At 50.1% G+C, this 142,182-nt stretch overlaps 5 protein-coding genes, 1 long non-coding RNA gene and 1 other non-coding gene across 13 annotated transcripts; 2 read left to right on the forward strand and 5 right to left on the reverse strand.

Annotated features, from left to right (window-relative positions):
• Positions 1–13,555: 13,555 nt before the first annotated feature.
• LOC144718690 (protein lin-7 homolog C-like) lies at positions 13,556–23,426 on the reverse strand. Of its 3 annotated transcripts, XM_078594145.1 has the most exons (6): positions 23,318–23,426; positions 22,074–22,192; positions 21,501–21,572; positions 20,286–20,495; positions 19,779–19,868; positions 13,556–15,787 (listed from the first exon to the last, which is right to left on the reverse strand). In XM_078594145.1, the coding sequence occupies exons 1-6, from the start codon at positions 23,358–23,360 to the stop codon at positions 15,731–15,733; spliced, it is 591 nt and encodes a 196-aa protein (XP_078450271.1). In that variant the 5' UTR covers positions 23,361–23,426; the 3' UTR covers positions 13,556–15,730. The 3 variants fall into 3 exon arrangements, with proteins under 3 accessions (XP_078450271.1, XP_078450272.1, XP_078450270.1); XM_078594146.1 differs by lacking the exon at positions 19,779–19,868; XM_078594144.1 differs by lacking the exon at positions 13,556–15,787 and having other exon boundaries at positions 19,222–19,868.
• A 438-nt stretch (positions 23,427–23,864) lies between these two features.
• TMEM183A (transmembrane protein 183A) lies at positions 23,865–33,820 on the forward strand. Of its 3 annotated transcripts, none has more exons than XM_078594143.1 (8): positions 23,865–23,887; positions 26,844–26,933; positions 28,190–28,372; positions 28,685–28,850; positions 29,977–30,160; positions 31,054–31,143; positions 32,102–32,266; positions 32,717–33,820. In XM_078594143.1, the coding sequence occupies exons 2-8, from the start codon at positions 26,909–26,911 to the stop codon at positions 32,891–32,893; spliced, it is 990 nt and encodes a 329-aa protein (XP_078450269.1). In that variant the 5' UTR covers positions 23,865–23,887; positions 26,844–26,908; the 3' UTR covers positions 32,894–33,820. The 3 variants fall into 3 exon arrangements, with proteins under 3 accessions (XP_078450269.1, XP_078450267.1, XP_078450268.1); XM_078594141.1 differs by lacking the exon at positions 23,865–23,887 and adding an exon at positions 24,654–24,865; XM_078594142.1 differs by lacking the exon at positions 23,865–23,887 and adding an exon at positions 24,977–25,141.
• Positions 33,821–36,061: 2,241 nt separating this feature from the next.
• On the reverse strand, positions 36,062–39,900 carry LOC144718691 (uncharacterized). Of its 2 annotated transcripts, none has more exons than XR_013585470.1 (3): positions 39,845–39,900; positions 38,636–38,762; positions 36,062–36,889 (listed from the first exon to the last, which is right to left on the reverse strand). It is a non-coding gene; the product is annotated as an uncharacterized LOC144718691 (long non-coding RNA). The 2 variants fall into 2 exon arrangements; XR_013585471.1 differs by lacking the exon at positions 39,845–39,900 and adding an exon at positions 39,609–39,645.
• On the reverse strand, positions 39,084–39,238 carry LOC144719228 (small Cajal body-specific RNA 14). Its single transcript, XR_013585577.1, has one exon.
• Positions 39,901–41,667: 1,767 nt separating the features above from the next.
• Positions 41,668–53,675, reverse strand: CSRP2 (cysteine and glycine rich protein 2). 2 transcript variants are annotated; one of them, XM_078594148.1, is made up of 6 exons: positions 53,461–53,675; positions 48,302–48,430; positions 47,452–47,620; positions 46,828–46,966; positions 45,221–45,314; positions 41,668–44,488 (listed from the first exon to the last, which is right to left on the reverse strand). In XM_078594148.1, exons 2-6 carry the CDS (start codon positions 48,411–48,413, stop codon positions 44,412–44,414), a joined length of 591 nt encoding a protein of 196 aa, XP_078450274.1. In that variant the 5' UTR covers positions 48,414–48,430; positions 53,461–53,675; the 3' UTR covers positions 41,668–44,411. The 2 variants fall into 2 exon arrangements, with proteins under 2 accessions (XP_078450274.1, XP_078450273.1); XM_078594147.1 differs by having other exon boundaries at positions 53,487–53,673.
• Positions 53,676–64,444: 10,769 nt separating this feature from the next.
• PYROXD1 (pyridine nucleotide-disulphide oxidoreductase domain 1) lies at positions 64,445–75,036 on the forward strand. Its single transcript, XM_078594149.1, has 12 exons — positions 64,445–64,670; positions 65,919–65,999; positions 66,356–66,475; positions 67,273–67,401; positions 67,811–67,884; positions 68,991–69,178; positions 69,626–69,714; positions 70,268–70,394; positions 71,227–71,339; positions 71,862–71,984; positions 73,124–73,261; positions 73,483–75,036. Exons 1-12 carry the CDS (start codon positions 64,593–64,595, stop codon positions 73,903–73,905), a joined length of 1,683 nt encoding a protein of 560 aa, XP_078450275.1. The 5' UTR covers positions 64,445–64,592; the 3' UTR covers positions 73,906–75,036.
• A 46,449-nt stretch (positions 75,037–121,485) lies between these two features.
• On the reverse strand, positions 121,486–126,515 carry LOC144718695 (uncharacterized). The gene is made up of 2 exons (XM_078594150.1): positions 125,608–126,515; positions 121,486–121,606 (listed from the first exon to the last, which is right to left on the reverse strand). The coding sequence occupies exons 1-2, from the start codon at positions 126,496–126,498 to the stop codon at positions 121,592–121,594; spliced, it is 906 nt and encodes a 301-aa protein (XP_078450276.1). The 5' UTR covers positions 126,499–126,515; the 3' UTR covers positions 121,486–121,591.
• Positions 126,516–142,182: the final 15,667 nt, after the last annotated feature.

Below are 142,182 nucleotides of genomic sequence, written 5' to 3' on the forward strand. Positions count from 1 at the left end.
GAGTGACGGGATAATGTGGTACAGCAGCACGCGGAGCTGAGTGGACTTGCCAATGATTGGTAACCAGCGGTGTCGGATTATCCCAGTAGCAAAAGTAGCATCTATTACGGCCCCGCACTCTCAAGGGCCCCGCGCGAATTGCTTTCAAGCTATCAATTCCGGTTCAGTGATTCTGCACTTGCTCTATTACTGTAGTACTATACTTTTACGAACGACTGGGTGTTTAAGGTTAGCGATTTGTCGTATAATCTGGCTGTATAGCAAATGAAAAAGTACAATAACTTTACTATGCAAGTTAAAAATGTGTGTTTCGCCGGTAATTACAACTAGCTTCATCAGGCCACAGCCAGATTTTTGGAGAACTAGCGCCACGTGGTGCAAAAGTGCAGATGGCTGGTCACCACATCTACGCCTCTATATAAGGAACGAAACAGTTAGACTTATCCACAAATCTGGCTGTCGCCTGATGAAGCAGGTTGAAATTACTGGCGAAACGTCGTACTCAGATTGTTAATGTTGTGGTTTGGCTCTCCAACACACCGGTGTGCTGTACTAGTGACGAATTGGCCACGTTCTGTTTACGTGACAACCCTTACTAGTTGGTTGTGTCGAGTGGTGGCGGGTTTTAACTACGCATTTATATATTTACGTGATTTAACCCAAAAAAACCTCTGTTATGGATTTTTTTATTTTACCAGGTAAGGCCCACTGAGCTACATAGCTCTTTTTCAGAAGCGACCTGGCCACAAATGATAGCTCAACGAAGTGGCTTATCACGTGAACATTTAAAGCAGCCGAATACTCTAAACACGTGCTGATTTGAAATGTGGAGGGGAAAATCGGAGGACCCGGTGAAAAATCCACGCGGCCACGGGAAGAGAGACACGCAAACTCCAAATATACAGCAGCAGGCATCAGGGTCGGGATCGAAGCCAGGCGAGGTAGTTAACATCTCTCCACCGTGTGAGTCTGCGGCAAGCACAAGTGTAGTCCACACACCCTTTGGGAGAGGAAAGCTTATTGACTCTCAAGATTCAGAGACATGACGGCGAGTGGCTGGAGAAGAAGTCAGATCTCGCGTGAGTGACACGTCAACCCGCCTATAGGACGGGCGGCCCTCAAGTGTGAAACTTATTTGATGAAGACGCTGCTGCTGCTACTTCTTCTTTGGCCAGTGGTGCACACGCGCATGCCCATATAGTCCAATATACGAGTGGAACATATGTAGGTATGTGTGTGTGTTTGTATGTATGTACGCATGAGGTGTGTCACTGAGCGTTCGAACATTCCACGTGGCTACTCGCAGTGTTTTTTTTTTGCAGTTTCTGAAAGAACCGCGAGTGTGTGGGTCCAGTCTCCTGGCTCCGCCAAATGGGATTTGGCCACGAAACGTCACAAATACCTGTGCCCCCCGGGCCCTCGGGTACGAGCTTAGTTTAGTGGTAATTAAAATGAACTTCACGGGTAGAAGGTTGCAAGTTTTAAATCCCTGCCGTGGTTTGGGATCAACCCGTCATCGTCATCATCATCATCCCTCGGTGGTTGATCAACATAATTCGCTACCATTGTGTGTGATTCAAAAAAGGAAATCCACAGTTGTATCCCAATTGTGCTGTCGACTTCACCGCCGTGAAACGAAGAGAATCCGTTAGGAAATTTGACGGAGCGGTGCTACTCTCGGTTACAAAAATTTGGCCAAATTTGAAAACGACCAGCAAACTCCTCGTTGTGGGATGTTAACACAGCTGGCGGACGAATGCCTCCAGGTTATTCTTGCAAATGAGACTCATCCTGCTGTCTTGAGTTTTCACCCTGGTTAAACGGAATAAACTACTGTGCATATATTCAACTCATAAATTCAAACATGAGGCTAAATAGGGGATCTGTCTTTGTGCGTGCGTGCGTGTGTGTGGGAAGCAGTGGCATAGTGGCTAGCCAACACCAGTGACGATTATCTGAACCGGTCCTGGGCCTCCCCTAGGTCGACTCAACCTCAAATGAGTTACCTGGTGCGGTGTGTAAACATCGCCACTGGAGAGACAAAGGCGGCCGGGCGTGGTGCTGGCCACAAACCCCCTCGTTGTGTGCCGTTCTGACCGTCGTAGGTTCTCGCTACCAGCACTTGCCCCAACAGTCTGTTATAGGCTATACGGGAGGTCTTTGTCTTGTGTGTGTGTGTGTGTTTGCAGGTGGGAATGCAAACTGAAGGTGAACACTGGGGAAGCAATTAGGATTAAAATCCAAACAGTTAATTAGCATGAGAGCTACGAGTCTTTCTCTCTCTCTCTGTTGTGAAGAGAGAGGCGGGTGGAGAGAGCGAGAGAGAGAGAGAGCCGAGTGGCGATGGGAGACGATGGTGATGGGATTATAGGAACAGAATGGGAAGATGGGATAAGTGAGGGGGGTGTGTGGACTGGCGATGGGGTGATGGCGCGAGAGGTCGGGGTCGTGATGGCAGTAGAGGGAGCGTGTCGAGTATTGTCGCAATGATGGGTGAGGATGGTGATGGTGTTAGAGAGTCTAATTGGGTAGAGTGGTAGCGTGGTGATGGGATCACTACGGAGTGGTGGTGATGGGGTAATGGGGTAATGGGGTGATGTGATGATTAGTCAGAGTGGCTATGGGATCAGCAAGAGAGAGAGAGAGCATGTGTGCATGTTGTGTAATGTTACGTGGGGATTGGATAGTGTGCATCAGGTATGGATGGTGACATGATCAAAGAGACAGAGTGGTGATATGGTGATGGGTCATAATAACCATACTTCACCACGCTGGTCAATACGGGTTGTTGATTGGGCGCGGGGTAGGAGTGACGAGCTGTCTGGGACTGGTTCGTTTGTCACTTGTTACTGACGTTAGCCGTGACGGGGAATTGAAGCGCCATCACTCCACCCCATGTTTACAAACCCATGTTTGCCCATACAGTATCTTATTTTGAAACTTTTATTTTTATTTAAATCCAGACACCCACACTGGAGCTTTAGCCTCACACAGATTAAAATTATACGAGCACCAGCCACCAGCAAAATCTTGACTTAAAACTTTCGTGACTGCAGTAATTCACATTCTTTGGGTCTTTCGGTGAAGTCACGTAGATAGGTTCAAAGAAAATAACTGATCACGACCGCTTATGGTTGCGATCGAAACGTAGTAGTTTTTTGCTATTTTCTTTGAACTTATCAACGTTACTTTACCGAAAGACCCAAAGAATATCCCAGCCACCAGCTTCGTCCCAACTGGCATCTGACAACCCACGTGGAACAGAGGCGTAGCTAGGGGGGGGGGCAGGGGGGTACATATGTCCCCGGGCGCCAAGGTAAAGGGGCGCCAAAATGAGGCTTACAACGTTACATTATAACTTATTGCGGCGGGCGCGGCAGCCTGAAACTACTGCACAAATCTACACCTCAACCTAAAAGTTTATATATCCCGCCACACACAGCCTACATGTCATGTAATTACATTTTCTCAGGTCATAAGATTTGTGGATGTGGATTTTCAAACTAAAAAAGTAACTATCAAATAATTTTTTTTAGGATATATCGAGATACATGCAAAAGATGCAGCAAGCCTAGAAAGAGTCATCGTCGAGAGACTGAAATCTGACAACATACCTCTAGCCGACTGTCGGGCACAATGTTATGACAATGCTGCTGTGATGACTGGGCATATATCCGGCCTTCAACAACGAATATGTGACAAAAATCACAGAGCATTGTTTGTCAACTGTGACAACCACAGCTTAAACTTAGCAGGAGTACACTCAGCTAAAGGGATCCACTTGTCGTCACATTTTTTTGAACAGTTGAAAGTATATATTTGTTTTTCTCTCCTTCAACAATTCGTTGGGAAGAGTTAAAAAAAAGCTGTAACCATCACAGTAAAGCGGGAGTCTGAAACACGCTGGAGTGCACGATCAGAAGCTGTTAAAGCTATCTATGAAGGACTGGATGAACTAGTAGGGCTGCTAGACAAATTATCGTAGGACGTAACTATGACGCCTGAAACCAGAAGTGATGCAGAACAGTTACAGGCATGCATATTAAATTTCTGGAATGTCATTCTTGGAAAAATTGATCGTGTTCAGAAGCGCTTACAGGATCCTACTATGAATTTCAAGGAAGCAGCAACTGATCTTGAATATTTGGAGCATGAATTTGTCAAGCTTCGTGATGATTTGAGCCAAGTTGCTGTAGAAAACGCCAAAACAAGATGCACAGCCTGGGGGATCGATGTGGATAGAAGAATTAGGCGACGTTGGAAGATGCCAGGAGAACTGGCAAGAGATGCAGGACTTTCAGCAGAAGAAGAAATTGTGCGCGTTATGAAGAGCGTATTTTATCGACTTCAACAGGAGATGTCAACACGGTTTTAACGACTAAAAGACCTGAACACAAAATTTGGATTTCTGTTGGACGTCAAAACTCTTTTATCCGACACAGATGTCGATGCAATTCGTCGAAATTGCACAGATTTTGGAAATTTCTATGACACCGACATCAATGGCCACGAACTTTTCACAGAAATTGGAGATTGCAAAATGCTGCTCAGTAACCGGAATGAAGTTCTACCAGAAACTCCTTTGGATCGTATTGGTTTTATTGTGTTTTATGGAGACGACATATTTCCGAATTTGCGAATTTAACGGCAAATTGTATTAACAATAGCAGTTTCAATTGCAAGCTGTGAGCGGTCGTTCAGCAAATTGAAACTTATTTTGTCGTATTTGCGTGCTTCAATGGGACAAGATCGTCTCAGCGATCTTGCTCTTCTTAGCGTTGAAAGAGAAATATTGGAAAAAAACTGATTTTGATTACGTGATTGACCAGTTTGCGACAGTGAAATGAAGAAAAATTAATCTTTTGTAGACTATGTCAACCAGTCTACGACAGTGACTGAGTGAGCCATGTAATATGATTTATATAAATTTGCTTCTTTAAATACAATGTTTCATTAAAATTTAAATTGTTATTCCTTATTCGATGTAATAGGAAAATGTGATTAAACGAGGGGGGGGGGGGCATATTTATAGTTCGTCCCCGGGCGCAAAATATCCTAGCTACGCCTCTGACGTGGAAGCAACCTCGGCAGTCGCGTAGCTATCGAGTGTGCAGGCGGTGCAACTGCGTTGAGGCCCCAAAAGTTGAAGCTGGAGGGGCCCAAGGAGTGGGGCCACGAGGAGGAGGGAGGGAGGGCGGGTGAGGGAGGAATTCTGAATCAGAATGTTTATTTATACTGGTAGGAATCCGATTAGCTATAAAGCTCTTTTTCACACATGTCCAATAGGGGCGGGTCAGAACGTTAGAACAGGAAACAATAAAAAAAAACCACGATAGGAGTGCAAAGTATAAGGAAAGGTAAACAAATCTATTTAAAAAAAAACAAATAAAACTAAACTTTTTAAAAAATCTTACCAGATAAAGCCCATTTAGGTCACAGCCCCACCCATCGTGTCCCTTACACCGGGGCACGCAACGGCACCAAACAACGGCGACATCTGAAAGCGACTTCACGCGATTGTCCCGTTCCATTATAATACTTGTACTTGTTTAGCAAAAAAACTAAAAATAACACATCGACAAACCCACACCCACCGCCCACGCATCAAAGGACCCTGGCTCACTTCACGCTCTTCCCTGTACTCTGAACCCCTTCACGAAGAGGGGAGCGCTGCGTCACGCTCGGAGCAACCGATTCGCAAAATCGGTCAGATGTCGACAGCGTGGACCGTCAATTATCATCATCGTCGTCGTTGTCGTTGTCGTAATCTTCATCTGACCGTGGATTTGTGGAATCTCGCACCACTGCGTCAAGTGAGCAGCGGTATTTCGACGGGGACACGGCGGCCGAGGCCATGGGAATGTGGAATGTCCGCTGCCAACTCGGAAAACGACTGCCACGCGAACCAGCGCTCATTTGGGCAGGGATGGCCACATCGTGTCTCGACGTAACCAGTCATGCACATCCCCTGGGACAGACACAGTTGCTTTCCCTTCCCGTGCAATTGACTGTTTGGACAAAATTGAGGCTGCACACCCACCCTGGCGTAACACAGCCACCACCACCACCACCACGAGCAGCAGCAGCAGCAGCATCACCCAGTCGCTCGTTAGCTGTGAGCGTGACTGGGTGAGTGAGTGAGTAGCTGAGTCACTGCGCGAATGAGTGAATGAGACGGAGATGAGAGCTGGTCACGTGTAATGAGACAGCTGACGTTGGCGTTGACGGGGGCTGTGGTTGACTGAGAGTATGGGGCTTGTGGAGATGTTGAGGGCCTTGTGTGACATGGATCTGGAGTGTTACCCATTGCTGAGCTTCGCGATTTGCTGAGCCGCCTCCTCCTCGTCTTCCGCGCCCTCCCCCCACATCCACTCGCCACTCATCCGTCTTCAGCTGGATGAGACAGGCAATGCGAGCAGTTGGAGGTGGATGCGCATGCCCAATAACAAGCGGGACCCCTCATTCTCGGGACGAGCGGCCTGGGTGGTGCCACGCGGCGTCCACAATTAGCGTCTTGGGCATGGCAGTCAGTTGGCGCGCAAAGCGATTTAGTTTTATTTATTTCGGAGGAGGTGATGGTGGCGGAAACGTATACTCCTGCTCAGAGTAACGCGCCGCTAAATGAGTGAGTTCATCAATTATGTATGAAATATTCTGCAAATATCTCTTCCCCTGCTTGCACTCCGCGCTTGCTTAATGCCACTGTTAGTCAGGTCAAGTTGATTTTGTTTAAGCAGGTAAAAACTACGGAATCTCATTTGCAAGAGGAGTGACATCGGTTTGCAAGAGTGACACTCTTTCGATTTAAAGCTTTTGTGACTGCAGGGATTCATCTTCTTGGTCATTCAGACGCTGTCTTTCCGACAGACCTGTTCTTCACCTGAGGACGGCTGCTTGCGTTGTGGCCGAAACGTCATTATTTCCCTTCTACGTGACTTTACCGAAAGAACCAAGAAGAAGAGTGACACTGTTGGTGGAAGCAAACTTATAAACTCAACTTTTCATTCTACCAGGCAAGGCCCACTAAGCTATACAGAAGCGACCTGGCCACAAATGATATCTCCACAAAGTACGACATCACGTGGAAATGTATAGCAGCCAAATACTCCAACCTTCATCAACTTCGCTCAGAGGCAGCTCTATAGACCCGCCCCTGGAGGATACTTGGCCTACTCTTCCACGCTGGCCTGCTCTCGTCCAGGGGCGGAGCACCTTTCTCTTACTGAGGCTCGAACAGGTGGTTACAAATGTGTTTGGCAGGACCACGCGTTTGCCCACGCATCAGCGTTATCCAATAATAACACGGACATCACGCGCGCGCCGGTACCGACTGTAAAGAGGCCCTCGCAGTGAAAGAAGCGATTAGCGGCGCTAATATTAGACGCGCAGATGCCGCCAGGTCGAATCGCCCACAGCCCTCTAGTACCCAATTAGTGCGGCCCAATGAGTCCACGTGGCGGGCAATTTGATCGTTTTTTGCGCGGGCCGTTTCGGAACTCGGCTGGGGGGGGGGGGCAAGGGGGGGGGGCGAGGGGGGGCGAGGGGGGGGGGGCTTGCGGTTGGGTGGCGCGGGGGGGGGAGGGGCGTCTGGCCCCGCGGGCCGTATGGTCCCCTACACCCCCCCCAACCCTCGGCGTAGCGAGACAAATTGCGCAGCTCTCTCTCCCTCGCCCGCTCCCAAACCCTCCCAATTACACGGGCCTCGCCAAATGTCAACACGGCCTGACAAGGGCCACGAGCCGACAATTAGCTCCGTCCCCAGCACCCCCAGCCCCGCGCGCCTCGCGTGACGAGCCCCGTGACTTCTCCCGATGTGACGGTCACACATCAGTCTCGCTAGCCCCACCACCACCACCACCACCCCCCAATCTCACCCCACCCCGAGTTTAAATTAGGCCGGGTTGGGAGGTAGGGTGACGAGGCAGTGGGAGGGTATGGAGGGGAGGGGGGGTAAGGAGGTAAAGGTACAGCCCTGCAATTGCTCGCTCACCCTACTGCTGTCGAAAAAAGCCTCTCCGAGTGGGAGCTCTAAGGAGCACCCCCCCCCCTCTCTCTAGGGTATTTGGTCTACTCTTCCAAGCTGACCAGATCGACTTGGAAGAGGTGGGAATACTCACGCTTTAGCTCACTGCACAGGCGAGCGGAGCAACAATGCTCACAACACTGAGCAGAGCGCAGGGGGCGGATAAAACAGCACGGTGGCACACACACACACACACAGATCCCTTCCTCGGATCTGCCAGTGGCGGCACCGTGCGGAGAGCAGCGATCGGCGCTCTTGATCTGTGTTCCGATTTGTGCCGAGCGACTTGTTCCGCTCGGGCTAAAGATTTCCGACGTTTCGGTACCGAATTGCAACACGTCAGCCAGAGAGAGAGAGACAGAGAGACAGAGAGCGATAACAGAACAGTCACTGCGGCCGTGTCTCGGACTCTCAGCTGTCAATTCCTTTTCAGTGCCCTACCTTATTACAGAGCAATTCAAAACCTAATTGGTCACCCCGTGCCCCTTATACATCGCAACGTTCATCCTGCAAAGTCCCATCATCACAAGGGAGAGAAACACAAACAAATAGACAATCACCACTACGACACTCACCACTAGTACACTCACCACTAGTACACTCACCACTACATACCTGTCAACCCCTTATCAATGCCCCACTGTATTAAAGGCCAATTCAGACCGTATTGGTAACCCCGTGCCCCTTAAACATCTCAACGTTCATCCTGCAAAGTCCCATCATCACAAGGGAGAGAAACACAAACAAATAGCCAAAAAAAACCCACAATGTTTTACTCAATTCCCCTGTACAAGAATCTGGCTAACCTGTATGGGTTGATGGGTATGGCCTCTTAACCCACGACCCTCCGAGGTTGATGGCGACCTCCCCCACCCCCGTTACCGGCGAGTCTTCGCTGCTTCTCGGCACGACGCAAGCGCGCGTGCACCTAGCCTGGCACGGGCGTTGCTGCGGCTGGCTGGCGTGACCGCCACTTGAGTCGTTTACGATCAGCGGCTGCTGTGTGTGGCGTGCTAATGATGACGGGTGGGTGGGGGGGGGTTGGCGATTCGGTCCCCGTTGTGCAATCGCTTCGCCTTGTTGCAGGCGGCATTGCCGTGTCGATATTTATTGTAATTGCAATGGGGGGGGGGGGGGTTGGTGGTGGTGGGGGGGGGCATTGCCCGTGTCCACAAATTACGGCAGTGGTCCCTGTGCTCGGCTGCTCGAGAGATCCCAAAACATTGACACCACTGCCACGTGCACGCACGACGACACCGACTCCCCCCGTGGAGGCTGTAGCGGGGGGGGGGGGGGGCTGCTGGGGCAAGTGCCGTTCGTATGCAGCACCGATGAGGGCAGCCGTGTACGTTGAACTTCTTTCGCACCGTACGTAGTCAGCCGTGCTAATCGGAGGTGCAGTGTTGAGTCTATGGGCAGTGGTGAGTCTATGGGCAGTGTTGAGTATATGGGCAGTCTTGAGTCTATGGTGCAGTGTTGAGTCTATGGGGCAGTGTTGAGTCTATGGGCAGTGTTGAGTCTATGGGCAGTGTTGAGTCTATGGTGCAGTGGTGAGTCTATGGGGCAGTGTTGAGTCTATGGTGCAATGTTGAGTCTATGGGCAGTGTTGAATCTATGGTGCAGTGTTGAGTCTATGGGCAGTGTTAGTCTATGGGTAGTGTTAGTCTATGGGTAGTTGTTAGTCTATGGGCAGTGTTAGTCTATGGGCAGTGTTAGTCTATGGGCAGTGCTAGTCTATGGGCAATATGTATGTGTATATGTTGAATTTCTTTCCCACCGTACGTAGTCAACCGTGCTAATCGGGGGTGCGTCACGGCACACGAGGAGACGGGTGGCCCGCACCACGCCCGGCCGTCTTTGTCTCCCCAGTGCTGATGTTTACACAAAGCGCAACGGGTTCTCATTTAAGGCTGGGTCGACCTAGGGGAAGCCCATTTATCTGGTTCAGGTCGTGAGCTGGAATCGATCTCTGTTCGCCGGGTTCAAAGCGCAGTGCGCTAACCGTTGCGCCACCGCTCCCCAAAATGTAACGCGTGCACTTACGCACGCATACGCAGAGGAATACACGGACCCACATCCCCCAATCACTCAACCCACACCTCAACACTCAACCCACACCCCACGACTTACTCACCCCTCTCTCCCACCCACACCTCTCTCACCCGCTTGCTATGCTCACCCTCACCCGCATTGCTTCCACAAGCGTTCTTCGCTCGTTTTCAGACGTGGGGGGGGGGGGGGGTCCACTTTCGCCGATACGACTTCAGAGTGAGGGCCGCCACGCATTTGAAACCATTGGGGGTTTGACAGCAGCGCGATGGGGACCGCGCTAAAGGCCACGAGGGGCCGCCAGTGGCCCGCGGGCCTTGCAGTGAAGCAGTGAAGGACACGGGCACCACGCTTCCTCCACCACGTGGTCACACCCCTCATCTGTCAACCACGAAACCTCTATCACTCACACAGCCCGTTCTCTCACCCACACCACCCCCATCACTCCACCCACACCACCCCCATCACTCCACCCACACCACCCCAATCACTCCAACCACACCACTACCATCACTCCACCCCCATCACTCCACCCACACCACCCCCATCACGCCACCCACACCACCCCCATCACTCCACCCACACCACCCCCATCACTCCACCTACACCACCCCCATCACTCCACCCACACCACCCCCATCACTCCACCCACACCACCTCCATCACTCCACCCACACCACCCCCATCACTCACACAGCCCGTTCTGTCACCCACACCACCCCTATCACTCCACCCACACCACCCCCATCACTCCACCCACACCACCTCCATCACTCCACCCACACCACCCCCATCACTCACACAGCCCGTTCTGTCACCCACACCACCCCTATCACTCCACCCACACCACCCCCATCACTCCACCCACACCACCCCATCACTCCACCCACACCTCCCCCATCACTCCACCCACACCACCCCATCACTCCACCTACACCACCCCCATCACTCCACCCACACCACCCCCATCACTCCACCCACACCACCCCCATCACTCCACCCACAGCACCCCCATCACTCTACCCACACCACCCCCATCACTCCACCCACACCACCCCCATCACTCTCACCCTCTGTATGTCACCCCACAGCTCCATCATTCAACCCTTCCCTGACGCTCCCCTACCCCCGTGTCGCTCCTCGCCCCCCCCCCCACTCGCGGACCCCGAGCCCCCCCCTCTGCCCCCCTCTCCACGCACGGGGCTCGTAACGAGGCGCCGCCTTCGGGGACGCAATTACCGCCGTGCCGTCCACAATCGATATCGACAGTGCGGGCGGTGGTGACCTTTCTGCTTCCTCGTGTCCCGCCACCTCGCCCGTGTGTGTCTGTGTGCGCCCGTGTCTGTGTGTGTCTGTGTGCGCCCGTGTCTGTGTGTAACCGTGTCTGTGTTTGTCTGTGTGCGCCCGTATCTGTGTGTGTGTCTGTGTGTCTGTGTGCGCCCGTGTGTGTCTGTGTGTCTGTGTGCGCCCGTGTGTGTCTGTGTGTGCCCGTGTGTGTCTGTGGGTACCCGTGGGTGCCCGTGTGTGTCCGTGTGTGCGCCCGTGTCTGTGTGCTCTCGTGTGTCTGCGTGTGTCTTTGTGTAATCCGGCGACCCGGGTTCGATTCCGGCTCATGGCAAACGTCAGTGGCAAACATTCATCGGTCCCTGGGGCTCCCCTAGGTCGTCCCAGCCCTACACGAGTACCTGGCGTGGCGTATAAAACGTCACCGCTGGGGAGACAAAGGCGGCCGTGGGCGGCATCAGTCACAGTATGTACCACGTGTGCCATGTTTGCCTTAATAGGTACTCGGTAACATCACTTGCCCTCATAGTCTATTAAGGCTATACGGGGGATATTAGTCTTTTGTTTTGCTAGGCGTGTGTGCATGCATGAGGACGGAAGGGGGGCAGCTTGCTGATCTTGCTCGGGATGCGGAACCTCAAAGGGTTGGAAGGAGTCGCCAGCCGCCCCCTGGGAGTAGTAGCTGACTAATGTGCCTTACTGCCTAGGAGGTGTGAATGGTATTCAGAGGGGGGTGGGGGGGGCTGTGAGACCAGGTAACGAGTCAGGGAAGAATGACCTCCTCCCCCCCCTCTCCCTTCCACCAGGTGAACTGCTGAACGAGGGTGGCGATTGCGTCCGCACAGCCTTGCGTGTGACATCGTCATCATTGCCTGGACCCAGGAGCGTAGCGAGCGTGGGGGGGGGGGGGGGCAGGACCAGTGCCGGATGAAGATCGTGCGGGGCCTGCAACATATGATGTTACAAAGGGGCCCTAAATAAAACAAATGTTGCTTGCGTTGTAGCCGAAACGTCGTGAGAATTATTTTATTATGTTTTATTTTTATTATTTTATTATTTCCCTTCTACGTGACTTTACCGAAATAACCAAGAAGATGAATCCCTGCAGTCACGAAAGCTTTAAATCGAAAAACAAATGTTATTTGCATAGTAAAGTAATTGCATTTTTTCATTTGCTATACAGCCAGATAATACGACAAATCGCTAACCTTAAAAACCCAGTAGTTCATAAAAGTTGAAGCCATGAAATTACATATGTAGTAGCTACATGTGGCGCCTCCTCTTGCCTTCATCACATCGTCGATACGCTCACGGTCTCGAACATTTAACGCTGTGGTGGGCGCTCCTTCGCAAAATGCAAGCCACTACAGCTCCGTAGTCGTACCTCTGCAATATTACTGCTCTGATTAAATGGCAATAAAACATGGAACGTAAATCGAAGCGTAAATTTAAACCCCCGTTTTAAATGTTTTTGTTCTTTTGCACTGTTGTTGAAAACACATCTCTCATGGTGGTTGCCAAGGTGGCACCAACTCGTAGCTTTGGCCACCAGGGGGTGGGGGGTGTGGTGGGGGGGGGTACGGCTGAATCCTGGATTGCAACCAATGTTTCAGTGGTGTTGGCTTCGGGTAGGGGTCTTCATTGCCACTGGTGGCCCCTGACCACACACAACTTATGAAAACACCCCCCCCCCCCCCCATCGTGCAGTCAAACCCTAATGGCTCCAAATGTGTGGCGGCCCTCACACTGACAATGTCTTATCGGCGAAAGTGGGCCCCCCTCTGAAAGTTAGTGAAGAACACTGGCTTCGGGTCTTGGGACAGGCCATTATGAACCTCTTAAGAGACGCACGCTGTTTCACAGTGGTGCTGTTTCACAGTGGTGCTGGCTCGGCGCTACCATTGTCCTTCATAATCGCCCCGTGTGCTGAGAGATGGGCACCCAGCCTAAGGTCCTGAAGCTCAGACCTTGGCATTTCTGGCTAACGTGTCTTTGGAATGGCCATTATGAGCCTGGAATGCCGCCGTTGCCTCGTGCTACTGAACATCAGTCCAGTTGCGTTGGGGCTGGAGGGGGTTGATCACCCCCAGCCACTGTTGAAAACCCAGCACGAATGTTAAATTCTAATAGTCAAGGAGGCTGTGTAACATTGTTGCTACTGGGTTGCAGCACATGCAATGAAAGGTGAAGCAGTGGCGATTAAAGGGTGAACACGAACTAACATTTATTACTGAAAACATCCAAGTCTCTAACGCCTCTTAAATATGGTCAGAAAGACATAAATTATGCATCTGCAACACGCCAATGAGGTATTAAAAAAAAGAGTATGTAACATCGTACAGCCGAAACTGCAGCACCTCACCAAATCACATCACATCTTCAAGCAAGGCAGTATTACCCCGACACAGTAAACACAAAGGTAAAACTTAAAATTAACAACAAAAATAGAACCTGCTAAGTGGTAAACTACGGAACACTGTTAACGCTTCAAAGCCGGGCTACATGTTGAGGCGACTGGGGTCAGAACGTCGTGTGGGTGGACTTCAAAATTGCTCGATTTCTCCGTCGGCTTGTGACATGCTCTGGTGGAAATGTATCTCGAGCCACGCGAAGACGTTTCACGACCTCACCGATTGCTGAATTAACACCTTCGTATGTACCTCTATATTGTTTAAAACTAAAAAAAAGTATTTCTTGCCAAGCTGCATTTTGGGTAGAGAAATGGCCAAATATCCCAATGCAGGGCAAATGGAAGGATTATCGTTCAAAAAAACCAAACAAAGGGTCTTGAGAACAAGTGAGGGTTTCCTGGTGTAACAATACGCACCAGCACGTGAACATTGACTCGCACAGCACTGTAGTATATAATTAACTCTACGCTGGCTGTATGTTAAACTTCCTCCGCACCGTACGTAGCCATCCGTGCTCATCGGAGGTGCGCGGGAAGGATAACAAACAACACAAACAGAAAAAGCACTTCTCGTTTGCTGTACGGGCAAAGTAAAAAAAAACAACGACCCAGGGCCAGATTCAAATGTTGACAGCGAACACGCCGCTTCAGGGAGTCTCCGTTCTGGTGGTAACGGGGACAATGGGATGGTTTTGTCAACAGCTGGATGAGCGTGAATACTCGTTACCAGTACGTGGACGGGGCCCAACGTGTCTTCCTGCTCGAAGCACTCCCATTGGCTGTCCCGAGCGAGTGGTGGAAATTTCACATTGCCGTTCGGGGCCAGTCTCTTTGAGAAGACGACCGCTGCTGTTGACGTTACACAAAGCGGTTCGCTCATTGTATCGACTTCAAAAGGATGACAGGCAGGGCTGACCCATAAAGGAGCTTTGAACTCACAACCTTATGATTGAAAAATCAGGCTGGCAGATCAGGACCAGTTGGGACACGTATGTTCGGGTAATAATATGCCGTAAAAATGTGGAATTTGCGCCACTGATGCAGGGTCGTCAATGGGGTAAGAACAATGCCTAAAGATAATTTGACTAGGGAGACACTTTGTTAAAACACGCAGCGATCTTCCTCCGATTGCTCAACTTCGGTCACGTGACCCACGAGTGTTCGATCAGCCCTCGTATTCACATTGGGATCATTTGTTAAGCGGCAGGTAGTTGCGCATAATTACTCTTGACCAACACGAGGTGACGCATTCATTAATCTTGCCCCGATACCCAGAGGCCGCGGTTTGAGTGTGTGCCACGGCAGAAAGTGAACATGGCATGAACCAAGCACGAGTTTCTCCCTTTGTACTCTTCGCTTTGTAAAACACAATATCGCGTGGTGGTGGTGGTGTGCACTTTGACCCAGCGACACGGGAGGTTGGGTTGGTGGATCGCATATGGATGGGCATCTTGAATCGCATGCTCCAGCAACAAGGACCATGGGAACCAAGCGGTGACCGACGTGGTGGAGTAGGAGAGAAAGTAGGTTGCGGAACAGCAGATTGAGACACATCTTTTCAAAGTGTTAACCACTCGTATGCATTGGTTTAATTCTGGTCAAGAATTGGCCAAACATCCCAAGCAGGACCCTCTTGAAAATGAGTGTGAAGACTTTGAGGCGTGTGTGCAATCGTTATTTGGGATTCTGTTTGGAGAGAAATGTGGGCCCACTGTTTAGTTAATCGTTGCCCATCTACGGTAAGCAGGGGCTTTTGGGATGACGGCCAGCGGAGTGGTCAATTCGTTTAGAAGCCGAGACACCGATTGCTTTCGTACGGCGAGAGCAAGGGGCCATCACGCCCCAAATGCTGAAGATGCTACCACACCTCGCCGTTGCCGCCCGCAGCTCTTAACGCAGTCAATGCCCGACCTCCTAGGTCTGCTCTCAGTCTCCCACCATCTGCCTCCAGGTCTTGCGCTTGGTCACCGAACTCTGCGCGCCACTCCAATGCCTGTCGCGTTAACATGCCCTCTTCCTTCCTGCACACGTGTCCCACCCATCACAAGCTCATTTACACAACATTCTCTACACCGCATTTCCAGGTTACTTCCTCTATCCTCCCACGATATTTCTCCAATGTGCCGCGTTCACTTATAGCGAAATACTGTCAGTTCAAACGTCTTATATCCATTGAAATCTCACTGAGCCTGAAGGCTCCAATACAAGTAACCTGCTTGGGCTGCACGGCCAGTTCCTCGTTGAGAATCATTTTGTTTCATGTGTGAGGACACCAGAGTGCCTCTAAAGGAACACAGAGACCTATGAGAGGAAGAGACTCAACAATAATCTCCTGTGAAGATAGATTCCACAACCTATTTTCTATACTGCCTCCGACATTTTACAGGCACCATCAATCAGGTAGTCCTGCAGGTTGAGAGTCTCGCCTAGAAGATGATCTGTGCACGATCCACCAACCTTACATTAAAAGTAAAGAGATTGCTGGCGTCTGCCACCGCCGTGTATTTAACCGAGATGCATTCCGGGTAATCGCGGTTACAAAGGGACAGCTATTACCACGTCAATCGATTATGCAAGATAGTAATTAAAGACATTCTAGAACTCTCCTGTTGAAGAGTATTCAGACTCAGTGAGGATTTTCTGGATAGATAAATGATATTCATGTACAGTATTGGTGGTTTCCCTATTTTATAGAATGGCCCCCACCAAGGGAATGTGGAAATTCCACGGCTAGATTGGGCCTGCCAAGTGAGACGAGAACAGAAGGTTGCTAGTTTGAGTAGGGAGGTCTTGGTTGTTCCAGGATTATACCACCTTCAAGTCGAATACATTTCATTAGCCAATAGAGCATTGGAACAGTGCCTCGATCTGTTGGCAAACCTGAGCCAGCAGGAATTCCACATGTGATAGAACGGGAGCCAGTATCTCCTAGTAGCCTGGTGAGCAACTACTTACAAAAGTGGTACACACCTATTTGGTAAAGTCACGTAGAAGGGAAATAATAAAAATAAAACATTAAAATTCTCACGACGTTTCGATTGCAACGCATTTTTTACTTTTTTATTATTTCCCTTCTACGTGACTTTACCGAAAGAACCAAGAAGATGAATCCCTGCAGTCACGAAAGCTTCAAATCGAAAATTAGAACTCACCTGTCTCGGCCTGGGAAAGTTTGCGATGGGTCAAGTTGACCCCTCCCCAGGTGGAATTTGAATCTGCAACCTTCTCATTGTGCGGTTAATTAATGCTCTAACCACTGTGCCATGTGGTCAGATGATTTCACAATAATAATAATACTCTAATACAGAACACTGATGTCGTGCACTTTTCGTAGTCACCGAGGACTATCCCCCTTCCATATTTGCCCGAGCACCCTCCCCAGAAAACCCCAAACACTTTCCTATTAGTGTCCGATTAACCACAGATATTGCTTATTTGGTAGCGGGGTTATCCTTCCAGCCCCACCAAATTTGTGCAGTTAATCGATAATTCTACTTCATGTGAAATTGCTTGTTAAACACGGCATTAGTCATATTTCCGTCTTTCCACAAAATCCTTTTATTTGCGTGGGGCCACGGGATGTACGTTTTCTTGCTAAGCCTGTGGATATAAACTACACCATTTTTTTTTATTTTACCAGGTAAGGCCCACTGAGCTATATAGCTCTTATTCAGAAGTGGCCTGGTCACAAATGATAGCTGAACAAAGTGTCGAATCGTGTGGACATTCATAGCAGCCAAATACTTTGAACGCATGTTGATTCTAAATGTGGGGGTAAGAAACTGGAGAAAATCCCACGCAAACCACAGGGAGAGAGACATGCAAACTCCAAATATACAGCAGGCATCAAGGATCGGGATCGAACCCACGACCTCAGGCGAGGTAATTAACATATCGCCACCGTGGATCTCCCAAAGGTTCAAACTTTTCTCACCCCATAACTTTTAGGGACCGAGGCAAAGTCAACATCAACTGTGCTCCCTAAAAACTTCCAGAATCATTTCGACGCAACTGAACAAGGCCCAGCGATTCTCTAGTCCTCGTGACCGCTGCCCCACGGTACTGATTTCCATGACTGCCAACCATCATGTGGATGCAGTGGTGTTCATTTGCATATGCGTAGAAAGATTTGTAATTACAAAAAGATAGATTGTAGTGGTAGCGGGGTGGGGGTCATAAGGGCTCGAGAGTTGAGAGTGCTGCTTTAGACCATCCCCAGTCTTATCTGCGAGTTTTCTCTCCCTTGACCCCGTGCACCCACATCATCGTGATAGTAACAACGATGACCCCAATCCAACCCCAATCGGATCGGGGTTCAGATTCAGGAGTATTTGAAAAGCTAAGCTCACACTTGATGGCATTGGATTCTCACCGACTGCAGGTCGGTCACGCGCGCATATTTGCGCGCACGTACACATTCATACAAGTGCACATGGGCGCACAAAAGTATGTGTGTACTCATGCGCGCGCCCGTGCTCATGCATGACCAGGTACATGCATGCATGTGTGTACATATGCGCACGTGTACATGTGACTGAATGTGTGCATAAGTGCAAGCACATGTGCATGCACGCGTGTGCACATGTGCAAGTGTTCATGCACGTGCATCAACACACGCACATAAATACGCACACGTGTACGCATGCACAGTCACGCAATTATACCACGTGTACACACACACACGTACATTCACACACGTATTTATGAGCACCAACTCATTCAAGGACACAAACTCAGACACACCTACACACATACATGTGCACTTATACATGTGCCCACGCGCTCACTCCTGGATACGCACGTACATGGACACACACACACACACGAGAGCACTCGCACTCACTTGTGTGCAGACAAACAAGCTTACATATACGTACTTATACAAGCACGCACATTCATATATACACTCATACCCACCCACGTGCACACACATACGTTCATGTAAATTACAGTAAACATTTTCGGATGACATAAATTTTGTGGCAGAAACAAAAGATACTATCTGCAAGAAATAACAGACAAGGTGAAGAGTGAAGAGAGATCGCTTGGACTGAGAATCAATGCCGACAAAGCAAAGGTGATGGTGATGGGAAAGAAGACCATTTGAGAAGCATCGATTGGGGGCAGGGAATTAGAACAGGACATGAATTTGTATACTTCGGAGGCCTAATATCGCGGGATGAAAGATGTGATAACGATATAAAGAGGAGGATCGGTCTGACAGCCACGACCTTTGGAGGACTGAACAACATCTGGAGAGATGAAAACATCAGGGCCAAGGTGAAGACATACGAGTGGATGGTGGTTGCAGTACTGCTACTGTACGTTGCAGAATGTTGGACGATGAGTAAGCTGAAGATCGTAGTAGCCGAGATGAACCGGATGGGAAGGATCCGAGGAGTTTCTAGACTGCAAAGACTGAAGCGTGAAGAAATAAGAAAACGGCTGAAAATTATTTTACACTCTACGAAGTGAAAGAGAGAAGACCACAGCGGTTCGGGTTTGTTGCAAAGCATGAGCTGGGATAGGATTCCGTACTTAGCGATTCCGCACACACAAGTGGAAGGAAACGGGAGCAGAGGAGAGATGGTGAAGCAAGAGACCTAGAAGAGAAAAGAGTGGGATTGGTTCAGGATTGTTTAGGGAAAGAGATATTCATGCAGCCCCATCGTCGCCAATCAGCTGACGGAAAGGACATATGATGATGCAGACATACGAATGCACTCACACCCACTCGCGGTGCACAAACACAGAGAGCCCCATAAAGCCTTAACAGACTGTAGGAGCATGGTGCACACACACGCGCACGCATATACACACACACACACGTGCGCGCGCAAACTTTCACGCAATTACACACGCAAGCACTCACTCACTCGGACCCACTTATGCACATGCGCGCGTGGTATGCTCGCCCGCGGGCTGGGCAGTGCCCGGCTAGGAGCTCGTGCTCTGTTGGCGCCGCTTGGCCGTGCGCATTTTCTCGAAGCGAGCCTCCATCTCCTCGAGCACCTTGGGCGTGTAGCGCACGACCAGCTTCACCGAGCCCTGCGCCTGCTTCAGCAGCTCCACGGCACGCTCGTGGTGCTCGCCCTCCACACTCTGCGGCGCCGTGACAGATGCCGGGAGAGACGCGCGCGAGGCGCCGTTACGGACGTCGGAAGAGACACTTGCCCCAACAGTCTGCTCAGGTTATCCGGGGTATCATTGCCTTAGCGGGTGAGGGATGCGGGTGAGGGATGCGGGTGGCTGGGCGAGACGGTGTGGCAGCACTTGCCCCGACAGTCTGCTAACGCTATCCGGGGTATCTTTGCCTTAGCGGGTGAGGGATGCTGGTGAGGGATGCCGGTGAGGGATGAGGGTGAGGGATGCGGGTGGCTGGGCGAGACGGCGTTGCAGCACTTGCCCCGACAGTCTGACAACACTATCCGGGGTATCTTTGCCTTAGCGGGCGAGGGACGTGAGTGAAAGATGCGAGTGAGGTGTGTGGGTTGGCCGGGGGGAGACAACGTTACTCACCACGCCGTTGACGGACAGCAGCTGGTCGCCGCGCTTGAGCCCGCCCTGCCGGTCGGCCACGCCACCGGGGATGATGCGGGAGATGTAGATGGGCGAGTTCTGCTCCTTGCCGCCCATCACGTTGAAGCCCAGGCCCTCGTCGGTCTTGGGCAGCTCGACCACGCGGGGATGCGCGTGGCCGTCGCTCGCAGCAAACGCCGCCACCGTCGCCTGTGCAGAGCGGATGCAGCGACAGGCAGGGCGCGGAGACATGGGAACGAATGAAAAGTACGCAGGGGCTTTGGGGAACGGTGGACAGATGGAAGTCAAGATGGAAGGATAAATGGTGAAATGGCAAGATGGTATGTGAACAAATTGATTGATGGGCACTTATGGAATGATGGAGAGATGTAGAAACATATGGGCAATGTACACGTCGATGAACAGCGATTTGGATGGGTGGGAAATGAATGGACAAATAGAAGGGAATATGGATGGTCAGACAGATGGAATGGGAAAAATTTATGAATGGGTTGATACGTTGGACATTTGGATTGATGGACTAAATTACACGAAGTTAGGCTAAACGATAACATAACTTAAGTATTTAAAACACTTCAACAAAATGTAAATATGCAACAACAACAAAGTAGTTGTAAAAAATAAACGTGAAAAGAATAACTGGTAAGATCGCCTCTGAAATCAATGTTTTAACATTTAAAACTACATTTACAAAGGCCAATCTGTATTCTTCAATTCACAACACAGAAGTGTCTGTTAATGCTGATGATATTGGTGGTCGGTAGAAATAAAAAACATATTTTATCCAATCTTAATATAGCCTTAAGACTCCATTCAGGAAGGGTCCTGAATTTGAGTGCTTGGCCAATTTAATCTGAATTCGTGTTTTTTTCACACGTGAGGAAACACACATACTGGGGGATAACACTCAAATATCCACACAGGGGCATTACAATCACAATTGCTGTACTTCCATCTCCTGGAATTCTCGCCGCCCAGCGTGTTGGAAGTGTCACCACACGGTACGATCTTTTCGTGAACCACTAATCCCGTCCCCCAAGTTCTGAATATTACGGACAGGCTGCCACGCACGGTGCTCGTAGATGGCTGGAGAGGACGAGGCAGAACCCTGCATCGGCTGGGCACATCCCTCCATCATTCCATAACCAATGAAGAAGACACTCGGACAGATTAAGGTGGAGAGGGTGGATGTACCTTGGCGGTAGCGAGAGCCCTCATCTCCTGGTTGCCCGTGATGTCCAGGGTCTCATAAATGTACTCATAAACCTGCGGCAGATCAACATGGAGGAGGAATATGATTATCGCACAACACCGCACCGAAGGGTGTACAACCATAAACCAAACATGGTGTTAGCCCGAGTCTAACCTTCGGACAACCATAACCTTAATTCTAAGGTTATAACTCTTAAATGTAGCCCTGAATGTTGCCCTCGCCTCACCCTAACCCTGACTTTGCATTACCATGGCACAATCCTAGGTCTTACCTAACCCTATCTTAGCTCTGTTATTGCTTAACTCTTACCAACTTGCCAAACGTATCCCTGTCCTTGCATATTGCCTATTCCTAACCGAGATCCATAAATGCTGAACCCTAAACATGAACAAAACCCAGTGCCCAAATCTTATCCCTTGCCCAATCCTTTTCGTTTCCTTTTCTAAACCTTAACACCTCGCCACCGTGGCGCACCACGGGTTCTGCACGATGGTGGATGACCACGGGGAATCTCCACCGTGGAGGGTGGCCACGAGGAGTTTTTAGAAACCCACCTCTCGCACGGCCGTGCAGAAGTCGCTCTGCAGCACCTTCTGCAGCGCCAGGATCTTGTGCGCGGGCACCTCCCCGCTGCGCTGGAGTCGCTCCAGGAGCTCAATGGCACGGGCTACGTCTGTGTCGACAGCGCGCGAGGCATGGGGGTGTGGGAGGTTAATGGGAAGAGACAGTGACAATGACAACAGCCGTAGCAGCGGCAACAACAAGACAGCAGCAATTTGATTATCCACGTCACCGTCACCACCAAACCGGGCTATGCTGGTGTCAGAGCCAGCAGCGGGCTTGCTGAGGTTTCCTGGTTGAGCGAGCCCTGGTGCCGCGTGTACGTCTCGCCCCACGGGTGTTGCTGAGGATGCTGGCTGGCAATGTTTGGGCTGCGACAGCGAGGATGGTGCACACAGCAGGGGGACCCGCGTGAGACCCTTGGCTCCCACGAGTGACTGTGAGCCAGGTTCATGAGTGCACGGAGTTTGATTTGGGTTGCGGGGGGGGGTAGAGTGAAAGGAAGTGGGGGATGAGGATTGAACGAAGGAGGATGAGAAGGGTGATGAGTTTCTAAGGGAAGCCTGATGAGTGGGGAGTGAGGGCAGGGTAAGGGGGGGGGGGAGTGGGGGATGAGGTGAGTAGGGTAGGCTGAGGGACGGGGTTAAAGTGAAGGATAAGGGGGTGAGTCGGGTAGTGGGGGGGGGGGGCTTCATGGCAGTGAGAGTTGAGGGATGATGAGCAGGGTAAAGTAGGAAATAAGATGGACGAGGATGAGGTGGGGTGAGTCGTGGATGAAGGTGGGGAGAGTGGGAGATGAGGGGTGGGGAGAGTGGAGGATGAGGGGTGGGGAGAGTGGGAAATGAGGGGTGGGGAGAGTGGGAAATGAGGGGTGGGGAGAGTGGGGGATGAGGGGTGGGGAGAGTGGGGGATGAGGGGTGGGGAGAGTGGGGGATGAGGGGTGGGGAGAGTGGGGGATGAGGGGTGGGGAGAGTGGGGGATGAGGGGTGGGGAAAGTGGGGGATGAGGGGTGGGAGAGTGGGGGATGAGGGGCGGGGGGAGTGGGGGATGAGGGGTGGGGGGGGGAGAGTGGGATATAAGACCCGTCATGGTGGTGAGCGTGCCTGGTAACGGGACCGTATCCCCCGCTCTCGTGCCCCTAGCCCCGGCTCTACCCCTCTGCCGCGCCCGCGCTCGCCCCGTCGCCGTGCCCGCGGCCGCCGTCGCCGCCGCCGCCGCAGAATCTGAGGCTCCGTACCGCGATCCAGCCGCAGCGGCTCTACCGCTAAGGTCGCCATCATCTTGCCAGCCTCCTCGTGACGTCCACCACCGCGCGATGACGTCACCGGCGTTGTAGTCACACTGGATTCGCGGTGACGCAATTTCTTAGATGTTACGTCGTGGGCGGGCCGGTTTGGCGGGTTTTTTTGACGTCATGTCAACGTGGAAAGAAACCAACGATGCGATGACGTCACCATTTGACGGTGACGCTCAATGTCGCTTTAAACTATTGTCATTGTAGTGCGTATTTAATGTGGCGCTGCACTCTGATGTTGTAGGAGAAAACATTAAAAAGTATATTTAATTAAGTAGAACGTGTTGTCTATATTTATTTAAAGTTGCGCATTTTGATGTGACGTCACATTTCTCAAACCCCCCCCCCCTCGTCACACATCGTCACAAATGTCTGACCCCCCCCCCCCTAGGTGCGTGACGTCATTTATGGACGGCCCCTTAAAGCAAGCGCGAGTCTGCCGAATTCGGGTCTCTTAGAGTTGCGCTTGTACCGAAGCAATGCTGCTGAAATGATGCAGTCACAGAAGGTCCGGTGGGTAATGTAAAGAACAAGTTTGTTGTTCACGTGGCGGGAAAGAAATTGAAAAGGAGGCGAAATGTCTCCCAGCGCCGTTCTGTTTATTTTGTCACCAAACGTGACGCGCTCACAACGTTTATTCACGTCACCCGCTCGGTGGCACGACGTCACTCTTCATTGGTGACGTCACTCTTCACTGGTGACGTCACTCTTTAATGGTGACGTGAAGTCCCCATTGGGTGGTCCTCCCCATGAGCTCGAGTCGCGTGGCAGCGCAGGGGGTGGGGGGGGTGAGGTGGGGGGGTGTGAGAGAGTAAGTGAGGGTGGGAGGGAGGGGGGTTGGGGGAGTGAGGGAGGGGGGTGGGGGGAGTGAGGGAGGGGGGTGGGGGGAGTGAGGGAGGGGGGTGGGGGGAGTGAGGGAGGGGGTGGGGGGAGTGAGGGAGGGGGTGGGGGGGGGTGAGGTGGGGGGGGTGTGAGAGAGTAAGTGAGGGTGGGAGGGAGGGGGGTTGGGGGAGTGAGGGAGGGGGGTGGGGGGAGTGAGGGAGGTGGGGGGAGTGAGGGAGGGGGGTGGGGGGAGTGAGGGAGGGGGTGGGGAGGTGAGGGAGGGGGATGGGGGGAGTGAGGGAGGGAGGGGGTGGGGGGGAGTGAGGGAGGGGGAGTGAGGGAGGGGGGTGCGGGGAGTGACGGAGGTGAGGGTGGGGAAGTGAGGGAAGGGGGAAGGTGCGAGGGGGCAGGGCAGGGGATCCGGTGGGAGGGAGGGGGAGTGGAGGCAGGCGGGGGGGGGGCTTAGTCTGTCATGGCCGCCGACCCGGGAGGAGGGCCGCTGCCGCTCAGCCGGCTCCAATGTTTAATTTCCTCCGCGTCGCGCTGCTCGCCGTCATGGCAGTGAGCGCGACGCGAGTCGCGGCGAGTCGCGCAAGATGCCCAGGAAGGGGAATCAGAGACAACGGCTGAAGTCGCGCGGCGGTGGCGGCGACTCGTGCGGGGACGCCGGTAACGTTGAGGAGAGAGGCGCGCGAGGGGCGGGGTTAGGGGGGGGGGAGGGGCACCGGGGAGGGGGTCACGTGTCAACGCGGCCATCTTGGTAAAGGAGGTTTTTTTTTTAAACTTAATATTTGTACTGGAGGAATCCGATGAGCTATTAAGCTCTTCTCCCCCCACCTCACACAGATGAAGAGATATTGTTTGTGTTCTGCTCAAATGTTCCGTTGAGGCGGTGCTCGTGCCCTGTCCAACAGCCATCGGCCAGTGGTGGAAAGTCCGCATATGGTAAGGGCGGGTACAGTACAGTACATTTCGTAAAAAAAGGAAAATATATAATGGGCGACGTTTCGGCCGATGTCCCTTCATAGCACATTGGTAAGATAATTATATCCGAAAGGCTACCAATGTTTGACTGCCTCACCAAGTGGATACTTTATTTCTATTATTTATGTTTACCTACGTGACTTTACCGAAAAAAACTGAGTGAATCCTTGCAGTCACGAAAGCTTCAAATGTAGAATATTCTTGGTTCTTTTGGTAAAGTCACGTAGAAGGGAAATAATAAAAATAAAACAATAAAATTATCACGACGTTTTGATTGCAACACAAGCAATCATCAGGTGTTGAAACCCACAGCAAGAAAATGTTTTTGCTGTGGTTTTGTGAAAAAAAATTATTTCTGTGGTTTTCACACCTGATGATGATTTGCTTGTGTTGTAATCGAAACGTGATAATTTTATTGTTTTATTATTTCCCTTCCACGTGACTTTACCGAAAGAACCAAGAATATGAATCCCTGCAGTCACGAAAGCTTTAAACCACTTAGAACATTTACAATTCAGAGTGTACGGCGCCGTTGGCATCCAGACGATGGTCACGAGGATGCCTTACACAGAACAATATTAGCTGGCTTCATCTCCGCAATTGGCTAACAGCAGTTGTTTGACCGGTTTATGGTGGTGAAAATGTTATTTTAATAAAATAACCATTTTCTTTGGGTCTTTTTGGTAAAGTCACGTAGATAGGTTCAAAGAAAATAACAAAAAAACTACGACGTTTCGATCGCAACACAAGCGTTCGTCATCAGGAAGAAAAAAGAGGGGGAAAGCTGCTGATGCAGTCCGTTTTAAAGGTTTCAAATGTGTGTAGCTCAAGGGTCATAAACGCAATCACCATCAAGATCGTTGTGGTTAATGATTATGCAGTTTTGCCGTGGCGTGTTATCTACGGTCCGTGCAAATAATATGACAAACACCCATTGCATCAAGTATAACGTGTTGCCGATCCAGAACAGTAACTTTATCTGTGTAACTCACCATGCGAATGAAGGAAAATCAAACAGAAACAATTCCATTTAATTCAATAACTTGAATGTGAGAGCAAATCTACAACATCTCCACAACATTGTGGAATTTGCTCTCCAACACACCGGTGTGCTGCACTAGTTACGAATCGGCATGTTCCGTTCACGCGACAAACCTTACTAATTAGCTGTGTCGGGTGGTGGCGGGTTTAACGACACACATTTACGCGATCTAACCAACAAAAAAACCTACATGGAATGCAGTTTTTGTGTACTAAACTTGACTGCCAAAGGGACACTGGCGGTTGGAATCTGTAGGCCATGAGACTGATTTTAAATGCCCCTCTACAGCACTTAGTAATAATATCTTACTGTGGGATAGCTCTGTATTGGAATGTAATTTCGTAAATGTCAGCACCGCCCTAAGAAGGCCACATTCATGTGCGATGCCTCTACTTAAATTCGACGATGTTACCCATCATAATTTAAGACCCCACCCCCCTCCCTTAGCAAACATCCTACTATAGGAAAGCTCCAATTAGATGTGGTGTCATTAATCAACTCCCATAACTTAAGCAGGCAATCTCACTGTGGGACACCTGTGCGTTTGAACTTTACAATCCGTCCAACGTGTGTTTGACGCGACATGGGTTGACGTGTCTGTGTGTGTGTGTGTGCGTGCAGTGACCGTCGCGGACTTCGCCAACACAGACCCTGCGGTGGTAAAGTCCGGGCGGGTGAAGAAGGCCATGGTGAACGCCATACACAAAGAAGGTGAGAACACCGTGGTTGAGGTGTGGTCTCTTCAGAACTGTGGACTTGGGCAGTCGTCTGTAGCTGTGTGTGGCTGGCTCTCTGTCGCCTGGGACTCTCCGTTACCCCAGACATTCGAGTTGTCACTCTCTTACCCCTCTTCAATTCCAAGCTCAAGACCTTCCTCTGCTCTATTTTATGACCGAGTCTCTCTCTTGCCATGAAGTAAATGGTCTGCCTCCTTTCCCCAGAATACAAATGACCCGATACAAATGCCTTGTTGTAATATTACGCTACCATGCTGCGGAATGACTTTTGGAAAGTCCATTCAGCCAAATAACTATGCAGAATTTATCAACGATTAAAGTCTGCGTGAATATTTTGAAACATGTCTCTAACGGTCAGACATTAAGAATGAACCCTGAGAATCTTCAAAATGTCTGGAAAGTTATCGTACATTTTCTAGGAACCCTGTGTCTACACGGCGTGAGCTTGTGCTCGTAATAGACTTGGCACGTTCGTTACGTCTGCATTGCTGAGCAAAGGGAAGCTATTGCATCATTCGGTGTGTGTTTTTTATAGGGAGCAGTGGTTTTATAGGGAGCAGTGGAGGAGCGTAGCTGCAATGATGATTTGCATGCACTGCTATGAATGTAGCGACTTGAATTTGATTCCTGGCCACTGCTATCTTTAGTGACGGGTGGTATCGGAACCACTTTCTAGGCCTCTCCCACATCAAATCGTATTAGCGATCTATGTGTCAATCGACACTCTGGATGCCCTTCGTAAGGAAATGTTCCATCTCAAGTGATATTAAAGGTGAAATATGGAAATATGTGTCGGCCATAAATGAGCACCTGGTGTGGTGTATGCCCCTTTCTTTAGAACTGCTTTTTGTGTTGAGTTTGTTGTCCTTTCCCCGGATCCTCCGATTGGCACAGTTGGCTATGTATGGTGCGAAATAAGTTTGACATACATACACATACGTATAAATATCAGCACTGGAGAGATGAAGGCGGCCATGTTTGGTACCAAACCACCGCCCCTTGTGCTGTTCTGGTCTTCATAGGTTCTTGCTATAACCATGGGTGGAAAAAACCCGATAGAACCAATTAAACCGGATTTCTCCCAATCTCAGATGATCGGGTTTAATATAAAAGACAAACCCGATTGTAAAAAACCCGACTGTGCCACCCTTGGCTATAACAGCCCTTGTCCCAATAGGCTGTGTAGGTTATACAGGAGATGTTTGTCTTTGTGCGTGGTTTGTGTCCCAGCAAAGCTGCTGTGTGGCTTGGAGGCGTCGATGGTGCCTGTGACGGGGGTTGGCGCGCAGCTGGGCGATGCCGGCCTCTGTGACTCGGACGACACGGACTGTGCCGACTTCGGAGAGGAGTTGTCGCAGTCCCAGCATCACGCCAACGCCAAGAGCCGCAAGAAGAGAAGCAAGCCGGCCAGCAGTGAGCCCCTTCAGTTTCTTCCTGCGCGATGGCTCACGAGCCGTTTACATTAAGGGCTGCTGTGATACGACGATGTTGCAATATATCGTGCGATGTAAGGTCTACGGCGATAATCGTATTGTCTGCTTTGCAAAACATCTTCATATCATTGCTCCATTAGATGCATTTTATTTTCTGGCAAAATATTTTTGCGAAATGACAAACGCAATAATTCAAGATGTAAACAGACGGCTATACTACCAATTAAACATGCTTCTGTTAGTGCGTCGCAACTAAACAACGCTTTCTTTTTACAATGTTCCCGCTGTGTAGAGGCAGAGGACCATGGTGACGAGGGAGGGCAGGAGTTCCCCATGGATCTCTGGCTGCTGCTGGCCGCGTACATCCGGCCCGAAGACGTGGGCCGCTTCGCACTCATCTCCAAGCGCGCGTGGTTCGTCACGTGCACCACGGTCTTCTGGGCTCGCCTCTACCGCAGGTGGGGCCTGGCTGGAGGGCTTCGCGTGTGATGTCAAGAGGGTGTCACAGTGGCGAGATGTTGAACTACCTCGCCTCGTGTGCAGGAGCTCGTGGGTTCGATCCCCAACCTTTTGACGCCTGTTGTATATTTGGAGTTTGCGTGTTTTCTCTCCCCGTGGTCACGTGTATTTTTCTCCGGGTCCTCTGGTTTTTTTCTTTCACATTCAGAAACTTGAGTTTATATTATTCGCTTGCTATGAATTTCAAATTTTTACACTCATGTGGGTAAAATGCAATATTAAATATTGTACGTGTTAATGCTAACTTATGGAGCATGCATTAACTATATAATATTTTAACTGCAGTGTGAATATGAACTACGGTACAAAAACGTGCTGCTACTGTACACAAACTTGTTCTTACACAACCAACAACGTTTCTAATTGGGAGTTGTTTATACATTGAATAATTTTTATTCCAAAACAAACGAGAACTTAAAACCGTAGTTTAGTGGGACACATTACCGAATGCCCCCTCACTGGTTCCACTCCTTGACTGCACATAGGTCAAGTTTCTTTTTGTCATGCGAACTCAAGCTGTGCAGCAAAACTGCTTTGCCTATGTTCAATATTTTCATGCATAAGTCTTGTATATGTGTGAAACGCTTATTGTGCACTTCATCGTGAATGCTGGTAGTCATCCACGTGAAATTGGCTTTATAGTGAAGGATGTAATCTTCGATTTAAAACTTTCGTGACTGCAGGGATTCATCTTCTTGGTTCTTTCGGTAAAGTCACGTAGAAGGGAAATAATAAAATAAAAAAAATAAAACATTCAATGCAATTTGTATTATGTTTTATTTTTATTATTTTATTATGTTTTATTTTTATTATTTTATTATTTCCCTTCTACGTGACTTTACCGAAAGAACCAAGAAGATGGATGTAATCTTGTTCACCCCCTGCATAAAGAACTGGGGTTGGTTGCAGAGTTGCCCATCAATCTCTAGGGTTTTTCTAATGTCAATTTCTGACAAAGGGGCAATTTGTGCACTGCACCGGCCCTCTTGGGTGCATGCTAACAGCGCCCACCCCGGCAGCCTGTGCAGGTTTCACGCGGGACGTTTGCGTTCTGTGCGCGCGCAGATACTATCACCGCGGTGCGGAGTTGCCCGCACGCCTGCAGCTCGAGGAGGTGGCACGGTGCCAGCGCGGCCTCAAGGCCAACGTGGTGCGCTCGCTGTGCCACCTCTACGAGCCCTTCCGCAGCCGCGTGCAGGACCTGCCCCCACTGCCCGACAGCACGCCCGACACCCTGCAGCAAGCCACAGTACGATAGTGCACAAGCATGCCCCGACACCCTGCAGCAAGCCACAGTACGATAGTGCACAAGCATGCCCCGACACCCTGCAGCAAGCCACAGTACGATAGTGCACAAGCATGCCCCGACACCCTGCAGCAAGCCACAGTACGATAGTGCACAAGCATGCCCCGACACCCTGCAGCAAGCCACAGTACGATAGTACACAAGCATGCCCCGACACCCTGCAGCAAGCCACAGTACGATAGTGCACAAGCATGCCCTGACACCCTGCAGCAAGCCACAGTACGATAGTGCACAAGCATGCCCCGACACCCTGCAGCAAGCCACAGTACGATAGTGCACAAGCATGCCCTGACACCCTGCAGAAAGCCACAGTGCGATAGAATATAAAATCTAAAGTGCATGTTGTTTGGATGTCCACTGGGTCAGTAATTTGCCCTTTCAGTCCCCATAATCTGTATGAAAGTCATCGTTTTCTTACTGGTAGGAACCTCCTGGTTACACCAGCCCACAGGGGATTACTGTGTCCGTCCGTCGTGCAGGGAGGGGCTGGGTGGGGAGGGATGGGAGGGTGGGGAGGGGCTGGATGGGGAGGGTGGGGGGTGGGGCTCGGTGGGGACGGGCTGGTCACCCCGTGGTGCCCTTATAAAACTCAACATTTAACCTACTCACGCCGGCTTGTGCCCGCCCTCACAGTCGGGCATATTTGCGGAATACACCACGCCGCCGTTGACCCTGGCCATTGACCGAGCAACCCAACGTTCCTACCAGCTCCCTCCGCAGGAATGTGTTCATAACTTGGCTGTCGAATGGACACAACTCAAATGAAATTCGTTGCTTCGTCTGGGAGTGACATTGCACGTTGGTTTTCTGTGCTCTTGTTCTGCTGTCTGCCCAAGTGCCTCATGTCATGGCACAAAAGGGTGAACTGCAGCACACACAGCCAGGAGCAGCACAAGTGGGAGTTCAACTTCAAATTTAGAAAACAGGTGAGATCCAGAACTCTGCAGCACTGGCTTCCAAGAGGCTGAATTTTCACCAACTCGCTCACGAGTGACATTCCTGAGGTGTGAGTGATGTACAGTGTTGATTCTTGTGTAGTTATTGCAGATTTATAAATCAAAATGACTCAACCATTTGATTGCCGCGTCGTTGACATTGAAATGTACATGTAGCTTGTGAGTCAAGTCCTAGATATGGGCTGACTGCTTGTTCATCCCTTTGGGAAATGAACAATGATCATCCAATGGGGAGATAAAGCCCTCACCACCAAGGGAATGGGGAATTTCCCCCCAATGGATCTGAGCTGCCAAAGCACCACCACCTTTTTCAACTATGCAGTGCGGATTGCAACTAGAAACATTACCCTCAGTAATTTGATAGTAGTGATGGTTAAGAGGTTTGTACACTGTACTGAACTCTGACCTGAGTTTTATTACTGTCCATGGCTAAAATCAGTGGCGAGTGGTATTTGAACTGGTCCTGTCACCCCCCCCAGCCCCCTCATCAACCCACATTGCCAAGTGTGGTGAAGTCAAACGACCCCCACCCATGTTTCAAGACAGTGAGCGGATGCCATCATCAAGCAGTGGATTAACAAATGGCATTTAAATTGCTATTCTTTGGGTCAAAGAAAATAACAAAAAACTACAACGTTTCGATCGCAACGCCAGCGGTCGTCATCAGCCTGATGCGATCGAAACGTCGTAGGTTTTTGTTTTTTTCTTTGAACCTACCTACGTGATTTTACCGAAAGACCCACACAATATGAATTCCTGCAGTCACGCAAGCTTTAAGTCACGGCATTTAAATGACATTGCTAAATATAACATCTACATCCAAGCAAAATGTGTCGTGCGTGCGTATGCAATCGTGACGATTCATCGAATCGCAGAGGCGGCGGTGGAATGACGCATGCGTGCGGTGGTCGGTGTTGTGCTGACGCAGGCGGGGACGGGGCCGACGCCCAGGGGGGTGGCACGGCCAGCCCTGGCAGTGCCGCGCGAGTACCAGGGGGTGAGCGAGAACGCTGACGGCGACTGCTGCCTGCTGCAGGTGACGGTGCTCAACTTCATCCTCGTGCCCGTCGTCATGGGCATGACGCTCTCGCAGGTAAGGGAGTGGCGGGGGGGGAGCACCCTTATTTTATTGTCTGTATTTGCGTTGCGCACTACAATTGTAGTAAGCATTGGGCTTGCATTGTTTATTGTGCTTAAATTGTGCATGTGTATTGGATTTACATTGTACGTGTATTGTATATGCACTCTACATGTGCTTGGATTGTTTGTGCGTTGTGTTGCTATTGTGCGTGTTGACTTGAAAGCTTTCGTGACTGCAGGAATTCATACTCTTTGGGTCTTTCAGTAAAGTCATGTAGATAGAAAAAAAATTATATCTGCGTGAGTTTACCGAAAGACCCAGAGTATTGTGCATGTACTTGTTGTTTGCGTTGTGCCGCGTATCGTATTCCGCACATGTTGACAATGCGCACGTTCAGCTCGTGCCACGTATCGTGCTTGCGTCATGTGGTGCGCTCGTGCCGTTTGCCCGTTGCGTGCGCAGCTGATGATCTCCGTGAGCACCGACATGCGGCACCACCGCGTCAAGCTGGCGTTTGTCGACTCGCCAGCTCCGCGCGGGCGGACGCGCCGGCGTATGGACGCCGGTCCCCTCGTCGTGCTCGACCCCGTGTGCAGCGTGCGCATCCTGCCCTGGTGGCACCCACTCTACCCCTACTGACAGGGTCGCGCGCGGGAGGGAGGGAAGGGATGGCAGGGGGAGAGGCAAGGAAGGCGACGAAGGATAAAGGCGAGGCAGAGTAGAACGGGCACCACCAGGACAGCGTGCGCATCCTGTCCTGGTGGCATCCGCTCTACCCCTACTGACAGGGTTGCACGGGGAAGGAACGGGATGACGTGGTGGGGGCAGGGGGGTACCTATAGAGGAGGAAGGATAGACAGGCAAGGAAGGATCGAGTCCAGAAAGGCCAGAGGGGGTATAAGAGGACTGAGATAGGGAGATTGAAGACATAATTGGGGAGAAACCTAGAATTAGGGGATGATACTGTGGGAGAGGAAGGAATGGCATTTTGGAAGCCCTATATGCCATCCACATGTTTTGTTTTATTTTCATCGCATGGTTTGCACTCATGAATAGTGAGTGTGCCCTTTTTTTTCCCCCCAAGTGTGAAACGGTACCTCTACTTTTCCTTGAGGCCCCACCATTAACTACAACACACACGGCTGTAATATCTCATTGCCTCTGCATTCGCCCAACCTGACTGGGTAAAGGTGTGTACACGTGTAGATTTTTGTTTGCAAAACAGTTATTGTTAGTTTTAACTAGAACACAGGAATGAAGATGTCCCAAACGATCTTTGATGAGGTTGATTGTGCGGTATAGGTTGGCCCAAGCCAGGATGTGAAAGCTGCCTTAATATCATTATGGATTGAACAATTTAATCGGATGGGTCAACTGTGTTACTCAGAATGTCACAACACACAAAGGTCATGCGCTGTTCAAGTCTTGTTGATTCTTGTCTTGGTCTCGGAAAAATCATAACTTTGTTCAACACTCTTGGTGATATTAAGTTGTAAAAATAATTCTACATGTGTACATACCCCAAGACTGATTTGCATTGACTTTTATATAAAAATATATATCGTGGACAGCTTCCTCCATTTTTGAAGAGGTGATTCAGGAGCGATGCAAATCACAAAGCAGTATTAGTTCACACGTAGGATCTCGATAATTGTTTTTTTACCCTTCTATCTGGCAACAAAACTGACACCTTTTTTACACAGAATCATGTTTGCATAGACCACAATACCTGCAGCCATAATGCAAACAAAAAACAGGTATTGTGGTCTATGCAAACATGATTCCTTGTAAAAAAAGGTGTCAGTTTTGTTGCCAGATAGAAGGGTAAAAAAACAATTATATTTTTTTACTGGCAAATGAGGTTCCAATGACGTAGGATCTCGCGACCAATATTATTCATGAGGTTTTTTGTGTTAGATTGCGTACATATGAATGTCGTTAAACCCGTCACAATCTGGCTGTCGTCTGATGATGCCGGTTGTAATTACTGGGGAAAGGTTGTACTCGAATTGTACATTTTGTGGATTTACTCTCCAACACACCGGTGTGCTATACTAGTAACGAATTGGCACGTTTTGTTAACGTGAACAAACCTTACCGATTGGCCATGTGGAGTGTTGGTGGGTTTAACGACATTTTTTTTCATGCGATCTCACCCAAAAAAACCTATGGACAGTATCAATTGCCTGTTGCAAATCCCTACATCACTTTTCTTTGCAGAATATCATGGCTTGCTGGGTCCACACAATGACCGGAGCAAGAGACTTTTTATTGATTCTGCCACTTGCCACACGGAGTTGGAAGTGAATTGTATAGTGGGAGGCTCCACTGCTAATTAAATTGGGGAAGCATTGTTTACCACTTTGAATTCACTTTGTAATGTAAATTGTAAGGAGTACAAGGTTGAATGTGGTCCGGAAAATCCAGTTATTGTTAATATGGGAAAATTGTTACTGGAAAGTGCATTGATCAAAGCGTTGTTCGTATTGCAAACACTTAGAATTATTTGACCAAACTCATTTTACGCCTTCTCGTGCACATCATTTGGATGAGATTTAAGGCCTTCGCCTAAAGTGAAGCACTTACAATGTGGATGAAACGAAGCCACCGAGACACTTTTACAGTTGGAGCTGGGGGCTTAAGGCATTAACGCTGCTGCTTGAGACAAAGTGTCCCCTTGCTGATACATTAAGAGTACTATTAAACGACTTCGGGAATCCCCCGTCAGTAGAAATTCCACATTCCTAGTGGGGCCAAGTTTCAATGCAAATCGTGGTACCCGATTTCTCAAACCAGCCCTTAACAATGCACTTATTGTATAATATGTACATAAAGGATGGTATTAAGAGAATACATCAAACATTGATAATTGATTTGACACATGTTCCCAAGCCTCTATAACCACTTGTATATATTACATTATGGCTGCAGTGGGCTGTGGTAAATCATTGGGCTTAGAATTGTTTTATGTCAAATTCAATTACATTTGACTTGGCCTGTTGACGTGCAGTCTGATTTTATAGGATGTTGATCATGTCTCATCACAGAAGTTATACCCATCTTAATTTAGGAGCTTTCGTGACTGCAGGAATTATTCTTTGGTTCTTTTCGGTTAAGTCACGTCTAAAAATAAAATAATAAATTAAAATAACATATTACGACGTTTCGATTGCAACACAAGCAATCATCATCAGGTATAAAAGAAATAGCAACAAAAAATCTAACTAGAAAACTATAGACAGACATACAAGCAGACAGACATCACAACGGCAGAGAGAGGACACACTCTTTGTGCCGATGTGTGTCCTCTCTCGTGTGCCGTTGTGATGTCTGTCTGCTTGTATGTCTGTCTATAGTTTTCTAGTTAGATTTTTTGTTGCTATTTCTTTTATACCTGATGATTGCTTGTGTTGCAATCGAAACGTCGTAATGTTATTTTAATTTATTATTTTATTTTTAGACGTGACTTAACCGAAAAGAACCAAAGAAGTTATACCCATATTCATGCATTACTCACATGAGTGTTGGATAGTGGTAATTTCCCATTTCTTATGGCCGGGATTTGTGTAAACCCACTTTTCAAAGTGGCATTCATATCCACCTCGGAGGGGTAATGTTTACCCCAACCGGGATTTGAACTCATCTTCTGAATAGTTGGCTATGTATGGTATGAACATTTTTCAACATACGCGCCACCCAGCTGATAACCAGGACATTATCACAAAGGAGCCTCAAGTGAAAATTAACTTCGACACCGGAGGAAGCTTTGCAGATCCACTTCTAATTCATCCACGCAAAGCAGCACAGTTAAGTGCATATGAAATGTTTATTACTAAAGAGTTAATCTGGTTTGCGTTTGTAGATAATTGAATGAGTAATCGACTACAACGTTTACACAAGCACCGACAATGTTGCAAGTTTCAGGTTATACAGGGTGACCCAAAAAAAACAGGCCCCAACTCTAATTAGGCCCCGTTTCTTAGTGTTTTGTCCGAATGAAATGAAACTTTGGTCATAACTAGTTTATTATATTCAAAACATCAAATCAAAACACTAGGGTCTTTGGCCTTTTTCTCTCTGTTCTACAGCATGTGTTCTAGATGGCCTCCATTTAGCTCCATGCATTTCTTGAGGCGCAGCACGAAGTTGTCCATGACGTTCTTACAGACTGAATTGGTAATGGCTCTCATCTCCTCCCTGATGGTTTCCTGGAGTTCCGTGATGTATTTTGTATGGGCAAGCCCTGATATCATTCACCAGCACTCTCCTGCAAGTCTCACGGGACATACCGAGGGACTGACTTCGCTTACGCACAGAGCGTTTTGGACTCTGCTGGAGAGACTCTCTCACTCTTTCGACCAGCTCGGCTGTTCGCTTCTTGGGACGTCCCGAGTGGCTTGGACGGTTCTCACTGGCAGCGTTAAGGTTCTCGACGGTCCCATACTTCTCGAAGTGGGCCACCCAGTTCTGAATTCTGCTTTTGGATGGAGCCTTTTCACATTCGAACTGACGCATGAAACTGTCCTGGGTTTTCTTGAACGAGCCTGTCTTGTAGTAAAATTTAACACAGTGTATTCTTTGTCCCAGCTCCCACTGGGGTCTTGGTGTACTCACTGTCGTTGATTCTGCCATGTCCTGTAAAATAAGGGCAATCGGTGAATAAATAAAGGAGATATCACAAAGTGTACACGGGGCCCGTTTTTTTTGGGTCACCCTGTACTACACTTGTGTAAGTCTGGAGATTCGGGCTATGCATTGCAAGGGTACTTACTTACCTTAGGATGAGTTGCATTCTCCTGGCACTTTCATAATTAGGCATGCAATGATTAAGATGTTTTACAATGCATTAAAGTGTACATTCATCGATTACTATGGATCAATCATTTACATGAATGGTATTGAAGCAGAGGTGAGAAAATGGAAACAAATATTTTAACCAAATTGTGACATTGGCAGTCAGTCCTGAGCTATATTCAGACCTTTTTAGGGCAGGTACTGGGAAAGTTTAGCAAACTCCCATTTTTCACAAGCACATTGGAGCAGAGTCTGGTTTTCTGGGCACCAGATTGACCCATTTGTTTAGTGGAAAACAGGTATTTGCAGCACATGAAGTGATGTCAAAAGTGCTAAAAAAAAATCCACAAGTTTGAGGTGAGAATTCCAAAATCTGTATCGGTTGGCAGCCTAAACGTTGTAGCACTTAATGAGATTATTAAAGGAGTTGTAACTGGTAAATATTTTCACTGCAGAGATTTTTGGGTTAGATCGCATAAATACACAGCCAACTGGTAAGGGTTGTCACGTAAACAGAACGTGGCCAATTCGTCACTAGTACAGCACTAGTGTGTTGGAGAGCCAAGCCACAACATTTACTAACAGAGTACGACGTTGGTTTTAATGACATATTTGTATGCCATCTAACCCAAAAATCTCTGGTAATCTGTAATACAAGACATAGCTTTTTATTTTTTAAATAAAACCCATGGAACACTGCCTTTTGAACTTTTAATAATGATCAAGTGAACATTGTCCATGAAAACAAAACATTTAAATGGGAAAGTGGGGTACAAAATACAATCTACATTACATTCAGTGCAGAAAACCTTTACAAAGTAAAATAACCCCAACAATTAATACATCCAGTGTAAAACAATTTTGCTCTTTGTAGCAGCAGCCTGCAAATGTTGCAAATACATTTCCATGGTTCAGAATAAAGATAATCTAAACTTGGTGCCTAATGTAGCAGTTCTGTACATCTCAACACTAAGAGCTCTTTTTGCTCGGTCAATCTTTTACAGTAAATCAAATTAAGATGTTCCTCCTACATTCCTGCATCAGTCGTTCTTGACATCCATTTTCTCCACGACAAATGTAACGTTAAACTACATCCGTAAGGTAAAGTTGCATCCCGACAATTGCTCGCTCAAGACATTTCTGGCAAAAGGACCTCCACGAAATGGAGATATTGGGTATGTTGGCCTAATCTTTCAGGATTAGAATTTCACCTTTTAACTCGGTATGAGTTTTTCTTGCTCCGTTACTTTAGTATTTTTCACTACATTTTCAACGTTTACATTTTCCTCCCTTTCAGCATTTTTACTCCGGAATTTCTATTCCTTGGCAACTGCATTAAATACTACACTATACATTAGATGATTAGAGTAAACAGTACAGTAGTTCAAACTTGATTTGAAGCTTTCGTGACTGCCGGAATGACTCTTTGGTTCTTTTGGTAAAGTCACGTAGAAAGAAAATAAATTAAATAGAATACGACGTTTCGATTGCAACACAAGCAATCATCAGGTAGAACTAAATTTGAGAGACAAGCAGAGAGACACAACATAGACAGAGTGGTCTCCGTGCATCTCTGTAGCTATTTACCGAGTTAAAAAATGGCCCGTTTAATTCTTCATCGATATCTTCCACGACACAACAAATACGAAGCTTGTGAGAATCTCCGGATATATTGAGCTGGAATGGCCCTCCAGTCAACAGAGCCACCAACAGCCTGAAATGATACACAGTACAAACGAGTTTAGAACCTCGACAATTAAGCTATTTAGACTGGTCTTTGGCAAATCATACAGTATCCATAGTTTCAACTCAGCCCTTGGTAGATACACACAGCCCAGTCTCAGGTACAATAGTCCATTAGATCACACGGCACCGAAGCTCGTCAGATTTGCGCAGTGTTTGTCATCACGGACTGGGCTGGGCTCTCACCTCGAGCTCAATTTTAGTTCCATTCACGAACCGCGTGTATGGGTTGTTGTTGTTGTTGTGTGTGAACTGTATGTTGTGGGTAATTGCGTTTGTGTGTGTGCGCGCGCATGTGAGGAGCCATCGCACAGGGTACCCCACGTCTCCACGGGTCCTGTCGGCAGATTCCTCTCCCCTTTCACGGGTGTTTCTCTCCGTGGCCACACGCATGCCAGACCCCACGGTTCAGTCGGGGCCAGGCGAGTAGCGAGAGCCACGGGCAACAGAGCTCACGACGTTACAGGCGTACTGCTGCTACCAGTAGCCAACACGGGCAGAGAAAACTTATCGTAGCTGGTTTAAATACTGCACACGATGTAACGTTTTTATTTCGATAACCATTCTCTGACAAACATACGGTAGCGCTATTGTTTAAATCACGCTTCCCCAAAATGCATGTCCACCGCTACCTTGCCGTCGTATATATTTGTGATAAAATAAAATGCTCCTTAAAATCAAAAGGCGGAAATTCCGAAGGATAGTACCGCGACTAAAACTTCCAAGAACGAAACTTGAGTGCAAACACGAACGGACTATAGTTTGTATAAACACACAGTGTGGATGCGACGTGTAAATATATCGCTAGAAAACCTACGTAATGTTCCACTTTAAACGTTGAACATTTTCACCCGCGGCCTAGTCAGAAAGGCTCCGTTGGATAACACAAACCAAACGCCGGGTAATAAAGTTAAGACCACTTTAACCAACGCGCTACGCAACGCATTACAAAGTTTACACGATCGACGGCATGCATGAACGCGTTGACAACAACGGAGCAACGTGGATGTATTTAAACAGCAACGCCAGAGGAATAATCCCCCCACGCCTCACCGTGCAGCACGCGTGCCATCACCAAATGGGAAACGGAGCGGGTCTTGGTGGACCGTGACGTCTTCTTAAAGTGCGACAGTTTAATAGGGGCGGCCATCTTGCACAGGGAACTTGTGGGTAATAGGCGGCCATCTTGCAAAGGAACCTCCGGGTAATGTGCGGCCATCTTGCACAGGGACATTGTGGACAATTGGCGGCCATCTTGCAAAGGGATCACGTGGGTAATGGCCGGCCATCTTGAAAAGGAACCTCGTGGGTAATGGGCGGCCATCTTGCACAGGGAACTCGTGGTTAATGGATAGCCATCTTGCACAGGGAACTCGTGGTTAATGGATAGCCATCTTGCACAGGGAACTCGTGGGTAGTGGGTGGCCATCTTGCACAGGGAACTCGTTGGTAATACGCGGCCATCTTGCACAGGGACCTCGTGGGTAATGGGCGGCCTTTTGCAAAGGCACCTCGGCCATCTTGCACAGGGGACTCGTGGGTAATGGGCGGCCTCTTGAACAGGGACCTCCTCAGTAATGGGCGGCCATCTTGCACAGGAAACACGTGGGTAGTCCACGGCCATCTTGCACAGGGACCTCGTGGGTAATGGGCGGCCACGTTTGTAAAGGAAATCCAATGCGATTGTTAGTGATTCAAATTCCCTAGGTTTAGATCGTCCACGAAGTTCACGGTCCACCCTAAACCGCATCCACTGCACACACACCATGGCAGACGCGGACACCATGGCAGCTGCGAAAAAAAAATCCTCCGACTGTGGTCATCCAGAACACACCATACAGCAAATAACGATGCAATGATGCGTTTGCCTGCCTTGACCGCATGAATGTAAAATTGTAGTTGTTGCTCTGTATCTAAATCAGCCATACGTAAGAAAGGTAAAGGGAATCCTGCTATTTAACTTCCTGTGGGTGGCCATCTTGGTTAAGGGAAACCTGATATTACACTTCCGGTTGGTGACCATCTTGGTTAAGGGAATCCTGATTTTTAACTTCCGGTGGGTGGCCATCTTGGCTCAGGGAAGACGACGTTAGCCAATTACGTTTCAGGCCCCTCACCATCAAAATATAATTTGCATATGATTCGAAAACTAAAAATATGTATTCTTCCACACGTTAACTGTATTACTGTATCTACCGTTACCATGACTCATGTATGCACATTCCGTTTGCAAATCCACTGCCGAGGAATTCCCCACACACACCTTGCAGGCGGAGTGAGTTTAATTTAACCATACTTCACCAAACTGGTCATTACGGGTTGGTGAAGTTGGGAACAACACAGTACAGTACAGAAAATCAATGGATTTTTCTTGCACTGCCCTCTACTGCCCAACAATGCCGCTTACACATGCTTTTATAGTCATCAATCCAAGCATTTTATAGGCTCAGGACTGATTAGCTTGAGGCGACGGGATGATGGATTTAAGAACATTTATGAGTATTTATGAATCTATTAATTCATAGCTCCACTTGCAAAATGATTCGTTGCCTCCACCACTGGCAAAGTGGATATTCATGATTAAGGCAGCTATGTAGCTTTGGGGGATATTGTCCATGATCAATCGACTGCTGGATGAATGCCTCCCCAAGCCATTGGCCATGCCTCAGTTCAGAAATGCAGCAATCCATCCAGATGTGGCACATGGCTCCATCATCGCTGCACGGCTGTCTTTCTTTCTTTCTTCCAATCGCAGCGGCAGCCTCCGATTACGAACACACCACCAGTGTATGGAAACATGATGAAAGTCACACGTTACTCCAGAAGCCTACCTAACCCTTGCAGCCACGCGTCTGCACAGATTGCCAACACACACATTTGGTGTAAGGTTTTAATGAAAGTGAAAATGCTCCAACGACAACGGCACGTCATCCCGTTTCATCGCGCAACAGACGTAAATGATACAAAACTAGTGTATTTGCGGTAGAGATCTAACTAATGAACCTAAGATTATACATTTTAGTGTTCGCAAATTACTTGCTAGGCTTGTGTCCGAACCCCGTTCGCCATCAGACTTTCGCTAGAGATGTCTACATTGTCTGCACGGTTGTCTTTTAAGGGGGCTCATAATGGGCAGTGTCAGAGTACTAACCAGTCACGAAACTCATCACCTCGCTTGCTTACGCTCTCGGACTAAATTGCGTGCTGAAGCTCAGGATTCAAATGTAGGATTTCAAACGGTGCTAATCAGTAAATGAAATAAATGAATACAACTAAATTAAATCACGACGTTTCGGGCGCAACACACGCTTGTGTTGTGCCCGAAACGTCGTGATTTAATTTAGTTGTTTTCATTTATTTCATTTATTTTCTACCTACGTGACTTTACCGAAAAAAACAAAGAGTATGAATCCTTGCAGTCCCGAAAACTTCAAATCTAGAATTAGGTGCCAATCAGGTCAATGCCCTATGGCCAGGGTTCCCAAAAGCCACGGCGCTTCGGAACAAGGGTCAACTGCTGTACGGACATGCTTAGAAACAAGTGAACTACTCTACATATTTTTCATGGAATATTAAAGGTCCTTCAGCTCATCTGGCCGCAACCCCCAGAAATTGTACAGTTCGACATTCAACGGCAATGTGGAAACAACTTGTGGAATGTAAACGATCCTGCGAGATTAAAAAAAGAAAATGGAACAAAGCAAAGTGCTGTGTTTCCATTGTCTAACATTGACCAAACTTGCAATAAAGTAGATGCAGCATTTTTTAGTTTTACAATCATCTGCAAAGTTATGAAATAATATACGTATATTTATCGAATACCGACAATGGACTTTACTTAGTACTTTATTATAGTTGAAAATACATATTTGAAAGTGTTTCCCGACAGTAACATACATGGGGGGGGGGGGGGGGGCGGGGGATTCGAATCTTCATATACGATTCTGATCCAGTGATGGAAATTACACGTTATTGTGGCTGGGGGCAGTCTCAGAAAATGCATCCTATATTAGTATCGTCATAATCATCAGCAGCCATGAACAATCAACTGTTGGATGAAGGCCTCTCCAAGCCATCCTGCAACGTAACGATTGTAATGCTTAAGCATAGTATAAAACAAAACTTATTGAATATTATATGCTTGGTTCTTTCGGTAAAGTCACGTAGAAGGGAAACAATACAATAATACAAATATAAAACAATAAACTTCTCACTAGAATTTTATTGTTTTATATTATAGAATTGTATTGTTTTATATTTTTTATTATTTACCGAAAGAACCAAGAATATTGAATATTATAAAGCTATATTATAATGGATTTATTTAGATTTTTGATTTCAATGTAAAATCGGCTGTTATAATTATTTCAGGATTAAGCAACTGAAGCTTTGACAAATATTGTTTACCCATGCTGGACTCACGCAATGCTGCACCACTTGAGAAGTCGTAAGCTAACAATCTACAGACACCAACATGTGCCAGTGGACATTCATCACCACAGCATAACACGTTAATCACATGCGTATGGTGAGCGTGATAGCCAGAGAACATTGTCTCCCCAACTCATCAGGAAGCAAGTCATGGGCAAGCCTGCGTTCAGTTAAATTTATGAGGCCGTGAGAATGTGGTTCTGGGTTGCCAGGTTGCCGTGAAGGGGGGGTATCGTGAGGTGTTTTGTAACTCGGTGCGCCGTTCTAATAAACGGGCTCTTGTTGAAATCTGAAAGGCTGTTATGGTTCGTGCGATACAACATGTTAGGAACACTTAAGGATGTTTTGGAAGATTTAGTCGGATGTTGTTGGGATTTCGCAAGTTATTGAATGCAATTTAAATTTAGCACAGGTAAAGGTGCAGGGCTGAAATCGCTTGTTCATGCCGCATTTGGCAGAAAGGCCTCCACTGCTGGCTCTCTAGGGAGTTCCTCTCGAAGGTGTTTGGCCTACTCGTCCATGCTGACCAGACATCTTGGAAGAGGTGGGAGTGCCCACTGAATATACAAAAACTATATAATTATTCAGGAAAAGTTCAATTCAGCGTGAAGGCACTCTTTTTCCCAGCAGCGTTGTTTCTCTCGATTTCTCAACACAAGCAAATAAGAGTAATTCTAAAAGCTCTATATGCAGATTGGTCAGCAACCTACTTGCTCTACTGCCCTTTTAATAACCACCTTCACAGCGGAGCAATTTAAGAGTCTCAAACACACTTATCTACCTCGCCTGTGTGATCATCTTTGGATTGCATGCGTACACGTGCAATCAGTAGATAATCTTACAGGTTGCTCTGGGGCCTAAGAGACTTTTGTCGGATTATTGAAAATCATTAACACAGTTTGAGGAGCCCCCAAGGTAATGTTATGGGCCCCAATAATACACGCTGTATTCGTCGTCCTTCTCCGAGTGCCGATGTGTCAATTTGCACTCCCCCAACATACGTGGACACGCGAGGAAGAATGTGGGACGTCGCTGCCGACGACAAGGTGGGGGCGAAGGGGAGTGGCGAAAGAAGGGCCTGGTGTCAACCCTCGCCCACCGCTGGATCTTTTTCCGGAGCGATGGTGGGAACGGCGGCTCCTGCGTCCGCGAGAAACGGGGGGGGGGGGGGGGGGGGGTCGCCCACGCGTCACTGCGCGTGGGCCAACGCTCCCGCTCCTTGTCCGAAGCCAAAGCCTTTGGGGCCAAAGTTCTTGGCGTAGCACGCTGTGGGGAGGCGGCGGGAGAAAGGGAGGGGAGCAAAGTGGAGCGAGTGGGTTGGGATGACGAGACGGGAGGAACAGCTGACAAAAATAAAAACAGTCAAAGCTTTAGTTTCTGTTTTTCATAGATTCACACTACTTTCGCCAATCCACAGCTGAATGAGGTCCTCCCCGTGCTCTTCAGGTTATGAGGTTGAATGACCGCACTTCACCACGCTGATTAGTGCGGCTTGAAGGCAAGCAACATAGATGTGGGAGTATAACGTATTTGGGTACTGCCCTCTGCTAACCACAGCGTAGACCCACAGCCTATGACATCCAATTGTGGACGTGGTGCTCCATCTGAGCACTTTCCAAGCACAACTCTGCTTAGCTTGGTCAGAGGCTTATAAAAACTTTAATGGTACATTTTTCCAAATCTCCTTTATTTTGTTATTATACTATGTTTTAATATCTAACGAGACCGATCAGGTAAATTGGTCAAAGGTTCAACATTACACAGAATATAACCCAACTCGAGATCACAGCTCGACACCCCTCGCAATACGGCCTCTGTTTAACAACCGTGACTTGAGAGAAAACATATTCTTGCCGTGCAGGTTGGAACTTCATGCACACGGTGACTGCTACGTGGCCCATCGAGAGATGGCGAGGAAGGTGTATTGCGTCTAAGCACAATGCCACCTGGCGAGATACGATGGCGCAGGGCCTCGTGGGCAGCGAACGCCGTGCTTACCCTTGCAGTAAATCTCGCCGTCCTTGTCCGTCACCGTCGTGGACTCCAGCCCCTTGCCACACTTGGCGCATCGAAAGCACTGCTTGTGCCATGGCTGGGGGAACACAGAGAATCGGAATCTTAATTTATACTGGAGGAATCCGATGAGCTAGAAAGCTCTTTTTCACAGATGTCTAGTCGAGGCGGGGCAGGTCAGAAAGTGACAACAACAAGCAATACAAAAACATGATAGAAGTGCAAAATATAGGAAAGGTAAGCAAATCACTACAAATAAAAATAAAATATTTTTATTTGACCAGCTAAAGACCACTGAGATTTCAGCTTCTTTTTCAGAAGCGACCTGGCCACAAACGATAGTTCAATGAAGTGGCTTATGATGTTGACATTTACAGCGGCCAAGTAATCTGAAAACGCATTATTTTTTGGAGGCTCAACCTGGATAAGTGGTGACCTGGTGTGGCCCACTGGTGTGGCCCCTTTCCCTCCATCAGCTACGCCTACTTTTGCCATAGCCAAGCCCACGCAACTGCTAGCCCCGCCCACTACTCGGGTAGCTCCGCCCACTACCAAGGTAGCTCCGCCCACTATCCACGTAGCTCCACCCACTACCAAGGTAGCTCCACCCACTGTCCACGTAGCTCCACCCACTGCTCAGGGAGCTCCACTTTTTAGTCCCTGCATGATGAGTCAAGCACGATGCCAGAGCAAAAAAATTATCAGGTCTTTGTGTTTGTCAATGCTTCGCGATACCGAAACCAGACAGTGTCGGCCAAACCGGGTCGTATGGTTGCTTTAGCCAAGGTGCGTGGGGGAAGGGGGGGGGGCTTGGAGAAGAACCCACAGAAGGGCGGGAAGTGGAGTGATTGGGTTTGTGAGAGAGGAAGCGATGGTTGATGCTTTTGCAAGGCTTTTCCTTCCCCCGCCTGATGAGACTCAAAACCTCATTTGTTTTTTTTTCTTCTTCCAAAACCTTGTTTGGTTATACCCTCATACTCGTTGCTGGGAGATGAACGCTTACAGTCACAAGTTTACAATTGCTGATGACTGAAGGATGTAGAATAATTGGGTGATATGAGCCGGCGTACGTTTTACCTATTCTGTCAGTCAGCAGTGTCCCCCCTATGTTTATTTGTCTTCCCGTCAACTTTTTGTGTAAAGTTTGTTGTCCTTTCCAGCACCTCTGATTACCACGGTTGGCTACGTACGGTGCGAAAGAAGTTCAATAAACATACATTATTTAGCAACGAAGATTCGACGTGCAAAGCTAGTATGATAAAACAAAAAAACTTTGCAAGAAAAAAGAGGTGTTGTCCTCGGAGATGAACTATGCCAAAATAAGCGATGAATAACAATGTATTATTTTGCATGTGTGTGTGTGTCAAGTCATTGGTGAGAAGGGCCGAGATCGTCACCGCACTTCTGCACTTGAGAACCTAGTCGGCTCGGTGTCTCTCGCATGAAGGGGGGTGGTGGGGGGGGGGCGTCACTAGCCCTCCCGAGAGCACAGCGAGCCACCACTTCGCACAGCTTGCTCCCGTGGAGAACATGCACGCGGTGCCATCGAGCGCACGCGACGTCATCGAGCGGCGCAAGGAGAAGACACGAACCTTCCCGCCCCCGATGACGCGCTCGGCCGCGTACACGGACTTGTCGCAGCGCGAGCACTTCTCGGCTCCGCCGAACTTCCCCGCCCCCTTGGAGGCTCCGGACTCCCCACTGCCGCCTCCCCAGCCGCCGGGCCGCGCCCTGCGAGGAGCCAGGGGATTGAGCCACGCCGGTCAGCGGTGATCCGCCAGGGGAGAGGGGGCACACAACCGCTGCGTCATCAAAACTTCTAAAAACACCGGCCCCTTTCATTGGTCAACATGAATTGGGATTTAACCGGTGTAGAGGCACCGATTTGACAAAACCTTGTAAAATCTGCTTAAATGGTTTTTCTAAATATGGCCCATTATAACCTACGTTAAAGGCGGTGTATTCGCTTTACGTTTCGGTCCAAACCATTGCGCCAAATGGATGCGTAATCATCCCTAAATGGCGAATGCCATCCCAACGTTTCCACGCTCAAATGAGCACCGGATTCTGCTCATCTCCACTGCTGCCCCGGCTCGTGGCGCATCACGCGGGGGGCACGCTGTGCACCTTCGTGGGTGCTCGCTAACAGCACTCGCCCGAACAGTCTGGTGAGGCTATTTCGGGGGATCTTTGTCTTTCGTGCGTGCGTCGCTCACTCGTCGGGCTTGATGCCGAGGTGCTGGCCCGAGTCCATGCTGAGCGTCCCCGCGCCCTGCCCGTAGCCGTAGCCCTTGGGGCCATGCTTCTTGGCATAGCAGGACTTGCAGAAGATCTCCGAGCCGTGCGACGCCACCGTCGTGCTGTCCAGGTTCTTACGGCAAACCTCTGCGTGATGGGGATGGGGGAGGTCGGTGGGTGGGGGGGGGGAGTAGCTCATGTTGCGCATCACAATCCTCTGCAGTTGCCACTCCAAGCCGGATGAGTGAATTTCGCCACCTCGATTTAATGTTCAACCCCTCCCTCCCTCTCTCTCTCTCTCTACCCATCCTTTGCCTATGCCGCACCTCTGATGATCACGGTTGGCTGCGTACGGTGAGAAAGAAGTTCAACATACATACAAACACATGCCAGATAACAAAGGAGTACGTGACCCAAATCCCATGGACTGTGAGTAGGATGGTGATGACACCCAACTGTCTGAAGAGCCGTGATCAGGTCAGCACTAAACATGACGTGCCATCTTCGCACTGTTTCCAAAAGCTACACAGCTACACCACGTAACTGGTGATGGTTATGATGATGATGGTTGTGGCAGCGGTGGTCGTGATGATGATAGTACTGGAAATAATAACGATGGTGGTGGTGATGATAGTGGTAATTATGATGGTGGTGGCAATTATGACAGTGATGTTTCTGGTGATGACGATGATGATGGCGGCGGTGAGGAAGATGATAGCGATGCTGGCGGTGATGACGATATTGGCAGCAGTTTTGATTATGAAAGTAATGGTGGTGGTAAAGATGATGATGGTTTTGACCGAGCGCGTGTGAATGATCGTCACTTACGACACAGAAAGCAGGACTTGTGGAAGCTGCCTCCCGCGCACTGCACCTCCTCCGCGTGGTACACGCGCTGGTTGCACACGCCACACGCGGCGCCACCGCCCCACTGCGACATTGCGGACACCTGCGTCTCTGCACAAAGACAAAGATCCCCCGTATAGCCTTACTAGACTGTTGGGGCAAGTGCTGTTAGTGAGCAGCACCTATGAAGACCGGCGCGGCACACGAGGGGGTGGGTGGCCAGCACCACGCCTGGCCGCCTTTGTCTCCCTAGTGGCGATGTTTACACACCGCACCAGGTCCTCATTTGAGGCTGAGTCTACCTAAGGGAGGCCCAGGACCGGTCCAGATATTCGTCACTGGTATTGCCTGTGAGCGGGAATCGAAACTCGGTACACTGGGCTCGTTGCACACCACGCTAACCACTGCATTACCGCACACGCACACAGAGACACAGAGACATAGATCCTCGTTCAGCCGATGGGTGTTGCCATGGGCACTGTGTGTTATCGTGGTGTGGTCTGGGACTGTTTGTTTTAGTTGTTGTTTTTCTGCCTTACCCAAGTTTGCATTTCGTGTTGAAAAATCGGCAGGAATTAACTTATGCAAGTTGTACTTATACTGTATAATTTATATATATTTAGTGACTTTCTTACATTTTCTCTCTTTTGCACTTTAATCGTTGGTATTTGTTGTTGTAACTTTCTAGCCGGCCCATACTGGACATCTGTGAACAGAGCTTCATAGCCCATCGGATTCATCCAAATGCTGAAGATGTTGATTCTAATGTAAGTGATCACATATTCAGGCCAGCAAGCTCCACTCACTATTGGGGAATTAAGGCTGTGGATTAAAATCCTTTTTTGGGGGGAGTTCGTCTCACTTTTCGACAGACTGGGCACTGCCATAGGAACGTGTAGTTTTCACAACTAACTCAGGGCTGCTCCTACAATGGATGAGCAAACTGTCCAGCGCCTGTAATCGCTTTCTTGACTCAAGAGCACACGAGGGATTCGAGTGGTTGGCATCACACTCGCTCACCTGTTGCGTCTACATATGTTCTACATGTATGTTGAACTTCTTTCGCACCGTACGTAGCCAACCGCGCCCATCGGAGGTGCGTGGGAAAGAAAAACACACTAAATACAAAAAGCAGTTCTAAAGAAATGGGCGTACACCACATCAGGTGCTCATTTATGGCTGGAGTTAGCATGACGGTTTACGCTCCTCGATAAGCAAGGTACAGTATTGTGGTTCATTTGTGGCAAACACGTCGTGTGTGTGACGAGTGCGACCTTCCAGACCACCCACTTTACTGACCCGCACTGACCAGCACGGTTAAGCGGGAGCTAAACGATGCCCGCGGCCGACACTTTGTGGGGAGGCCTTTGTCCAGCAGTCGACTGAAGCATGGCTGTACATTCGTGCCCCGCAGAGTTAGCGTGGCCAGAGGTTTTGGAAGGAGTCACAACTTATTTCGCCTGCCTCACAATCTCCTCCCAATCCCATCGAGTTGTTGAGACGTGGGTGTCTAGACATGGTGATGTGGCCGAATGAGTCTTGCGCCCATTTTCATGGGATTTAGTTGACGGGAAGACAAAGTCTTGAATTTCATCGACAAGGGTTCCGCTTTTCTTCCGACTGTCACAGACAGAAATTTCGTAGCCAAGAAATCGGTCCCGGGCCACGGGATGAGGCGCTTACCCACCGGCACTGTCACCCGCCGAGCGGTTTAACGCCCCGTCGTTATTTGTGCTGAATATTCGTCAAAGCACAAGGTTTGTATTGAAACATTGACGTGAATGCTACAGTACTTGCACCATCACAACCACTCTGGGTTTCACCTTCGATTGGAAGTTGAAACCTCGTCGTTTTCGACAACTCTGTGCAACAGAAAACAGCTTTAACTACCGTGTTTAAACAACGTCCACGGGTTGGAATTTTGTGGTTGTGCGGCATGGCTGGATTTGCCAACGTTGCAACGGACCAAGCCCACGCGTCATTCTCGATCCGTCAAGGTGTAGTTTTCAAAATCTTGGCAATAAAGCGGAACACGAGCAGCGGATCGCTGGCACAAAACGATTCCTGACAGCCGAACACGGACGCCAATTCCCGCGATGTCCGGGTCAAATCTGGCAGGTGGCAAGCCGAGGTGTTTGGCTGTCCGATGATGCGTCTTCGGGTGGTGCCGCACCTCGTTATGGATTATGTCCCAGCATTGATCCGTTGTCATTGGTTATGAATAAAGTAGGCCGATAAATTGGCATTTCGCCAGAAGGGGCTCTCGGGAAATGACACCACGACGTTAAGTGCTGTACTGTACTTCTTGTAAGTGCACTTCCATTGGTCTCTTACACAACACGAGAGGATGTTTCTTCATGCCATGTAAGAGTTGCTATATCATATGCATGTATGTTGAATCTTCTTTCGCGCTGTACATAGCCAAAATATGTAGTCATCAGAGCTGGAATGTGTTGAACTAAAGTGCAATTCAGTTATCAGGCGGCACAACAATGCATAATGAGTTTGTGTACGATGTTGCTTTTGTTTTGAACGGGGTCCTGTCGTTTACATGAAGTGCTCTTGCCAATAATACCTGGCAGCATTCGATTAACAAGCACGACTGTGCTGATGAGACCTCGAAGGTCGAAACCGGTCCACAGTTTGCTTGCTTAAATAAATGCTGCTGGATTACATTGCTCTGGAAAGCCTAGAGGTTGACGGACTAAATATTAATTTTATTTACATGTGGAGGTACAAAATGAATTTCTTATATATGGTTTTCACATGTATGGTGTGGTCATTGGTCACTGGGTTGAGATCATAAATTTGCTACGTAATTTGTGGCTGGAGCCCAAGGTTTAAAGCCAGATCTCAATTGTTGGCTCATTGTTCCGACAAAGCTGTTATGAGCCTCCAGAGAGCCTGTGAGTCAACTCTGTCGACCATTACTTACAAAAAAAACTTGTGATGTATTTTTTCCATTAAAATTTTCCTAACTTCTTCTGTGACTCAACGTCGTTTGTACCCATGTGTTTAACCAGAAGATTAAATAAGACAAATATCCCCCCCATAGCCTGAGCAGACTGCTGGGGCAAGTGCTGTTAGCGAGCACCTATGAAGGCCGGCATGGCACACGAGGGGGTGGGTGACCAGCACCACGCCTGGCCGCCTTTGTCTCCCCAGTGGCGATGTTTACACACCGCACCAGGCCCTCATTTGAGGCTGAGTCTTTCTCTTCAAGTTGAAATGGTACAACTTTAATTATTATTAATCACACTCCAAAAAAATATTTAATTTATTTATGAGCACTTTGTTCGTTCAAAAAAAACCCAACAACTTAAAACAGTTTTTCAGGAAGTTCCTGTTTTGGATCTGAGACCATTACCTTATTAAGTGTTTTTGCAGGCTTCAGGAAACTGCCTTTTCGAGAAAAAAAAACCACTCACGATTTACGCCTCAGAGTGGGCCCGCACGTTAACCTACTTGCTGTGCATCCTTCTTTGCGCACTTACTCACAGCCTAACAGGTCAGAGGTGTGCTCCACAACATCACGCAATGGGTACCCGTCTCTCTGCGGTCCACCGACCCTAACTCCGTGTCCCCAGACGACGGGCATGCATCGCAGCCACAATGCCACCACGCCAACAAGGGCCTCATTGTAAATACGTTAACAATGAGAGTCTCTTCCTAAGCCCAACATCAATTGTCTCTTTCAACTGTAAAAAAAATAATTTATATATTTACGCATTTAAAATACAGATCCAGATTAACTTGTAAACCCCCATTGAGACAAAAGGTCGTGGTGTGGATGGTTTGTCGGAAAGAAAGCATTCCATTGAATGTCAAACGAACCCAACACAATCGTCAATTGCACTGTGGGTTGACGCGTGTGCAGTGTATGTATCGTGTGTGGAAGATGTGTGCCGAGATGTGTCATGGATTGTTTGGTGTGTGTCTGTGTGAACGTGTGTTTGTGGTTGTTTCGTGTCCAAATCTGGCTGTCGCCTGGTGAAGCTAGTTGTAATTACTGGCGAAACGTCGTACTCAGATTGTAAATGTTGTGGCTTGGCTCTCCAACACGCCGGTGTGGTGCTGTACTAGTATACTACACTATACACTAGTGCTGTACTAGTGCCGAATTGGCCACGTTCTGTTTACGTGACAACCCTTACGAGTTGGCTGTGTCGGGTGGTGGCGGGTTTAACGACACATTTATATATTTATATATCTAACCCCAAAAAAGCTCTTATGTCCAGTGTTGGTTTTAGTGTGTGTGTGGTGTATATGATGGGTGTGTGAATTCGTGGTATGATTCTGCACGGTCGGTGTGTGTGTGTGTGCGCGTGGAGTTGTAGATTGTGCGTCTAAAGTTTTGGTTGGTATCCGCCAAGGTGCTGTGCCGGCCTTTCATAGGTGCTCGCCAACAGCACCTGCCCCAAAAGTCGGTTGAGACTATACGGCTGATCTTTATCTTTGCTCCGTGTGAGTGAGCACGGTTTGACGTTGCTGGTTTGTGTTGTTTGGCGTGCGCGTATGCGTGGTGATGAATGGGCGTTAATAATACAGTCATCTGTGAGCGTAATAAAACAACACAATCATTGTATGTTGAACTTCTATCGCACCGCACGTAGCCAATCGGAGGTGGGTGACTACATGCACGAAGCCGACAATTTTCGTAGCTTTTTGTGTGGGTGTGAATTCAAAGTCTCCTCTTCGCCAGAGCAACGCGGGCTTTGAACATTGCCAGGCAGAACGCGCGCGTGTGTTTACAGTGCGCATATACACAGGGTGATTCAAAAACATATTAACGCTTAAACTATCGCTTTTAACGCTAAAAGAACGGATGATACACTGCAACGCGTTAACAAATGTATGTTAACAGCTTCAAAAAGTCAGAGCCTCCACTTGTTCGCCCTCGTTGTCAACGCGTGCCCGGAATCTTCCCGAGGTGGTCCCCAGAGGCCCCGAGGCCTCGTTCCGTGTGGCGTTGTCGCAAATTCTCGCAAGTGTCAACATTTTTTTTAAAGCACCCTCTGCGCGTGTATATATTTAAACACAAAAAACCCCGCCCAACGTTCAAATGTGACATTCGTGTTGAGGACGGCGTTACACCACTCCGCCTCCTCTTCCGATGGCGAGTGTGACGGGCGATGTCGTACCTGGACCAGGGCACAGCAACACTTACTTGACTGCCGCCGCGGTGTGACGAGACGCGTCACCCTGTGTGTGACACGAGGGGTGGTGGTGGTGGGAGACGATGCCGAGCCCTGGGTCGTCTGCTGCCCTTGTTGGGGGGTGGAGGCGAGTGGTCTGTCTGGTCGCCTCGGGGAGGAGGTTTATATGGGGGGTGGAGGAGGAGGAGGGAGCCGTGGTGCCGGATGAGCGTCGAGAAAATGCAGGGGAGGGACTTCCAGCAGCACACGCGGACTGACACAATTGCCTGCAATAGGCGATTGGTGCAAGTGCTGTTTGCGAGCACCTATGAAGGCCGGCACAGCGCGCGAGGCGTGGGTGGCCAGCACCACGCCCGGCCGCCTTTGTCTCCCGAGTAACGATGTTTACACACGGCTGAGTCGACCTAGGAACTGGTTCTGGCCGTGAGCGGCAATCAAACTCGGGTGTCTACAGGGTTCATAACGCGGTGCGCTAACCACTGCGCCACCGTTCCCCATACAAATACAAACGCAGTGACAGGCAGTGGCACCCACGTAGTGACCAAAAGCCCAAGACACACACACACACACGCACGCCACAATGGCACACACATACACACTGATATATACACAATGGCCTACGAGGATATACACACACTGACATGTGGATATATACACACACTCACACGTACATGCACACACACACTCTAAGTGCAACAATCCTCCAAACGAGATTATCTCATCCCCCATACATACACGCGCGTGCACAAATGTGACATGCAGGCACACTGACACACACCTACTACACACTCGTGATGCAACGATGGTCGCATGACAGAAGAGATGATCTCATCGTGGTCATCTTCACGGAGACAAATAGACACGCGCGCGCCTCCGCAATGGCATACGCACACACCACATGCTGGACCTCGTTACGCATGTTCTCAGTCACACGCGCACCATCACCTTGCAGACAAAGACAAAATATCTTGCTGAGCCGCCCCTCCTGGACAAATGTGAAAAAGAGCTTCATGGCTCATCGCATTCTCTCCAGTCTAGATAAAGATGCTGATTCTGTTGGAACCTCATTTGCCAGAAGAAAAAGATGATAATTGTTTTTTTACCCTTTTATCTGGCAACAAAACTGACACCTTTTTTACAAGGAGTCATGTTTGCATAGACCACAATACCTGCAGTCAGATAAAAGGGTAAAAAAACTATTATGCTGATTCTGGTTACGAAGACGAATGTGCCCATTGGTAGGTATACAGCATGTGACAGACCGTGTGGGGCAAGTGCTATTTGCGAGCACCTGTTAAGGGCTGGCACATGGCCTCCAAAGGGATGATGTTTACACAGAGACAAAGATCCCCATTATAGCCTTAACAGGCTGTTAAGGGGCATACGCTGCTAGCGAGCACCTATGAAGGTCAACGCAACCTTCATAGGTCACACGCATACATGCAGAGTTCAGACGTGGATGCATATACATGCATGTAAAACACGTACTACGGTAACGATGTCAGTTTTATATTGCGTCATTCATGCCAATTGCATCTCACAACGCTGCACAAATAATAATTACATGCATAGTTGATAGCAAATGTAAAGTAAATGTTGCCGTCAGAAAATTTAAATAAATGAAACAAATCGATAAATGATCTAAAAACAAAAGGAATAAACTCAATATATCATACAGACAGACAGATACATACACAGGCATAGACATAACACGTACATATACAGATATACAGGGTGTCCCATAAGTCTGGAATCATAGGGAAAAATAACTAATTCATATTTCAATCTTGATTTGAAGCTTTCGTGACTGCAGGGATCCATACTCTTTGGTTCTTTCGGTAAAGTCACGTAGATAGAAAAATAAAAAAAAATAGCTGGTAGAATAAAAACATTGTTTAGTTTTATTTTGATTATGTTTAAGTGATTAGTTTACCTTTCCACTTTGCACTCCTATCGTTTTGTTTGTTTGTTGTTGTAACGTTTAGGACCCGTCCCTACTGGACGTCTGCGAAAAAGCGCTTTATAGCTCATCGGATTCGTAGGTAGAAAATACAAATAAATCATAATTCATATTTCCCTGGTCATTGGATCAGGCGTCGAGGGCCTGTGTAATGGCCAGCGAGAAGCTCCGATCTCCGATCTCACACCCCTGAATGTTGACGTCTCTGGGGTCACCTGAAGGCGCTGGGTCAACGCAGAGAAAATCCAGTGTTAAACATTTGTGCACGTAACACCGTTACGCCTGATACCATTTACCGTGTGCTTGCTGACTGGGCATCTCGTCTGGAGTTGTGGATCAGGAACAATGGTGGACACATTGAGCACGTTCTGTGAGTAGAAGCGTAATTATTGTCTTTATTGTATTAGAAGACGATCACATATACAAAGATCCCCATATGGAATTTTACAGACTGTTAGGACAAGCGCTGTTAGTGAGCACCTGTGAAGGCCGCCACGGCACACGAGGGGGTGGGTGGTCACCACCACGCTCGGCCGCCTTTGTCTCCCCAGTGGCGATGTTAACAACACACCGCACCGCGTACTCGTTTGAGGATGAGTCGATCTAGGGGAGACCCATGACGGGTTCAAATAATCGTCACTGGTGTTGGCCGTGAGCGGGAATCGAACTCGGATCGCCGGTGTTGGTAACGCAGCGCGCTAGCCACCGCGCCACCACTCCCCACTATACACATGCGACAGACATGCATGAGTACATACTTACAGACATACACAACAATCGAAGAGACAACCTACTAGCAGTTATCTTGGGTTTGAGTGCAGAGAGGAGACAGGCAGACCAGTTTCTGAAGGTGCCTCTTGGAGAGTAAAGAGTATGTTCTCTGCCGTGGTCTTTAGACTTGTGGCTCCTAAATCCATAGGGTCCCGGGGACCACGTGGGTCCCCAAAGCCGTGGGAAATGGTCCGCGGAATGTATGGGGATAAAACTACGATTCAGAGGACTGTAGTTTAAATTGAGAAAATACGTTAGTTGTTTGCATGATTATCCGTGGAAATATTTGAGTGGTTGACGGGGAGTGATCCGCAAGTCCAGAGAGGATGGGAAACGCTGCCCGAAGCAGTGACGAACAGAGCGATCCCTGATGTGGTCACTCGACAAATGCCAGAGCGATCCCTGATGTGGTCACTCGACAAATGCCAGAGCGATCCCTGATGTGGTCACTCGACAATTCAAAAACAGTATCTTATGGTGCCTCTAGACACTGAACAAACCGGACTCGAGGTATATAGATTAAGAGAATGGTCTCGAGTATCAGCAATGACAGCAGCAGCAATAATCTGAGAGCCAGGTAGGCATGTAGCTACTCGACTAAATTGAAAACTCGACTCTGCTCATGATGCGTGCAATAAATCATGCGCATTAGAACCGATTACTGGATTTTCGAGGCGTACATATTTCGCGTGCTAAGTTCATATAAACCCACCGCCACTTCGATGTTTTGTTACGTGACCACGGTAATCAAACCATATAACGGATTTTAGTTGTTTTTAAAAATCGCATTGCAATCGGAATATCGTGACGCTTAATCGAATCGTTAACGGGGAGGAGGGGGGGATGTCAAGCTGTTGAATGCCAAATAGGTATGGTCAGGTTAGTGGCACAGAGTGGGTGTGAGGAACGCGGGACTATCTGGCGCTGACGACGACGACGAGACGTGACGCGCATTCCTTGCCGAACAGCAGCCCCAAAATCGGAAAGGAATTCAGTCCGAAGACACCCCCCCCCCTTCCCCGCTCCCCCCCCACCACACCCATCCTTCGCACGCCGCAGTTTCTCCAGACCGCGACCTTCCCTTATTAGGGTAGCGAGCCCAGCGAGCCGCGCTCAAGGAGGAGAGTGTTTACATTGGTGTCGCCAGAAGACGGGGGGGTGGATGTGTGGGTGTGTGAGGGGTGTGTGGGTGTGCGCGTGTATGTGTGTGGGTGTGTTGGCCGTAACACCAACACACTTGCCCCTACAATCTGTTAAGGCTATACGGGGATGTTTATCTTTGTGTGGGTGTGTATGTGTGGGTGTGTGAGTGTGTGTGGGGGGGTGTGTGTGGCTGTGTGTGTGGGTGTGTGTGGGTGTGTGCACGTGTGTGTGTGTGGGTGTGTGTGTGTGCGGGTGTGTGTGTGTGTGTGCGCGTGTGTGTGTGTGTGCGCGTGTGTGTGTGTGTGCGCGCGTTGTGGGGAGCGGTAGTGTAGTGGTTAGCGCTATGAACCCAACGACCCGGGTTCGATTCCCGCTCACGGCCAACACCAGTGACAATTATCTGAACCGGTTCTGGGCCTCCCCTAGGTCGACTCAGCCTTAAACGAGTACCTGGTACGGTGTGTATACATCGCCACTGGGGAGACAAAGGCGGTCGGGCGTGGTGCTGGCCACCCACCCCCTCGCGTACCGTTGCGGCCTTCATAGGTGCTCGCTAACAGCACTTGCCCCTACAGTCTGTTAAGGCTATACGGGGGATCTTTGTGTGCGCGCGTGTGTTTTAACGCACGGGCGTCTCTTGAGTTCAATTCCAGGTCACGGTGGCTTTTGCCGCTTGGGGAGATTTTTTTTTTATCGCAGCCTGTGTTGGTCCTTCGCTCGGTCGACTCAGCCTTGGTGCGAGGTGCGCAGACGTTGGCACTTGGGGAGACATTCGGTGGACCGGGTGTGGTTCTGGTCACACCCCCTCTTCTCTCGTACGGCTGATGTAGATGCAGAGCAATCAACTACGACTTCACATTCAGGTGCTCAAGCCGGACAACGGCGTCGGAAGTAGCGGAGTGTATCGCTTGCGATGTTTCCGTATTTGTGGATCGAGAATTGCGTTGTACGGTCTGTTCTGCATGACCCCAGTCGCACACTGGATAGTTAGTTTTTTTATTTTCCATTTGTGCATCAGGGTATCCGCATCTGCTGCCACGGTTTGTGCGGATGTGGTTTCGGGTGGCCCATGAGCTTCGTGGAAGATCAAACCCAGGGATTACACCATCACTCCCGTTGCAAGTCTTAACGAGTGCTCAATAACAAGCACTTGACACACGAGCCTGTATGTCTACACAGGGAGATCTTTATCTTTGTGTGGCAAGGGATAGGTGGCACAGTGGTTATAGCAGGGAGATTTGTTTTTGATCACGTGGGTTCCGTTCCATCGCCGAGTTTTAGGAATACATTATTAATAATAACTCGGTGTTCTCTGAATATATAACATGTTAAAGAGGCCACTACGGTGGTTGTTGAAAGCCACGTGCTGTGTTTTACTTGCTACTGTTTCATTCGGACATTGTTTTATCCTGGGTAATCCGGGCTCTCACCTGTTCATACATCAATTATTGAAAACGTTGTTCATACATCAATTATTGAAAACGCCGCGTGCGTTATTTAGCCCGCGGTCTTGCATGTGTGATGTTTTAAATGACGTGTAGCATTCATTTTTCATCCACTGAATTGACCTTCCTTTCTTTTTTACTCAAAATAAATGACGTCCAGTTCAGCAAAATAAGGGGGCAAACTGGAACCACAATCTGAGACTCGTCTCAGCCTCCCGTGAGCCGGTTCTGCCCTAAATGAGTACAGTACTTGGGGCGGTATTCTATTGGCGGCAATTGATGGACATATTTGGAAACTGGTAGACATATATGGCAACTAACTGATGGCTGTGTGTTGGCCCGAGCAGGTTGCTTGCTAACAGCATTTGCTGCTACGATCTATCGCATTGTCTTTAAATGTATGTTGAACTTCGTTTAGATAATACATTCACACACTGTATAAAATGTTTTGCTGTTGCGATATTTTAAAGGTGCCTTTACGCTTCATACAGACCCCAGTTCTGCTAAACATTTACAAACAACTCTCGTTTGAAATATTTACTGGGAACGTCAAACATCGGCATTGCCATATGAACCTTATGGCGGGACCCCGGGGTCCCATAAGCCCCCGGCTCTCGCATCAACATTATATTATAATGTGGCTTCGGCTCTCCGATTTCACATTAACAGGTTGAGTTTCTCGCGCCAACGTGACCACCTCCAGACGCCGACCTCTACATCGTGGTGGCTCTGCGATCTCACATTAACACGCTAATCTCTCACATTAACATGCTAATCTCTCACATTATCATGCTAATCTGTCACATTAACATGCTAATCTCTCACATTAACATGCTAATCTGTCACATTAACATGCTAATCTCTCACATTAGCATGCTAATCTCTCACATTAACACGCTAATCTCTCACATTAACATGCTAATCTCTCACATTAACACGCTAATCTCTCACATTAACATGCTAATCTCTCACATTAACATGCTAATCTCTCACATTAACACGCTAATCTCTCACATTAGCATGCTAATCTCTCACATTAACATGCTAATCTCTCGCATTAACACGCTAATCTCTCACATTAACACGCTAATCTCTCACATTAACACGCTAATCTCTTACATTAACATGCTAATCTCTCACATTAACATAGCCACCGCGCACTCGAAGCGGAGGCCGTTCTCCGATCTCACATTAACATGCTAATGTCTCACATTAACATGCAAATTTTATCTCATTAACATCACTAGCCCCGCCCACGTCGTTCATGACCCTCGGACTACGCCCTGTAAAAGAGTCTGCATTCAGCAGACTCACAACCACCACCGCCATCACTACCGTCAACAGTACCACCATCAACCAGGTTCCATCTTCTCTGGTCTCTACTGAAACGAATTTGGCTACTGATTTTTGTTTGATCTACAAAGTTACATTGACTTGACCTTTGACGAGCGTCTCTCATCGGCCAGTGCAGATGTCAGCAGGACCCATCTTTAAGACTTTTACAGGAGGGACGGATGGGTCTGACTTTGAAAGATTTCAGCATATTTATTTGCAATCACGAATTCCAATACACTGCATTTATACTTTACATTATATTGCAATTGTGCACTTGCCATCATGGCAAGGGATCAGTGATTTTTCATCTAAACGCCACGCCGAGAATTGTAACATCGCCCTCGTGCGTGACGACGTCACAATACACTTCAATGAGATTCTAATATCCGACGTTTAGATTTGGTTTAATTCAGCAGGAAGGGCCCAATGAAGCTATTAGGCTCTGTTTGATGGGAGTCCTGCGACGGTACAGATGGCATGACGCAGTACAGACCTCTGTTACAATCATGGTTACATAGGTCGGAACGCAAACTGACTTTGTTTAATGTTTAGCAACTACGTCTGGACTATGCCAAATTCAGTGACCTTTTAAACTAAGCCGTGGCTTATTCATTATGCAATTGGTGACTGGGCTGCGACGATGACATCGATCAAACCTCCTGGACATCTGTGAAAAAGAGCTTCATACTCATCGGATTCCTCCAGTATAGATACAGATTCTGATTCTGAACCCGCTTCGTGTAAGTCAAGGAACATTTTCCCATAAGGGGCCGTCCATAAATTACGTCACGCACCGAGGGGGGGGGGGGGTCAGACATTTGTGACGGTGTGTGACGAGGGGGGGGGGGGTTTGAGAAATGTGACGTCACATCAAAATGCGCAACTTTAAATATATACAGACAACACGTTCTACTTAATTAAATATACTTTTTTATAAATGCTTTCTTCTACAACATCAGAGTGCAGTGGCACATTAAATACGCACTACAATGACAATAGTTTAAAGCGATTTGAAGCATGTTTAGTTTTTTTTTGGGGGGGGGGGGGCAGAGCTTTGTGACGTCATATTTGAGGGGGGGGTCTGACTTTTTGTGACGCCGTGTGACGAGGGGGGGGGGGTCAAAAATAGTCCAAAATCGCGTGACGTCATTTATGGACGGCCCCAAAGGTATTTTATGCAACTGGTCCGTTTTCGACAGAAGATTCGGCTTCACGTTCTGACGCACATTACCACTCTTGCGAGTTTATACCCTTGGCACTTATTAAAAAAAAAGTAAGCCGATAAATGTTTGATGTGGTAAGAATTCTAAACGGCCAGAGAAAGTCCGCGCAAGAACAATTAAACTCTACCCTGCACAGCAGCTTCTTTGCCGTATAAGGCCACTCGCTGGAGATTACGCACGAAACTCTGCCGCACAGGTCTCCGAGAGTGCCATCAGGGAGGCAGTAAAATAAAATAATCACAGCACAATGAAGCTCTTGGCCGAGCTGTGTGTGTGTATATCCCAGTGTCATCTCCTCTCACGCCCTCGTTTCGTCTCGCGTGCACTAAAAAGCCGTCCTGAAAGTTTTACATCGGAGCTGGGACTATGAGTCGATTAGCCGATTGATGGACCAACACTTATGATCGACTATTATTTGTTTTGTGTATCCTGGTCGATCACTCGAGACACGAAACAAATTGCGTCCGGCGTGCAATCCTGCCTCTCGGAGGCCGGAACCTCCCAGCTCCTCTACAAGGCACGCCCGTGCAGTGTGTCAAGAGGCTGCTGATGAGGATGGTGATGATGATGACAATGACATCACGAAGCTTGGGGCAAGTGCTGTTAGCGAGCACACAAGACAAAGATCACGCGTATAGCCTTAACATACTGTAGGGGCAAGTGACGGCGAACGAAGACAAAGATCCCCCGTATAGCCTTAACATACTGTAGGGGCAAGTGACGGCGAACGAAGACAAAGATCCCCCGTATAGCCTGTAACAGACTGTAGGGGCAAGTGCTGTTAGCGAGCAGCTATGAAGGCCGAAACGGTACACGAGGGGGTGGGTGGCCAGCACCACGCCGGACCGCCTTTGTATCCCCAGTGGCAATGTTTACACACCGCACCAGGTACTCATTTGAGGCTGAGTCGACCTAGGGGAGGCCCAGGACCGGTTCAGACAATCGTCACTTGGTGTTGGCCGTGAGCGGGAATCGAATCCGGGTCGCCGGGTTCGTAGCGCAGCGTAGCGCTAACCATTGCGCCACCGCTCCCCTAGATCCCCCAGGTGGTGGTGGTGGGGGAGAAGCACCACGTCCGGCCGCCTTTGTCTCCCCAGTTGCGATGTTTACACACCACACCAGATGTACTCAATTGAGGCTGAGTCGACCTAGGAGAGGTTCGGTTCGGGTAAAACTGTCACCGATGTTGACCGTGAGTGAGAAAACGAACTCGGGTCGCCAGGTTCCGAGCGCAGCACGCTCACCGCCGGCGCGTCACAAAGGGGCCGTCCATAAATGACGTCACGCGATTTTGGACGATTTTTGACCCCCCCCCCCCTGTCGTCACACGGCGTCACAAAAAGTCAGACCCCTCCCTCAAATATGACGTCACAAAGCTCTGCCCCCCCCCCCCCCAAATATTAAACATGCTTCAAATCGCTTTAAACTATTGTCATTGTATTGCGTATTTAATGTGGCGCTGCACTCTGATGTTGTAGGATAAAACATTTATTAAAAAGTCTATTTAATTAAGTAGAACGTGTTGTCTATATTTATTTAAAGTTGCGCATTTTGATGTGACGTCACATTTCTCAAACCCCCCCCCCCCTCGTCACACATCGTCACAAATGTCTGACCCCCCCCCCCCCTAGGTGGTGACGTCATTTATGGACGGTCCCAAAGCCAAATATCTCCCTCCCCCCTCCCGCATAGCCCTTCATAGAATGTTGTTGGCAAGTGCTGTTCGTGAGCACCCACGAAGGCCGCATGGAAGTGGGTGGGTGGCCAACACCACGCCCACCCCCCCAGTTACTGACAGCTTTGCGCGAACAGGAAAAGCCCTTGCAATGGTTTCCTAAAGGCCAGCCAAGTTGGTAATACGTAATATAAAAAAACACTTTGTTTTAAAACACGCTTTTATGAAATGTACTAGTAATGGAAGTACTCCACGACTCCAGGAAGTGGCCCCGAAGCTTGCCATAACGTCAGGGACCGTGGGGCAATTACAGCCAACGTCAGTTGACCGTGCACAATTAGAGCCAAGCCGAAACATAACATGTGAAAATAATTTCGATTTAAAGCTTTCGTGACTGCAGGGATTCATCTTCTTGGTTCTTTCGGTAAAGTCACGTAGAAGGAAAATAATAAAATAATAAAAATAAAACAATAAAATAATTCTCACGACGGTTCGGCCACCTGAAGACGGCTGCTTGCGTTGTGGCCGAAACGTCGTGAGAATGATTTTATGTTTTATTTTTATTATTTTATTATTTTCCTTCTACGTGACTTTACCGAAAGAACCAAGAAGATGTGAAAATAATGTTTAAAAATATATTTTTTTTATGATATAATATAGTATTGTCATCAGTATGACATAAATATACCAAGTTGTCTTGACACGGAAACTCGTTATTATTTGGCTGCTATAAATTTCCACGTGATAAGCCACTTTGTTGAGCTATCACTTGTGGCCAGGTCGCTTCTGAAAAACAAATTAATAGCTAATCTTGAGTTGAAGCTTTCGTGACTGCAGGAATCCATACTCTTTGGTTCTTTCGGTAAAGTCACGTAGGTAGAAAAATAAATTAATAGCTGCTAGGATAAAAAAATTTAGTTTTATTTTTGTATTTTTTAAAAGTGATTTGTTTACCTTTCCAATACTTTGCACTCCTCTTGTATTTTTTGTTTGTTTGTTGTTGTAACGTTTCGGACCCATCCCTACTGGACGTCTGCGAAAAAGCGCTTTATAGCTCATCGGATTCCTCCTGCAGTACCAATAAACCACCCCTCGTCGCATCTCTCCGTCAATGACCTTTACACTGTGACGTCATTACGCTGGACGCCGTGACGTCACGCGACATTTAAACAAGGTGGGGGGATTGGAGGGGGAGTTCGACAAGCAACATGGAATGTACCAACCACAAAACGGTCCACGTCTTATTAAAGTAAAACAAATATATCTCTGTAAATGGTAATAAACCGGAATTTGCTGATGCACATTAATTTAAAGTACTGTATAATGTATTCACTATTTTATTTTTGGGATAAATAGTTAATTTTGTTGAAAATCTGTGAATACAAAATGAGTTGGGACCCCCGTAAGAGTGCGACACGTGGTAGCTCCCGCGCACCTCGTGTGGAGACGCGGTCCGGATGACAGTGCAGTACAGTGCAGTATTGGCCTTGCACCGCACCGCATGTCACCAACATCTAAATGAACACTACAGATACAACAACAAGAAGCGATAACATGAACGGTTAATGCGAGCCATGAACTCCAGCAGCGCCAAGTATCTGGTGATAGGCGGCGGCATCGCTGGTGTTTACTGCGTGGAAGAGGTAACGGTGTACAGTACAACGCGTTGGCTTTCGCGAGCAATGTTATCAATAATAGTTTTTTTGGGGGGTTTGATCGCGTAAAATATAAATGTGTCGTTAAACCCACCACCACCCGACACAGCCAACTAGTAAGGTTTGTCACGTAAACAGAACGTGGCCAATTCGTCACTAGTACAGCACACCGGTTGTGTGTTGGAGAGTTAACCCACGACATTTGGCTGTCGCCTGATGATGCTAGTTGTAATTACTGGCAAAACGTCGTACTCGGATTGTAAATGTGGATTCACTCTCCAACACACCGGTGTGCTACACTAGCAACGAATTGGCCATGTTCTGTTTACGTAACAAACCTTACTAATTGGCTGTGTCGGGTGGTGGCGGGTTTAACGACACATTTATATTTACGCGATCAAACCCAAAATGTAATCTTTATTATGGTGTACAGTATAGCAAGCACGGGTATGGAAAGCGTGTGCAGCAGTGACGAATATCTGAACCGGTTCTGCGCCTCCCCTAGGTCGACTCAACCTCAAATGAGTACCGATTGCGGTGTGTAAATATCACCGCTGGGGAGACGAAGGTGGCCGGGCGTGTTGCTGGCCGGCCACCCCACCCCCTCGTGTGCCGTGCCGGCTTTCATCGGCGCTGCAAGCACCTACCCCAACAGTCTGTTAAGGCTAGACGGGGTGGATCTTGTCGTATGTAAGTCCAGCATTGGACGCGAAGGTGGTTGGATCGCACCAATGTCGCTTCCCGTTGGTGTTGAGGAGGTGCGATACCCTGGATTGCCAGGAGAAGGCGGTAGAGACTCCCACCTGTTCCGTCTGTCCCCCTCGCACGCGTGGTGTTTGTATGTATAGCATGTTGACCTTCTTTCGCACCGTACGTAGCCAACCGTGCTAATCGGAGGAACGGGGGAAGGACAACAACACACCCACATTTAAACCCTCATTAATTGGCCGATAACATCTTGATATATAGAGGACTGCAGAGCTCGGACAATTATTGGTAGTGCCGACTCAACGCGTGGCTGCTGCTGCTGCTTCCTTAAATTATGTAATGCTCCTTAATCCACTGCTGGATAATTCACTGAGTAATGCGTCTCACAGTATTCTCTCGAAGATAGAGAGAGAATCTGGTGGGTAAGCACAGATAATGCGAATGAATGGACGGCCCTCAGGGCCACGTGATTACTTATTGAGATCAATGTTTAACTTTCATGCATTTTATTCAATCATGTGCCAACAGATCGCTTCCCTATGCCCTGACGATGACATCCTCCTCCTCACGGCATCCCCAGCCGTCAAGTCCGTCATCAACTGGAGGCAGGTGAGACCTTGAGAACAGCCACTCGCTCGCAAATCACCCCTTCATCCATCTACCAATCTATCGAACTACCCACTACAAAATGCCCACCGATACCTATCCAACTACAAACCACTGACCAATATGAAACCATCCACAATACCCATCCACTCACAAACCATCCCATCTATACCATCCACCCACAAACCATCCACCCACCCATAAAACAACCCATTCACCTACCCAACCATCCAAACTCACATTCGTGATAACACTGTAAGAGAAAAAAATACCAACGACCTACCTGCTGCTCATGGGCAGGGTGGGGGGAGGGGAATCTGTAGGTGTAAGAGGTGCGTGCCCCACGTCGCCCCGCACAGGTGTACGGAGCCCTGGAGCAGTTTGACGTGGAGGAGCGAGCAGGGAGTCACCTGGAGGCCGCCCACCCCAACGTGCGTGTCCACCTGGGCACGGCCTGCCGCTTGGATGCCGCTCGCAAGGTAGGCCCAACCACCGTGGGGCCCGACCACCTGGGGCCCAAGCACCGGGGGCCTAACCACTGAGGGCCCAACCACCGGTGCCAACCACTCGGACCGCCACCTGTAATTGTACGCACCTGCCACATGTAGCCGTGATGTGCAGCGTGTCTGTAGTTGAACAGTGTCTGCGGGCGGGGGGCGGGGGGTGGTGGCGGCGGCCTTTGCGTGTGTGTCTCTACTCAAGGGCGTTCTCGTACATTTGCCGTGCACGGGAACCTGAATGATCTTGGAAGGAAATGTATTTCTGGGGGGGGGGGAATTGAAAAGCTTTGGGAACGGTACACACATAATGCATCAATCATTTTAAAAAGGGTAACGATGCTGAAATATGAGGCGGTTCTTGTCTGGCGCATGCACCTTGCGTGCATGTTAGGGTGAAAAGGTTTGCACCACCAAAGTAAGTGCCCATCCATGCCCGCGAGCGTTGTCATGTGCTTGCGTTTGTGTCATCGGTGGTGCCGTTACTCACTGCGGTATAAACCCGACGACCGAAGTTGGATTTCACGGTTAACATCACTGGCGATTATCTGAAACGGTCTTGGGCCTCCCCTAGGTCGACTCAGCCTCAAATGTGTACCTGGTGCGGGATGTAAAAACATCGCTGCTGGGGAGACAAAGGCAGTCGTGGTTGCTGGCCACCCACCCCCTTGTGCGCTGTGCTGGCCTTCACAGGTGCTCGCTTACAGCCCTTTCCCCAACAGTCTGTTCAGGCTACACGGGGGATCTTTGCCTTTGTTGTCCCGTACGTGCGTGTGAAGGTCGTGCACACGGACGCGGGCGAGGAGCTCGCCTACGAGAGGCTCTGCATCTGCACGGGGGCGCGACCCAAGGTCGTGGCCGATGGCAATCCTCACGTGCTGGGCATCCGGGACACGGACAGCACACAGGTGGGAAGCCCTCGGCCAGGGACGACTGCTGCCTGCATCTCTTACCTCTCTCCTCCCATCCCACTTCACTCTCCTTCACATCTTCTCCTATCATCGCTCCTCTCTCAACTCGCTATACGGCACTCCACACGCGTTCCTGCCTCTCCCCTCACATCTCTCCTGCCTTCTCTCAGCTCACTACCTCTCCCCTTCCCATAATTTCCCTTCCTGACCCTCATCTCATTCTACTCCCGTGCACATGCTCTGTAGTTCAATGGAGGGTTGTACTGCTCTTGTGAGAGATTCGATTGGATTCTCGGTCTCATGACACGTTGCCCATAGCACAATCAGGATACAATTGTTGAATACGATGAACACATTAAAAAAGACGTGCCCGTTGTTTGATTTATTTCTTCTCTTGCCCTGGCAGGAATTTCAAAAGAGGCTGGAGAAGGCGAGGCGGGTGGTGGTGATCGGGAACGGAGGGATTGCGCTTGAGCTCGTGTGAGTATCCACGGTGGCGAGATGTTAACTACTTCGCCTGGTATGGAGGAGGTCGTGGGTTTGATCCCGACTCTAACACCTGTATATTTGCATGGTCTCACCATGGTCGTGTGTATTCTTGTCTGGGTCCTCCGGTTTTTCCCTCCACATTTAAAATCAACACGCGTTTAAGAGTATTTAGCTGATATAAATTTCCACGTGACGATAAGCCACTTCATTGAGCTATTATTTGTGGCCAGGTCGCTTCTGAAAAAGAGATATGTAGCACAGTGGGCCTTGCCTGGTAAAATAATATTTTAGTTTATAGAGTGCATGTGCGCGCAGGCACGAGAACGCAGGGGTGATAGCTGGGACTGCCACAGCCGTAGGCCTTAGAGGAGGACTCAAGGCATCTGCTCGGTGCTTCAGAATAGCCGTGCACTGGCCGTTTGTACACATAAACAAATCATGATGTACGACACATAAACAATGCGTAGTAACACGCAAATGTGCCACAATTGAAAATTACCTGCAAAATTACTCAATGGGGATTGTACACATCAGTCATCATCCCCTTCTGGCAGACTCATGCCCCAGGTCACCATTGCATTGTTTTCTCAAGTGAAATTGGGCAAGTCTCTTGAATTCTCACCTGGTTAAACTAAACTTGAAAATTTAAACTTACACGTAAAAATAATTCTGCTAACCTCGCATTTGAACCCACGAGTTTCCGTGATTCATGGTTATGATTGAGTTATCAAAAGAATCAGTGATTGTTCGTCTCATACGGGATTGTCCGTCTTGTCTGTCTTGTATATTCTGTCTCTACTTTGTGGCTTGGTGACGGAGATACCTCCGGAGCCAGAATTCCCATACATCAGCCATATAAGTTGTGAAAACAATCGACAATCGATTTTGATATTCACAATTCAATTCATGTATAAATCTGAGGATAACGGTAAATGGTTTAATCGATGAACGTCTGCATGCCCAGTTAATGCACTTAACCCCATACGCAGAGTAGTCTCGCCACAGGAGGGGCGACGTTGGATGCTGCCACGTGGTTTGTCCCCAGTGAGGTCATTTCAACCGCCACCTGACCACACTTTGCCTGTCGCCCGCCGCAGCCACGAGGTGCGGGGCTGCGACGTGATCTGGGCCATCAAGGACCGCGCCATCGGCACGTCGTTCTTCGACGCCGGCGCCGCCGCCTTTTTCCTGCCGCACCTGGTTAAGACGGTGCCAGGGTCGGCGTCGGGCGCCGTCCCTGGGCCCTGCAAGCGGCAGCGCTACGCGCCGGGGCGAGGCTCGCACGGTCCGGACCGCACCAACCCCCCCTGCACCCCGCCCCAACCGCACCCTGCTGCACCCTGCGCTGTGATGCCATCACGTGCTGCACCTCTGCACTGCAGACCACACTGCCCTGGCCTTGCCTCTCTGTGCTCTGATGCAGTACCATGCCGTATACACCTTTGCGCTACAGGCGACGCCGCCGCACTTTGCTACGGCACTGAATATGCCCAACGCGTAGGTGGCGGCGGCGCTCATAATCATCATGAGACCGAGGCTGAACTGACCCTGGCCAGGATTTGAAAAATTGGAATCGACAGCCATGCTGTTCTACCAGTTTATTCCATCTGCACATACTGTGCATGACTATTCCCATATATTAGTGGTTCAGCAATAGTCGTAAACTGTTTCATACGTAATCATAAATAATATTAATGGTTATGTACGTGTGGTTCTTTTTAATTTGCGGCAGGCAGCACACAGGCAGAGCAAAGGGCAGCCCTTGGCAGTGCCTTAGGACCCGACTGGCATGAGGGCCTAAGCCTGGAAGGGGCTCAAAAGGTAAGCGTGTGGAGTGCGGGGGCACGGGGTATCGTGGGTTATAAAGGAGCTGAGTTTGATCTTGTACAGGATGAGCTTGAGCCGAGTGGATTTGCTCTTGGCTGGTACCAGAGTTATCGACATCGGCTTGTGTGTAGTTGCATAGTACGTACGTATGTAGAACTTTTTCCGCACTGTACATTGCCAACCGTGCGAATCGGAGGTGCGGGAATGGCGCTACATGGCAGGTGACTGTGTGTGTGTGGGGAGCGGTGGCGCAGTGGTTAGCGCGCAGCGCTACAAACCCGGCAACTCAAGTTCGATTCGCGCTCACGACTTATACCATTGACGATTATCTGAACCGGTCCCGGGCCTCCCCTAGGTCGACTCAGCCTCAAATGAGTACCTGTTGCGGTGTGTAAATATCGTCACTGGGGAGCCAAAGGCAGCCGGGCGTGGTGCTGGCCACCCACCCCCTCGTGTGCCGTGCCGGCCTTCATAGGTGCTCGCTAACAGCACTTGCCGCAGCGGTCCGTCAAGGCTATATGGGGGATCTTTGTCTTGGTGTGTCAAGGGGCCGTGCAGGGTGCATGTGGAGTACGGCTGCGAGGTGGAGAGGATCCTCTCTCCGGAGGAGGTCGTCGCGCGCTCCGAGACGCCGCTGGCCTTCCCCGGACCGGACTCCCCGCAGCCCGACACCGGTAACGCGTCACCGTCGCCGACTTCCCGATCCCTAACCTTGTGGTAGTGGGCGGCAGAGCGGCGCAGCGGTGACACTGGCGCCTCGCAGCATTGAGGGGGGGTAGCTGCTGGCCTCGATTTCCAACGCGGGCGCATGTCTGCGTGCGTGGAGTTTGTACGTTGTCTCTCCCCCTGTCGTTCTGCGTGCGTTCTCAGCTGGGTTCTTCGGTTTCCTCCCATAGTTAAAAAAAGCGTACAATGTCACTGGTATTGCTCAAACTCGCAAATGCTGAAAAATTACCTGCAAATTACGTGTTTACACATATCCCCCACCCTCTCCGCGCCCCAGGAATGCCTCACTGAGTCTCATTCCCCTTATTCAGGTGGGTCCTACCAAGTTTTCACAGTAGGGGGTGGTGTTTGCTTTGTATAAATACAATGGAGTATTTGCGGGTAATATTTCACATTTTGGCAAATTTGGACTGTGACCCCAGCACATGGGGGCCTTACACAGGGTGGTCTAAATGTATTGTGACCCCCCCCCCCAATGAATTGACCCATAAATGAATTTTTTTCTTTCCTTTGCATATGCATTTGCCGTTTTAAACGAAACCTTATAATGATGTCAAGGGAAGTTGAGCCTCCAGTGTTGAGCACACGGCGCGTGTTGCTCTGATTAATTACACCCGTGGTAACAACCGGGGGCCAGCCGCTGGAAGTCGAACCGCGAACCTCTGCGACGAGCGGGGAGCTCCCGCCCGGCGCTCCCCTCGTCACCGTTGCCGCGTTCTTTTTGTTTTTTGTTCCCGGGTCCGCGGCCGCGTTGGTGGGGGGGGGGGGGTGGATGTGCAGAGCTCTGGCCCGTGTACGCCAGGCTCACCAACGGGCGCACGTTCGGCTGCGACCTCGTCGTCAGCGCCACGGGCGTCGTGCCCAACGTCGCTGCCATCGTCGCTCGCAACGAGGTGAGGCTCCCCCGGCGGCTCACCCAACGTAGCGCCGAGACGTCGACTGGCCGTGGCCACACTGCCCTCGAAGCGCGAGGAAGTCCGTTCGCTGATCCTCTTGTCGATCCGCTGCCGGGTGAAGGGCTTCTCACGGCACGCGTCAACGCGCACACACTTCGCATCGTGCGAGCATTGTTGACGGTGAAATAGATGAGCAGAAGATGGCTCCTTCGTGTTCGTCTGCTTCGCTGTTTTGTTGCGTGCGTTCTCCCCAACGACGGTGTCAGTTCTTTTGTTTGACTGATGGTTGTGCCACACCCGCTTTTTTTTTGATGACGGTAATGGCGTTAACAATGCGCAATGACGATGTTGCAATCACCATCATTGGGAACGGTGTCACCGCATGACGGCTGGCGATGGTGACGGGTGTCGCGTTACCATTGTCAGCGATGACTTCACCGCGTGGCGACGACGGCGGTGGTGTTGTGTGTGACCATCGTTTCGACGGCGGCGACGGCGCTCGCGGTGTGCGATGAGCAGCTGGCGCTGGCCGACGACGGGGGGCTGCGAGTGGACGAGCAGATGCGGACGTCCGTGCCGTGCGTCTACGCCGCTGGGGACGCGTGCTCCGCTGCCTGGGAGCCCCGGCCGCACTGGTTCCAGGTAGAGTCCACAAAGACAAAGGGTCCCCCCCCACCCCGCCACTCCCAGTATAGCTTTTTAACAGACACTTGGGGGGCGGAGTGCTGTTGGCGAGTAGCAATTATGGAGGCCGGAAACGGGATGAGCTGGTGGGCGGACAGCACCACACTTGACCTCACCATGTCGTTGTTTAACGTTGAGTCAACCTAGGGGAGGCCCAGAGTGGGAATGGGGCACGGGTCGCCGGGTTCACGCACACAGACGTACGGAGGAAACCAACTCGGATCTCCGAACTGTTGATGACCCTTAAATATCCCGGGTAATGGGTGCGGGGAGGAGTGGTCTGTATGAAACAAAAACACGGACATTCCAAAACATATATACACCACCAATACTGCGATTCATAAATAGTTTATCTTGGTTAGATCATGTAGTTATAATGTAACTTAGAGCTAAAACGCTCCACCATTCGATACAATTGTCAAAACTCTGCTTTATTTTTCAACATGAGCACTCATTAACCGGCTGAAAACACCTGAATATATAGAGGACCTCAGAGCTTTGGCAACTGTGGGCAGTGTCGGCTTACCTCCCGGTTGTTGCTGTTGCTGCCTTCCAGCTCGTCCGGTGTGCTCAATTTGCAAGAACGACGCAAAATGTAAAAAAAAGACACAAAGCAATTATTTCACGTTCCCCGGGTTGCTGAAAAAAACCTCAATTGGTCACTTGTCCGGGTGACATCTTGATGATGTGTTTGCCAGTGTCGGTTGGTGGAGGGAGCAAAGCTCTGATTGACATCCCACCCACACTATCTACCCCTACCCCTAGGTCAGTGGTCTTCATTGCAAGGACCGCGGGCCATTGGCGGACCTTAGTGCGGCCCCTGGCAGTACACAAATGTGAAAATACCGCTTGCGGGCGGTGTGGTGGCCCTCACACTGACGTCTTATAGGCGAAAGTGGGCCCCCCTCTGAAAGTTAGTGAAGATCACTGCTCTAGATTGAAGGCTCATTTTCTTTGGAACTCTTTGTTGTCCTTCCCCCGCACCTCCGATTTGAACGGTTGGCTACGCACGGTGCGAAAGAAATTCAACATATATACGTACATAACCCAAAGCGCCCAATGATCACGATTAATCGTCATTGTTGTCGTTGCTGCAGATGAGGCTGTGGACCCAGGCGCGCCAGATGGGCGCCCACGCGGCTCGCGCAATGGCGGCGCACGCGGACGGGCGGCACGCCGAGCTCGACCTCTGCTTCGACCTCTTCACCCACGTCACCAGCTTTTTCGGCTACAAGGTGAGGTGGGGGGCGGCCACGTGTGACGTCGCTCCCCCTCGCAAGATGCTTACACTGGCCCCCCTCGGCACGCGAGCCGGGAAGCGAGCCCCGAGCTCGGTGATACCACGGCCATCCTCGTCTTTTCGAGCCCTAGGCCTTACCTCTACTTCCTCCCTGCCTCTCTCGCTCAATCCATGTTTCTCCGTGACCCCCTCTTTGCCTGCGTTCTGCACGTACAGGTGATACTGCTGGGACGCTTCAACGGGCAGGGCCTGGCCACACGGCTAAATAAAGATGGAGGCGGCGGCAGCAGCGGCGACGCCCGCACCAGTGGTGGTGGTGGTGACGCAAAGGTCGATGGCGATGACGGTGGCAATGGGAACGGCGACGGCGGCGGGAACGACGGTGGCGATGGAAGCGACGCCGGCGCTGAAGTTGGTGGCAGCAGCGGCAGCGGCCAGGAGCTGCTGGTGCGCAGCAGCGGCACGCTGGAGTACGTGAAGGTGGTGCTGTTGGACGGGCGCATGGCGGGCGCCGTGCTCGTGGGCGACACGGACCTGGAGGAGACGTTCCACAACCTCATCCTCAACGGCACCGACCTCTCGCCCTACGGCGAGGATCTCCTGCACCCCGACGTAGATATCGAGGACTACTTCGACTGAACGGCGCGGGGGGGTGGGGTGTGGGGGGTCCGCAGGAGGAGGGGGGGATGGGGTTGGGCTCGGAAATTTCGGACCAGCTGGCGCAAGCCGTAGTTATCGTCATTGGCCACAATCGATCGACTACTAGACGAAGGCCTCGTTAAGCCTTCGCCACGCTCGTGGTCTTGCGACGCGACGTATATGTGTGTGTGTCTGTACGTTGAACTTATTTCGCATCGTACGTGGCCGACCGCGCTAATCGGAGGTGCGGGGAGACGTGCGCACGGCGCCTCGCAGGCGAGGCGCCTTCGTCGCTTCACCCGGCACGGGATGTCAGGTGACGAGTTCAGGGCGCCGTGTTGACGGTGAAGGAAAGCGAGCAAGGCTCGGGCAGGGCTAGAAGGCATTGGTCTCGGACCTGCGGTTGAGACTCAACAACCGAGCGGAAGCCAAAGCTGGGAGCACTCCCCAAGAGAGGGCGCCCAAAGCTCGCGCCGTGCTGTTTCGACGCATCGCCAAGTCGGCACGAGGCGGTGAAACTCGCGTCCGCGTCCCCCCGCGCAGCGACAGTGTTTTAGTGAGCGACCCACAGAAGCTGGCGTCGCAGAACTATCTCTCGATGCACCTTCACCCCGGGCCCTCTGCCCAACACTGGACGGGTGCCCCTTTTGGCTCCGTCCAGGTCGTTTTGACACACGGCTCACGTGCCATCGTTTTTGCATCTCGGTGCGGGCACATGCTCACTCCGGCGATCAACTCAAATGTTTACGTGTTGGATTTTGTGTGGAGGCATTGCTGATTGGGTCGGAATGGTCGACCTGCTCAGCTACGCGATCTCGAGTGGCTGAAGTCCGAATGCGAATCCAGTTCATCAGGCAAATAAAATGCGTGCTCACAAATTGGTGTAAATAGAATTCTTGTTTCGTGTCTTATTTTTTTTGGGGGGGGGGGAGGTGGGTGGAGCGGTGGCATAGTGGTTAACGCAGCACGCTATGAACCCGTGACCAGAGTTCGATTTCAGGCCACGGCTGACATCAGTGGCGAGTGTTAATCTGAAAACCGTTACCGTGCCTTTTGTTTCACCAACCTGCCCTGACCAGCGTGGTGAGGTATCAGTCAAATAAACCTCATGACCGACAAAAGGGCTGTGAATTCATGACCAAATCGGTGTGTTTTTTTGAGCCGTTGACTACGTGTGTGTGGGCGTTGACTGCGTTGATGCGTGTGGAGCAGACGGCATTGCGTAGTGGGGCATTGCGTAGTGGGGCATTGCGTAGTGGGGCATTGTGATATTGGTCGCACCCGGTCACACTTGCAAGCGAGACTCATCCCGGTCTCTTCGAGTTCTCAACCGCAGGATACTTGGGCATCAAAAGCCAATGTGTGGAAAGCGTTGGGCAGACAGGATTTAGGAGCGAGTATACGCTCACAAGCTCTGTGCCAGAGAGAGAGGGGGGAATTGTCTTAAGGGTTGTAGAATTGTAAAGGCGAGTGAGAGTGATGAGAGAGCTGGGGGTACGACACCACAGGGAACCGTTCTGGCCAAACGTGTGAAAAAAGTGGCCATCGATTTAAAAGGATCCGCTTATCCAATTGTGGCCACCCGGTCTGTCTGGAGTCACTGGAGGGCGCTGTGGCGTCACAGTGGAAATCTCTGCGCGTCGACAAAGTGCCCGCACCCAGGTGTTGGACGGCTGATAACAACACACACACCCGGCTGCTCGCTTTCCATCTTTAAATACCGCATTCTGCATACGCAATCTTGTAGCGTTATATATTGTATAGTGTTTGGTGCTGTACTGGAGTTTATAATAATAATCCTTGCATTCTTGTCTTGGAATAGTCTGCATGTACAGATGCATCGATTCACTAAAATCGATTCTACGCTCGGTTGCCGATGCTTTACTTGCGTATGATGACAGCGATATTAAACTAAACTTTTTATTTTACCAGGTAAAGCCCATTGAGCTATTTCGCTCTTTTTCAGAAGCGACCTGGCCACGTGGCTTATGATGTGGACATTGTGGGGGCCGTTGGCTCCCGGGGTCCCTCCCGCCTTCATCCCCTATTCCGTTTAAGTTACCCCACCTCCCTATTACCCGCTACGGTTTCGCCGGCATTCGTCTATAGCCCTGTGCGGCACTCGCCTCCACGTCGAATAACCACGTTACCAATGCGCATCCGTATCCGAAACGTAGCGAACGTATGCGCACTCACGCACACAGCTCTCCGCGGCACTCACTCACCACTGAATATTCGCGTTATGATCGCGCACCTGTATCACACACGGAGTGAACACACGCGACACCCACTCTCGCACCGCTCTGCGCAGCGCTCCCCCGAGGCGAGCCGCAGCACTACAGAACCACTGTGTACACACGCTCACCCACGCGCTCAGCTCCGCGCAGCGCTCACTCACGTGGCGAACCACTGTGTACACACGCGCACCCACACGCTCACACTGCTCGACAAGATCACGCGAGGCCACGCTTCGCTATTAATGATTTATTATCTGCTACCTGGTAATTGATGTTAAATCAGTTTGAGTCGACGAGGCTGGCCTATTCTACCACCCCTGAATCTATTCTCTATTTATCGGCTATGATCCTACTTTTACCTCCTTACTCACCGTCAAGTGTCCACGGCGGTCCGCTGATCCTTGTGCTAACAGCGTACCTCGGTGCGTCGCACGGACGTCCGGGTCGCTGGCTGGAGCTGCTGCTGGTCCTCTGTCGCTGTAGACAAGAGAGCGATTTCCCCTTTGCGCTCCCTATTTATCCTCCCCAACAATTGTGCCTGCGCGCTCAAGCGCAACTATCCCAACCTTCCGTGACTATGCGCAAGAGCCCCTGCAGTCCTGCTACTCATGCTGTCCCGTCCTTCCCCTGCTGGCCTCGTCGACGCATGGGGGGGGGGGGGGGGTGTGTGTGGGGGATGCGTTTCAACCGTGGTGGCCGAATGCCCTTCGCCGCGGCCACACCATATTAAGGCCGGTCGCAGCGCCGCGGTGCAACGTAGCGTCGGGGGAGGTCATCCAATTCCCTGATCGCCGGAAACCGTGAGAGTTAATCCCGATAAGGGTTTCTCGGATAAAAACCGGTCGATCAGGTGTCCTCCCCTTCCCGCTCTATGGGGGTGGGGGGGGGGGATGCGTGCGGGTGTGTTCATGTGAGGTGAGGTGAGGGGGACGTGGGGTCGGCTCCGTCGCTTGGTGGTGGCGAGGCCGCAGATGGGGCGCCTGCTGAACGGCTTCGTGGTGGCGGCATCACAACATTTATAGCAGCCAAATACTCTAAACGCACGTTGTTTATAAATGTGGAGGGGGAAACCGGAGGACCCGGAGAAAAAAATCGACGCGACCACGGGGAGTGAGAGAGAGAAAGACGCAAACTCCAAATCTACAGGCGTTGTGGTCGGGATGGAACACACGACCTCCTGCGTACCAGGCTTCAGGAGAAAGGGACTAGACTATAGAGGGGTTTACAATACGGGGCGTAGGTTTGGATTGCATGACGGCTACAGAGTCACACTAACGTGGCTTTTGCTTTAATTTCCCAATTATGACGGGAATGCCTGAGATGTATCGATGTGCAAGTACCAGGTATGGGCATTTGACTGCTGTGTGTCCAGTTCATCGCGATGCCATCAAGGCACAGACCGCATCCTCCTCGCGCAGTGCAAACTGATCTGTATGGTCACTCTGGTAACAGTCGTTTGTTTACCTTTCCTCTCCTTTGCACTCCAATCGTGTTGTTTTTTGTTTTGTTTGTTATTTTAACTTTCTGACCCGCCCCCTACTGGACATGTGTAATAGAGCTTTCATATGTTGACTAAATATTCGGATTGTGAGATTACAGTATGTAGTATTATTACTACTGCTGCAGCAGACATGACCATGCTGCCAGGTTTTCACGGTCGGGGCGATGATTGTTGAATCGGCAAAAATGTGGACCGTGGACCCCGTGACGCTGGCACAAAGAACAAAGATCCCCCGTGTAGCCTTAACAGACAGTAGGGGCAAGTGCTGTTAGCGAGCACCTATGAAGGCTGGCACGGCGCACGAGGGGGTGGGTGGCCAGCACCACGCCCGGCCGCCTTTGTCTCCCCATTGGCGATGTTTCCACATAGCACTAAGCTACTCATTTGAGGCCGAGTCGACCTAGAGGAGGCCCCAGGACCGGTTCAGATAATCGTCACTGGTGTTGGCCGTGAGCAGGAATCGAACCCGGGTCGTCAGGTTCGTAGTGCAGCATACACGCTGGCACGCACACAGTGGCCCATGCTCTCGTAATGATCGTCACGGGATCGTTTACGGTCACCGTGAGGTGCAGAGCGGCGTACACGTGTTTTGTTATGCAGCGTGCAGGCAGAGACGGCAGGCTGTGTTATTATTGTCCCAGGTCCACAAATTGGGCAACTTTGCCAGGGTTGCCACGAGGTTCGGGTTTTTTTGTTTCACCCCAAAGAGTTGAACCCTACCTGGCCGGGGATTGGCAACTGTGTTCTGGCGGCACGAATTGATGCACCGTATACTGAGATGTGGTTACTTGGGACTGTGTTGTGGTGGACTTTACTGCAGTACACGGACACATTTGTAAAAGCGCGAGGTTGGCTGAGGCGTAATACATCCGGTGTTAGGCTGCGGACAAGGTGGCAACCCGAAACGCCGCAGTAAACGTTTCCGAATCGTCCAAAGACATTACGGGGTGTCGTTTTGAAGGCAATTGCGTATAGCCGTATGGTAATATGGGTTACTTATGGAATAAGCCCACGGTTTGACAAAGACAACGATTCTCCCTGCGTGGACGAAAGGAGCAAGTCCGTCCTGAGTGCGTCTCTTCTCGACAAAGGTGGACGCGTTATTTCCATCCGACACACGGGCCACTACTGCTGGCCGTGACGTGCTCACGATGGACGATTTTACAGATCGCCCACGTCTGTTATCTGTGGAATGGGAATCTGAAATTGCGGCGATCATTCCCCAATGTGGTTCTCACGCGGAAATGCAATCCGTGGGTTCAATTCACACGCAACAGCCACGAGTGGCGAATGAAACCTGAATCCGAGGTCAACTCGGCCATAGACGAGAGCCTGCTTGCCTGCATGTTGTATACATTCGAATTTTGGGGCGCCTTCAATTCACGGTTCGCACCGTACGCTAGCCAACCGTGCTTGATCGGTGGCCGAGCAGGGCACTGCCCACGATCAGCCCTGTTGTGTATCATGAATTGCGTTAATAGGCGCTCGCTAACAGCATTGTCCCCCTACTGTCTGTTAAACGAGTGATGCGTGATGGAGAGAGAGAGAATTGGTCGCTATGGCATCGAGTGTTAGCAACGCATTGTTATTCAAGGACATTTGTATCTGATCCTGGTCTGGGGCTGCCCAGGATCGACTTGGCCTAAAGTGGATGTGTCATCAGTAATTGGGAGACAAAGGCAGCTGGGGTACGCGTGTGGTATTGATCACAAAAGCCCCTTTATATTTAATTGTATCTCTTAGGTTGACTGAGTACCTCTGGTGTCGTTGTGTAAACATCGCCACTCGGGAGACAAAGGCGGCCAGGCGTGGTGCTGGCCAGCCACCCCCTCATGTGCCATGCCGGCCTTCATAGGTGCTGCTCGCTAACAGCACCTGCCCCAAACGTGTTTTAAGGCTATAAGGGGGATCTTTTGTCTTTGTTTATCAGGTAGAAAAGTGAACCCGTCCATCCGAAAAGCACAGACACCCCCCCCCCCCCCCCATTTGAATTTCTGACAAAATGTTCGAACATTTAGTTGTATTTCTAGACATTCTGTCTCTGGCTGCGCTGCGAGATTCCATCAAAATATATTTAAATGCTGTACTCTAGGATGGTTATGATCGTAGATAACATACAGATATGACAGCGCAGTACACTGACGCACGCATGCTCACCAAAAGTGCACATGCTGCCCCCTCCCTCCAAACAAAGATGAAGACAAAGATATTTGGCATAGACCACGGGTTGGCAAACTGCCACTCTGTAAGGGCTGCTTCGTGACGTCATTTATTAAGGGCAACCGCCTGTTATTCGCGTGCATCGCGGCTCTCGAAATATTGAGTTTTTTTTATTTTACGAATTCGAAAAGCATGGCTCTTCTTGTTATTAGTTACCATGGGAGTCCAGTTAACCATGGGAGTCCAGTTTTCCATGGAAGCCCAGGTTACCATGGGAATCCAGTTTTCCATGGAAGCCCAGTTTACCATGGACGTCCAGTTTTCCATGGAAGCCCAGTTTACCATGAACGTCCAGTTTTCCATGGAAGCCCAGTTTACCATGAACGTCCAGTTTTCCATGGAAGCCCAGTTTACCATGGGAATCAAGTTTTCCATGGAAGCCCAGTTTACCATGGGAATCCAGTTTTCCATTGAAGCCCAGTTTACCATGGGAATCCAGTTTTCCATGGAAGCCCAGTTTACCATGGACGTCCAGTTTTCCATGGAAGCCCAGTTTACCATGGGAATCCAGTTTTCCATGGAAGCCCAGTTTACCATGGACGTCCAGTTTTCCATGGAAGCCCAGGTTACCATGGAAATCCAGTTTTCCATGGAAGCCCAGTTTACAATGGACGTCCAGTTTTCCATGGAAGCCCAGTTTACCATGGAAGTCCAGTTTTCCATGGAAGCCCAGTTTAACATGAGCAGGGTCAGCAATCTGAGAAAGGTAACACTCGCCACCGATGATGTTAGCCAGGACCTGGAGTCAAACCCACATAAGCCGGGTTCATTGCCACGATGCCACGGCTCCTCACAAAGACGAAGGCGATGTACCCGAATACACGCACTCTTGAGCACAACACAAGGTTGCCCACTTGGTACACTGATCCTGAGATGTTGACGATGGGGTTTTGACCACTGGTGGAGGGATGCCAACACGGATGAGCACAGGGACGCTGGAGACAGTTTGTAATTTGGCGCCACGGTGGCGAGATGTTAACTACCTCGCCTGGTATTCAGGAGGTCGTGGTTTGATCCCGACCCTGACGCCTGCTGTTGTATATTTGGAGTTTGCATGTTCTCTCTCCCCGTGGTCGCGTGGATTTTTCTTCGGCTCTTCCGGCTTTTCCCTCCACATTCAGAAACAACGTGCGTTTAAGAGTATTCGGCTGCTAGAAATGTCCACATGATGGCAATCCACTTCGTTGAGCTATCATTTGTGATAGCCAGGTCGCTTTTGAAAAAGAGCAATATAGCCTGACCCGGTAAAATAAAAAGGTTTAATTTTTGTTTTGGTAATGAATGTCAGAAAAAACTGTCAGGGCTGCAGCTATGCGGCCCTGTGAGGCTGTGTGCAGCACCCGAAGCTCCGAGCCGATTCGGGTCTTAAGTGGGGGAGAGAAAGAGATAAGGAGAGAGACGCGGAGAGTCGGGGACACATTCACACTCGAGCAAACATGAAGGGAGATGCAGAGGGAGTCATGGGCCGTAATTCCCATGAAACTGTGTTTTGGCTGTCATTATGCCCTTCATGCACTTTACCAACATGTAATTCAATCACGTGGGCAATGCAAAGGCACTGCATGGGTACGGGTGGTAGCTGTGGGTGGCGTGACATGAATTTGTTTTTTTTCGCACCCTGATAAGTGTTCAGAACCCTGATAAGTGTTCAGATGAGTGAATGCGTGGGACAGTTCGTGTAGTGCCCACCGCTAATATCGCCACCCACATCACCCTTGACACCAACCATTTCGCTTCACAGGAACCGGGCCCTTGCAACAATGCCAACACCACTCTTATTCTCAACACTCATCTCCATTTATAAGACTAAAACAACCATCAACTATATCCGATAACACTAACTCCAGCCCTATCCAATAGCACTAAGCCCCAACTCAAATACTAACCCTATCCCGAACATGAACACAAAACACCCACCCTGTTCATAATACTCGCATCAACCCCCCCCACCCCCAACCTTATCCCTGACTCAACAAACATTGCTGCCCTCCCGAGAATTTTCACCCACAGCACTGCTGGGGATGGATGCTCCCTCACCCCCCCACTCCATCACCCCCCCCCCCCACACTCCTTCTGGTGGGGCCCATGGGAATGCGCGGCGGACACATTCACGTGAACCGGACGCGAACAGCCGGGTGCGGCTGCGGTACGAAACGAACCGGTTTCCGTGGCTTTTGATACGAATCAAAAAGAACAACAAACCCCCCACACCTACCCCTTCCCCTCCTCCCCCCCCATACGTCCGGTGCGATGGCAAAAATAAAAACAAGCGGAGCGATACCGATCATTGATTGATGTGGTGTCCAATGGTGCCCTACGACCAGGTGAGAGCTGGTGAGTCGGTGGGTGGATGGGAGAACAAGTAGGGAGGTGGATGGATAGGTGGGTGGGCAGGTAGGCGAGGAGCATGATAGGTTGGTTTATTGGTGGTGAACGCGTGGGTGGTAAGGTATAGGCCTCGGCAAGGTAAGGTAAAAGGTAAAAATAACGAGCCTACCTTTACCCTACATTTTACCCTTACCTCATACAAATTACCCGATTACAGGGCAATTACTGGGGTACTACACATGAAAAAGGTTTATAACAGGTAAATGCTAGGTAGAGCACTTTATTCATTTGTTCGAAATGTTTAGCATACTTCCTGACATGCAACAAACCTGACATTTGGCATGTGGGTAGCTTCCAGACTGTACACAATGCAAAACGTACAAAAATAGACTTTTGTATTTTGGGGAATGGGGGGTCGGCGCAATAATGGATATATTTTGCACGGCAAGTGAGCGGTGACGTCACATCTGTGATGTCACCCGCATGCGGCAGCGTGACGCAGTGTGCCTGCTGACGTCACGCACCCCCCCCCACCCTCCGCGTAGGCCGTGTATTAATCCAAGACAAGAATCCAAGTCCCGGGCGAAGCCGGGTAGTAAAGCGAGTATAGAATGCTCTCGATTATTCCAATTTTAAATGCAGGCCACGGAATGCGCCACGGAGCTTTTAGCGAGCGGTAAACAAGGTGTTTACCGGGTGAATACCTTGTTTGTGTTGCGCCCGAAACGTCGTGATTTATTTTATTTGATACCCACGTGACTTTACCGAAAGAACCAAATAGTATGGATTCCTGCAGTCACAAAAGCTTAAAATCAAGATGATTTACCGGGTAATTCTTCACGCTACCTTTACCCTACCCTTTACCTTGCCCTTGGCATGTCGACACCTTTACCGTCTACCTTTACCCTTTTACCCGGTAAAAAGGGTAAATTGCCTTACCTTGCCGAGGCCTAGGTGAGTAGGTGGATAGGCAGGCAATTGAGCAGCTAAATAGTTACATCTTGCTGTTATTGAATCGCAATTGTTTTAATGAATATTTTCTGTAATATAATTCGAGAATATAATCGAGAATAATTCCTTCACGCGATGTATGACACTATTTGTAGGCCAACAAAGCAGTCAGCACACTGGTCACCTGCAAGCAAAAGAAAAGACAAAGATCCCCCGTATAGCCTCAACAGACTGTAGGGGCAAGTGCTGTTAGCAAGCACCTATGAAGGCCGCAACGGTACACGAGGGGGTGGGTGGCCAGCACCACGCCCGACCGCCTTTGTCTCCCTAGTGGCGATGTTTACACACTCACACCACACGTACTCATTTGAGGCTGAGTCGACCTAGGAGAGGCCCAGGACCGGTTCAGATAATCGTCACTGGTGTTGGCCGTGAGCGGGAATCGAACTCGGGTCGTCGGGTTCATTGCGCAGCGCGCTAACCGCTACCCACTCACCTGAAAGCAGTCCAGTCAGCACAGACATCTTAGACAAGCTGCGGAGAAATTGCCATTAGCAATTACATTCCAATTGTGCGATAAAGCAGTGCCGGATTATCCTCGCAGCAAAAGTAGCTACATGTGTAGTAGCTACGGGCCCCGCACGTTCAAGGGCCCCGCGATAAATGCTTTCAAGCTATCAATTCCGGTTCAGTGATTCTGCACTTGCTCTATTACTATAGTGCTATACCGCCTTCAACTTTTACGAACGACTAAGTGTTTAAGGTTAGCGTTTTGTCGTATTATCTGGCTGCATAGCAAATGAAAAAATACAATTACTTTACTATGCAAATAAAAAATGTGTGTGTTTAATATGTATGTGTTTATAATTTATTTAGGGCCCCTTTTAACATATGCTACATGCCCCGCACTAGCTTAATCCAGCACTGCGATAAGGATATGAATAAAATCTTGATTTGAAGCTTTCGTGACTGCAGGAATCTATACTCTTTGGTTCTTTCGGTAAAGTCACGTAGGTAGAAAAATAACAGCTCTCTCGCTGGTTCAGCAGTTCCACTGCTGGATTATTCTTTTCCCGCCTGAGGACGACCGCTTGTGTTGCGATCGAAACGTCGTGATTTCTTATTTTTTGTTTTATTTTATTTTTCTACCTACGTTACTTTACCGAAAGAACCAAAGGAATTGAATGAACATCAGTGGGGCGCCTGCCTGCCAGGAAATATCGAGTGAAGAGCCCCGCGCGGAGGAATCAAGTTGCCACACCTGGAGTCACTTCAGTAAGGCTATCACCAGACATCTGCTGATGGTCTTTAAAGAGTGGTTTGTTTAAATGTCAATCGTTCGCAGTGTTTATAAATGTTCATCCTCAGGCGTTGGGCTTGGCGACTTCCACATTTTTTTTTACCGAGTTTCTAGAGATATATTTGTTCGTTTCGCAGGGTGGTTTGTATCGCAGGTTGTGCTGAGACCTTCAGTGAGTGATACTTTTGACATGGCTGCAATTATGGGTATCTGGAGCCTATAGGATTGAACCCAGTGTCTCAGGGGCACGGGTTCAGTCGCCCGACACTGCCGAATATTATTTCCTGACAATAATCCGCATTGAGCCTCAGGACTTTAATTTTGGTAGGGTCCTGCCAGCAAGTAACTTTGTTTAAATGTTGTTATTATTATAATGATTATTCGGAGTGAGTTGATACTGGCATTGCAGGGGAATACCCGCACATTTGAGGGAAAAGCACTCGAACTCCACCATAAAGTTAGCCCATCAGAAATCTACTTGCTGTGCGACCTCGAACTGATACCCAGCGGTGTAGCTATCGAGTGTGCAGGCGGTGCAACTGCGCTGGGGGACAAGGCCCGAAGGGGCCCAAGTGTCGGGCTACAGCCCACCCCCCCATTTAATTTCTTGCACCAAGGCCCCCCCCCCATGTCAACCATACCATGCCACTTCAGATACCATCCCATTATCCAATGGGGTGGGTGATTGATGCACATCATCATCCTCATCTTCATCGGCATCATCGTGACACATCGCTGCCGAAGCGACGAACCCAGCCGATGGATCGCAGGCATTCATTGTCACCGCCGCCGCCACATCCTGCCGCAGAGTGGACACTTAAGTGTCCGGTGACATTATCGTCATTCGCAGCTGCGGTGGTGGTGGTGGGGGGGAATGCCGCACTCTCATCGTGAACCCAGATTTCAATAGTTTCACAATGCCGTCATCTGTTCTGTGTTTGTAACCCAGGCGCGCAAGCCCGTTGCATCTGGCCGCATCACACGGAGCGCATCCGTTGCCGACAGGGTCGAGCTTGCGGGATTGTGCTTTGGATGGGTCACCATCATCAGTGTCTCAAATAGATCAGAATCAGAATATGTATTTATACTGGAGGGATCCCGATGAGCTATGAAGCTCGTTGTTTCACAGATGTCCAGTAGGGGGGTAATGATGTTAGAACAACAGCAAACAGTCGATGCTACCGGGAGTTACGTTGTGAGCAGCAGCGCAGCAACATCCATCCATCGATGTGCCGTAGTTCCTCGCTCTTGATGATTATTCTGCTCTCACCACTTCGCCAAAGCCCCGCCGGTCAGCGTGGTGAAGTCTTTGGCGCATTGCAGCGCCTGGCCCGGCTCGTGGATTGACACAAAACAAACCCAGAAGGGGAGCGGTGCACTCGGAGCCCGTTGAGACACAAACAATAATCATCTCGTCTTGGACCGTCGGGCAGAGGAATGCGAGATCGGCGAAACAAATTATTTATTCACGTTGGACAACATCAGCGATGGCTGCTTTTGTGACCCTCCCATCCCTCCCATCCCAACCACCCCTCCCCACGGCACTACAATAGGCGTATCGCACAAACACACTTAAACTGCAAAAGAATACTGCATCACCAGCACCACCGCCGCCGGTTTCATCGTTAATAATGAACATCGCGCCCTGCAGAGGGCAAGCAGGGGACATCGTGATGCACGTTTAAGTGGCGACGTTCTGCAATGTCCCTTTGTAAGCCATTCTACGGCGTCCGGGGTAGCTGAGTTCCCACCAGGATAGGCGAGTTTGTATTGGGCAGTCATCATGCCTCGTGGTTTGCACCCCACCGCATTGGCAACTTCGCGCTGGCGTCATCGGTCTTGCATTCGTGGAGGAACTGCGCACTCCTTCCTCGCGTTGTCCCGTTAATGTAACGTGGTGAGAAAACGTTTAATGCTGAAACGATGTCCCCTGTTGCGGGAACATTGCCTCTGCCGGAGACTCTTCTGCCTCTGCTAGGTTGGACTGCAATCAGGTCAGAGCCCCTTCACCCACGCTCACGATGCCGCCCGTGTGCCCTGGCGAGGTCGGGGAACTCGATCTCGCGGAAGGAGGTGACGGCGAGGTGCCGTCGAATCAAATGACACCGGCCACGATGACCTCTTGACCTTGACCCGTATATTTTTTACACGAAACTATTTAAATGTTACCAGGTAAGGCCCGCTGAGCTCTGTAGTTCTTTTTCAGAAGCGACCTGGCCACAAATGATAGCTCAACGAAGTGGCTCGTCATCACGTGGACATACATTTATAGCAGCCAAATACTCGAAACGCACGCTGTTTCGAAACGGAGGGGAAAGCCGGAGGACCCGGATAAAAATCCAAGCGACCAGGCGGAGAGAGACACGCAAACTCAAAATATACAGCAGCAGGCTTCAGGGTCGGTACCGAACCCACGACCTCCTGTATACCAGGCGAGGTAGTTAACATCTCGCCGTACGTCGCAGAAGCATTCCATCAAGAGTCAATCGAACCTTAATTAGTCGCTGCTGCGATTAGACTTTGTACCACGTGATCCACAATGGCTCGAGCAGTTTCTAGCGGCTTGCATCATCGCACTCGGCTCTTGCCCGCATCCACCACCAGCCCCGCCTCTCCACCACCCGAGGTCATCATCGCCAACTTGAAGGAGGAGCAGGGGGGGGGTGTTGGCCGGATAAGCCCAGCATGGTCCGCGTAGCTCATCCGCAACAGCGGACGGGCTGAATGTTACGTTGGTGAGGTGGGTTGGGTTGGTTCACATTGGTTGGTCAGAGGGGAGTGGATGGGAGACGCGTGGCATTGGTGCGGCTTGTGTTGAGTTTTGGAGTTTTTGGAGTTTTGGAGGTTTGGGTCTCGTCTCAGTGACTTTGCTTGCTTCGTTGTCTCGTAAATAACAATGGTCATTGTGAAGAAACACAATCACAGCGCATACTCCAATAAAATCGCCCCTAGAATGAACACAATTGTAATATTTAAAAGGCGACGTTTCGGGCAATGGCCCTTATTCGTAGCACATGGTTAGTGTGGGTCAATGAAGGGGGTCAGTGGGTTCGGACCAGTTTTAGATATCACTCGCTACCGATGTTGGCCGTGGCTGGGAATCGAGCCCAGATCACTGGGTTCATAGTGCGGTGCGCTAACCACTGCGCCACCACTCCACCACCGTGCTAAAAAAGTGGACATGAAGTTCCCGTCATGTTTTACTTTCAGTGAGCGGTTTTTTTCTTCTTCTTTAAAATAAAATGTATTCGCCGATGAATGTCGCTCAAGCTTTGGGCCTCATCAGTGAGCCATGCCCAGCTACAGAGTGGTAAGCGGCAAGACAGAGGTCACGTGATGGCTCTTTTGTATAGGTACACTATTATTTATAGTATTATTTATAGGTACATTGTTAGTTATAGTATTAGTTATAGGTACATTGTTATTTATAGTATAATTTATAGGTACATTGTTATTTATAGTATTATTTAAAGGTACATTGTTATTTATTGTATAATTTAAAGGTGCATTTGGCGAGTCAAGGCCATGTCACCTGTTATTCCTTCAGTTGTTTTGATCATTATTATTTAGACGTATCGGTCAGCGGTATTGGATGAAGGCCTTCTCACGCCATATCTGTTTGACCATACTTCACCACGCTGGTCAGTGTGGTAAGACCCTTTCTATTCGTGCCCCTCCCTCCCTCCACCTCCCCAGTCTTTTAATTTGACAGATCGCTCCCCGCTTGTACGCTTCCTCGTGGAAGGGTCCACGAGTGAGCCGTTACAAGCGGATGTCATAATTCTTTTCAAAGAGATCTCTTAAAAATGCCGAGTGTAATAGTCGTGTACTCGCATAGAGCACTGACCACCCCCTGGGGGGGATGGGGGGGGGCTGTGAGCGATCCTTTAACGTTTGAATCACTGCACGTTTGTCAGCAAAGGCAGGAGGCAGTTCTTGAGTGAAGTATACCAGGCCCACCGGACGAACGTTTCTGCCCCGCTGCGTCGCTGGTGGGCGCACTGCGCTCTGAAATAAATAAATAAACAGCAGCGAGCCGAGTTCAATTCCCAAGCATCAGAGGTCGAGTGATATCTGTGATCAGGTCCAGGGCATTCACCCCCCCCCCCTTCGCCTACCAGCACTGACCAGCGTGGTGAAGTATGGTCAATTCAAATCCCATGACCAACAACGGTGTGGGGAGGCCCCTCATCCAGCAGTGGATTGACACGGCTTCATCGCACAGCAGTGACGACATAGGTGAAAAAATAAAAAAAACAAATCAGCCTCACAATTGATCAAAGAGTTGCGGGGACATCCAAGACGCTCACCTTTTGACCGCTCACATTCAGTTGAAGCTGGACTCAATAATCCATTCATTGGCCGCACCCCCCACGAGACCCAGGGGGGGTTTCTGGTGGCTCAGTTATCGGTGGAATGCGAGGAATGCCCAGCTCAGGCCCAGCCCAGCTATGGGCACAGACAACCCGGCGGCGGTGGCTATGCACGTGGCTTTACAATCCAGCGCTGTGGAGGCAGAAGCGAGGGTCGATGGATCGCAGCAGACACACACACCACGTGATGTGAAACTCTCTTCCTGTGGGGTTCAAGGAGGAGGCGCCGTGCCCCTGGCTGGCAAGGGGAAGGCGGTACAGCGAGTGTGGACTCGTCTCCATTTGTCCTATTTGTCTGTATGTATGTATGTATGGGATCGAGTGTTGCTCCCTCGCACATGGGTGGGGTTTTTTTTTTCTCCCGATTGTTCCGGTTTGCTCTCACATGTATTAACACTCATCAATAAGATGATGACACCTTCAGACATTCATCCAGCAGTGGGCATATTGTGGCAGATTATAATAATAATCATCGCTGATTAAAAAATAATAAACTGTTCAAATGTCAATTTCAAAATTCTCAACTGTAATCTCTCTTGAAGTACAATTTATATTCAAATTTAAAGTACTTGCCACAAATTAACCTTGCTGATCTCGTCAAGGAACATAAACCACCACGTGAACTCCGGTCATCCTCGCAGTGAAGGCTTTTAGCTGCTGGCCGTCGAACAAAGGCGGTGACCGCATCTGTGGCCATCTGGAATGCTCTTCCTTCCGATGTGAGCAATCCACTTGAGCCATGCACTACTCTTCAATCATCTCGATTGAAAACCAATTTCTTTAGAACTGCTTTTTCACGTTGAGTTTGCCGTTCTCCCTCCTCCCCCGCACACTCCAAATGTGCATGGTTGGCTACGCACGGTGCGAAAGAAGTTCAACATTCATACGTATGACTCATTCCCAGGCATGTCTACTTTCCAGCCACACCCTTGCCAAGTCAGAGGCCTCCTCTTGAAAATCGTGCAAGCAAAGACCGCGCCTGCCTTTTCCATCCGAACCCCAACTCCCTCCAGAGGTGGTGAGTGGGGGGGAGCTGAGAGGCAGAGATCATGGGGAACAGGGGGAGGGGGCATGGAAAGCGCAACTCCAAAGGCCTGCCTTCATGTGGGGTACGCTATTCGCGAATCCTCTACATAAAAAAAACGATTGAACTGTTCAACACGCTGTAGGCTTTCGTGGCCAATATTATCCATAATAGTGTTTTTTTTTTGGGTTAGATCGCGTAAATATAATTGTGTTGTTAAACCCGCCACCACCCGACACAGCCAATTAAGAAGGTTTGTCTCGTAAACATTGACTCGCAAGGGACGACGTCACATTTATTCCTCTATTTAACAACGAAACAGGAGGATTTCTCCACAAAGCTCGCTAACAGCACTTGCCCCAACAGCCTGTTGAGGCTATACGGTGGGTCTTTGTCTGTCTATAAGCCTATTGAGACAGCTTTCAAGTTTCACATTCAAATGGTTACCCTGGGCCAAGTGGTCGGCATTCCGGCAAACCCTTTGTGCAACAAAAAAAAAGCGTGACCTAGTCACGCTGATTTTGGATACCGGTTTTCGCCAAACTTGGAATGAGGGCGGACGTGTCACGGGGCAGGCGCCGAGTGACACGAAACATTTTTAAGCAAATTTAGTTTTTTTATCTACTTGCCATTTTGTTTCATCTTGTCAAGAACGCAGCGATGGGTGAGGCGCACGTGAGCTGATTTCATTCGTCCTTGGCTCGCACCATGACTTCACCTCCTTGCTGGGCGGCGCGATCTCTCAGATGCATTCCAGAGCATAACTTTGACAGGGTGATAACGATGAACCTCCCATGAATATGTATATATTAGGGTGGTCCTTAATATCTAAAATATATAAAATAAGGACCATTGTAACGACCCCTCAACATCATTATATTTTGCAACAATTCCACGGTCATGCATAATTCGACGCACTTAAACAGTCCCAATCAAACAGCGTATTTTGAAAAATGAGAACCACTCTTCTCTAACTAACCTGTCACAAACCTGATTAAACCACAGGCTCCCAATCGGTACCCTGGGACTGGAGCAACGCAGACGGCCACAAGGAACACGTCTCGTTCGAGATCCAAACATCGCACAGCGCCTGGCGCTCACTTTCCTCCTCGAAACACACCGGTGGTGCAACCGTGAGCCGCGTCAGAATGGCATCAACGGGGCCCCATTGCGCACGCCTCCTTGATGCGTGGACTATTAAAGACGCAAGCCACGGGGAGTGCGAACGTGGCCACGTAACCTGAACTGTGGACTCCGCAGTAAAGCCGCCGTAGTGTGCGCTCCTTCAGTGGAGGAGGGACATCAGCAACGACACGAACTCTCTCTCTCTCTGTCTCCTGAAGCCCTCTCGTCATGGCTAGCGGAGCTCGCTCGACATTGGCATTCATCTCTTGGACCATATCGCCATACGCGAGAATCAATACAAACCGGCGGGGGGTGGGAGGGGTGGGGGTGCTCATCAGCAAGCTGTAGCCAGTTGCAGGCTGCCAAGGCGGAGCGAGCTCGCCGAAGGCACGAGGGGGGGGGGGGTGGATGACCATGGCACATTCTCATCGGTAGTGGGGGTGCCAACACCACCTGACGCGCGCACGCGACCCTCTCTTCCGTCTGCAGCAGCGCCGGGCGCGTGACGCCCGCTCGGTCGGGTCACGCGCCCGCGTGACCCGTGCCGCGCGCGCGTGACCCGTGCCGTCACATCAGGCTACCCGCGGGCGGGCGCGCGCGCGCGCACGTGGTTGATGCTGGCACCCTTTTTTTTGCTTTGAAAGTCTCCACTAATGATGGTGGGGGAGGGGGGTTGGGTTTAGTGGTTGAGTTGGTGGAGCAGCGTGCTTCTTCATCGTGGAAAAAAAGCAGTTTCAGTTCCCATTCGGGGTTCATTTTTTTTTATCAACATTATAATCATCACTACCCTCGTCATCTCCTTGAGGGTTGTCTGCTCAAATCTGTGTAGATAAGTCCGATGGTGTTCCTGCCATACGAACGTGGAATTTCCATCACAGGGAGACAGGGGTCGCTGCAGCTTACAACATTTCGGAAATATCGCAATGAATATTTGCGTCTTGTAATGTGAGCAACAGTCTGAAGCAGAACCAGGACGAAAGTGGGTGGGGGGGTATGATGATAGAGGTGGAGAGGCAGGGAGGTTTGGAGATCGAATGATCGTGTCCACTGAGGAGCGAACCAGGCCACAGCAGGGGAGAAAGTGAAGTCAAGGAGAGGGAGGGAATAAACCATCACGCGAACTCCGATCATTCTCACAGCGATGGCGTTTTTCTCGCCATCGAACAAAGACCACATCGCCCTCATTGAAATGCGCTTCTGCGGCCGTCTGGAACGCTCTTCCCTCCGATATTAGGAAGCCACTGGAACTATGCACTTTTAAATCATCATCTATCTTGACAAACTTATTCCTTTAGAACTGCTTGCTGTTTGTTGTCCTTCTCTCAGCACCTCCAATTATCACAGTTGGCTACGCAGGGTGCGAAAGAAGTTCAACATACACACACACGTACGAATCAGCAGTGCATGCAGTCGGGGTGGGGGGGGCGGGGGAGGAGATAATTCAACACGTCCGGTGAAAAGATGTTGCTGAGTGGTTCAGAGGTCAGAGCGTTGAGCGGACACAGCTGAGGTCCCAAGTTCAAACCCAGGTTGAGCCACTCACAATGAAACGGAGTTCCCAAGTGCGCCGAGTCGATGGCGATGTTGGTCATCCCGGTCACCAATCAATGGACTGTGCAAACAGCGTTCGCCGTTGCACTTGATTTGAGGACATTTTTGCATCCGGCGGCCATGGGACGAACGCGGCTCTCTCGCCGAAGAGGCCCCTTGGAGCCACATCGGACGCCAAGTTCTGGCGATGTGTAACTGCCGCACGAATCGAACACCGCAGAAGTTGCGTGGGTTGCGATGCACCGTTGTCCTGCAGCTCGGAGAGAGAATGCGTCGTATCGTGGCAGCGGTGGCGCCGATAGCACGAGCCGAGAGATAAGTCGGGCGAAAGAAGAGAATTATAAAAAAAAATATTCGTGGCGAGCCCCGCGGTGTGCAGGCTGAATTTGGTTCACGTCAAGAGGCTCTTCGTCGAGTCAGAGATTTTGTGCCCGAAGTCGGCGTCGATTTATTTATTACACAACGTGTGGTGCGTTCCCTAATTCACTTCTGACACCGCTCAAATCATTTATAGCATCTCCGGATACAGACCACATCCTGTCTCAAAGTATCTTTGCTCAGCTCAGGCTGGGCAATGATTAACAGACTGAGCAAGTGTGCAGAGTGACTTGGGTTCAGAGACCGCATAATGGAATGCAGGTGAAGTTTAAATACCAGCTCTTGCCTAAGACCTGGCAAACACTGCAATGTTTGGTAAGGGTCCACGGACAATGCACTCAAGCTAACCTTGCATTGCCTTGCCTCAAGACGGCAAGGTGAACCTGAGTGCATCCAACCAACCTTACCAAGAAGGCGAGGTTGGTTAATATCACCACCGTCTGGGTGATTCGGTGGTGCCTGTAGGAAGACAGCACAGCAAGTAGGTACAAGTACGAAGGTGAAGTGGCACTGCCAGCAATGCCCTTATCGATGTTGATTTAGCAGTCAAACGCGTTTCATATTGGAGGACCCCCCCCCCCTCCTCCTCCCGTCCTAACCTCTGCAGTGGATGGAAATCAGCTCATGTGCAGGAGCAAAAAGGATTGTTAAGAGGGCAACAGATGATGACGGCGTTTGGCAGGGCCTTCGTCCAACAGTGGATAGATCATGGCTGATTATGATTACGATTAGCCCCCTCCCCCTATTGATTGCCCCTCCATTAGCATCTGGGCCACCCATTGAGAATTGTAGCTCAAGGACTTCCCGGTGACATTGTTACATGACCACCCCCTATCTCTCTCGCGTTCCCAACTTGTTTTTCTACACTGAGGGTCTCCCTGGTCTACTCATATTTGTTCTGGGCCATGCCCATCCACTGCACAGTCTTTCATATCCTGGTTCACCACTTCCAACCACGTTTTTTTTTATATCGAGGCCTGCCTCTCGCTCTCTGCTGTGTTGTATTTTTTCCACGCTAAATTTGTCTACCTGGTCCTGAGGTCGCGTAAACCAACGAGAGATAAATTGTGCACATCGACTTGTTAACAGGAGTCGCCGGCTTACATTTATCCCAACTGCTTTTTGTGTTTAGTTTTGAGGTCCTTCCCCCCCCGCGTACCCGATGAGCAACGATGGCATCGTACGGTGCGAACAAAATGTCAACAACAACAACAACAAAACACCATCTGAAATCCATAATCGACGAAAGACGGAACGAGTTAAATTATTTTTTTTTGAAAAATTAATGCTGAAGAAAGCAGTTGCAATCTTTAAAAACAAAATCTCCGACATTAATTCCAAAAGATAATTCACGCGGCATGCATTTACGCCCATGGAAGTCAGCGTGCGCATTCGTTAGGAGAAATGAAATGACCCAATGTGATCTGTTAAAATTAATATAACGACCCTACTACTGCCCCCCCCCCCCTGTACGATGTTCTGCCATGGTCCCACCTCGGTTCCTCTCGCGCTGTCGCCCCCCCTCCTCCCTCACTTAGAGTAATCTCTTGCGACACCTGTTTTTTAAACCCGATGTTTACACTCACACATCCTGTCACCTGACTCCCACAACCTGTTTCTAATCATTTATTTACGTTATTCTTGTATTGTACTCACCAAAAAAAAGCCCTTGCACGGAAATATATAAATATATACACGTCTATTTTTACAATGTCAGTAAACATCAGGGCGGAGCGGTGGCGCAGTGCTTAGCGCCACGGTTAACATCAGTGGCAAGTGACGTCAGGAGAAGTCCGCAGAACCGACCTGGCGTGGGGCGGTGTTCATCCACTTCACAGTGAACACGGAGACCTGACATCCAGACTGCTGTGTGTGTCTACAGCCTGACATCCAGACTGCTGTGTGTGTCTACAGCCTGACATCTGGTCTGCTGTGTGTGTCTACAGCCTGACATCTGGTCTGCTGTGTGTGTCTACAGCCTGACATCTGGTCTGCTGTGTGTGTCTACAGCCTGACATATGGTCTGCTGTGTGTGTCTACAGCCTGACATGCAGTCTGCTGTGTGTGTGTGTGCATACAGCCTATCATCTGAACTGGCGTGTGTAGAGGCCACTCATCTATAGTTGTATGTGCTGGCCACATAACCGGCAAACTCTGTGCTACTCAATGTTTGCATATTTTTTTCTCTCTCCATGTGTTATGTCTGTTTGCCTAGCAAAGCCTCACCGAGGAGTAGCATGACGCTCTACTTCAGGAGGGTCCTGCCAAGCTGTCGTAGTTGGGGGGCAATGATTGCTACAGAGACTCCACTCCCATTGAGTAATTTGCGGGTAATGTTTGCACGATGAATGTTTGCGATTTGTCTTTGTGCAACAGCTCACGGCTTGGAGCGGGGAGAAAACGGTGGTGTGACGTGCACCCACGTCCTCATAGAATCTCGTCCCACAAATAAAAAAAGAATAACGCGCCCATTAATTCATGAATGAATCCATTCATCCGCATGGAATTTTTTTTGCCCCGGCAATTACAGCGAGCGCTCAATCTTCACATCCTTTCCTCGCTACCCCATTGCCTGAATTAAGTGACTGCCTGCCTGTAAGGGCGCGCTGTGCACCAGCGGCACTCATCAATCCAGGCCGGAGGTGCAATCTGTAGGGTTGCCACCTCCAGGCTACAAAAAAGAAAATCCGTATCGTAAGAAGAAGAAGAATGCGCCACGACGCCAGGAAGGTAGTCCATGCAAACTCGTCGTTTTAAAAGTAATAGTTTGGGTGATACTGCCCTGGAGGGAGTGGTGCAAATGAAGTGCAAATGAAGTTGCACCACTGCCACTAATGCCACTACGACTTTAGAAGAAAAACATATATAATGTACTATGACGACGGGACATTGCCCGAAACTTCACCTATTATATATTTTTAATTATAAGGCGGTGCTATTAATGAACGTGCAGAGTTGGTTTTGTTTTGAATGGTGCGTTATTGGATTATGCAACTAACAAAAAGCTGGACCTGTAATATCCCGGAAAGGCTCACAGATTTCCCGGGACAGTTGCTGCCTCAACAAGAGGACGATCCTGGGAAAACCAGAACAGGCGGCACCGCTAGCAGCTCGCAATGCCTCGTGCTCAAAGGGTCAAATTTGATAACCTGCAAAAGCCACGCAAAACCGAGGGTCTGCCGCGTAAACAACCAACCATTGTACCTTGACCTTGTTTATAGGGGAATGGGGGAAGGGGGGGGTCACACAAAACAAATGAGAGGCGGGAAGTGAGTGAGTGGGGGAAGGCACGGCACAGTGAATGTTAAACAATCTCAAAACAAACGTCAAACTCAAAACACAATCAGTAGCCTACCAATGTCGATCTGCAGCTTTTCGTCCGGCGTGCATTCTGTCCTCGCACTCGCTCACCCCCCCCCCCTCCTGCGAACGAATGTTTACGAACGACTTTGAAGATACGCTGCCGCCCGTGTTGAACATTCATTGCACCGACAACGTCAATCACTTGACCCTCCAACTCCGGCACGCCAAGTCGGCGTCTGTCGTGTGGCTGAATGGCGATCGCTGTCGGGGAGTTGTTATTTTGTTTTTCCTTTCTCACGGCGCGCACATCTCTCAGGAGGCAACCACGCCGCCTGACGCGAGGCCGCTTGCTCCGTCAGGGCCCGTGATGAATTGTCCCAAGGTGGATCGCCCTGCGACGGAATGCCCCTCGCGGTGCACCTCAATCACACCGGGGAGGGGGAGGCGGGGAGGGGGGGCACAAAACCGATAGGGGCCGTCATGCGGCACTAAATCTGAGCAAACGACGGCCGTAATTTCACACTTCGGAATTCGCGCGGCTCCGAACTTTATTTAGTTCTTTAGCCATGTGCCACGGGGGAGGGGTGGGGGGGACACTACGGCACTCGGTAGCATTCTAGGGCGGAGCTAATCGTTAAAATTCCACATTCGTATGGCGGGTGCCGGTCTCTAAGTGGTGACTACAGTCGTGGACTTCTCACGAAACTGGGTCTTCTTTGATCGACACTGAACAGACGAGATGCGCTCGTAGAGCGGTGGTGCAATGGTTCGCGCACCGCACTGCGCTGTGAACCAGGTAACCCGAGTTTGAGTCCCGGCCACGGATAACGTCAGTGGCGAGTGACATCTGCACCGGCCATGCGCCACCAGATAGGGGTTCCGTTTAGTCCTCCCGAGTTCACGCTCATTGATGGTGTATCACTGGTATGGTGCCCCCCCCCCCTCCCATCCATCACCCACGCTCTCCTTGCCCCCCCCCCCACCACCACACCACCATCCGAGTGGAGCTGGAGCCGGCTCTGTCTGCATTGTTATTATTATTCTGCGTGTTTTACCCAGGAAAGCCTCAGCGAGTCTCGTGACCCCTATTTAAAATGGTCCTCCCAAGTTTTCGCAGCAGGGGCGGACGGCGTTTATCTCTGTGTACAATTGCAGTGGTTTTGCGGTGCAATTTCTTCTTATTCTTCTTCTTCTTCTGCAAATTTGGCAAATTCGCACCGTGCAGATGCGGAGTTTCTTAGCTAAGCGCGCGGAAACCGTGTGCGGGTGTGAGCTCAGAGTGTGCGCGGTGTTTGTGTCGCGCCGTGGAGGTGTGTCTGGAGGGGTGGGGTGGGGTGGGGGGGTGTGTGGTTTCCGAGAAACCTATCAAGGCGGTTCGGTACATGAATGAGTACGGGACAAAAAGCGATGTCAAAGACGGAACGCGACAGGTGTGGGTTTCTTCAGCACTGAACCGATGCCGGCGACTTTTACCCAGCATCAGCGAGACGCCGCGAGGTATTCTTTTTCGGGAAATACCCTTCACCCAGCATCCTTTACACTCCAACAAAGAAACCACGTGCGGGTAAATTCCTCGCGTGGGTTTTTTTTTAAATCAGGACCGGCGCTCCGGGGTTTTTGGGGGCCGGTGGGTGGGTGGGCCGGTGGGTGGGTGGGCCGGTGGGTGAGTGGGCCGGTGGGTGGGTGGGCCGGTGGGTGGGTGGGCCGGTGGGTGGGTGGGCCCTACGCCACCACATGTCCCTTCGGCGCTGCCAAGTCCACTTCTTGGCGGGTGGCATCACCGCTAGGGTGGCCAACGAAACGGCGTGGAGCCAACGGCTGCCGCCTCTCTGTACTACGGCCAAATCATCGTCGCAATTCCGTCCGCTTTATTTTTGGCAGGGCATATTTTGCAATGTAGGTGGGTGTAACTGTGCGTGACGACGCGGTTTAGGCGATGCGCTGTGAACCAGGCGACCTGAGTTGGATTCCTGGCCACGGTTCACGTCAGCGGCAATTTATATACAGAATGAAGCGGGCATGGGCGCCTAGCTCCCATCCCCCGCTTAGACCAAGCCACGCCGAGCAGCATGGTGAAGTAAGGTGACATTAACCTCCACGACCTCTACAGGCGTATGGAACGCCTCATCCACCAATGGATTCGACAAAATGGCCCGTGCATGCTGTGGTGCAGTGGATCGATGGGTAGAGAAGTATGGATTAATTATTTGGTGACGCTGCATTGGCAGCGGTGCACAAACACCAACTAGCAAGAACACACCCAACACATTCGTCAACAGCACTGCCTCAGAAATAAAAAGCATACAATCGGCGATGCTTCGGTCAATGGCCCTTCTTGACAGCACAGAGGCCAGGAGACGTAGAGTGGGGGCTGAAGAAGTGGAGACAATTAGGCGGGCAGGTGGGTGTTTGCCCAGTGAGACCTAAGATGACAAAGCAGACTCGTGATGACTGCACCTCTAAGCCCTTTGTGGCTCTTCCAGTTGTCCCGCAGGCACAATGGCGCGTCGGTTTTGCGCGCAGCTCGTGTTTCAGGAGGGCCGCAATAAAGCCGTCGGGTTCCCTCACGCACTTTACGGCGAACATTCGGAGGGCAGGTCCCCCGGTGACCTTTGCCCGCGCACCGGCGAATTCCACGAGCCGCTGAGTGCTTTTGCTGCCGTGCGTGTGTTGATGCAAAGGTCACCCCACGTCACCCAGCGTCGCAGGCACCGCGTCACCGTTGGAGACACGCCCCCTCGGCCCTGGATCGTTTGCATTAACCACAGGCCACGAGCCGTGTGAGTGGCACCACCAAATCAATCGGTGCAGGGAGAAAGGCTTCAGCGAGAAGTGATTTGTTGATATTTACAGTATGTATATAGGTGCGGTGCTCGCTAACAGCACTTGCCATAACTAGTCTGTTCAGGCTATACGGATGATCTTTGTCTTTGGTTGGTGGTTGGGGGGGGGTCAATATAGAGGTGCATCAAAGATTTGTTACTGCAAAGGTCACCCCACGTAGTTGCATCAAAGATTTATTGCTGCAAAGTTCACCCCACGTAGTTTGATGCAACTGCTTGATGCAACTACTTTCTCTAACCCACCCTCCTTGGCTATACAGCATCTCGGATTTGTGTAGTTTCACAGATCGGTCCTGGGCCTCCCCTAGGTCGACTCAGCCTCAAAACGAGTACCTGGTGGCGACGCTAACAACGGGGAGACAAAGGCGGCCGGGCGTGTTTGCTGCCCACCCACCACCTCGTGCACCGTGCCGACCTTCATTAGGCGCTAGCGCACACAGCACTTGCCCCGACAGTCTGCCAAGGCTATTACGCGGGGTATCTTTGTCTTTGGAGATGAGGGGGGGGGGTGGCGACACGTGGCTGGAGTGTAATCAGAATCGTGTTCAGTGCGACTGCAAACCCCGAGACGCAACTGCCCGAGGGCTGAATCTCTTATTATAACGCGGACGATAGAAGCCACGGATGATGACTCAGTTACCCAAACAGAGCAAGTCGCATGACGATCAAACAAACGAGCCACTTCTTCGGTCGTTTACACTAGGCGAGGCAAATACTTAGCGACTAACGTGTAATTTATGCTCGTTTTTTGATTAACACCCCCGCCGCCATGGTTATGGAAAACCAAAGCAAATAGATGCAAACATATAGGTCTCACGCATGCGCAAGGCCTCCGATTAGCACGGTTGGCTACGTACGGTGCGAAGGAAGTTCAGCACACACACGCGCAACGGAAGCGAGCACATTATGAGAAGGCAATACACACCGGTGCAAAGTTGCGTATCGCTCTTATTGTCTGATCACGCCATTGCCCTGATCAGACAATGGGTTTGGGCAAGACACGGGGCCTGAAGCGTTGATGGGCAGTGGCCACGGCTCATGACGCAGTGGCAGCCAAAGGAGATGACATCATCTTCTTGGTTCTTTCGGTAAAGTCACGTAGAAGGGAAATAATATAAATATATTTACGTAGAAGGGAAATAATAAAATAATATACTTCACCGAAAGAACCAAGAATATGAATCGCTGCAGTCACGAAAGCTTTAAATCAAAAGAGATGACATCAGTTAAACTAAACTTTGTTTTATTTTTATTCTACCAGGTAAGGCCGCACTGAGCTATGGTGGCTCCTTTTCAGCAGCGACCGGCCACAATTGATAGCTCAGCGAGCCGGCGTATGATTGTGTGCAGATTTATAGCGGCCGAATTCTCTAAACGCGTGATGTTGATTCTAAATGTGGCGGGGGGGGAAAAGCGTAGGCCCCGGAGGGAAGTACACACGAACCACGGGGAGAGAGACACCGCAAACTCCGAATATACAGCAGCAGCAGGCGTCTGGGTCGGTGTCGAACCCACGACTTCCTGCACACCAGGCGAGGTAGTTAACATCTCCTAGCCACCGTGATGATGATGAGAGAGAGAGACACGCAAACTCCAAATATACAGCAGCAGCAGGCGTCTTGGTCGGTGTCGAACCCACGACCTCCTGCATACCAGGCGAGGTAGTTAACATCTCCTAGCCACCGTGATGATGAGAGAGAGAGAGACACGCAAACTCCAAATATACAGCAGCAGCAGCAGGCGTCTTGGTCGGTGTCGAACCCACGACCTCCTGCACACCAGGCGAGGTAGTTAACATCTCCTAGCCACCGTGATTATGATGAGAGAGACACGCAAACTCCAAATATACAGCAGCAGGCATCGGGATCGAACCCACGACCTCCTGCACACCAGGCGAGGTAGTTAACATCTCCTAGCCACCGTGGCGGGATGTGCAGGAGCTAGGACTGTGGCTTTGCGAATCCGCGCCGTGAGATTTGGCGACGGCTTTCGGATGCCCTCGTGTGAAGTGGATTGAGATCATGGCCGATGGTGGGTGATGTTCACGAACTAATTGGTAATACCAAACTTAAGTAGTTTCCCGCCCGACTTCGTTTGGCAGTCACCACGGTGATCCAGCGGCAACTTGCCGCCCTGGGCAAACACCTGGGTGGGTGTGTGTGTGTGGATGCGGTTGAGGTTGGTTATTGGGTCTGTCCTTCACCCTTTCTGCCACTTTCGCATTTGTGCTCAAACGTAAGAAGAAGAACGCCCCCCAAACCACCCACGCACCCACCTACCTCTGCGCTGTAATGAGTTGGTAACAAAACAAAACATAAACACGCTTTTGCGAATGAAACTTCAGATAAAACGAAGTTTCAAGGTACCGACTGCGGCGTTTCCGTGGGGAGCGGTAGTGTAGTAGCAGTCAGCGCTACGCTGCAGCCAACACCCAGTGACGATTATCTGAACCGGTCCTGGGCCTCCCCTAGGTCGACTCAGCCTCAAATGAGTACCTGGTGAGGTGCGTAAACATCGCCACTAGAGAGACAAAGGCGACCGGGCGTGGTGCTGGCCACCCACCCCCTCGTGTCACGTGCTAGCCTTTATAGGTGCTCGCTAACAGCACTTGCCCCAACAGTATGTTCAGGCTACACGGGGGATCTTTGTCTTTGTTTAGGGTACCAGCGGTGTCAAGATCGGCCTCTGTGGAGGAGGAGGCTCGTGAAGGACGCTGCTACTGGGCAGTTGGAGGCAGTCGCCCTCCAGCAACAGCGGAAGGCGGAGGAGTGACGCTCACAACGAGTGAAGCGTCGGATGGCTAAAGCACAGCAAGTTGGCACAGTAGGGGGGCACAGGTGGTGTATTGGTCAGTTATCTCAGTCAGGCAATTCATGGCACCTTGGTCTGTCCCGTGACCTCGTGCCAGCGGGCATTCGACACTTCACGTGGCCTCAACGTGCACGTAGCCTGGCACAAGCGCCGTGGTGACGTCACCACCACTTAGTGGCGAATGGCGTTAATTATTGTTGTTGTTGTTTAGGGTTGTACTGAACTGAATTCAGTTTGCTGAAGAATTTATCACAGTTTTAACACGCAGGCTTTCGCGACCAATAATTTCCCTAATTACGGAGGAGGCGGGGCGAGGGGGTTTCGGGGGAGTTAGATCGTGTAAATATAAATGTGTCGTTAATCCGCCACCACCCGATACAGCCAATTGGTAAGGTTTGTCGCGTACACAAAACCTGCCAATTAGTTACTACTTTTAGAGTAAACCCCACGACATTCACAATATATAACAGCTCAAAGTCTGGTGCTTCTCCTTTGTACGGCTGATATTGACGTGGAGCAATCAGTTATTCTGTGACATCGAGGTGGTTGAGGGCATTGCCCTGACGATGCCTCCTCGCTCGTGCGATCTCTACTCGTGAATCGGGGTGACAATCGTCCCGCACGAGAAAGTTTAAATAAAAATGCCCATTCGTGCATCACTCATCCTGCATCGGCCATGGCTACGGCGGGGGTTCAAACTCAAATCCTGGTTAAGGTGGTCAACTGAAACCCATCATCTCGACGTTTGATAAAACGAGTACTACTTTGTGCGTGGTCAGCACCAGCGTCTACCCTATTGAGACAAGGGCCCTGTCATCCAATGTGTAATCTTCCAGCAGTCTTTCCGGTTCCAAGGAGCCCACATTTATCAACATTGGCTCATTCCTGTTCAAGTCGTAGCTTGCACACATGTATGTACTATGATGTTACGAACATATCTATAAATAAAAAAATATTAATGTTCTGTCCTTTAACCGAAATGCTTCAGTTGTCAACTCTGTCCACCTTTTCCTACGATGTGCAGTGTTTGTCGGGTGATGTACTTATCAGTCGAAGTTTTCACATCTGTCATCCAGTTTATCTTGGGTCGTCCACTCTCTCCTGAAACTCGTCGCTTCCACCACGCCCTCGTTAGGGTGATGTCTGAAAGTCCTCCTTTCCCGTGCAAATCGCGACCTGCAGATATTTAGTAAATCGGACGGCACAATAAGCGCGGACGTTTAGACGGTGGTCACCGTATCGCGCGTCGCTTTCCGATGCGCTTCTGCGGCCGTCTGGAACGCTCTTCCCTGCGATATTAGGAAGACCCATGGAGCTGTGATGCACTTTTAAACAATTTAGCTTGAAAACTCATTTATTTACAGCTGATTTGTGCATTTGGTTTTATTGTCTTTCCCGCGCACATCCGATTAGCGCGGTTGGCTACGTACGGTGCGAAAGAAGTTCAAAGTACGTTGTACCGTACGACGAGGTATCGTAGTACAGTATCTCCATTTTTGTATCAACCACTCCGCGCCCCCCCACGCTCCCTCCCCCTACAACCGTTGATATATGCACACAATAAATGTGGTGATATTTGACATTTTGTCAGCGCAGATCATCACACAATGCCGGTGCCTGCGGGCCTTGGGCTGGTCCGGACAGGAGTGGCACAGAAGCGCCACTCCCACGTGCACGCCACGGTTCCTCTCCCCCGGCGCCTAGGGACACATCACCTCGATACCAGTCGTCACCGGCAGTAGCAAGAAGCAGGGCCCTATTGGCCAATAGGCCACAGTAGGCCTACGAACACAAAAAGGGCCTACGAAAAAAATTAAGATTCCACGTTTTTTTTTTGTATGCATGATGACACTTTTTTTCTTAATCCAATATATCTTCTTGAATAAGCGTATAACTCGTGGCTTGTCGTGTGGCAATGTATCGCAGCCAAATACTCATGCTGATTATTATGAATGTGGAGGGAAAAGCGGAGGACCCGGAGACAAATCCACGCCATCACGGGGAGAGAGACACGCAAACTCCAAATATACAGGCGTCAGGTTCGGGATCGAACCTCACGACCTCTACAGTGCTTCAAGTGAAATTTGCTTATCTGTGGTACACAGCGGCGCTCCCATGAAACTAGGGCACAGACTAAGCATGGAGGCCATCATCCATTAGTGGATTTTCAAAGGGCTGAAAAATGTATTTATTGCACGGCTACTGTGATGGGTATGAAGGGAATTTTTGGTCACTCTAAACCAAAAACAGAACTCTGAGTGAAAGTTGGCAATGTTTTTACCCAGTAACCATGGCATTAGTGGGGCCAACAGTTCCGAGCGCGTGCCAACGTTGGCTCGACGTTGCATGTTGACGGGGGCAGCGGGCTTGTAGGAAGTCTTGAGTTATCACCTACGATAGGTGGAACACACGGAAATGCAGAACTGTATGAGTGACAGGCTTAAATCGTCAGCTTTTGGGAGTGCCTGTTTTAGTTATTTATAATCATTATCATCATCATCATCAGCCATGGCCTATCCACTTCTATATAAAAGCCTCACCACGCCGTTTCAAGTTCTCGCATCACCGCCTTTCCATCGCGAGACGACACGACGCATGTGATTTGCATTTCATTCGTGAACTGCGTGTTCATTCTTCTCTCGTCATTGCCACTGACTCAAGTCCATGAACCATTGTCCGTAGCGCATTACGTTCGCTGTCCCATCACTTGCCGCAATTTTTGTTTCTGTATTGTTCTTCCATTGACCAGAGCTTTCGTTCATGCAACGCACGTCTCCCCGTGTCGCGAAACGCGTTCACATGCGCGGTGCGAAATGGGCATTTTGTTCATCACTCCCAAGCAGCCACCGACTGAAGATGTGGCACCTCTGATTCACTGATTGACTCACCTCCTAGTTGCTCGTCCCTCTGTTATCATCGCGACTACAATGGTCACCGTTTCCGTGAACTGGAACTCAATGGGTCGTGTCGAAGGATTCGGTCTAGCAGATTGATGTGTTTCTTCTCGCGCACGGCTGCGTTCAGCAACTACCACTGTAGCAGGTCATAACGACACGCTCACCCACTCACTCACCTACTCACTCATCCACTCACTCACCCACTCACCCACCCACTCGCCCACCTACTCATTCACCCACTCACTCACTTACCCGCTCGCTCACCCACTCACTCACTCACCCACCTACTCACTGACCCACTCACTCACCCACTCGCTCACCCACCCACCCACTCACCCACCCACCCACTCACTCACCTACTCACTCACCCACTCACTCACTCACCTACTCGCTCACCACACTGCAGGTCACAACAAAACACTCACTCACTCGCTCACCACACTGCAGGTCACAACACTTATTTAGCTCTCTCTCTTTCTCTACGTCTTCACTCGCACTGCTCCTCTGTGGAATCCCCTCTCCTCTTGTCTCCCCCCCCCCAAGCCCGAATAACCTCGCTCAATTCAAGAGACATTAGAACTCGTCTTATCGATAGTTCAACATTAACGGCGCCGTGTGTTACTGGTCGCTTGGCGTTTTGTCCTTTGGACCCGTGCTCAGCAACAGTGATAGATATACGCACACACACAGTATAAATAAACAAGCGCAGGCGAGACACGGAGGATATCTCTGTGGCGAAACATACACGGAGGCTCACTCACAACAGCAGATGGAAATGTAGCCTCAAGCTAATTGTAAATCGCATGCAAGCCCCATCTCACTGCGCCCCCCCCCTCCTCCCATCTATATATTTAATAATGGACACACCTGTTGCCATAACATTAATTTTTTTGAGAAACCGCAAAAAAAATTGTATTCAATCACAAAGGCAGTGGAGGATGGGGGGGGGGAGAGTGGGTGGCGTGACTTGTGGGTGGTGGCAGACGGGAGGAAGAGACGGCGGTACAAGTTGAGGCTTGGCAGTGGAAAATATGGATCGTGCAAGACTGCACGATCCTGACTGGGTGGTGGTGGTGGTGGTAATTTCCTTGATTAACAAAGGTGCCTCCCCCGCCACCACAACCCCCTGAGTTGTAACTGACGGAACGCAGCACGAATTGCGGGCGAACCAACTTTAAAAAGCACGGTGGGGCTTGTGTCTGGGACAATAACACTGACTCTTGGTGGCTGATTCGTGTGTTGGGTTGTGGAGTGGGTCAGTGAGTCTTGCGTGAAACAAAAATGAACAAAAACAAACCGCGTGGGTGTCTTCGTTAGAGAGAGAGAGAGTCGCGGGCGTAAGACGCCGAGGTTTCTTTGTCGTTTCCTCGTGGGCAGGTGCCAGGCGTGCAGCCAGAATAATCCATCTGTCACCGCCGGCATCACCAATATCATCATCATCACAACATTTATCACCAACACCACCACCACCACCACCACCGATACCATCATCACCAACGATACCATCATCATCACGACCACCACCACGGATACCATCGTCTCAACAACCGCCTTCACCACTGATATCATCATCATCATCGCAACCACCATCACCACCACCGATACCATTATCATCATCATCACAATCGCCAACGCCGCCACCATAGCGCCACCATCACCACCATAAAAGCAGATGCCCTTTACGGCCTATGTCGACTGCTTTCCGAAGTTCTGTTTGCGAGCACCGTATGCAGGTTCTAAGCGCGGTGTGGACATTCCATTTTGAGATTAATTGACTCCATAATGAAAGTGACTAAGTCGTCGGTCGTCCCCTGATTGATTGCGCGTGACACATGAAGAGGCGTTCAGAGTCGAGATGACGCCCTGGTGGAGTGTGATGGGGGGCTGGTAGTGGTGGTGGGGGGGGCAGGGTGAGGGCTCGGGGGGAGGGGAGGGGCCCGGGCTCCCACTCCACCCCCACATTCACCCCGCAGGTGAAGCAACAAAAACGAGCAGCGTTGCCCCAGGTGAATGCGAGGCGAGGCCGCGGTAATTGATTGATCCGGTTTGTCGCCTTTATTAGGTAACCCCTTCGCGTGTGCGTGCGGTAAGTCCTCGCTTAACGCGGTGACATGCGTTGCCTGGAGAGTGCCGCGTTAAGCGAAAAGCGCGTTTAGCGAAAAGACGATTTGCACGTGAACAATGTAACGATCACGTCTGGTGGGTTTACAATGTACTACTACGCGCACACAGCGAGATGGCGGGACTGAGAACTCAGGGGTACGCCGCCGCGTTTCTGTATCATTCCGCGTACTGTATCACCGTCCCACAGCTCAAGAAAGAAGTACGTCGACCGATCAGAAGCCGCGTTATTGCGCCGCGCGTTCCGCGTTATAACGGTGTGCGCGTTCTGCGTTGTGCGAAAAGTGTTTCTTAATTGAAGAACCGCGTTAAGCGAGGCCTTACCGTATCCATATCCTGAACACACTGATTTTGAGAAATAAATTCACGTTCTATATCCTGCTCATTGCAAACCCCAGTGGTGCAGCTTGTGTGTCCAGGGTGAGTGCGGCTTCGGCTTCAGAGGTCAGCTCGAGCGAGCGAGAGAGCGAGTGACCGGTGGTGTGTTTCTGTGCGACCGTGTGTGCGTGTGTGTGGTTGGTACGAGCCGATGACTGATACCAGCGGTGTCAAGATCGGCCTCTGTGGAGGAGGTTCGTGAAGGACGCCACTGGGGAGTTGGAGGCAGTCGCCCTCCAGCAACAACGGAGGGCAGAGGAGCGACGTCTCACATCAACGAGCAGTGCGCCGGGGTGGATAAAACGTAGAAAGTTGGCACAGTGGGCGAGCACAGTTGGTGCATCTGCCGGTCATCTCAGTCAACCCATGGCATCTGGGTCTGCTCCGTGACCTCCTCCTGCCAGCGAGCCTTCGACACTTCGCTTGGCTTCAAAGTGCACCTAGCATGGCACAAGCGCCGTGGTGACGTCACCGCCACTTAGTGGTGATCGGCGCTTGTTGTTGATGTTGCCTGCGTGGTGAGGTTAGGCGGCCTCGGAGGATGTCAGCATCAGTATTTATTCTGGAGGAATCCGGTGAGCTATGAAGCTCTTTCTTATTCACACGTGTCCAGGATGTGTGTGGGGGGGGGTTGGGGGGAGCTGGGGTGTGGGCGTGTGGGGGTTGGTGGGGGTCGGCATGGCGGGATGCTCCTCTCAGCTCGGCAACAGATGGAGCAGGCGCGGGAGATCGGGTTGCAGTGGGAGAGGAATGGCACCGCTTTAACACACGGGGGGTGCGGGGAGGACGGATTAAAATGTAAAACCCGATCTCGCGGGGGAAATGACGCCAGCCGCTGGCCTGGCCGCGGCTGTTTTGTGTTGCGTTGTGCGTAGATGACCCACATGTGTGGACGTGTTCATTTATATCGAGATGTTAACTACCTCGCCTGGTATGCAGCAGGTCGTCGGTTCGATTCCGACCCTGACGCCTGCTGTGTATTTGGAGTTTGCGTCTATCTCTCTCTCCCCGTGGATTTTTCTCCGGGTCCTCCGGTTTTTCCCTCCACATTTAGCATCAGCGTGTGTTTAAGACTATTTGGCTGCTGTACGTGTCCACGTGATGAGCCACTTCTTTTTAGCTATCCTTTGTACCCATGTTGCTTCTCAAAAATATCGATATAGCTCAGTGGGCCTTTTCTGGTAAAATAAAATGAAATGTAGATAAGTAAGTATAAAATACCCCTCTAGAACGGCTTTCTGGAGCTCCCTCTACCGGATACCCTTCCACCAGCAGTGGCTAGAGCAAGCAGTCGCAGGGCTGCGCCTTCACCGGCACCTTCGTCTGTGTTCGTTCGGTGTGGGTGTGTCCTTCCCACTTTGGGTGCCCCCTGACCCTCTGCCCAATGATCATTCCAGGGCTCCTCTGTGATCTTGTGCTGGCCCGAGTTAAAGCTGCGTGGCCATGAGTCGGTGCCATTCCCTGTAGGTGTGCACTGTTTGTTAAACTTCTTTAGAAACCGTACGCAGCCAACCGGGGCGAATGGGAGATGCGGTGATACAGCCATGCCCTCGAACCCCTGCACGGTTTAACACCGTTTTGACTATACGCCTCAAGAAGCCTTCAGCGGCTGTAACAGTGCCATTTACATATTGCTGTCGTAAGGAGGACTGTACAGATACAAACCGGAGGATGATCGACCATGTCTGGGTATGCTCGACTGACAAAAATCTGGCGTTTAAAGTGGCCCCGGTTGGCTCAGAGATCTAAAAAGCGCGGAGCAGTTTGAAAAAGTGCTTCCTTTTTACTTCGTGGAACAGAGGTCCCTGGGAGGGATCTCGGAGGTAGTAGCTCTGTGATATTACCCGCTTCCGCGGGCGGAGACGCACAGCCCCCCACGAGGGAGACGCACAGCCCCCCGCGAGGGAGACGCACTGCCCCCCGCCAGGGAGACGCACTGCCCCCCGCGAGAGAGACGCACTGCCCCCCGCGAGAGTTCCGAACGGATTCCTCGTTCGTGATGCAGACGCAGGTATCGCAGTCGGAATAAACATGGGGGGAAATATTATGACAAAAAACGTGTAGATTTTTATTTCGTTAAAAACTTCGGGGAAACACGTTTGTCCACGAGACGAAGGCGCTCTTGGCAAACCACGCGAGTGCGCATGCTGTTGTCTGTGCGGCTCTGCCATGGGAACGCGCGCGATCTGCGGCTGGCCACGTTCCGGGAACGACGCCAGCACGGTTCGACCCGTGCCGCGCTCAATGGACAAAGAAAAGGGATCGCTTTGAGGCCGGTTCTGGGTGAGGCGGAGCCGTCAGGCGAGGCAGTCGCGTGCAGGAGGCACGGAACTCGGCTTTCTGTTTCATTCCCCGCCCTGCAAGCCGCGACTGGCTGTTGTACATCAGCCAGAGGCGTACACAGGAGGGGGGGGGGGTGAGGGCATGCCAACATTCGCTCACCACACCACCGCCATCGTCTTCACCACCACCATCATCGATCTTCGCTGAAGATGTGGTCGATTGTCTTAAACTGCCCCTGGGTTTGTAACTCGCTTCGCGGTTTGCACTGCATGAACGAAAGGGAAGAGCCAAACGCAGAAGATCCCCCTGGGATTTGTCCTGCCACGAAGCTGGCGGTCCACCCCAAACCGCATCCGCTGCGCGCACCGTGGCCGTCGATGCGGATTTCTGATGCTCGAATGGCAATGTTCAAACTCCCTCCCCAGTATGCGACTGGGGCCATCCAGAACAGGCCGCACCAGTGCCCGAAGGGAGACGTCGCTGCGATGCCACTCCGCCGCTGACCTTGACGCGGCTGTCTGGCTTGACCACCTGAGTGTGACATTGTAGTCCGGTGGTGCTCTGCGTCGAATTAAGCAGCCGCACGACGACGCGTTTGGTGACATGATCAAGTGCAAGCTGAACACTTTTGCGTGTCTCGTTCGCCGAACGCCTCCTGCTTCCTGTGCTGTGTGCGATGCACCGCAGTGGGGTCCGCCCTGACTCCCATCGCAGACACAAAAGTGGTGGGGGTGGGGCTCTTCCCGTCGGGACTCCTCCAACCTCCGCCGACTCGCCGCAGGGAGGCTGCGGTGAGATGTCGCGTTAGCAACGGCAGCGATGAGTCCTCGTAAACACCCAACAGCACCCGACGGAGAGGCGAGACGATGCCCGACCGTGTAAACACGACAACCGGGAGGAGACATTAAGCACGTGGATACGGAACATTGGTGTGTTGCTAATTACCGGATATGTTGCTCATGGAACTATCCGCGGGTTTGGGTTTTTTTTTTTACCAGGTAAAGGACCACTGGGCTTTAATAACTCTTTTTTCAGACACGACCTGGCCACAATTTGATAGCTCAACGAAGTGGCTCATCATCGCGTGGAGATTGTTAGCAGCCAAATACTCCGAACGCGTGATGTTGGTTCTAGACGTGGAGGAAAAACAATCGGAGGAGCCGGAGAAAAATCCACGCGATCACGGCGAGAGAGAGGCACGCAAACTCCAAATATACAGCAGGCGTCAGGGTCTGGATCGAACCCTACGGCCTTCTGTGTGTCCTAAGATGTAACCCTTAGAATCCGAATGATGTCACTGGCTCTCTGAGCCTAAGGCATTGACAATGTGTAAACGTAACAGGGCCTCTTTTTGTAAATCCACTGCTGGATGAGGGCCTTCCCACACACATATTTCAGCGCGCTGGTCAGTGACGGCCCTTAGAGGCGATAGCCGTGGGGTGAATCCATACAACAATTATTTGTGGCATGCAATGCTCTCTGCTGCCCACATCATCGTCCCACAGCTGTCTAATGCATGGGGATTGCTAATCCAGGCTGAACTCTGCTTAGCTTCCAAGATCAGTGTGATTGGGTCATTGACTTTGACAATATTCATGTAAGAAGGGTGCCTTAGTCTGTCTGGCTAACTGCACCCAGCGAATCTCTAATAATAATAACATAATCATTATTTGTGAATCCGGCGACCTGCGTTTGATTCCTGGCCAAGGTCAACATCAGTGCTGAGTGATATCTGAACCGATCCAGCCCACAATGACCAGTCTGGTGAAGTATAGCCGAACGACCTCAACGAACGCGGCTTGTGGAGGGCTTTGATGATAATAATAGCTTTAAGTAAAAAAATGTATTCACATGAATGTGTACCAAGAATACTTTCGGTAGCATTGTTTCACGATGCAACGCGTTGTGAATGTGAGCCACGTGGCAATTGTAAGTCGAAAGGCATGAGAAACATCTCGGCAGATGAGGTCACGACAGTCCGTGGGGCTGAGGGGGATATTTCCTGTAGCCCCGTGGACTTGGAATGGTTCATTGAGGTGACGTTCGCATGTCGGATACACTCACTGCGGCATTTTGTATAACGCGTGGCTGTTAATGGGCTTGGTCATCAGACCAGAAGAGCAATAGACAATGCCCTGGTACTTTTTGAACTTGTCCCTTAGGTCCGCGTGTCCATCCTGCAATGGAATCTGACTTTCCCCAGAATTCTGGCTTTTCTTTAAAATAAAAAATTATCATATTCCCCCCACTTAAACCCACAGCTCAAGTTAAAATTGTCCCTTCCTCACCTCACACGGAGGCGATAGTGCGAAACAGCAATGACTTTAACGGAGTATTCCGATGACAGAGGGCGGTGGGAAATATTTCAGTGACGATTCAAATTTTTTGTCATTTGATTATTGTAATTGCAATCCATCTTCCATCGCGCGTACCCAGGAGCGAGGATTATGATGAGGAAGACGAAGCCAGCTCGCTTGCGGGTGCATCGTAGGGTCGTGAGAGATGGCGACGGATTGGGGAGGCCTTCATCCAGCAGTGGCAGATCATAGCTGCTGATGATGATGATGAATTTCATGTTGACTTCAAGCTGTCGTGACTGCAGGAATTCCTATTCTTGGGTCTTTCGGTAAAGCCATGTAGATAGATAAAAACAAATTAACAATATCACGACGTTTTGATCGCAACACAAGCAATCGTCATCAGGTGAGAAATATCGCGGGGGAGCTGCTGAGAATATATACACAGCTCTCCCGCGAGCGATATTTCTCACCTGATGACGATTGCTTGTGTTGCGATCGACACGTCGTGATATTGTTATTATTTTTATTATTTGATCTATATCCGTGGCTTTACCGAAAGACCCAAGAATATGATGAATTTCAGCCCCCAAAAAACTCCTCAAAAGCAATAAAAGAAAAATAAGCAGATGATACGTCTCCTTCACATATCCCTCTGGTACAGAATAGAAAAAAAAACCGTTCTGACACAAGCCATCAGCCGGACGGCCTTCAACAGGAGCGCATGATTTTCAGTAGCATTGATTCAAGACACGCAATATCTGGACCGGTTTCAACATCAGCATCAGAATCTTTATTTGTGCTGGAGAAATTCGATGAGTTGTGAATCTATTTTTCACAGGTGTCCAGTAGGGGCGGGTCAGAAAGTTACAACAACAAACAGTACAACAACAACAACAACAAAAACGATTTGGAGTGCAAAGTATAGGAAAGGTAAGTAAATCACGAAAACAACTCAACTAGACTTAAAGCTTTCGTGACTGCAGGAATTCATATTCATGGGTTTTTCAGTAAAGTCACGGAGATAGGTGCAAAGAAAATATCTACGTGACTTTTTCGAAAGATCCAAGATTATAAACTAAACTTTTTTTTTATCTTACCAGGTAACGCCCACTGAGACATTCACTTGTATTTCAGAAGCGACCTGGCCACAAATGATGGCTCAACAAAGTTGACGAGTTCAAATTGCATCTGTACAAGCTTGAGCAACAGAGCAAGAAAAACAAACCCCAGCAAGAACAGCCCCAGAGCACGCCAAGACAACAACGAAGACGACGCCGCAGCGCCTCAATAAAATCGCAGGTCACAATGTGTGTGCTCGTACAGCAGGCGGTTGTTTCATCCGCGTGATTGAATCTTCACCCACACCGACGCCAATGAACACGTTGGAGTCGAGAGGTCCACGACTGCGTTCGGCGTGCGCGCAGATGGAAGTCAGCTCGAGTAGAGGATCGGTAAAAAACCAAAACAGCAAAAAGAAGAAAGAGAGCCATTTCATTTTTAATTCTGTGAAACATTTTTTTTTTACCAACAACCCCAATATTTCAAGAGCCGCAATGCGCTGTGCGGCGGATAGGAGACGGTGATGGCCATTCATAAATGACGTCACGAAACGATTCGTAATGCAGCCCGCATGCAGCTCGTGGAGCCGCGGGTTGCCGACCCCTGCCCATGCTAAACTGGACTTCCATGGTAAACTGGACTTCCATGGTGAACTGAACTCCCATGATTAACTGGACTTCCGTGGTAAACTGGACTTCCATGGTGAACTGAACTCCCATGATAAACTGGACTTTTATGGTAAACTGGACTTCCATGGTGAACTGAACTCCCATGATAAACTGGACTTCCGTGGTAAATTGGACTTCCATGGTGAACTGAACTCTCATGGTAAATTGGACTTCCATGGTGGACTGCACTCCCATGGTTAACTGGACTTCCAAGGTAAACTGGACTTCCACGGTAAAATGGACTCCCATGGTAAACTGGACTCCCATAGTAAACTGGGCTTCCATGGTAAACTAGACTTCCATGGTGAACTGAACTCCCATGGTAAACTGGACTTCCGTGGTAAACTGGACTTCCATAGAAAACCGGACTTCCACGGTCAGGGGTCGGCAACCTAAAATAACAAGAAGAGACATTTTTTCAAATTTTATTTCAAGAGCCCGAACTGCAGTCCTTAAAGAGCCACAGCATGCGGCTCCAGAGCCGCAGTTCGCCGACCTCTGAGCTGTAGACGGATCCCGCGGTGAGTGACACAGAGCGAGAAAGAGGATACCCACCTTGATGCTGGGACTGCGCTAACAATGGCAGACGTCGCGTGCGCGGCCTGGATTTGCGAGGCACGCAACTCCGGCTTACAAATACCCCACCCGCCCGCCTCCCCCCCGTCACGTCTGCTTGCGCAATGAGTGGTGGGGCGTAGGGCACTTATCAGTTTTTCGTGTCCATGTTATTCATTGTATTACTCTTTGGTTCTTTCGGTAAAGTCACGTAGGTAGAAATACAATTAAATAAGACAAATCAGGACGTTTCGATCGCAACACAACCAATCGTCATCAGGTGGAACAACATTAGTAGTTTTTAGTTTTTTATTATTTTTATTAAATTTTTATTATTTTTATTCACTATATTTTTATTTTTCTATCTACGTGACTTTACCGAAAGAACCAAAGAATATATATATTCATATGGAAATGACAGTGAATATATGTGTATTGAATGGGTCTCAGTGTAAGTGAATGGGGATTAACTTAGTCTTCACATATCTCAATGAAAGTGAATGGATGTGTATTGAATGGGTCTCAGTGTAAGTGAATGGGGATTGACTTAACATCTGAGTGAACGTGAATAGAGGGCTCTCGATGCAGGAGGGCCCGTGCCGAGTGGTGGTGACGATGCTACTCGGGTCGCCTCTGCGACGACACGGGCGTTGGCCTTACAGGCGGGGCGGACACGCAGGTGTGGACCATCATCGTGACGTCTCTGTGTGAACAGCGCTTTGTCAGGTGGCGTGACTCGCAGGAACGCGGCAGCGATGAGGGTAGCGGCGAGGTGGGTGGGTGGGTGTGTCGCTGGGGAGCGGTGGCGCAGTGGTTAGGCGACCTCGAGTTCGATTCCCGCTCACGGCTAGCACCAGTGACGATTATCCCAACTGGTCCTGGGCCTCCCATAGGTCGACTCAGCCTCAAATGGAGATCCTGGTGCGGTGGGTAATCGACGCCACTGGGGAGACAAAGGCGGCCGGGAGTGGTGCTGGCCACCCCACCCCCTCGTGTGCCGTGCCGGCCTTCATCGATGCTACTCGCTCACAGCACTTGCTCCAATAGTCCATTAAGGCTACCCGGAGGATCTTTGCGATATTATTTGTACGTACAGATGTATACACACCGCAGGCACCAGGTACTTGGACTCCTTTGAGGCTGAGCCGACCTCGAGGGAGAACCTGGACTGTATCAGATCCCCCGTGTTGCCTTAACAGACTGTAGGAGCAAGTGCTGTTGGCGAGCACCTATGAAGGCCGTGAACGGCACACGAGGGGGTGGGTGGTCAACACCACGGCCGACCGCCTTTGTCTCCCCAGTGGCGATGTTTTACACACAGCACCAGGTACTCATTTGAGGCCGAGTCGACCAAGGAGAGAGGCCCAGGACGGGTTTATTTCTTTTCTTTTCATTTGACCAGGTAAGGCCCACTGAGCCATACAGCTTTAAGATCATCGTCACCGGTGTTGGTGGCAGCGAGCGGGAATCTAACTCCGCATCACGGGGTTCGGAGCGCAGCGTAGCGCTAACCGCTGCTCCACAGCTCCTCACCACCGTCACCACCACCACCGTGACCTGCAACCCCTCCCCCACACCCCTAAACCCCGTCATCCCCTCCCACGCACCTCCAGCCCGCAGCCCGCCCACCCGTCTGCGCGTTCCGTTGATTCTCAGAAGCGAGTCTGTCGCGGGGAATTCCTGACTCAAAGTCAATTCTCTCTCTCTCGCTCGCTCTCTCGCCCCCGCACCTTTGCGGCCACGTTACCGTGGGTGGGGTGGGGTTGGGGGGATTCCCGGCTTGCGTGTGGGCCACGCTGTTTAACGACATCGCTCAAACGCCGACGGACCCAACGCGCCAGTGAGACCGAGGTTCGATTCCCAACCGCGGCCGACATTTGTTGGAGAGCGATATCAGGCGCGATGGGTCCAGCGTTGGCTCACCCTCTGGGTGCCGCTCCAAAGGCTGTTTCGCCAACCTGCCCTCCTCCACGATTACATCGGCAGCACTTTTGTCGGAATATTCTGTTACAGACGCCCCAGGGGCTTAACCATAAAACCTTTCACGAAGCTCGAAACATCCTTCACCTGCGTTTCATAGGCCGGACGTTAATTTTCAAGTTCGTTTGTTAAATTTCAAGAAACTCTGTGACTCACGCAGCAACACAGACATTACCGTTGCCTCGAACATCTGTCTCATCGCACTGACATCTCTACTCTTCCAAAAGTGCTCTGTGTCATCCGTTAAGCACTCGCCCTGGTAACGGAATACACAGCTCAATTGTTCCCTCACCCCCCCCCCCTTGCACGACGCGAGCTACCGCCTCAATGCACACAGTGCTTTTACGACCTCGAAATTCTCACCTATGATGCAAGTGTATGGCTTCACACCCATAAACACTGCCATCAACTTCAAATAAATATCCAATTTTAAATTGACCCTCCAATATATATATTTTTAAGATTTGGACCCGGCTCAATGGACCCAGCTCAATTAAATTGTATGACTGGCGGTTTTTGTTTTAAAGTGCTGAATCAAAATATTAAATCAGTGTTAAAAATCTAAATGCCACGCATCTTATTGTTTCGGGCCTCCACGATTGAGTGGCTACACTTTTTGTAACTTTTGTCATGATGATTGTTGAACTGATCTGGCCCATACCTTCCAATTACTCCTATCCATGCGTGAGCATCACGGTCCTCTACGCGAGCATTCGAGCCAACCCAAATCAAATGACCGTATCCCTCGGGGCCACTTTAGACAACGTCCGAGGCTGAGGTCACACAAGCCATCCGAGACTCATCCACTTTGCTCACGAGCAGATCCATCCATATCGGGGGGTGAGTGTGGGGTCCTGGGCAAATCCCAGAGTGCGGGCTCCCTAACGCCTTCAAACTAAACCAGAAGTATTGCATTTGACACCGTGACATCAAAGCTCGACCTCCCCCCCCAAAGCGCGGGGCCCTGGACGGTCGCCACGATTCGTCGTACCCAAGGGCCCACGGCCCTCCACAGACATGCCATCTTCGACATGACAAGAGGCAACCGCCGCCACCGTTCCTCGCACCCTCCTGATGATGATGATGTGGTGGGGAGGTTCGCCCACAAGAGTCCACAAACTCATCGTCGCAACGCTCAGCCCGCTTTCATTCTTTTTTTTATCGCTGCCCTGAATGGAGGGCTGTTTACCGCTTGCGATGACAGGGGCTGGGGCAAGTCCGCTGGGCCACCTGTTGGATCTTACATCGCCACGCCGGTCAGTGCGGGTTGGTGAAGGGGTCGGACCATTAACTGGTACAGCTATCACTCGCCACTAATGTGAGCCGTGCTTGGCAATCTAACTCAAGTGGCTGAGTTTATAGTCGAGCGCACGAACCACTGCTTTGTTGTGAATATGTAGCTGCTGATGTATCGGCCACTAGTCCTTTAAGATACTTTTATTTAATGATGCATGCTTTTTTTAAAGTTATAATATATATTCAACCTTAGTATGTTTATATGTTGTGGCTTTCTTTTAAACAAACGAGGTTTACTTAAAAAACAGAAGTACCTTCTCTTATTTAGCGTTGTTATTGCATCCTTACAAAAGTGAAAATGTTTGATAGATTGTTGACACGCTGCTTATTGGCGAACGGGTCCTGACATTCAGATGGCAGAAACCCTCCCCTCCAACTTAACGTGCATCAGCCTTCACACGAGGCAGACAACAACAACAACAATCCAGATGGCCATTACACAGTTCCGGTGGATTGTGCTGCTGCTGCTGCTGCTGGCTGGCTGCTCCATCCACCACACCACCACTTCCTAATCTGGCACTCTCAAGTTATCATCTGTAACCTTCCCCACCATCCACCCACGCCCACACTTTGAATGATCGTTGCAAGTGTGGGAACATTTTTTTGGACAACGACATCGCCGTCCTTACGGGAGGAATATTTCCGTTGCGCAAATAGTAACGCGATGCTGATGAAATAATATCTTTTTTTGTTCCATGACGGAATGCTCGGGTGCCACTTTTTTTTCAAGTTTAGTCGAGAGTGCACGGGACACACATAAAGAAGGATTGAGACTTTTGAAAAGAGCGAAAGTGTCCCATTAACGGTGATCTGAAATAGCCCGTCAAGCGTCACATTTGGTGAGGCAGGTGGCCAGTTTGTTATGTAAGGGTTCACGTTTATAAGTGGAGCAGATGTGCATTTATTTTTCTCTCGCGGGAATCGTTAACATCGTGATACAAACATGACACTTGCGAGAGCTGTTCACAGCGGTGGAACTTTTCGGGAAAATAAAAGGTTAGCCACCCAAACATTCCAATATGGTTGACATTTTTCCAAGATGGCCACCAGTTTTTTGGTGGTGGTACTCTTTGATTCTGGGCGGCAATCTTTGATATGTTGGTGGCTCACGTGTTTTCCTCGTTGAGAAACTCTCGTCCGAGCGAATACTTGCCGAAATTGGTGCGTTTATCCCGATTTTAACGATTATTCATGTTGAAATAGCAACACAAATCTAACCAGAAAACTATAGACAGACATATAAGCAGACAGATATCACCAAGATACATAGAGAGAGAGTAACACAGGCACAGAGAGGCAGATCGTCTCTGTGGCGAGGCCTTTTATTATTTAATTTATTATTTTATCTTTATACGTGACTTTACCGAAAGAACCAAAAAGTAATTCCTGCAGTCACGAAAGCTCCAAATTTAGGATCGATTATTCATGGTATCTACTCCACGATCTGGCTCTGTGCAATGTTTGAGGTGTGTCGTTCGTTTGACGCTTTTCCTGCAAGTACGTGTGTGCACGTGCAGACCGTTTGTCAAACCGCTTCTGGACGAGGGTCTCCCCCGCACCCACGTCGAGTGGGCCACGGTAGGGTGATTTAACCATACTTCACCACGCTTGTAGGTGGGGGGGGGGGGTTGATGAAGTTGGGCAGGAGTGAGAACAACAAAAGCCTACGTAGTTTTTGTTCTGCTCTCATGCAAGCCACCCATCCAAGCTCTAACCACGTTCAACTCTCGCTTTTAGTATCCAAGGTGTGATGGGATCAGTTGCATTTCTGGGTAAATTGGTCCTGTCTATAAGGCACATTACACGAGCGTGCCGAGTCTCGTGACTCTTTTTCAGGAGGGTCCTGCCAAGTTTTTGCAGTATGGGCGGGTGGGGGGGGCAAGTTATTGTTGTGTCGATTCCCAATCGAATAAATTTGGCGTGTGAATTTTTTTTTAAGTGTGCAAATTTGGACCGTGACGCCGGCACACGCAGTGGCAAACTCTTGCGAACGACGTCACGGGATCTTTTGACGTCGGCCGCGAAGCAGACCGCACTTAGTAGGAGCTTCAGTAGTATTGCTTTTTATGGTCAATGCACCTGCAATATTAATCAGGGCAGCCGCTGGGATTCGAACCTCGGCAACAACGAGTGGTGAGAGGCACTACCGGTGGGCCACACCGCCGTGGCCCTAAAACTAACACGCATTGACAAGCAAGCGATATTTGTAGCGGTACGCAGACGACTCGGGCAGACGGACGGATGACAAGGAAGACGTGTTTATTGAGAGCCTGTACGAGAATCACACGAGCTCTCGCACATCTGTGCCCCAGCTTCATACGCAAAGCGATACGCAGACTACAATACGCAACAAGGGTGCAACAACGACATCGGCGCGCCTCTCATACATACGAATCGGCGCGAGCGTGTCCTCTTCGACTTCCCCGTCACATCCACAATAAATACACGCGGGGGCAAGGTGTCGTATAAATTAATAGGACAAGCGGTGTCGCCTATCAGTGGAGAAATAAATAAAATACATGGGAACAGAATGAGGAAGGAATGCAGTGCTGCTTATTGTCATTAGCGCCACCAATACCATTAGCAGGACTGAATGTAAAAGAGCCAACACCGAACGAACACAAGGCAATGGCAAAGTCTCCCCCTCCCCCACCCCCCGTCCCCCACCACCGTACCCTCTCAGCCTTATAGCCACGTGGGGGGCCAGTGCCGTTATCGAGCAGCAATGATCGAAGACCAAATGGCGCACCTCGAGTGCGAGGGCTTGGCATGGCCCAGCGCCACTGGGGCCACTCGGCGAAACGCTCTCTCAGCCGGGTCGGTCTGGGGGAGGCCCAACGCCGCGTTGGAGCGACAAACACGACGTCCTAACGAGCGTGCGTCAGCGGCCAGGGATCGAACCCGGGGGGTGGCGGCCGTCGAGTCGCAGCGGTTCGGCGCACGACCACGCTGGACGCTCGATCGCGTGGCACACCAACGCAGTCCCGTGCACCTGGACACATTCGCCGTTCCGTCGATTTAACCGCGTGCGGCGCGCTGATTACGAGATGCAAAGTCTACGCGTAAAAAAATGTGCCGATCGTCGGCATCTGTCGGCTCTCTTTGGCCAATAGGCATTGGGGGGGGGGGGGGGGTCTTTCCCGTAACCCCATCGGGAAATTTACACCAAGCGATGAGACTTGCATGGATAAGAATAAATTACGACTGTCGTCTTTAACAAAACTGCGTCTGGATTAACAAATTAAAATATTTAGCGCATCACCATCGCGCGCAACGGCCCTTCCGTCTGGGCGACGAGACGTGGACTGGGTTTCGTGAACGTTGGAGATCATCGTCACAACTGGACGTATACACAATTGGCATTTTCATGACAACAATTGTCATTGTTATGACAGAAGAGGTTGTTACTGGCAAAGGCCCATACCTCAATAATAATAATAAGAATCATAATGTTTGCTGAATCATTGTTGTGCTAGTAACACAGATTGCTGTCCTAAAATATTAACTTACTACAATATATACTGTACTCTAGAATGTATTTCGTTTAATTCTCAAAGTTGGTCATTTGTAGTACGGTGTACAATTGTGTGTTTGTGTGTGCGTCACAGACACGGATCCCTCGGCTCTTACAGACTGCCAGTGCAAGAACAATTAGCGAGCACCTATGAAGGCGTTGTGATGAGTGTACTACACTACAACCCCGGTCACCCGGGTTCGACTCCTGACCAAGATGCACATCTTCAAAAGCAACTGGAAGCCGCATTATAAAATAACTGTGCCATGGTGTTCGTCACAAGCATCGGCAATGGGAAGACAAAGGTGGGCGGGTTATGCCCCCCACTGGTATGGCAAACTGCAAGTTGCACGAGGGATCTTTGTCACGTAGTGGTGTGCGTGTGTGTGTGTGTGCGTGCGCGCCCGGTCGCCATCTCTATAGCATCCCATGCAGGGCAGAGTTTTTCATCATCACTCCCTTTAGTCTCTTCTTCATCTTCCTCCACTTCACTCCACCTCTTCACTTCACCTCTTCACCCCCCCCCCCCACCCCGCACCCCAGCGGCGCACGGAACCCACACTCTGTCGTCAAGACCGATTGCATTGTTCCCCACATGTCCCCGCATCATCTCCCCGCATCTCCGTCTCTCTCCCGCTCTTCATAGGTCGGCAAGATAAGTTTGGATGAGTTGGCAGGAAGCAGCTGATTTCATCTGTGCATGGCCTGAAAACGATAAAAAACGAGAGATGGCATCGTTATTATCACGCACCGATCCGCCTCCACCGTCCATACGTCCAAAAAATCAACGTGCAGCCTCCCGGCTTCGACAAACGCATCTCACAGCCGCTGACGATCCCAGGCCACTGGTGGAAATTCCGCGTACTAAATGGTGGATGATGGAGGAGGGGTGGGCAGACGATGCCGTTGTGGAACAGTAATTGTTGGTTTCATTCACTTCGTGACCGCTATGATTTGATTTCATGAACCCCGCTGCGTCTCTGTAGATAAATCTCCCTTTGTTTATCCGTTGTCTATCTTAAACATTGGGCACGCACGCACGCCAAGTGGGCCTCTGTGAGCGCTGTGCCCGCCAATGCCACTGGCCGCAGCCATGGCGATGGATTGGTTTCATGACATGTTCCGTGTCTTCCCCTTTTCTGTCTTTCTTCATCTTAGCAGTCTTTCAGTTTAGTGTGCAAATATTTGTTCCGTATCGTATCATCCTTTCTCTCCCTCTCTCTAGCTTCCTTTCCCCGTGGGGTCTTTCAGTTCCTCGTTAATTCATTAAATTCCCCCTTTCATTCATCCATTCACCCTTTCAGTTTTTGTTGAATGTGTTTACTCATTACCGTAACATCTCCCAGCACTTTTGGAGGCATGACGCCTCACTCTGAAACCGTTTTGTCTTTTTATATTTCGCAAAGTCATCGCTTTATCCACGTTAAGCAAATCTGCTTAAGTCGTTTTCATGATTCCATGGTATACAATGCATCTTGTTCAATTCGCTAATCTTAGTCCTAGCTAAGCTCTCTCTCTCTTTGTATCTCTGCCTCCGATCTGCCACGCCATCTCCCACACTATCCGTCGGTCCTCTCTCGTGTGCTCTTTCACTCACCCTTATTTGAATAAATGGTGTACCAATCTACCGATACAATTAGAGATTTTTTTTGGGGGTCCTATCAATCAATATCCCAATTCTTTTTCCTTGGACGATACGAACCCGGTGACTGGGTTTGATTCCCAGTCACGGCCTATCCTCATCATCATCATCAGTAGCAGCGACGAGATGTCGATATTTTGAACTAGTTTGAGATCACGCCTACACCACACACACACACTGGTGAAATATGGCCAACCACCATGCAGCGTTGGATTGACAAGGGCAGTTCAATTGGTATCACTAAACACCACGAGTCAGCTCACCAGTTTACGATTCATTTTTATTTTTAAACCTCTTCAGTCCGTCTCGCTCTGTGCGAGTAAATTTCGCTTTTGCCTCTCATCTTCTTACTCGCACCAAGTTTTCGTTCGTGCCGTCGTTCTTTTACCCTTCTGTCGTTCCACATTTCGTTCTTTAAAAAAAGGAAGTGCCCCTCCACTGTCTTTATTCAATCTGTTGCGCAATTTCGAAGTGAGAGAACAAACGAAAAACCTCCGCAGTTCCAAGAGGTCACGCGCACGCACGCGCCCACGCTCTCTGACGCACGCCCGTGACCCCCCCCTCCCTCTCTCTCTCGAATCGCTCAGGGTTTGCGTAACGCCCGACAGACGAATGCGGGACACCCAGCGCCGCCCGTCTCTCGCCTCGCCTCGTCGTGTGACTAATTCCTGCTCCCCCACACACGAAGAAGGGGCATGCATACCTTTACCAGAGACTCCAAAAAAGACAAAGACTCCCCCCCTCCCCACCCACGTGTAGCCTTAACAGACTGTTGGGGCAAGTGCTGTTAGCGAGCACCTATGAAGGCCGGCACGGCACGCGAGGGGGTGGGTGGTCAACACCACGGCCGACCGCCTTTGTCTCCCCAGTGGAGATGTTTACACATCGCACCAGGTACTCATTTGAGGTTGAGTCGACCTAGGGGAGGCCCAGGACCGATTCCGATAATCGTCATTGGTGCTGGCCGTGAACGGGAATCGAACTCGGGTGGCCGGGTTCGTAGCGCGGAGCGCTAACCGCTACACCACCGCTCCACACACCAGCGCCTCCACCCCCCAACACCCCTCCCTTCCTCTGCCCTGCCTCCACCTTCTATTACCCCTCGTGTCCTTCCAAGCACAAAGATGCCCCGTGTTGCCTTTAACAGATTGTTGGGCACGTGCTGTTAGCGAGCACCTATTTAGGCCGACACGGCGCACGACGGGAAGTGGTTAATCATTCGTCTCTTTCCCCACTGCTGACAATTCCAGCGTTGCGCCAGCCACTGATTAAAGTGCCACTGATGTTCGCCGTGGCCTGGAATCCAACTCGGCTTAGAGGCCGCGTACTATCCACTGCGCGCCACCTCTCGCCTTGCAACATCCCCACTTTTCAAAAACCTGCTCCATCTCCCCAAGCATCTGTGAAGAAACGGCTGCCATCATTTGCAACGAAGAAAGGCCATTGTCCGAAACGTCGCCTATGCAACTTTTTCCAATGCAAGGCCACACAGTGTAATTTACGCATGCCTCGAGTTTTTTTCTCTCTCTCTCTCTCCAACACAATCCCCTGCCATTGTTCCTCACTGCCACATGGCGAGGGGTGGACACGCAGGGCCCCGCTCAGCAGATGCAGCTGCCCCGTGGCGCTAACGACGGATGTTAGGGGTCACAACATTGCCTGACCTCTCTGAAGTGCTGACTCTTTCGTTAAAGCACCCACCTCCCCCATCCACCACCAGCAACCATTCAACGGGCCTCAACAGCTGCTCTATGTGTGCACGCGTGTGTGCGCCTGTGCGTGTGTGTGGCCGTGTGTGTGTGGCCGAGTGAATGTGTGCATGTGTATGTGTGCATGTGTATGTGTGACCGCGTGTCCATGGGGTGGTGGGTGTGTCAGTGTCTTTGTCTGGCCTCGCTAACAGCACTTGTCCCAACATTCTGTTGAGGCTTTACGTGGGGATTTTTGTTGTTCCTAACTATACCACTCCTTGTGCTTGCCTCAACAGCGTGAATAGCTATACGGGGCCCTTTGCCTTCGTGGGTTTGAGCGGGGTGCTGTTAACTCAGTGGTCCGCGCGCACTGCGCTACGAACCTGACCGCCTGCGTTCGATTCCCGGCCACGGCGAACGATAGCTCATTGGCCCGTGGGTATCCGCACCTATTCTGGGCCTCCCCTGGGTCGACTCAGCCTTAAATGGCGTTCGTCAACATGGGCACAGAGTCGGCCATGCCTGGGCTTGCCCACGTCACCATTGTGTCGCCCTCCAAGGCGGACTCGGTAATCGATGCTCGCAAACGGCACTTTCACCAACGAGTCTACATTTCAAGGTTAATATTTAATCATGCCCGGAGACCTGGGTTCGATTTCCGGCCACGGCTATAATATCAGTGACGAGTGATATCTGACCCGTCCGAAACACGTATTGGTATGGTCGAACATACTCCAGCCAGCCGTGGATCGACAGTGGGTTGTGAAACGAAACTGCGTGTGCATTAATGCACAGCACGGATGTTGACACTGTAGGGTAATTAACACGCATTCGGTGAGTACCTCTCCAAGAGGGCACTTACTTTCGCAACACCGGCATGGTGATGGGTCAACATGTGACCTGATAAGGTGCCCGTGACCACACTGAACACGTCACAGAGCCACGGAATTAGTCATCTCAGGCTACGTGAGCCGACGTGACTCTGCAACCACCCCGACCAGACGATTATCCTGCAATGCCCCACAGCCACTTAATCCCGAGTAGATCAACCACCCGCCCCACCGCTACCCATAGCTCTCAACCCCTTATTAGTGTACCATCTTATTAGAGACCAATTCAGACTTTGCTGGTCACCCCGTGACCCTTATACATCTCAACGTTCATCCTACAAAGTCCCATCGCAAGGGACAAACACAAAGAAATATATTTAAAAAAAATATTGTCCCGTATTGAAACGGCTGTATGCCGTATGGACCTGAAAACTCAATTTCCCTGCACAAGAATACGGGGTCAACCCGTGTGGGTTAACAGCTACGCCAACCCCACCCCACCCCAACCACCGTTATCCACCCTCCACTCCACCAGCCACGCACCTCTCGTCTCAGGGAGAGCCTCAGGCTGCCGTCCCGGACCGGCCACCCTCGCCTCGGGCTCGGGCTGCGCTCGGGGCTCGATCCGTTGGAGCGGGCACCTCGAACCCCGCCGACGACTCCAGCACCGCCACCGCCTCCTCCTCCTCCATCTCCTCCCGCGCCTCCGGCGAGTCGCGCCCTCGCCTCCTGGACGGCGCGGCGATTCTTGAATTGCACCATGGCGAGGATGATCTCGGCGTTCCATCCCGCCTCGGCGGGGCAGCGGAAGTCCAGCTCCTTGCCGCTGCTGAGGACCACGGTGAAGTACGTGTAGCGGCCGCGTCTCTCCACGCAGTCCACGGTGCGCACCAAGTCGAAGCCGAGGCGCTTCCCGCAGCCGCCGTTGTCGAGACCCGAGTCGCTGCTGCTGCCGCCGCCGCCGCCGCCGCCGCCGCTGCCGGGCTGCACCAGCGTGAGGCCATCGCCCGTGAGCACCGCTCGCTTCTTCTTCCAGATCTGCAGGAAGTTCTCGCTGCGCTTCTCCAGCTGACCCACCTTGAGCACCTGATTGATTGACTCCAAAGTCTCCATCTCGGGCATGTCTCGCTCGCTCGCTCGCTTCTTCGCCGGTGTCGCTGCTGCGGACGCCTTCAGGCTGAAGCTTTTGTTTGTTCTACGTTGCGATTGTCGAGTGGCTTTTGCACTTTGGATCGATGCCACCCGAAGGTCGGTGGTGGTGCTGATGGTTTGGCAGGGGCGTCTTGAGTCGCGCGCCTTTTGTCCTGCGCGGCGCCTCTTTGCGACGGGACTCGACAGAAAATGGCAAGACCGCTCCTCCGTTCGGCGTCTTAATGTGTTGCACCGGTGCAGGACACACCCACCAAGCCAACCGTCACACCACCGGCTCAGCATGCCACGCACCCACGCAGTCGTAGTCACTGACACACCCAACCCGGCCACCACCACCACCAACCTCCCTCCCACCCTCCCCTCCCTTCCTCCTTCTCCCCGCGTCGCCTTCACATCCCCCACCCCTCCCCCACTCTCGTTCGCTCTCTATCCTCCACCCACTCGTCTCATTTCCTGCGCAAGCCCTCACTTATTAACAGACACTGACGTCAAGCGGGATGTGAGCCACGCTTCTTTGTGGTGTTGGGTGGTGCCAGGGGTGACGGGATAAAGTTAGAGACGGTAGGGGGTGGGGCGGAGTGGTGGTGGATGGGTGGCTGGGGATGTGGTTGTGAAAGAGAGAGCGAGTACGGGACCTATAATCCACTCTGGACTTTGCTTCGCGTTCCGTAAGTGGGTTCTCTTACGGCCGATTTTTGGGGATCGTTCAAAGTCAAGTGAACCGTGGTTCCCATGCTCAGAACGAGTATGTGGCGCGTGTGCTCAACGAATCTTGCCAGCCCCTGGACATTCCACGTTACCATGGCGGGAAGGGATAAAGGCTCTCGTTTGGGCAACGACTGCTGACTGATGGCCTATAATGTAGTATTCAAAGCATCAACCCCAGAGGATGTCGTAGTAGTATTATTATTATTGTTATGCTTTCTGCCCAGGAGAGCCTCAGTGAGATGCAAGCATCCTTCAGGAGAGTCCTGCTGGGTTTTCCACAGTCGGGTGCGATGTTTGGCACATCCGGTGGCCACGGTTGGCTACGTACAGCTCGAAAGAAGTTTAACATACACGTACATACATACATACACGTACATACATACATACACGTACATACATACACGTACATACATACATACACGTACATACATACATACACGTACATACATACACGTACATACATACACGTACATACATACACGTACATACATACATACACGTACATACATACATACACGTACATACATACACATACATACATACACGTACATACATACATACACGTACATACATACATACACGTACATACATACATACGCGTACATACATACATGTACATACATACATACACGTACATACATACATACACGTACATACATACACGTACATACATACATACACGTACATACATACATACACGTACATACATACACGTACATACATACACGTACATACATACACGTACATACATACATACACGTACATACATACACGTACATACATACATACACGTACATACATACATACACGTACATACATACATACACGTACATACATACACGTACATACATACATACACGTACATACATACACGTACATACATACACGTACATACATACATACACGTACATACATACATGCACGTACATACATACACGTGCATACATACACGTACATACATACATACACGTACATACATACATACACGTACATACATACACATACATACATACACGTACATACATACATACACGTACATACATACACGTACATACATACATACACGTACATACATACACGTACATACATACATACACGTACATACATACATACACGTACATACATACATACACGTACATACATACACGTACATACATACACGTACATACATACATACACGTACATACATACACGTACATATATACATACACGTACATACATACATACACGTACATACATACATACACGTACATATATACATACACGTACATACATACATACACGTACATACATACACGTACATATATACATACACGTACATACATACATACACGTACATACATACATACACGTACATACATACATACACGTACATACATACATACACGTACATACATACATACACGTTGCTGCCTCTGCTGTTGCTGCTGCTGTGTGTAAGCCCTATTGAGTAATGTGCAGGTATATATATTTTTAGCATTGGGATGTTTGACCAACACCAGTTCAGTTGTATTGTATTTAGATATGGGAGAAACACCTGGAGATCCTGCAGGATACGCATGCAGAACAGGGGCAGAACATACAAACTCCTCCACACAGATTGGCGCCAGAGTCAGGAATAGAACCCAGGATCTCTTCTTTCAATGAGACACAAGTGGAACCACGGCGGCGCGCTGCCACGCCTGTGCATAAAAAAATCCCTCTGGCACATCACCACCCACCCAGATAATCCCTTGCTGATGATCCATGTCACAATGTGGGGGAGGGGGGGGCGGTGGCGAAGTGGTTAGCGCAAAGCGCAAAAAATGTGGCAACCTGAGTACGATAACTAAGCACGGGTAACATTGGTGTCGAGTCATATCTGAACCAGTCCTGAGCCACCCCTCACCCCGCACTGATGCGATGGGGCGAGGTATGGTCAACCAACACCTGTGACCGACTCGGTGTGGCCATGCAGCGAGTAGACGGCCCACTGGACAACCTGTGAAAAAGAGCTTCATAGCTCTTCGGATTCCTCGTACAGTCTAAATAAAGATTGCGATTCTGAGATGGGCAAAGGGCTTCAAAGTCAACATTTATTTTTCCGAGGAAATGAGCGTTCAGGCAGTGGTCATCTCCTTTTAACAGCCGAGCCAGTGGTGGAAGTTTCACGCTCCTATGGCAGTGGCGAGTTATCTACAGGACGGTCATTGTTGACATCCCTACAAAGTGGTACTAATTGTATCGACCCCAGAGTGATGATGGGCCGAGTCAACCCTCGACCAGGATTTGAACTAGCAGCCGCTTGCTCTACCGCTGAGCCACCTCGCCGGATACGGCTGAATACATTTACGAGCTGAACATTATTATTGTTTAGTATTATTGTAACACTCTCGGCTTTTATTTGACGTTTGTAGCTGCAGGTCATGGCTTGCTGATGAGTACCGAAGAATGCGAAACGTGTTCGCTTCCCCGCGACGCATCCTGGACATCCCACGAACCGAAAAGCTTTCAAAAAACATATTCGTGACAGCCGATCGAGCGTACATGTCATTGCAGGTATGCTGCTTGCAGGTGAAACATTAAAATACATGATCTATCCACTGCTGGATGAAGGCCGATCAAAGCCGCCGCCATCTAGCACGACTTTGCGATGTTTACGATCCACACTGGACATCTGTGGGAAATAAAATAGCCTCGTAGCTCATCGGCTTGCACCTCTTGTCTAAAAATGAAGATTCTGATTCTCTCTTGGAACCGTCACACGCCCCGATCGTATCGCTCTCCCACTGCGCACGTACTCCCCGGACGAGTTTCCCCTCCTTTGGCTGACGCTCCGTCGTTAGTCTCGACCATCCCCATCGCCCCCCGGGTCGTGCTCTGGTCAAGTCCCGCTAACTTTTTCCCAACAGTCAAACGTGGCGGTTTTTTGTTTTCATTTGCGCGTACTTCCTAGTCTACACCAATGCGTTTCCTCCGCCTCTCTGTCTGTCTCTCTCTCTTTGCGTGAGTGTAATTCGTGCCATTGCGATCGTCATAGGAACGTGGAATTGTCACAAAAGGCACCTGTAGGAACGTCAACTGCCAAATGAAGCTGTTATCCAATGTGCCAATGGGTATGATGATTGACCGCGATAAGAGCACCCGGCCACACGGCTCCGTAGCTTTACGATCGCTCCGTGCTGTGAAAATTAATATATGACTTGCAAACAGCCGCCTCTATTAACAATGATAAACAACATTTTACAATCTACAAGATCCGGTTTACCCTTTGTTTGCAGGTTAGTGCTGTTTACCATCTGCCTATTTTTGTTTAGTGGCAGTGTGTGTGTGTGTTGTCGACCCCAGTTAGATTCCCGCTCACGGTCAATACCAGTGACGATTATCTGAACCTGTCCTGGGACTCCCTTAGGTCGACTCATCCTCAAATGGACTACCTGGCGCGGTGTGTAAATAGACATCGCCACTGGGGGAGACAAAGGCGGTCGGGCGTGGTGTTGGCGTCCCACCCCCCTCGTGTGCTGTGCCGGCCTTCATAGGCACTGCTCGCGAACAGCACTCGCCCCATCAGTCTGTCAAGGCGATACGGGTGGATCTGATGCGGTGAGTGGTTTAACCATCGGCTCACTGGCGACAGAGGCGGATCTTGAAACTTGCCATAGGGTCGTACAGGAAGACTGCGTTGTCCTAATACCACGCAAGGCATCGAGAGACGTCGACTCAGATGGCTCGGTCACGTTCTCCGAATGGACCAGGGGACCGTATAGCCAACATTGCCCTTATGATGGACAACCACCGGGCGACAAATGAGACCCAATACCACGTTGCCGTGAATGCCGAGATGGTGGCAGCGATCAACCTCTCTTGGGCAGAGGATCAACAAGTCGCCAAGGACGTGAAGAAGTGGTGGGAACTCATTGGCGGCCTTTTGTCCCACAGGGAACGAAGAGGTTTCGCTTAAGTCACTGTAGGGCCGCCCTCCATTAACAATGCCAATAGAGTGAAACGTGCATTGCATAGACTCTGATGAATATCAATGTCACGCTAAATGTTGGGAGTCTCACCTGAGACCGGGTGTGGCGCTGCCCACATCTGAACCCCCACCCCCGATCCTCCACCAGCCCCACCCACCCCACCCCCATGCGTCGTCTCTCGGCTCTTACGGGAACGATTTTTTGCCCTTTGATCGGTTGAGTCAGGAAGCCGTTAACAAAAACTTACTGTCGACTGTTCACCCAACAAAACTTTTTTTTTTACAGCCACCGCTGTCAAAATAAAAAGCCATCAATGATGAATGACCACCCCCCTCCCTCCCTCCTCCCGTGTGCTGTTTACGTGCAAACAGCACACGGGGCAATGTGCTGGAGAGGATGCGACGCTTCCTCCGCGTCGTGCGAGGCGTTGTTCATTTTCGTTCGCGTCGTGTTGGCAACAGCAAAAGAACGAGCGATCGAGTTGGAGCCAAGAGACGGAACTGTCAAAACGTCAGCCAATCTCGGCGCCTCCACCTCGTTGACTTGTCCGACGCGAGGTTTGGAACTCGGATGAGATGAACGAACGTGAGACCCACCGTCAAAGTCACGTGGCCAGCGCGTCGTCACGGCGCTGGAACGTCACTCCTGTTGAGAGTAGACGTCGACGCGGTGACGTCATCGGACCGTGATTTCAAATTATTTCCCCCCCCCACCCTTCCCTTCCAAATCACGTAACGAAACGTATCAGAGCGTAGAGCCACCCACACCACCACCCCCCCCCTATTGGCAGCTGTCCCTGTGCGGCACAAGGGTGATCGAACGCCGGTCTTGTTGATGGATATTAGTCTGTTTAACACGTAGGCTTTCGCGACCAATATTATTCATAATAAAAGTTTTTGGGTTAGATCGCGTTATTTATAAATGTGTCGTAACCCTCCACCACCCGACACGGCCAATCAGCAAAAAAGTGTCACGTTAACAAAAGACTAAATAGTTCACTACTTTAGCCCACCGGTGTGTTGAAGCGTGAAACCACAACATTTAAAATTTTTGAGTAGTACGACGTTTCGCTGGTAATTGCATCCAGCATCATCGGGCAATTAGCCAGAATTGCCCGATGATGCTGGTTTCACGCTTCAAAACACCGGTGGGCTAAAGTAGTGAACTATTTGTCTTTTGTCAACGTGACATTTTTTTTGCTGATTAGCCGTGTCGGGTGGTGGAGGGTTACGACACATTTATAAATAACGCGATCTAACCCAAAAACGTTGATTATGAGGGATATTAGTCTGCCAGTAATGGGGGGCGACGATCGCCATTCCTTGATGCGAGTTATTTTCCTTTAAAAAAACTCAATCCAGATTTACATTGCGTGTTTGTTTGGTTTATTTGTGGGGTTTTTTAGTTTCGCTATGGTAGGAAAACCCCGTAGGAAAGCCGAGCGGAGCACGTGAAGAACGCGCCAACTCCGCACAGAACGGCACCCGACTCGGGCATCGAACCCAGATGCCTCACTGCTGCGAGGCACGCGTGTTGCCACTGAACCAGCCGGCCGTGACCTCTGCTGTATGTTCATTTAATTGCACGAGGCCACGTGCATGGATGGACACGCACAGTACTGTACACGGGTTGTTAGCGAACATCGATGAATGCTCATTTTTCTCCACGTGTTTGCTGGAATATATTGATCACCTGAGATGGGACACCACATTTGCGAGGGTGTCCTTGGGTGTCGATTGGCACACGCGTACCCAACACGTGGTGGACATAGTAAGGCCGACGCCGGGTCGTGTTTTCCAAGCGCCACGCCCGGTCACCTTTGTCTCCCCCAGTACTTCATGTTTGTGCATCGCACCAGCTACTCGCTTAAGACGAAGTCATCCTCAAAGAGACCCACGACCGAGGCGGGTCTCACTCGCCGCCGATGTTCGCCGTGGCCGGGAGTAGAACTCTGTGCCTTTGCGCGGCTACCGTCACACACACACACGTGACCTTGGAGACACGCACACGCGTGTTGACTAACGCATGAAAGACCTCCGGTATTGCGAGCCAATGCAGACTTGTTGGGGGCTCGCGTTGTTTGCGAGCGCCTATTAACACCGGAACGGCACACAAAGGAGCGGTGTGAGACCGAGCTACGCCCGGCTCGCCTTTGAGTCACGTAAATGACTCCCGTCCAACGTTGACGCTGCGGTAGCAACGCGGTGACTCGATGATCATCATCGTCATCGTCATGACGACGAGGTCATGCTTCATCCGCCGCTGGATCAATCCGACCAAGCCGTCGATATCCGTCGCGGGCTTGCGACGGAGCAATCCGTGCGGCGCACGCGAAGCCGATTCCATCGGTCCTCATCGTTCGCGCGTCTTTCCTACTCCCTGGCGGGTTCCCCCCCCCCTCCTCTCTCACTTCTTAGCCGTTCCCGTTCCCGTCCTCGCTTCTGGAGAGGCGCTTGGCCAATGCGCCCCCCTGCAAGTTGAGCCCGGCGTGCATCGTCTCTAAACCCCGCGCGTTCCTCGCCGTGTTCATTCCAAGCACGCTTCCTTTGCACCCGCGCCCCCCACCCCCCCGGTGAAGGTCGTCGTTGGATCGTTCCCTCCGCTGCTGCCCCCCTCCCCCACCCCAGCACGCACTGATTACGAAATGTCGAGGATTTTTGGAGGGAAAAGTGGACGTAAAATGTTTCCGTTCTCTTTGTTTTTTTCGGTAAAGTGACGTAGTTAGAAATAAAACAAATCACGACGTTTCGATCGCAACACAAGCGGTCGTCGTCAGGCAAAGAGATCGAAACGTCGTGATTTGTTTTATTTTATTTTATTGCTACCCACGTGACTTTACCGAAAGAACCAAAGAATATGGATTCCTGCAGTCACGAAAGCTTCAAATCAAAATTGTTCCGTTGTAATTGTTTGTAATTCTTCTAAAACAGAAATCCTAACTTGGGGCTAAAATGTTAACTTTTTTAAAATAAAGCTGTTTTTTTTTTACAAATAGGCCCGAGGTGACGACGTAACTCGAGGCTGTGCGGACCTCTCCCTGACATTCCAATGTGAAATCAGATTTCTCTAACTCGGTTGAGTGGATTCCTTTTTTTTTTATAAGATTGCGATGCTCAAAGTCGACGCGACGGAGGGGCGGGCGATGCGCTCCCTGTCGACGCGTAAAAAAACAAACCACCTGGTAAGGAGAGTTACTTTCAAGAGTGCAGCAACGTAGAACAAAATCAAAACGTGCCGCGTGTATGACGCCATGTGATATAAAACCGGCGACACGCGTAAATGTGTGCACACGACTGTATTTAAAAAAAGACAAAACTATAAGTCAGCTCAGTATCCCATCCCTGTTGCAGTGATGCTTCTACAACATCCGGTTACGATTCAACGTGTTCGCGTGCACCGTACTGTGTACAAAGACAAAGGTCCCCAGTGTAACCCCGACAGACTGTTGGGGCAAGTGCTATTAAGGCAATACTTGCGCTAATTTTACGTCGACACGGCACAACGTGGGGGTAGGTGGGGGAAGGGTAACTGGTTGGATGCCAACGGAGTTGGCGGCCGCCTTTGTCTCCCCCAGTGCTGATGCTGATCGCGCGTTCACACCAAGTGCTCGTTTAAGGCTGAGTCGACCAAAGGGCCGGAGGGAGGCTCAGACCTGGGTCGACGTGACGACCACCGACGGAACCCGTGGCCAGGCATCTCACCTCTCACATTGAATGGCAGTGACATCGCGGACGCACAGAGCAGTTTCTAGGGTGGCACTATTCACATATTTATATTTATATTGCTGGCTCATAGCGCGACACCGCCCTCAACACACACGCGGGTTACAACGACAAAGATCCCCCGTTTAGCCTCAACGGACTGTTGGGGCAAGTGCTGTTAGCGAGGGCCTATGAAGGCTGGAACGGCACATTTATGGCTAAATCGACCTAGGGGTGGCCCATGACCGGTTCAGATAATCGTCTCTGGTGGTGGACATGAGCCGGAATCAAACTCGGGTGGCCCGATTCGTCGTGCAGAGCCCCAACCGCGACGCTACCGCTCTCCGACAAGCAGCTGAACACATGGACAAAGACAAAGATCCCACGTGTAGCCTGAATAGACTGTTGGGTCCAAGCGCTGTTAGCGAGCAGCACCAGTGCACCCCGGGATGGGGCGCGCACACACACACACACGATGAGTTGGGTGGTGGCCAACTACCACCACGCCACCGCACACCCTCAGGGTCTCGACCGAGGAGGCTTTTGTCTGTTGTGCGTGCTTGCGTGTCAGCGCCAAGACACAGCAGGCGCCCGAGACGGGGAGACGGGGAGACACGGGGAGACAGGGAGACACGGGCAGCATGCGGAGGGGGCCAGGTGCGGGCCGTGTAATCCACCTCGCGTGATTCACGGGCTGCGTGGGCGTCTGCCCTATGTAGATTCTTCCGCGCCCGATGTTTCTCTCTCCTTTTGTTCACCGAATTAGGATTGCGAAAGTGTCTCACCGCAAAGGGGTCGGCCACGTCGGTTCCAAAGGAAATACTACACGGCGGGGCGGGGGGGGGTTTGTTTAGTGCTTTAATGTTGTAGTATTTGCGTAGCGGTGGAAAGTCGTGTGATTTACCGTTGGTCGTGAGACGTTTGGTTTTTCTGGAACAGGCTCGATGAGCCTCAGGCATTCTACGAAGCGGGCTCGGTTTCTAAATTTGAGGTGTTTGGTGAAGTCCGTTTTCGAGTTGCTGCGTGCCAAGCAAGGGTCGCGGGGAAGTCACTCAAAAGTCCCACGCACAGACGATCCCTCTTGCTGTACCGCCAGCTCGTGGCTGTCCTTTTCACCCAGACGGTTTGGGAGTTTAATAGAAAATAAAACAAATCTATGCGTGGTCCACCAATCCTGGGCCTCCAAACCGAACGCTGGGCGCCACCGTGGTGTGATGTTATCGTCCTCGCCTGGCATGCAGGAGGTAGTGGGTTCGATCCCGACTCTGACGCCTGTTGTATATTTGGAGTTTGTTTAGCAGGTTCTCCCCGTGTTCGCGTGGATTTTTGTGCCCCGAGTCCTCCGGTTTTTCAATCCGACATTAAGAAACAACAAACGATTAGAGTATTTGGCTGATATAGATGTGTACATGATAAGCCACGTTGGTTCTTTCTGTAAAGTGACTTTACCGAAAGAACCAAAGAATAAGCCACTTTGTTGAGCCATCATTTGTGACCAGGTCGCTTTTAAAACATAAGTTAATACCTTAGTGGGCTTTATCTGTTAGGACGGGGATGGTTTAGTTTCATTTGTACGTGTTTGGGTTATTTGTTAACCTTCCTTGAACATTGCACTCCTATCGTATTTTTCTACTGTTTATTGTTGTGACGTTGTTACCCGCCCCTACTGGAGATCTGTGAAAAATAGATTTATAGCTCATCGGATTCCTCCAGTGTAAATACAGATTCTGATTCTGAGATACTGTATACCACACGTGGCAAAACTTTATAGTGTTTTTTTTTAACGGTGTATAAAATGTTTATCTCGTGGACTGTACTGTATCCAAGTAAGTGGACACACCATAATTGAACATTGTGCGGAACCCCGGGGTACCATAGTGACCCGGCTCTCGTATAAAGTCCGTGATGCAGTCACTTTTAGTCTGTTGATGGTCGGCGATGCGGCAATCGACTCATCTCGACGAGCTGTACACGATGCACCATTCAAAGTTGACTTTTTCGATAACGGATTTTTATGCGAATGTTGGCGTTTCGACATCGCGGAGTAGCACCGATTTCGGATCGATTGGTACCCCAGTCGCGGAGTTCAGCACACCCCTGGGAAAAAATTGTGTCCCAGAAATTAAAATATTTTATTGCCTCAGCCATTTCGTATTATATTTGCTTCCCCAGGGTACCGCCATGAGGATCACGTATCAATCCACTGCTCAACGAAGATCTCCCAACGCCGTGTTGGGTCGAGGGGGTTGTTAGACCATGCTTCGCCACTCTGGTCAGTGCAAGTTGATGAAGGGGTTGGGGGGGGGGCAGCAGCGGTTCAGATATCAGTGGCCACTGATGGTAGCCGTGGCCGGGAATCGAACGGAGGTCGCCATGGAGTACCATAGAGCAGTGCGGCTATGTGTGGAAAACTTCTTTCACACCGTACGCATCCCACCGTGATAATCGGACGAGCGATGGAAGGACAATAAACTAAACACAAAGAATAAGTTCTAAAGAAATACGTTTTAAATTTAGATTTAAAAAGCGCCTAGCTCCAGTGGCTTCCTAACATCGGAAGGAAGAGCATTCCAGACGGCCACAGAAGTGCATCTGAAAGCGGAATAATCTACGTGGCCTCATCATGATCGTCAGCCATGATCAATCCACTGCTGGATGACCACATCGTCCGTATTTGTACGTCTCCTTCGCATGTCTGTGGTCTACAGGAATGCACAACCCACCGCCCCCACGGATTTATGGGAGTGCATAATAGTAGCGGCGATGAATTCGATACGGGCAAACTTCGGGTCGGTTTTGATACACGCAGTGTCTCATCAGCGGAGCCAGGCTTGCTTGAATCAAAGACACGGTCCATAGATAAAAGAAACATTGGACGATGCGAGTTCAAGTTAAAAAGATCAAAACCCTCTCCATGCCCGACCGAGTGTGTAGGGGTGGCGCTCCACCAGCGGCCCTGAGGCAATGGTGGGAATTCCACATTCCTGTGGCGAGACTTCCCTGCCGCATTAGACAACGAACAAGATTAGAGGTTTCGCAGACTTCCGATCTGGGAGCGAAGCGGCGTTAACCACAGCGGGGGTAGAGAAGTCGCACAGGAGGGGCTGTGTACCCACACACGCGCGTCCACTCAGACATGGCGCCATGCGTCTCATGTGGTCATGCAGATTATTTTTCAACTGCAGTGACGACTGCGATGATGATGATGATGGTGGAGGTTAACATTGTCAGTCTGATGATTAATGCTGGCACCATGCTAATGATGGTGGTGGTGATTATTGATGTTGGGAGTTTGATGTTGGTCATTTTGATAATGTTGGGACGGTTGACTAAACGTGTCGAGGCTGATGATACAAATGATGTCACAAAGAGCGGCCTAATTACTTTCGTCCTGCGGCACACGTGAGAACGCAGGTGACGCTTCTTCTTTTTCTTTCAACTACCGACCTGTACTTATGGTGTAATCCGATCAGTCACGTAATTGAACTGAGAATCACTGCAGTAATCGATTGCTTGCAGAAATGGAAAGGCCAACTCTCGTGACGATGGTTTCGATTAATGCTGGCAGATTGATGATAGTGGTTATGATGATGATGATGAAAATAAATGATGATGATGATGATGAAGAAGGCTACACAAAGTGATCAATTTGAAACGAGTGACATCCTTTCATCTTTCTGGGTATTCTGTCGTGTCATCCCTTTGGGTGCATACGACCATACGCCCAATACCACAAACACAGAGCGAGCTTGAAAGGTGTGTTGTAATAACTTTTTTTTCTCTCAGCCAATTACGCGTACTTACCAGCATTAAGCAATTATTTGCACCACCCAACTCCGGCTAGAGACACGCGTCCATTTACGAATACATTAAAGCCAATAGATCTCGTTTATATCACACCGCAGATAATCTATAAATCTAATTAATAACAATTTTACATTTCTTTTACCAGGTAAAGCCCACAGAGCTAGATGGCTCTTTTTTTCATAAGCCACCTGGCGAATATCACAAGCGAGGACGCCGAGAAGAATCCACGCGACCACGGGAAGAGAGAGGACATACAGACTCGAAATATACCAGCGTCTGGGTTGAACCCACGACCTCCTGTATACCAGGCGAAGTAGTCAACATCTCTCCACCGCGGCACCTCATTCACGGACTTGCGATGTTACAAAAGAGCCCGCTCACTCGACAACACGATGGCTCCTAAATTTCGATTTAAAGCTTTCGTGACTGCAGGGATTCATCTTCTTGGTTCTTTCGGTAAAGTCACGTAGAATGGAAATAATAAAAATAAAACATAATAAAATAATTCTCACGACGTTTCGGCCACAACGCAAGCAGCCGTCCTCAGGTGAAGAACAGGTCTGTCAGAAAGACAGCGTCTGACAGACCTGTTCTTCACCTGAGGACGGCTGCTTGCGTTGTGGCCGAAACGTCGTGAGAATTATTTTATTATGTTTAATTTGTATTATTTTATTATTTCCATTCTACGTGACTTTACCGAAAGAACCAAGAAGACGATGGCTCCTAATTGGCGGATGTCCTCTGACCCACGTGCTCCTCTCTCTGTTTCAACACCCGCGCCTGTACACGCACGTCCGATTCCCACGGGTTTTGGCTACGTACGGTGCGAAAGAAGTTCAATTATTCTTCGCGCACTCGGCAGTCTATTGTGTATCGCCGTCATCACTTGTCCACGTTTTGAGATGCCCGTCAATTGGCTTGCTGTCAAGAGGCTGCTCAGGAAACCATTTTCTCCCAAAGAAAATTTGCATAAAAAAGTAACAATGAGCAAAAGGGATATCCGTTCAGTATCCGCTCGCTGCTCGTGATTTCGACAGCACGTGGGGTGTGTGGTAACAGCATCCCGGTCGCTTAGCGAGCCAGGGCGTAGCGCACAGGCAGCGGCGAGCGGCTGTTGTTAGGCGTTCAAACGCACGCGGTTACCCCGGGGTTGCTGTGTGACACGCAGGCACACTCACTCGACACACACACACATACAGGCAGCCCACTTCATCACACGTCCCTTCATCGATTTGTATAGGACGTTGGAACAAAAGCCTGGCGTGGCATGTTGAAACACGTGGCCACGTTCGTCAAATCTGCAATTCTCTATGAATAAGTAATAGAGAGTTGCGGACCGAGTGAAACATGAACTTGGGACACGGGAAGTTTTCGCGAATTCTGTTAGTAGCGGTAGTTTGACTTTGGGTGGCAACAACGTCACCGTCAACATTTTGTGGAAGTGTCCTTTGTTCTTCCCCCTAGCCGCCCCCCCCTCCCCCTCCCATTGAATAGAATGTCCACGTGGACAAAGGCGGCTCTTGTGCGTGTTGGCTCATGCGCCTGGTGCTGGCGTAACGAGACGCGACGTGGAGTCTCGGGAGCTGCGAACAATGAGCCCCCCACCCCCCCCAATTCACGGCGCGCAACGACCCCCCCCCCCGCCTGCCCCCCCCCACTTCGTTGTCGCGACGTCAGCGGCACGTGGAGCATGTGGAGACGCGCCACGCAGGGGCGCAAGTGGGGAGAAATAACGGAGGGCAAGGAGGGGGGCACCGGCGGGGGGGGGGGGGAGCAGGAGTGGGGGGGGGAGATTGGAGTATTTGGATGGGGAGAATAATTTAGGGAGGAGGAATGTAAACCGAACTATTTATTTTTATTTTTATTTTACCAGGTAAGGCCCCACTTCAGCTATACCAGATAGCTCTACTTTTTAGAAGCGGCCTGGCTCTTATAAATGGTAGCTCAACGAAGTGGGCTCGTCATCATCATCGTCGTCGTCGTCGTGCGGAAATGTATAGCGGGAGCCAAATACTCTAAGCGCGTGATGTTGATTCGAAAAGTGTGGGGGGGGGAAGTGGTGGACCTGGAGAAAAATCCACGCGACCACGGGGAGAACGTGCAAACTCCTCATATACAGCAGGCGTCAGGGTCGTGATCGAACCCACGACCTCCTGTATACCAAGCGAGGCAGGTTAACATTTCGCCACCGTGGCTAGGAGGCAGCAGAGGGGAGGGAGGGAGGGAGATGAGATAAGAGGAGGGAGATTTGAGAAGGGAGACCGCCCGAGGGAAGAGGAGTGGAGGAAATGAAACGGGGCATTGAGAGAAAGATGTGGGGGACGAAAGGATAAAAGGAGTAGGAGGAGATGGAAGCAGATGGGGGGGGGCATATGAGAAGGAATATAGCCAGAGGAGATGACAAGAGAGTGAGGAAGAGAGAAGCGAGTGCGGGAAAGAAAGGGTACAAGGTAGAGGAGACGAGGGTGTGAGAGCGAACGGATGCCTGCGTAGGTGTCGGTCCCAGTGTGGCGATGTCGTGTATTATTACCTTTCCTGGAAACATGCCTATTCTGGCAGTAAAGGTCTTTGTTGTCGGGAACTTTGGTTTCCTCTCTATGTTTATTTATTTTATTTTTTACACATTCCACTGAAGATGATAATTTCCATAACAATTCTGTTACACACCCACGTACACCACGTGGCTCAGCCTTGGAACGAGTGGGGGCAAGCTAGACGATGTAATATTAAGCAAGAGTGCACTTTGTGATCAAAGCAGAGCGTTTGACAGGAATGCTTAGATCAATCACTACCGAACTTTCAGGGAGGGTGGGTGCCGAGATGAAATAATCAAATCATGGCGGCCAATTCTCAGCCACAGAGGAAGACTTCAGTGGCCATATCATGGAACCGCATTTTCCAGTATCAAAGTATAAAAAAATAAGAATAGGTTTTACCCATTCTGGCAATAAAACAGGAGGTTGTTAAGATGTTTAAACACCCAATAGATACTTGTTTTGCAAGGAATCAAGTCTGCATTATATACACGGACTTGTGGTGAACATGCAAACCAACATGCCAAGGTGTTTTGATTTACACGACTCAATCAGCCAGGTTTGTATTTCAAGATGGCTGCCATTTATTCAAGAAAGCCATCAAATAATAACCAATATCAACCATATCCAACTTCATCATGTATAACATCTTCCTTACCCAAGCTAATATCATACGTGTTGATTTTATTTCAGTCGGTGATTATGCGATGTAAATCTGATAAATCTCAGTACATACACGTCTTAAGAGTGGTGGGTGGCTGCTTTTAGAATGTAGAGGCTAAAAAATGTAAGCAATAAGTATATGCCAGTATGATAACGAAACTATATTTTGCCGAAGCGACCTGGCCACAAATGATAGCTCAACGAAGTGGCTTATCATGTGGAAATTCATAGCAGCCAAATACTCTAAACGTACGTTTCTAAATGTGGAGAGAAAACCTGGAAGACCCGGAGACAAATCCACATGACTACGGGGATAACATGCAAACTGCAATTATACAGGCGTCAGGGTTGGGATAGAACCCACGACCTCCTGTCTATATAGATTGGAGTGAGTGTGTGAGTTTCCAGCAGGGTAGGCCCACAGTAATCCACTGCATTCCTCTGCTGGGTGTAGGTTTCAAACAACGCACTCAAATGTGTAGAAATCACACACACGCGGCCCTCTCTGCATTACACAAAAACCCCACCGGCATTTCCCAAGAAGTACATTGCGGTTCGCTTTTCTGAGGTCACCATCATCATAAATATGAGCGAATGCGC

Source organism: Lampetra planeri, chromosome 5, assembly GCF_965212315.1.
Source record: "Lampetra planeri chromosome 5, kcLamPlan1.2.h2, whole genome shotgun sequence".
Taxonomy (NCBI): domain Eukaryota; kingdom Metazoa; phylum Chordata; class Hyperoartia; order Petromyzontiformes; family Petromyzontidae; genus Lampetra; species Lampetra planeri.

Bases quoted from the DNA above. Each gene is read 5' to 3' on its own strand.
- CSRP2 (XM_078594148.1), bottom strand. From the start codon at position 48,413: ATGTCGCAGTGGGGCGGTGGCGCCGCGTGTGGCGTGTGCAACCAGCGC. The intron at 45,315-46,827 runs GTTCGTGTCTTC...GTGTTCCCCCAG, and splicing joins GCGTCATCGGGGGCGGGAAG to CCATGGCACAAGCAGTGCTT. The intron at 44,489-45,220 runs GTAAGCACGGCG...GCCTCCCCACAG, and splicing joins CGGCGAGATTTACTGCAAGG to CGTGCTACGCCAAGAACTTT.
- TMEM183A (XM_078594141.1), top strand. From the start codon at position 24,793: ATGCCCAGGAAGGGGAATCAGAGACAACGGCTGAAGTCGCGCGGCGGT. The intron at 26,934-28,189 runs GTGAGAACACCG...TTTGTGTCCCAG, and splicing joins GAACGCCATACACAAAGAAG to CAAAGCTGCTGTGTGGCTTG. The intron at 28,851-29,976 runs GTGGGGCCTGGC...GTGCGCGCGCAG, and splicing joins TGGGCTCGCCTCTACCGCAG to ATACTATCACCGCGGTGCGG.
- LOC144718690 (XM_078594144.1), bottom strand. From the start codon at position 23,360: ATGATGGCGACCTTAGCGGTAGAGCCGCTGCGGCTGGATCGCG. The intron at 21,573-22,073 runs GTGGGTTTCTAA...GATCTGCCGCAG, and splicing joins TCTGCACGGCCGTGCGAGAG to GTTTATGAGTACATTTATGA. The intron at 20,496-21,500 runs GTACATCCACCC...CGCTCTGCACAG, and splicing joins GGGCTCTCGCTACCGCCAAG to GCGACGGTGGCGGCGTTTGC.
- PYROXD1 (XM_078594149.1), top strand. From the start codon at position 64,593: ATGCGAGCCATGAACTCCAGCAGCGCCAAGTATCTGGTGATAGGCGGC. The intron at 67,402-67,810 runs GTGGGAAGCCCT...TTGCCCTGGCAG, and splicing joins GGGACACGGACAGCACACAG to GAATTTCAAAAGAGGCTGGA. The intron at 73,262-73,482 runs GTGAGGTGGGGG...CTGCACGTACAG, and splicing joins CCAGCTTTTTCGGCTACAAG to GTGATACTGCTGGGACGCTT.
- LOC144718695 (XM_078594150.1), bottom strand. From the start codon at position 126,498: ATGCTGAGCCGGTGGTGTGACGGTTGGCTTGGTGGGTGTGTCCTGCAC.